The sequence below is a fragment of the Notamacropus eugenii genome, chromosome 2 (assembly GCF_028372415.1).
Source record: "Notamacropus eugenii isolate mMacEug1 chromosome 2, mMacEug1.pri_v2, whole genome shotgun sequence".
NCBI classification, from domain to species: domain Eukaryota; kingdom Metazoa; phylum Chordata; class Mammalia; order Diprotodontia; family Macropodidae; genus Notamacropus; species Notamacropus eugenii.
In genome coordinates, this window is record NC_092873.1 from 234,828,693 (window position 1) to 234,938,650 (window position 109,958).

At 38.7% G+C, this 109,958-nt stretch overlaps 2 protein-coding genes and 2 long non-coding RNA genes across 5 annotated transcripts; 2 read left to right on the forward strand and 2 right to left on the reverse strand.

Moving 5' to 3' along the window:
• Nucleotides 1–483: 483 nt before the first annotated feature.
• On the reverse strand, nt 484–78,871 carry LOC140526974 (utrophin-like). Of its 2 annotated transcripts, none has more exons than XM_072643587.1 (15): nt 78,736–78,871; nt 69,746–69,940; nt 61,725–61,897; nt 51,738–51,885; nt 50,399–50,577; nt 46,689–46,824; nt 45,688–45,837; nt 44,105–44,180; nt 40,652–40,845; nt 39,219–39,327; nt 37,154–37,353; nt 33,489–33,643; nt 27,740–27,929; nt 14,095–14,261; nt 484–657 (listed from the first exon to the last, which is right to left on the reverse strand). In XM_072643587.1, the coding sequence occupies exons 1-15, from the start codon at nt 78,784–78,786 to the stop codon at nt 633–635; spliced, it is 2,148 nt and encodes a 715-aa protein (XP_072499688.1). In that variant the 5' UTR covers nt 78,787–78,871; the 3' UTR covers nt 484–632. The 2 variants fall into 2 exon arrangements, with proteins under 2 accessions (XP_072499688.1, XP_072499689.1); XM_072643588.1 differs by lacking the exon at nt 484–657 and adding an exon at nt 2,217–2,478.
• LOC140526981 (uncharacterized) lies at nt 37,296–40,935 on the forward strand. The gene is made up of 2 exons (XR_011974631.1): nt 37,296–38,671; nt 38,756–40,935. It is a non-coding gene; the product is annotated as an uncharacterized lncRNA (long non-coding RNA).
• Nucleotides 66,668–68,386, reverse strand: LOC140526977 (transcription initiation factor TFIID subunit 7-like). Its single transcript, XM_072643590.1, has one exon. It carries the CDS (start codon nt 68,202–68,204, stop codon nt 67,125–67,127), a length of 1,080 nt encoding a protein of 359 aa, XP_072499691.1. The 5' UTR covers nt 68,205–68,386; the 3' UTR covers nt 66,668–67,124.
• A 32-nt stretch (nt 78,872–78,903) lies between the features above and the next one.
• Nucleotides 78,904–81,325, forward strand: LOC140526980 (uncharacterized). Its single transcript, XR_011974630.1, has 3 exons — nt 78,904–79,198; nt 79,974–80,099; nt 80,575–81,325. It is a non-coding gene; the product is annotated as an uncharacterized lncRNA (long non-coding RNA).
• Nucleotides 81,326–109,958: the final 28,633 nt, after the last annotated feature.

Here is a 109,958-nt window from a genome sequence, read left to right on the forward strand (position 1 = left end):
TTTAATGTTGTTTATAGAAGAAATCTAATGTTGTGAGGGGTAGTCTTTTATGCTTTGCTAAGAGAAAAGTACAAGTATCTTTTTTTTGTTACAACTCAATAGCATCTTTTCAATGAATGTTCTTGGATGTTAATTACTTCTCTAAATCAAGTCATAGCTCTCTAAGCGGTGATGCTTTGGCATCTCTTTCTTCTTTTTGTGACCTAGAATGTGTGGATGCTCTTGTATTCTGATAGTTATACCTAACTGAGTGTCTGCTGAGTTTCTTAATACTTTTTCTCCTCTATAGGCAGAATTCAGACAAATTTCTTTGGAAAAGCAACTACAGACCATGAGGGAAACTGACCACATGTTGCAGGTCTTGCAGGAAAGCCTAACTGAGCTGGATAAACAACTCACCACCTACTTGACAGATAGAATAGGTGCCTTCCAGGTTCCACAGGAGGCTCAGGAAATTCCTCAGTTATGTAAAGTTTTCTTAGCTTTCAAATATTGGTACAACGAATGGTTCCTATCAGTTGCTGGAGACAACATGTTTGATGCAGATGCAGCAATTTCATAATGCAGATCTTCTATTTTTATTACACCTTGTCAGGTCCAAGAGGCTTTATACACACCATGTGGGCAGCTCTTTAGAGCTTGTTTGAACTTCTCCTCCTATTAAGAACATATGGGAAATAATAATTATAATCACTCTTATTTATAGGGCACTTTAAGGTTCACAAAACAAAAATAAGGAACGTGGAGTTTTCAGCTATAAGAGATTTTCCGATCATTTCGTCCATCTTCCTCATTTTAGAGATGAGAATACTGAAGACCAAAGAAAGGTGTAATACTTTCCTTCAGGTAGCATGTGCCAGACTTGAGATTTCAAGTCAAACTGAAATGACTAAAACTATTGAAGGGAGATGAGACTCTCAACTATACAAATTATTGGCTCTCTCTTCCTACACCACCCCTACCACCACAACATCACGCAAATCTTTTCTTAGGATTCTTACAAGACAAAAAACATAAATGAGATTCAGATTCCTATTCTGTGCACAATGTTTGTAGATGTGACCAAGGCCTTTGACACTCACAAATTAGGGAAAATTATGTCAAAATTGGATTGCCCAGAGAAGTTCATCAGTATTGTATGCCAGCGTCACGATGGCAAGTTTGCCCAGGTTGTGGATAGTGGACAATGCTCTTGTGCCTCCCCAGTCACCAATGGAGTGAAACAGGGCTGTGTGCTTGCTCCCATGCTTGTTAGCATGATGTTTTCAGCCATGTTATCAGATACTTTCAGTGAGGATAAACACAGTCTCAAGGTCAACTACCGTACTGATGGTAAGTTCGTCCGTTTGAAAAGGCTACAAAGCTATGACCAAAGTGGAGGGAGTGTTGGTGCACGATTTTCTGTTTGCAGATGATTGTGTACTCAATGCAACCTCTGAAGCTGAAATGTAACAAAGTATGGATCAATTCACTGCTGACTGTGCTAAATGTAGCCTAATAATTAACAGCAAGAAAATACAGGTGCTCCCTCAGCCACCATCCATATGTAGAACTATCGGTTGCAACAAATGGAGAAGTTTTGAACTCTGTGGAAAAGTTCACTTACAATTGGTAGTGTATTTTCCAGGGATGTACACATTGACAATGAGGTCGATGCACGCATTGCCAGAGCTAGCTCAGTGTTTGGGAGGCTCCAAAGAAAAGTTTGGGAGAGAAGAGGTATTAGACTGACTACCAAACTGAAGGTCTACAGATCCATTGTGCTGACCTCATTGTTGTATGCCTGTGAAATATGGACAGTCTACCAGTGCCATGCCAGGAAACTGAATTGCTTCCATTTGAACTGTCTTGGGAGGATTCTGAGGATCACCTGGCAGGATAAGCTACCAGACTCTGAGGTCCTTGCTTGAGCGGAACTGCCAAGCATTCATACTACATTTCAGAGAGCACAATTCCAATGGGCTAAACACATTGTTCAAATGCAAAATGTGTGTGTGTTCATCCTTTGTTGACGAAGAAGACCATGCTATCAGAGAAATAATGACATGACTTGCACTTAACTTAGTTTTGAGGGAGGACTGTGCAGGTCACCAGCCTCACTTCTCCTCCAGAATCATCTGAATCCAGTGAGGAGATATTCATCAGGATGACTGGAGATGACCCAGGATGAGGCAAATGGGGTTAGGTGACTTGTCCAAGGTCACACAGGGGGTGAATGTCAAAAGTTGGAGGTGAGATTTGAACTCAAGTCCTCCTGACTCCTGTTCTGCTGGCTCTATCCACTGCACTGTACGCTTGCCAAAAACTGTTTCATGGAGAAATCACATGGCATAGGCGATCACATGGTGGTCAGAAGCAGCAATGCAAGGAAACTCTCAAGGTCTCTCTCAAGAACTTTGGAATTGGTTGTGTGACATGGGAGACACTGGCACAGGACCGCTCAGCATGGTGTGCCCACATCAGAAAGGGTGCTATACTCTATGAGCAAAGCAGAATCAAGACAGCACAAAGTAAATGTGGGATGCGCACATTTGGAGTATCCACCCCCAATGTTCATATGACTATCTGTGCTCAATCTGTGGTAGAGCATTCCAAGCTCATATTGGTCTGATCAGCCACAGTCGGACACACAGAAATGTCATTTTGTCATGGTAATGTCATTTTGGTCCTCTTCGAGAACGAAGGACAACAACCAGTTTGGTGATAATCAAGTAATTCTTGAAATGTTGGGGACTGGAAACTTAGAAAGAACCCTACAGATGTAAGACAAAGAAACCTTTTGTAGTGTCAATAATTGCCTCCAGATTTGTTTTGGAAACTAGCATCTCTTTAATATGGGAGTTTTATTAGATTGGCTGCTTTCAAGATTATTAACAGGACAGAAAGTAGAAACAAGATAAGGCCTTAAGTATTCAAAAATATTGTTAAAGAATGGCTTTAGGTTTGGTTAAACTTGCCCTGTTTTGGTTTTTTTTCTGTGTCTTCCCCATACATCGTTTGCTTTTGAAGTTGTACCAATTTAACCAAGACGAGCTTACTGTTCCATTTATTCAAGTGGCCACTTCTCTGATCAACTGCTTGAAAAGCTTCAGAGGCAGGGAAGTAACACTTTCCTGATTGAACTGGGGGAAGACGTCTCTAATGAAATAGTGAGAAAAGAAAATTAACATATGCCCAATCTATAAGGCCCTGGTCTTTATTGGATTTAGGCAAGTAAAGTAAAAATTCTTCATACACTTGAAGGAATGATTGAGACAACTGAATGAAGGGGAAAAGAGAAAGAGAAAAACACCTCATTTCTCATCCCATCTTCTTAAACAAGATTGGCTTAGATCATAGTGCACTAGCTAATTTTAAGACAACCTTAATCTTCTCTTATTGCATGTGGCACAATCCCAAATTCAATTGGCTCTGCAGAGTGGTACAATACAGTGTAATGTTGTATGGAGAAAGTATATCCATTCTTTGTTGCAGGGTATTTAATCAGGCTGATCTGCGACTATTCAGTAACCCATTTTAAATACAGTTGAGAAGAAAACCGGACTCAAATGATTCATGCTGAGACACTTTATGACGTCCTACTATTTTTCTTCTGTAATAAAATCATAGTTCATATTTCCATAGCCCTTTGAGGTTTACAATGTACTTTTATCACCATCAGCCTGCGAGATAAGTCATGTAATTATTACCTATTTCCAGATGAGGAAATTCAAGTCTAAGCCTGAAAGGTCTAAGAGATCTGCATAAAGGAAGGGAAATCCAAGTTTCCTTATTGCACATAAGACATTCTACATTTTGCATGTCTGTAAAGGAGACATTCAACTTTTCTTGGCTTTAATTAATTGCTATTCCTTTATCACCTCTCAAATATGTGCCAGGCACTGGGGATTCAAGGACAAAATTTAAACAGTCTCTGTCCTGGCAGAAATCAGAATTTTTAAGAATGCAAAATATTTCTAAAATATAGACAAGGTAATGGGTTTGGGGAGAAAACATAAATAGCTGGGGCGTGGGATAAGGGCAGAGAATCTAGTAGGACTTCTTGTGGAAAATGGCACTTGAGCTGAGATTTGAAGAAAGCAAGAAATTCTAAGAAGTAGAGATGAGAAAGGAATGCATGCTAAGCATGCTAAGGGATGGAGTCAGGAGATAGAGGGCTAATAAGAGGAAAAGAGAGGAAACTAATTGAGAAAGCTATGTGAGGGCAGACAGGCCCTGGGGCCTGGGGACAGGATTACTGGCCTCAGGCAAGTGGCTTCTGGGCTAGCCCTCAGGTCCTTCTCTCTAGCCAGGCTTGGCAAATCAAGGTGGCCTTGATGATGTTTCCAACAGGACTTTTGATGAAAACTTCAAACCTGTGTCTCTGGGAGCCTATCAGGTTTACAGCACCCACTGGTCTGAAGTACCACATGTGAAACCTAGACCAAAGGACTCCTTCCTTTCTCTCTCTCTTCTTCAGACCTCTTGGCTATTTCTGAAAAACGGGCCATTCCAACACTAGAGCACTACTGCCACTTCCGGTGGGGAATGGCAGGAGGAGATAGTCCAATCGGGAAGAAATGATGAAGAAAATTAATGCATAATGAGGTTAGAAAGGAATGTTGGGGGCAGGTTGTGAACGGTTGGCAAAGTGAAACAAAGGAGATCTGACCCTAGAAAGTCACTGGCCTGTCTGCTAAATAAGGGAGGAAAATTATGAGGGGATAGGATGTGATGAGGAGATACTTGGGGTGGGAAGCTGGTTGAAGAGGCAACAGTCCAGGTAAAAGGAGATGATAGCCAGAAACAGGTCATGTAAGTAAAGAGATGGGGAAAAAATAAAAGATACTGTTAAAACAGATTTGGCAACAAACAATTTATGTGTTGTATGGGGTATAAGAAAAGATAAGGATAGACCGACATTGGGAAGCTGAATTGTCTGGATAAATTATGGTGTTATCAACATGAAAAGGAAAATTCAGAAGATGAGTTGGGGGGTAGGAGGAAAGATAATGAGTTCTGATTAGGAAATGTGGAGATCTGGACAAGGAAGAATTTATGACCAAACAAGAGACAGAGAGCATTATGGGATGCAGAATGGATAATTTTGACTACACTTAATTAAAAAGTTTTTGCACAGACAAATCCAATGCAGTCAAGATTAGAAGGAAAGTAGAAAGCTGAGAAATTTTTTTCTTTTGGAGAAAGTTTCTCTGATAAAGTTCTAATTTCTCAAACATGTAGAGAACTGAGCCAATTTTTTTAAAGGTTACAAGTCATTCCCTAATTGATAAGTGGTCAAAGGATAGGAACAAGCAGTTTTCAGAAAATCAAAGCTATAGCCATACGAAAAAAATGCTCTGTCTCTATAGATTAGAGAAATGTGAATTAAAACATCTCTGAGATAATACCTCATATCTACCTATCAGATTGGCTAATATGACAGAAAAGGAAAATGCTAAGTGTTGGAAGGGACATTGAAAGATTAGGACACAACAAATTGTGGTATATGATTGGATGGAATACTAGTATGCTCTAAGAAATGATCAGCAGGATGAATCCAGAAAAATCTGTACAGACTTACATGAACTGATGCAAAGTGAAGTGAGTCTAATATTGGACACGGATCCAACAATACAGTGTGCTGATCAACTGTAAATGACTTAGCTGTTCTCAGCAATGCAATGAGCCAAGACAATTCTGAAGGACTCATGATGAAAAATGCTATGCGTCTTCAGAAAAAGGAACTAAATGCAGATTGAAACATACTATTTTTCACTTATTTTATTGGCACGTGTGTTGCTTTTTGTCTGTATTTTCTTGTACAACATGACAAGTATGGAAATATGCTTTGCATGATTACACATATGTAACATATATCAGACTGCTTACTCTCAGGAAGGGAGAGAAGGAAAGAATTTGGAACTCAAACTTTTGAAAACCGAATGCTAAAGATAAAGAAAATTATCTTTAGATGCAACTGAAGAAAAAATAAAATATTATTAAGACTAGGACTTGAAAAAAAAAGGAAATGAGGGGTTCAAGATGCCTTCAGGACATCTAATTGAAATGTTCAATGGGCAGCTGGCAACACAAGACAGGAAAAAGACATTGTTTCCATCTAGTCTTGTTCCTTAGGTCCTTTCCATGGGAGCCGACCAGGTCATCAAGCTGAGGCAGCATTGAGAGAGAAGGCCCACAATAGAGCCAGGGGGTAAAATCACCTTTAGGTACTGCGATATGGAGGATAAACAGCAAAGGGAATTAACTCAGAGGTAGGGGAGGTAGGTAGAAAGTCAGAGAGAAGAAAGTACAAAGAAGGAGAGGTTAGCCAACGGTTTCAAATGTTGAGACAGGTCAAAAAAGTACAAGTTTAAGAAATTTACCAATAAACAGAGTATTGGTAACTCTGGAGTAAACAGTTCCTGTTGAATTACGAGGCTGAAAGACAAATGGGAAAAAAAGAAAAAGATTAACAAGAGATCCCTGCTTTTGGAGGGGTGGATGTGAGCAGAGATTCCAACGTTTAGGTTCTCTGGTATCTCCTATCCAGGGATGGGGAATCTAACCCTCGAGGCTACATGTGGCCTTCTAGGTCCTTGGTTGCTGCCTTTCTTTTATTAAGGCGATTTGTTCTGTGAAGTTTGGATTCAGTCACAGGGCAACACTTGAGGGCCTAGAGGGCCACATGTGGCCTGGAGACCACAGGTTCCCCACCCTTGGATAGAATACTATTCCAAAACACACTCTGCTAGCTGATATCCAAGGTCCCTCTTGTTCATTGCTTCTACATAGCAATTCAAAACATATGGGCAGAAGAAAACACAATGAAGTTGGTCTCCCCTCTAGATTCCTTAAATCCTATAGTTTATATTCTTCTTTGCTTTCTCTTCCCCCAAAATCCAGTAACACTGATTTCTGTTCTCTTACATTCTAAACAAAGAGGCAAGGCAGGATATACTAGTATGTACACTGGTATGTCATTCTGTACTGAAACACAGGTATATACTATAAGACAGGGTATCTCCACTCAATGTGGTTTTTCCTAGGTTTCTTTGCATCAGAACCACCTAAGAAAAATAAATTGCCTCAGAACACATTACGTTGAAGAAAGATACTATTCATAGCAAAGTATTTTGTTAACTAATTGACCAGAGAAAGACAAAACTCTAAATAAATCAGTAGAATAAGAATAAGGGTATTTTTTATCTTCATTTATTTTTGCCTTTGTATTCTCTAACCTGGTAACTGGTGCACAGTGGGCATTTCATATACATTTATGGAACGAAATGGAAAATTGGCTGCATCTATGAAGCCAAAAGAAAGTAAAACTCAAGTACATGAAAGAAAACTTCTGCAAATATGTAATAATGTTAGAACAAAATAAAATTTAGTTATTTAAAACTGAAATAGTCTCAGAGAAAAATGTGATTCAGAACTGTAGAGAATCTTTGATCAAAGGTGGATAGAAAAGTATAAGCATTTCATTGTTCAAAGAAACTTAGGTCAATCTGAATTCACCCTTACTACTACTTCCTAATATTGAGAAAGAATGGACTTTTCTAATGAGCTAACACTAATATTGCAACACAACACATAATTACCAAAGTTTAGAGCTTCTTTTACCTTTTCAAAAACCTGCATAATAACAGTGTTAGACTTACAGAGGGGATAGGGGAAGGAAACTGAGTATTTTAACTACTGTTAAAATACTGTCCAAAGCAAAATTAAATGTTAAACCATGTATTTGCATGTTCACATAATTATTTCAATTCTTTGATGATCTATGATCTCACTGACTTATATACTTTCTCTAAAAACTGCTAATCACAAGCTGTTCAAAAGCCTTCTTATCCTACATAATTCTTGTCAATGGAGTTCCATATTAACAGGGCCCTGGCCAATAAAGTCCTAATCTCAGAGTATCTATGTTGTCTTCTGCCTGGTGGCAACCCATGTGGAAGACACTTAGGATTCTACTTTGGGAAATCATGATGCTTGAAGTGATTAGAAAAGCCCTGTTCCTTAATGTGGAGCCTGCACATCCTATAACTGGTTTCGATGTGCTAACCAGAGACAGACTACTGATTACCTGATGAGTGAAGAAAGGTACATTGAGAAGATACTAGAGCAGGCCAAAACAAGTCTCTTGCCCTTCCCCTTCTACCATCTGCTGGCTATGTATGGGCATGGAATCATACTGTCTCCCCTCCTGGAGCCAAGAACACCATCCTTTGCTTTTGCCTACTCATATACCCCAGAAATTCAAACAATTAACATATCATAATTGTCCACAATTATATATTGACAATAGATCATAAGTATGTGGCATCATAATATGTAATATAATGTACATTTTATTATATATTATTGTATTACTTAAAGCAAATCATAATCATCTGCAAAAGTTTTAAAAAAACATCACCTATGTATATTCATTATTCACTTTCCTATTCAAAACATGAAAAGTTACCAGTCAGGGTATTCAAGTACCCTCAAGTGAGATCTTTTGTGTTATGATGCATATTGTGTTCAAAGAGAACTGAACTGAAGTTTGAGAATGCCTTGTATCACTTCAAAAATCTTATACCTTAGATGACATCTAGTAAGATTTGGGGTGATGACCACCAAAGAATATCACAAAGGCCAAGGGATGCAACTATGTATAGTTTTGTGGTTGGTTTATAGAGAAAAAAAGATAGTGTTTCTAAACAGGTGTGGTTTGCAAAGTAACATCAGTTCTGCAATCTCAGTAGAGAAAAATATTGACCAGTTTCCAATTTTCCCCAAGTGTTTAAAAATATCTGGGCATGTGTTTGTTTTCATTTGTACTGTTTCATTTGCAGGAGAGTGAAGTGCAATAAAACAAGGCAGGCATGTATAGTTTTTACTGCATAAAAGTGAGCATACACAGATATTTGGGATATTTGGCCCAGTGGAAGTCAAAGCCTCGCCCTTTAGGTAAGAAATCAAACCCCATTGCTCTGAAGTTCCAATAACCACCTAGACAAGTGGGCCCACCATAGAGGATAAGGTTCTTGGTTACTTCTTCCACTAAGACCACTCTGCTCTGAGTTCAGTTGGATACAAAGTGTCAGATGGAGAATCTCTCCATTGGGTGCCTGCAAGTCATAGGGCACCGAAGATATCACAGATGAAGCTCCCACAGTGGAGTGTTCCCTCTCAATTTCAAACCTAAATGCTAGGGTCAAATTGAAGAGATCCCCAGAAGGAGGATTAAAAAGTATACCCAGGGATGCCAAACGAAATGAAGAAAAAGAATAGCTCAATGAAATCAAATACCGCGATCAGGGAAACACTTTGTTAAGGTCACCTTTCTGTGGACACGGGAGGAAGAAAGTAGCATTCAGCTGGGCTGAAGGCTGATCCAGCCCTGCCAAGGCAGAGTTTCTGAAAGTGCATACACTTCCGGTTTTTGCAATGCAATCTACAAAGCCAGTATAGACCCACTAATGATACCATTTCTTCTACAACAGGCAACTTTTCATTTCCTCAATAGAATTCCCTTGACTGGAAATGCCCTTCTCCTTAGGTCATCTATCATACCAACGTCATTTATAACAAAGAAAAGGTAATCACAGAAATATTATATCAAGATAATGAAAAGAAGTGCTGGTTTGATGGGGGGGGGGGGGAGCAAGGGAGGCATTTTCACAGCTTGCTTCTAGACCTCTTTTATAATCACCAATATTTACAATATTTAGGAAATATGTCAGTATGACAATTAGCTTTGATACAGGTTTAGAAAATCATTAACTTGGTCATTACACAACATTCTGAAGGTCACAAAATACATCTGGCTCACTGGGAATACATCAGAAGCATATATACAAATGAGAAGATGTGGTTGTCAATCGAAATTTAGTTATACTAAACTAGAAAAAATTGTGTGGGCCTGGAGTTATCTTTAAACTAAATATAATTGAGAGGACTAAAACAGAGATGAGACAATTACCATTCACTGAACAAAGCTACATATTAAATCTAAGACAAACACAAAATATCATCGGTCATTAGGTCATAATATAATAGTAATTTCAATCCTCTCCACAGGTCTCTGACTCTACCTCCACAAACACTGTTGACCTCATTTAAGGGATGATAGTGAAATGACCTGCCCATTATGAACTGGTATCAAACCAAATTCTATCTAATTTCAAGGTCCACAGTTCCTTTTCCTACTCTGTACTACATTGCCCCAACATCCCCTTTCATTTTCTCTTAGATAATTGACAATTTACCTAAAAATTCCTCGCCTTTAAAAAAAAGCATGAAAGTGAAGAATATGATGAAAATTATATAAAACCTAAAATGAGGCTTGTGACAGTAAAGTTTTTTGGATTCCAAGAACATCAAAAATGGTAGGAGAAATAATAGCCCTTTTTTGCAAGATTTTGATCTATGATTCACTCACAGTCATGCATATCACCTCATAACATTTGTTACCTAAAGAAATGAAAGGCATACATTTAGTCTTTTTCATGAAAATTCTAAAACTTTGTACAAAGAGAGGTGATGGCCATTATCCAGAAACACCAGTCAGGCGAGGGAGCTATAGAGGGAAATTTATAGAAATAACAGGCATTCCTCAACTGTTATATGGTCAAAGGATATTAGCATGCAGTTTTCAGGAAAAGTAATCAGTTCTCTATAGTCATATAAAAAAATGCTCCAAAGCACTAGTGATGAGAGAAATGAAAATTAAAATAACTCTGACCTACTGACACCTGTCAGATTGGCTAATGTGACAGAAAAGGAAAATGACAAATGTCGGAGGGGATGTGAGAAAAGTCAAACTAGTAATGTACAATCAGTTTACACAGTAACAGCAATATTTTATGGTGAACTACTATGAATAACTTTAGCTTTCTCAGCAATACAATGATCCAAGACAATTCTGTAAGGCTTATGATGAAAGATGTTGGTCCATCTCCAAAGAACTAGTACAGCCTGAATGCAGATCAAAGATACAACAGATGTATGTTTGACATAGAGTAAAACATACATAGCTTTTTAAATGGTCGCCCAAAAAGGTATCATCGTACCTATCCATCCATGTGGACATGTAAGGTTAATGATTGAGGGTAAGTGGGGGCTAGGGGGAGAAAAAAGAGTTAAAAACCTTCCCCATCCATTAATAGGCCTCTGACAACACCTTTTTTTAATTTCTAATGAGATACTGGGTCATGACAGTCATGCCCTCAAGCTCTGAAAAGTATATATATACTCTGAGGTGAGGTTTTACTTTGGACTAATTTTTTGGAAGAAGGTTTCTATATGCCAGATGAGACTCTGGGCAGCCATTTTAAGAAGCCCCCCTGCTTTGAAAACCCAGATGTGTTGGGGCTTCTCTCTCTGGTAATGATATATGTCTTCTCTATGTTCAGACAGTTGGAAGCCCTGTCTGTTGGTCTTTCTGGTTGTAATTTGTTTTTATTGTCTCTGAAGTTCAGGGTGCTGACTTTTTCCCCTGAACTAAGTGAATGACATATGTGCTTGATTAAAGTAGATTGCTGACCCCTCAAAAGTTGCTTTTCTTTTAGAAAAGTCGATCAAAGAAGCTGTCTATGCCAGGGTCCTTACTGATACCGAACATGACAAAGCACTCTATGATTCAAGGGCAATCTAAATGTTACCATCACATAAGATGAGAAACAAAAAGGCATTTGATCACCTAAAGTACTTGGTGTTATAGGAAACACCCTATGTACCTTGTTTGGAAAGAGAAGAATTCATTATCAATGGTGAGATTTTTAAATGATCTTATTGATCAATAGTGAACTAATTGTGTGATACTCTAAAATCCTAATTTCCTTGGTGAAAACAATAGTACCTTGGAAAAAGATTGCTCAACCTATTTGTATTGGAAAAATAAAATAGATGGGGGAAAATAAAACATATTTCCTAAAATATGGCTTACATTTGATCTGGCAGTCCTTTGCCCAGCTATGAATAGACAGACTTATCTTGGATAAGTGATACAGACAGACAAGGACTTATTGAGGAGATGATCATTATGATCCCAAATATTTTACTCTTCTCTAACACATATTTTTCCAACAGACTAGATCATAGCATGGGCAAGTGAAGTAGCTAGCACAAGAAATGACAAGGATAGCTCAAGTAATATCCTGGGGTCTCCTGCTAGATAGTAATGACGACCACAAACATCCTTGAGCACGCTGGGCTAACACCCAACATATGGAAGAATATATGGAGAAAAGTGGATCAGTATTACCATGTACGAAGAACCACAGAAAGGGGATGACCAGAAACAATATAGAAAATTAATGAAATCGTAGATCCACCAAAGTGGCTGCACCAAAGAAATCATGGTTAGGAAACCAGAAGCAAAGGTAACTACAGTATATCACACTGAGCTTGTGTCTACACACAAACTAATTTCACCATGGGGGAGTTTTTCCTTTGTTTTTCCCTTTTGGTAGAGAAAAAGGTAGCTAAATTGGTTGATCATTTTTCAAAGTCACACCAGACTGGGTTTTCTTTCCTCTTGCAGGCTTTCTGAGCAACACATTCTGGGATGAATTTAAAAAAGAGAGGCCTAAATTCCTAACAATTAAACAGAGAGTGACTTGATCACAGAGTTGCCATTCAAGCTGGAAGAGTGGAGATATAGACATTGATTCATTTATACAGGTATGAAAAAGGGAGAAAGGTATTGAAATTGGTGAACAAACATATTAGGACCAATAAAATTCAAATGGAGGATTTTACAGCACAACTTGAAAATGCCAACTTGAAAATGATTTACATAAACTGGCACACATCTATGACATTTTCCATTCTGTAATCACAGCCATCACAACGTATTATGTTCAACCATATTGAAGGAGTCTTTTCCTTACTCCTTACTCCAATAATACTTCTACCTGATCCTGATTATATCTTGTATGTTATCTTTCCCTATTAGAGTATGAATGCCTTGATGCTAGAGTTTGTTTTTGCATTTCTTTTTATCTCCAGTGCTTACCACAGTGCCTGCCACGTAGTACACATTAATAAATGATAGTTGAGTGATGGACTGACTTCAATCACCCATCTGAAATGCATCTGATATCAATCTCTCTACCCCCAGATACTACTGACCATGATGATAATATTCTGCCACAGTCCTGGATGATGTGCTTGTGAACCTGAGGTCTTAAAAGTTGTCAATTAAGAACAAGCTCTGGAAAGTCCAGCCAAAGGAAAAAAAAAAAGATGTGGAACATAGGCTAGAGAATAGACTCTGTCTTATGCCTGACAACCAACTGACTTCAAGTTCAAGGGCTTCTTACCAGAAGGTTAGCCATAAAATGATCAATTTGTCTTGGCCACCATAGTACCTTCTGAAATTCCTTTACCAAACCTAGCAAGACTTCAATCTATGCTGGTAAACAGACTACCAATTTAGATAAAATTACAGATCTTATTAGGGGAGAAAGGCAAGAGGAGAAATGTTAGTAAGAGAAATACTAATAATATTCTCTACACCACCAGATCTCTATAATTTCCCCACTTTAGGAAACTCCTTGGCTTGTAACACCGCCCCCCCGCCTTGATGCACATGTGGATCTATTATCTTCTCAGGTTACGAAGCTCCTTGGTATATGAACTTCCTTCATTAATACAGGTCAACATGACATCTGTAATTTAAAAGTCTTAAGAGAATTGTCCGTGGCAAGAAAAGTGAAGGGACATATACAGAACGACTCAGCACAATAATATGTTTTAGAGGAATCGGATGAATCCAGGCTATCCTGACTCCAAGGCCAGGCTACCTAGCCTACTAATGAGACTACTATCCAGTTCAAAAGATTCCACTGAGATTTGGATGTCAGTACTGGCCTTTGCTTTAAAACTAATATTCACTATTATTAAGCAGTTTCCAACCTTACTTACAATGCAAATTTTAAGAACAGACTAGATTTTGGTAAATCTATTTGCAACTCTAAATTGTGATCCAAGTACACTTGGATTTAAAATGTTAAAATCTTGCTGAGCCATTTTCAGTGCTGCACCTCTTTTCTCACAATACCACATTAACAAAGAAATTTTTCTCAAAATTCCTATTTTCATATATCTTATACTGACCTGATGCAAGGCAATTTGGCTTTTAAATGACTCCATCTTTCATTCATAACATTGATTTTATGTTGGAGGGTGGCTGCTGCATTGGAATTTCCAAGGGCCTTGATCATATTTTCCTGTTGTTTTTCAACGATATTTTTCCAAATATCGCTGTGTGGGTTGATTTCTGCCTGTATGTCCCATTAAAATAAGAAGAGAAAAATGCAAATGTTAAGTAATAGTAATTTATTATTCTGCTAGATAAAGACAATAGTTTTTACGATCATCAATTACCATGATGTTTGGACTTAACCAGCGACTTTGATCTTCCTCATAACAAAGCCAATCTTCTTCAAACAGTCGAATGTTTTCAAACATAAACAAGGGATTTCTTCAAAGCCTACAACTTCTGAATTCCAGTCCAGTCCAACGCAACAAACGTTTATTAAGTACTCATGATATGCAAGGTACTGAGAGAAACTGTTTGAATCAATCCCAAGAAGTTGGCAATCTACTTTGGGGCTATAACCACACATCTAACAAACCGAGGACGGCACCAGTAACTAGGGTAGTGGGAGGGTACGAGAGAAGCAATGACTGGCCACTGGAATTCAATTCAGTTCAGGTTAACCTAGCATTTAATTTCTCTCTGAAATTGTTTTCATTTGCATAAAAGAAAAATGTCTGAGGGTTCCATCTCTGCTGAAGTATATATATTCTAAATGTATACATAAAAATTGCTGATTTCCCTTCAAATGAAAATATGAGCTACTGCTTCCTTTGGGAACTTAAAAGTGATGTGTACACTAAGAAAGATGTGTGAGCTCAGGTCAGTCACAGCTTTTTTGTCCTTAGTTTGTTCATCCGTAAAATGACCAAGTTGTACTAATGTTCTAATATTCTTGGTGTCCATAAGAACATGAATTCATGATATTTATCCATTTGATACATGAAGACTGATAACAAATGGAATTCAATTAAACTCTATTATAGATGACAAAATACAAAAAAATATTCCTATGCTGTAGAATTGTTTTCTGTCACCACTATCAAACATCTTTCAGAGGAGTAGCGATCACTAAGCAACTATTCAGGCAAGCAACTCTCAGCCATCTAATTGTACCCCACTGACATCATACACATTTCAGGGTTGTCAATGTCGAAAATAAATTTGCTCAGTTCAACAAAATGAATGTTATGCATCCATCTCCCACTAGGTCGTTTTAATTTACAATATTCATGCCAGTTTCCTTTTTAGTTTCTTGGTTCCTTAAACCAGAGCTTTGATAGCATTGCCTTATGTTGACACCTGCTGGAAAATATTGGGACTGTAAATTTCTTATTCTGTTAGCTGCATCAGCAGTAATTGAGCAGTGGTACAAAAAGTACACGGCAGGATCAATTCCTGCACAAAGTGACATAAATACCATTTTCAGACTGAGATAGCACATGTTGTAAATACAGGAAACTCTCAAGAAATCTGCCCAAAGAGTAACCCTCCCCTAAATGGCTGTTCTGTTCTAACGAAATCCCAGTGACAGGTCAAGGTAAACAAAATTCTATCGTAATTTGGGGTATCCTTTATTTGGGATGTTATTAGCCAAACTGATTAAAGCATTCCTCTTCCTTTACTGATATTGCAGCTGACCATGTTTGGCTGTGCTAACTTTCGTGGCTGTACCTAGTGGAGTCATTTGGCTGTCTGAGAAGGGAGACAAATGATCGACTGTACAGTCTGTACAAATGTATCAGTGAAGTGACCCAGCTCCAAACAAAAAAAGGATGCTTTATGTATTCATGCTTGTAATTTCTTTCACAAAAAAAGCATGAGTGAATGAGCTTTTCTTCTCTATTAACAACACTGTCTTATTTGCGTGAAAAAATGCTTTGAGCAGATCAGATTTATTCTTTGACATGCACTGAAACACACCACACTGAATCAAACATTGGAAATGAAAGATACAGATTATCTCAGCTGACATTGTTATTAAATCCTATCTATGAAGCCTCGCTTAGCTAATCAAGTGAGTAAGAAATATTTCTGAAGGTTCTTGCAAAGAATGCCTCAGTACTTCAGTCAATCATAACCTGCTATACATCTCCCTAGGAAAACTTTCTATATGGAAAAACTGCTTTAGCCAAAGTCCAAAGAAAATAAAGGAATCAAAAGACAATACCTTGGTTGTCCACCTCGCTCTCCAGCACCATAGAAACTTGCCATGCAAATAAAGTTCAATATTTTTTATATTCTATATTAGCCACATTAGGAGAAAATGAAAAGCCCCAAGTTTCATTCTGCTCACAGGTGTGTCTGACAAGGGATTGAATCCAAGTTTTTGAGAATATCATGTTTGAAAGGAACTTTTGGAAAACGGGTTTGACACTAATATTAAAATGGAATTCTGCAGCAAGTCATTGGAAAAAGTTATAGGAATAAGACTTATCTCTAAATTATAAATAATAGCTTCTCCACAAATAACACTGACAGTGCTAACTTCAAAAGAGAGGCTGATGTACAAACTCATGGACGATTTAGGGAGTGACAAACTGAAATTCGAAACTTTTAAATCACTTTCCTTTTCCTGCTCAGTTTTTCTTACAAGATAACACTTGTTTTACTCTAAGTACTTCCCACTCTATGGAAGTGCCCAGACTTGCAGAGAGGACCACCTGTGAAAGCAGAGAGAAAAAGAGAGAGATCGGGGCCAGAGATGGAACTGGAAAACCCTTGAGATCCTCTTCTAACACTTCAATATTATGATATCTAATATAATTACTGACAAAGGAGTCTTCCTAAATAAAAAAAAAAGGAACCGTTCTAAAATGGAGGCAACAAGCTCTAAAGAGACCAATTTTCCATGGTTCTCGAAATGCGCTTCTGATTTTAGAAACAGAAAAAATTAATGAGATGACAGAATGAAAGATGTGTTGGGAGGGGGACTGGTTTTATAGAAATAGGGTAAAATAATATTTTATACGATCTACTTTTAATTTTTCTGACACTTACATCAGTAAAATGCTTACACTAGTAAGATGATGCTTTTCAGAAGAATGAAAAAGTATTTTTTAAAATACCGACTAATTACATTCTCTGCAAACACTTCAGTAGAATATCATAAACAAGACAACCTTTCGTCTATTAGAAAAGACAGCATTCATTGAAGCTGTAATACTATTTACAATTCTTAGCCCAAATGTAACTACACAAACAATTCAGCCAAATAAATTGTGTAACGTGGCATTCTGCAAAGTACCTCAACGCCATCACTCTCAGGACAGTTTTTAAAGCTTGAAAAAGAGGTCAGAGAATCAATCTCCTGAGACGTTCATTTTCAGGGTACAATTACCTTACAGAGCTTCTGGTACGGAGGAGAAGAAACTGCCATCCTCTGTAAACGATGCAACAAAACCACAACTTTCTGAAGAGATGTTCTCACCACAGCCATCATTGTAAGTTTGCCACACTTCTGAAGACACCTCAGAATTTGAATTATAAATTAAGAGCAATGCTCATTTCCTCCTGGTCACTGGACAAGGATTTGCCAATTTTCTAAGCATGCTCGTTTCCAGGAATACATTGGAGAGGTACAAGCTGTAGCTTCCCAAGGAGAAGGATTATACACCTTCACGTTCTTCTCAATCTAAAAAGCACACGTAGACGCCCAACAGAAAGCCCCTGACAGATGCTCCCCCCCAAGCCAGTGTTTGCTCGGCTCAGCACAGGTGTTGAGCCAAGTGCTGTCTGTTGCCATAGAGGAGCATGCTTGGTAGCCAAGAAGGACATTAAGTGAAACATGAATGCTGCTGAGACAAAGCAGAAGCCCCTTGGGAAGACAGCTCCAACAGATAATAATAGTTCATCCCTCGGAGCTGGTTTATATTAGGAGATAGAAAGGCATTCACTCCCTCACTCCGGAGAAGGATGTGTTCACTCCCAGACTAAATGCAGCTCTGGCAGAGCACTGTTGAGTGAGTGAATAATAGGCTCTGTTATAAATCTTCAGAGAAGAACAGAGGGATACCTGGCTCTAATGGTATCAAGCCATACGTTAAGGGCTAATCAATCACACGAGGACAGGACTCAAAACTAGATTATCTAAGAAAAAAAAAAACCTAACCAAATGAATGAAAGAATAACTGCAGAGGTGCAAATGTTTTTGCTTAACACTGAAGCAGATCTGCCCAAAGAGCTATCCAAAACACACATTTCCATACCTGGAAGTAAAGCCATTACTAAACAGACTATGTCAGGGCTTACCTAATTAAGAAGTAACATTAATAAAAGACTATTTTATGGGTCATTCCAGAATATTAGGATTCCCTTTTCAAAAGGTTGCTTTATGTTCTCAAGTTTACTTTAAAAAAGAATAAGATGCGTGGGCACAAAAAGAAGGCAGACTATATGATTAGACCTTGTGGGACCTTCTAAACCATCTTAGGGTCACTGTCACAAGTGAAAACTGAAGCAAGTAAGTTGAGATTTAATTCCCATTTTCAAGAGGAGGAAAATAACAGAGTGATTAAATGCTTTGGTCAAAGATCACAGCCAGAAATAGAAGCCAGATGTTTCTCATTATCACTCTCTTGCTCAAACTAATAACCTGTGTAATATTACAGTTTCATCGTACGGTGCAATTGTCATATTATTCCTTTAAAAAGTATGGGCGGAACCAAGATGGCGAAGTAGAAAGACGCACATACACATAGCTCCGAACACACAAACCGCAGAACGGCTAGAGGGGACCAAGCCAGGGCAAATTCTGCACCCAGAGACCACGGAGTATTGGAGCGAGGGAGATTCCTGCTCCGGAGAGACCTGCGGACCTCTCGTGGCGGGTCCTTCGCGCCATGGACTGGGCGCGGGGACGGGGAGCGGAGTGTGGCCCTGCCGCGGCCGCGACACTGAGGGGAGGAGATCCGAGAGGGCTACGGGGATGGGATCTCCAGCGGCCACGCGGGTCCCCCTACCCACAGAGGGACCTGCAAACCTCTCGCAAAAGGTCCGTTGCGCTGCAGACGCGGAGCCCAGCCCGGACCTGCGGCGGCAGCGGCGGCCACGGCTCGGAGAGGCACAGATCTGAGAGGGCTCCGGAGGTGGGATCTTCAGCGGCAGCACGGGCCACCCCACCAACAGGTGACTGACGGGGGTGGGTGAGAGAGTCTCTTTGGCGAGTTGAGAGGGGAGTGGGGTGCCCCCAAGGCTCGGGCCCCCCCCCAGGAGGTGGAAGCTGAGAGGCGGCTGCAGACAGGGGCTCCCCAAACGGGCAGGAGCCTGGATCCATTGTGGAAGGTCTGTGCATAAACCCCCAGAGGGAACTATGCCTGAGACACGGCCCTGCCCCTGACCAAAAATCCTAAGGCGGGAAGCAGCATTTGAATCTCAGTCCCCAAACGCTGGCTGGGAGGACCAGGAGGCGAGGTGGGTGTGAGGAGAACATTCAGAGGTCAGGCCACTGGTTGGAGAAAATGCCAAGAAAAGGGAAAAGAAATAAAACTATTGAAGGGTACTTTACCGGAGAAAAGACACTTCCTCCCTTCCTTTCTGATGGGGAGGAACAATGCTTGCCATCAGGCAAAGACACAGAAATCGAGGATTCTGTGTCCCAGCCCACCCAATGGGCTCAGGCCATGGAAGAGCTCAAGAGGAATTTTGAAAATCAAGTTAGAGAGGTGGAGGAAAGACTGGGAAGAGAAATGAGAGGGATGAGGGAGAAGCATGAAAAGCAGATCAGCTCCCTGCTAAAGGAGAACCAAAAAAATCTTGAAGAAATTGGCACCTTGAGAACTAGCCTAACTCAGCTGGCAAGGGAGGTGCAAGGGGCCAATGAGGAGAAGAATGCTTTCAAAAGCAGAATTAACCAAATGGAAAAGGAGATTCAAAAGCTCACTGAAGAAAATAGATCTTTCAAAACTGGAATGGTACGGATGGACGCTAAGGACTTTTCGAGAAAGACAGATATCTCAGAACATACCGCGCAGATTCGAAAAATGGAAGATAATGTGAAATATCTGATTGGAAAAACAACTGACCTGGAAAATAGAATCAGGAGAGACAATGTAAAAATTCTGGGACTACCTGAAAACCATGATCAAAAGAAGAACCTAGACATCATCTTCCATGAAATTATCAAGGAAAACTGCCCTGAGATTCTAGAACCAGAAGGCAAAATAAATATTCAAGGAATCCGCAGAACACCGCATGAAAGAGATCCAAAAAGAGAAACTCCTAGGAGCATTGTGGCCAAACTCCAGAATTCCCAGGTGAAAGAGAAAATATTGCAAGCAGCTAGAAAGAAAAAATTCAAGTTTTGTGGAAATACAATCAGGATAGCACAAGATCTGGCACCCTCTACATTGAGGGATAGAAGGGAATGGAATAGGATATTCCAGAAGTCAAAGGAACTAGGACTGAAGCCAAGAATCACCTACCCAGCAAAACTGAGTATAATACTTCAGGAGAAAAAATGGTCTTTCAATGAAATAGAAGACTTTCAAATTTTCCTGATGAAAAGACCAGAGCTGGAAAGAAAATTTGACTTTCTAACACAAGAATGAAGAGAACCATGAAAAGGCGAACAGCAAAGAGAAATCATAAGGGACTTACTAAAGTTGAACTGTTTACATTCCTACATGGAAAGACAATATTTGTAACTCTTGAAACATTTCAGTATCTGGGTACTGGGTGGGAGTACACACACACACACATTCACACACGCACACATACATAGAGACAGAGTACACAGAGTGAATTGAAGAGGATGGGATCATATATTAAAAAAAAAAATGAAATCAAGCAGTGAGAGAGAAATATTGGGAGGAGAAAGGGAGAAGTTATATGGGGCAAATTATCTCTCATAAAAGAGGCAAGCAAAAGACTTATTAGTGGTGGGATAAAGAGGGGAGGCAAGAGGAAAACATGAGGTCTACTCTCATCACATTCCACTAAAGGAAAGAATATAACGCACACTCATTTTGATAGGAAAACCTATCTCATAATACAGGAGAGTGGGGGACAGGGGCACAAGCAGGGTGGGGGGGAGGATGGAGGGGAGGGCATGGGGAGGAGAATGCAATACAAGGTCGACACTCATGGGGAGGGAAAGGACCATAAGAAAATAGAAGTAAAGGGGGACAGGATAGGATGGAGGGAAATATAATTAGTCCTATACAACACAACTAGTATGGAAATCATTTGCAAAACTAAACAGATATGACCTATATTGAATTGCCTGTCTTTCAAGGGGAAGGGGTGGAGAGGGAGGGAGCTAAGGAGGTTAGAACTCAAAGTGTTAGGACCAAATGTAATGTTCTTACCACTGGGTAACAAGAAATACAGGTTAAGGGGCCAAGAAAGCTATCTGGTCCTACAGGACAAAAGAGAAGATGGAGACAAGGGCAGGGAGGGAGGATAGAGGAGAGAGCAGATAGGTCACAGGGGCAATTAGAAAGCTTGGGTTTGGGGGAGGGGGGAGGGGATAAAAGGGGTGAAAATTTTGTAACCCAAAATTGTGTGAAAATAAATGTTAAAAATTAATAAAAAAAATTTTATACTTATAATATACTTTAAAATAATAAGCTGTATGTAATTAAGTTTCATATACAATATCTGTTCTTCACAAATGAAAAAAGTTCCAGTTTGTCGATATTTTTCAAGTTCATAATAAAGAATTTTTTTTAAAGTAAAAAAAAAAAAAAAGTAAATCAGGAAAGGAATCCTGCAAGAAGGCTTAGTCTTCCTGTGCAGTAAAGGGCACACAAACAACCTCATCTTCATAAATCTTAAAACATTTTTACCTGTTTCCTCAGGTCTTTTCTGTATTTACTTCAATATCGCTTCAAATACCTAACAGTGTTTCTGTAATACAGTGTTTTTTTTCTGCTCAGTTACCAGCCAGTGGTGTACCATTCATTTCTTTTCTGCATTCCTCTACTAGAACACATCCTGAGCCTATGGCGCCTCCCTCTGTTTAGAATGAATATGCCAAGGCATTGATTATAGAACTGCCAGGATGGAATGTCAATTACGCAGCTAAATACCAAATAATGGGAGAGTGCACACTGGAGAATCATGAGGTGAAGATACTTTAACAAAGTTACCTACTCTCCTCAAAGTACAGGGCACACAGTAGACACTCAAGAAATGCTTGCTAATGAGTTTAGTAAAATCAAAGCCTCTCCCCCTTAGATTTCAGTCACCAAAAAAAGAAAATCAATTGAACACCAAAACTAAAAATATGCCATCAAGAACCGAGCAGGATTTTATTGGTGGTAATGAAGGATAAAAAATGTCAAAGATAACTTTATCAACAAGATAGTTTGGATATTAATATTAAAAATTAAATAGCAGAAAACTGGTGATTGACATATTTAATGATGGATATTATTATATCAATACATTGCTACGTGTATACAGTATCTATAAAAATTATAATACAGAAAAACTGCAGTTGTTTACCTTGCCTGTGGGGCAGGCTAGATGACATGGTGGAAAGAGCCCTAGGCCTGGAGTCAGGAAAACCTAAGTGCAAATCCAGCCTCAGACACTTGCCAGCTGTGTGACCCTATGCAAGTCATGTTCATCCTGTTTACCTTAGTTTCCTCATCTGTAAAATAAGCTGTGGAAGGAAATGGAAAACCAGCAACAAAATGCCAAATGGGGTCACAAAAAGTCAGACACTAAACAACTGAACAAGGAAAACATCTTGTCTGTGGCATGACCTTACCAATCAGGCAATCAATGTCATGTTTTGGTTCTACAAGCCAAGGTAACATTGACATTCACTGAACAAAACAATTAGTGTCAAAGAAGGACTGAAATAGGCAGAACTTCATGAAACATGCTTTACAAGTGGAATTATCCATGAAATCACAACCAGCATGTTTGCACTATTTCTCACTTTGTTTTTCAGTCAATTTTAGTCGTGTCTGACTTTTTGTGACCTTATGTAGCATTTCCATGGGAAAGAAAATGGAGTGATTTGCTATTTCCTTCTCCAGATCATTGGACAGATGAGGAAACTGAGGCAAACAGGGTTGAGTGACTTGGCCAGATTTGAACTCAGGAAGATGAGTCTTCCAAATGCGAGGCCCAGTGCTCTATCCACTGCACCACCCAACTGCCTTCCTCTTCCCATTTGAACAGCTTACTTTCTTCACCTACTCAAATCGTATACTATCCTTGAGTCCTACCTCTCATCCCAGCTCCCACAAGAAGCCACAAGTTAGGGAACTAACCACATCAGTCCATGTTCTCTACCTATTTGGCCTTTGGCTGAACTGTGGTCACATGGACTCTTATCGATCGTGTAGATTCTCATTATGGTAAGGTTACATTATTTAACTTTCAGGAATATTTTCTTGTCCAGTATTTTTCAGTTTCTGGTGGGGGAGAAGAAAAAAAGCACTGACCCAGGAATCAGGAGAGTTAGGTTCTAGTCCAGCTCTCCTACTCATTTGCTTTGAATATTGGGCAGAAATGGCTCTCTGGGCTTCAACTTCTTATAACATAATAAATGAAGAGATTGGACTAGATATCTCACTGAGGTTCTCAGATTGAATGACTAATATTTTCTAAACTATTCATACAACTCTGCATCCTTCAATATTTAACATTCTACAAAGAAAGGAAGCAGAAATTGAAGAATTTACCACAGTAATATAAAGGAATAGAATTCAGAAAGACCACAACTCTGACCAAAGCAGGGTACAATCATGGTTTTGGAAGACATGTAGGAAAATGGATGAACATTTTGCACCTCTTTGAAAGAGGCAATGGACCACAGGTGCAGAATGAGACATTCATTTGGGGACATGATTTACAATCACAATCACAATTCATTTGTATTACTTAACTGTATTTAGTTTTCATAAAGAAGTCTTCTATGAACAAAACGTGAGAGAAACTAGAAAGTTAGAACATTTTAAAATATCTGTCAATAAAATATTTAAAAAGCAAAACATATTATGAGCACAAGGGCTCAACAAATATTCTGTATTAACTGATTAGTTTGAGAAATACTAAGAATTTTTTTAGTGAGGAACATGGCAATGTTTTAAAATATTAGGGGAAATAGCCTACTAAAAAGTTGGTTTCGAATTTGTGTACACTTTATTCAGTTCCTATTTCTTTACCCACCTATTCCTAACTCCTAAATATTAAAGTCAAACATATATTCATTTGAAGAGCACATGCTTCTGCTACCATTCTACCACTAAGAGAATTGATTACTTGAGTTATAAGCAACTTGACACAGCCCTGGAGTGGGTCAATGAAATAAATGCTGCTCAAGATAATACTTTTCCATTAAAAACATGGGATACAGAAAAATGTAGCATCCTTCCAGAACTCAAACTAACAATAGCACACCTTACCTCCATTTCCTCCAAGATTCATCTGAACACAGGGAAAATGTCTACTTGCTCTTCTCACGGTTCTATCATGGCTACGTATCAGGCCATCCCTAAGACCTGACACATTCTAAGCTGTGTACAAGGAATGTCGTCAGCTTTGGCTCGTTCCCCTTTCACAAAATAACCTGGGTTCCCTTACACCTTCATTTAAACTGTGTACATAGAATCAAACTCCAACAATTGCTTTTATGTTAAGTTTGCTTTCAATTTACTTCCCTTTAAAGCTAAGGTTTTAGTTTGGGGGAGAAGTTTGGTTAATCTAATTTTTCTTTTAAATTAACAAATACTTGAAATTGAGGGTTTGAGAGGCTTCCCTTAAAGGGAAATAAATGGATTATTTGGCTTTTGTAGGTTATTAACACATATGGAAACAAAATATTTCTCAAATTTTATGTGTAATGAGAATTGCTTTGTTTTGCTTGCAGTCTAAAATGTATATTGTAGCTCATTTTCTGAAAAAATCCTCACATTAACGTGTTAGTCCTCCATTTTTTCTCACTTCTCTTCTCATTTCTCCCTACATAATAAAGACTCTTCTTTAAATATTTTGAATGACTATGTGTCATCGTAAGAAAATGTTCCCTAATGTAATAACATAAGGAGGAATGGTTAAACTCTTTAGATAGGAAACATTAACAGTTCCTTACATTCTTCTTAAAGACTTGTTTGGTTTTATCCATAAATTATTACTATTTCTAATATATTCTTCCAAATCTCTCTTTAGACATGAATATAAGAATATATTTTAAGTACTAATCAATATTATACAGGCTAATCTGCTACAAATTTTAAAGTCTTTCAAATTACATAAATACAAGGATATACTCAGTACAGTAAAAATAATAAGGGCATGCTGCCTGAACATCGATGATAAAGTATAAATTGTGCATCTAAATATTAAAATGACAAACTGTATAAGAGATACTTTGAAACAGTATCAAACCGTCAAATCTCCTCTCCTTTACATTGCACATACATGCAAAAATTAACAACGACATGGTGTGAAACTAATGATCTTCTGGGGAAAAGGGGATAAAGTGGTGGTGTTAATACACACACACACACATAAATGCCTTGAGCAGTCTATACTGGACCTACATGGCCACACATATAACCATTGGTTTATAAATATACCACCAAATTGTTTTTAAAAAGAAATGGGGAAAAATTATTTTCATATAAAAGCAATCTGGACAACTACTTGGGGCTGTGTCAAGTTAACTGGACTGTCTTTACACTGTCACAAAGAGCCAACAATGTAACATATCATGGCCTCCGACACTAAGATGGCCTATCCGATAAATAAAAATAGTTAAGAGTCCTTTGAAGATGCTCTAGGAGAGCCACTTCCCAAGAGAGAAGTAGTCAAAGGATACAAAGAGTTTGAAAAGGAAGAAATGAAAACCAAACTATCAACAAATATCAAAAATGTTTTAATTCACTAAGAGAGAGAAATTGTAAAATTAAACAACTTTGAAGTTTCATCTCATATATTTTTTTAAAAAACTGTCGAAGATGATAAAAGATGAAAATACTGAATGCTGGAGAAACTGTGGGAACACAAGTGCATGAATAACACTGTTTACTGTGCTGAATATTGATCCAACTGCCCAAAAAAGCAATAGGAAATTAGCTTACAAAACTAAATTGCCCCTAAGCTTTACACAGGAATATCACATAAATCCCAAGAATGTCACAGACAAAGGGGGAAGTCTTCTATAAGCCAAAATATTCCAATTAGTAATTTGAGGGTAAGCAAATGACCAGAAACAAAAGAGATTTCCATTTATTGGGAAATAGCTGAACAAAAAATGAAATACAAATGGAATGGAATGTTATTGTACCATAAGAAAAAGAGATGAAGGTAAAGGTTTTCAAACCATGATTAAAAAAAAAGGGCCTAGACATCATCTTTCAAGAAATTATCAAGGAAATCTGCCCTGATATTCTAGAACCAGAGAGTAAAACAGAAATGGAAAGAATCCATCAATCACCTCCTGAAAGAGATCCCCAAAAGACAACTCCTAGGAATATTGTAACCAAATTCCAGAGTTCCCACTTCAAAGAGAAAACATTACAAGCAGCCAGAAAGAAATCATTCAAGTATCATGGAAACACAATCAGGATAGCACAGGATTTAGCAGCTTCTAAACTAAGGGATTGAAGGGTTTGGAATATGATATTCTAGAGGTCAAAGAAGCTAGGATTAAAACCAAGAATCACCTACCCAGCAAAACTGAATAGAATATTTCAGTGGAAATAAATGAAACTTCCAAGCATTCTTGTTGAAAAGACCAGAGTTGAATACAAAATCTGACTTTGAAATACAAGAATCAAGAGAAACATGAAAAGGTAAACAGGAAAGAGAAGCCATTAATTCAACTCATTAAAGTTGAACTGTTTACATTCCTACATGGAAAAATGACATTTGTAACTCATGAGATCTTTCTAAGTATTAGGGTAGTTGGAGGAAATACACACACACCCAAATACATTTGTATACACACACATATATGCATGTGTGTAAGTATATGTGTATGTTCTCTGAAGACATTCTGAAGTCTAAATAAATTAAACAGTAGAAGAAAAAACTTTAGGTCAAATGAGGATAACCACAAAAGGGATGCATGTAGCAGTTATGAAACTAGAAAAATACATCCATCTGGAATAAGCATCTTGATTACCACATTAACAAAATCAGGCCTCAATTTTAAGTGCCCCTAGGCTCATAACAAGGACAAGATTCACCCCTTTCCCTACTGGTCCTTCTACCTCCTAACAAGAACAATAACATTGACAAGAACCAGGAGAACACTGTACACAGTCATAGCAACACAGTGCAAAGATCAGCTTTGATAGACTTAGCTCTTCTCAGCAATGCAATGATCCTTAGATCTCCACATGACTCATGATGCAAAATGATATCCACTCCCAGGGAAAGAACTATGAAGTCTGAACACAGATCAAAGCATACCATATTTTTTTTTTCCTTTCTCATGGTTTTCACCTTTTGTACTAATTCTTCTTTCACAACATGACTAACATGGAAATATGTTTAATATGATTGTACATACAGCCTATCAGATTGCTTGCCAGCTTGGGGAGGGGCAAAGGGAGAGAGGGAAAGGAGGAGAGAAAAATTGGAACTCAAAATCTTCTCAAAGTGAATGTTCAAAACTATCTTTACAAGTAATTGGAAAAAGAAAACACAATGTAAAGTGCAGCCATGAATCAATGTGCTGGGTTCAGAATCACTCACCTCAAACTGCTTGTTCAGCTTCTTGTACAAAACACACTCTTCCAAAGCATCCTCCTGCTCAATCGCATTGGCAAGTACATTAATTGAAGTTTCTGCCTCCGTCAACCAATTCCATAATTTGTCTATAATCTTGAAGGAGGCCTGCACTGACCTGAGGTCCACCTCTAAGCAAATTTGTCTTCCTCGAGCGCTGGAAGCAACAACAGACAAGCAAACCTTAAATAACGTCCAATGTTATGTACATGATGAACATGAAGTTAATAGATAATGTAAAAAGGAATGTTCCTTTTTACCAGTTACCAAAAGTAGATGAGAAACCCATCCCTTCATATGTTTGGTGCACTTCAGGATCAAACAAGATACTTCCATACCACTTAGTACAGTGCCTGGCACAAAGTAGGCCCTCTATAAACTTCCTTTCTCCTCCTTCAAACAAGAATAGTAAGAATTTTCTATTTGCATATATGAATATTAATTTGTGAAGGCACAAAAAAATTCAAATTACAAAATCACTCCTGTGAAAAACTGAGTTATTATTCTTATTTGGGGATAACATTTAATGTTTGTGCATACCCCAAAAGGGCACTTATTGTATGGGAAATTGGAAAGAGGGCATTCAATTCAGTCATTTCATAAGCGTTATTTTCTCTCCCCATATTCCCAGCTAAACAAAATGACTTAAAGAGAAACTCAATTGAAACAATTTTGAAAATGAAGAACCATCCTCAAAAACGAGACTTCATTCAATAAGGGATTTCCTATGTAGTTATCCCTTTGACATCATGATTTTCCCATTGCAGTTTTTGATATATTACAGTTGTACATAAGATATTAAGTGAGAATGTTTTGGGAGTTCTGTGGAAATCATAGACAACATGTGAAGACCAGCAAACGATGCAGAAAATGTGAGTTTAGAGACTGAGAAATGCATAAAATATATGAACAGTATTGTACAAGATCAACATATTTTCTCTTTTGATACCATAATATTTCAAACTTCATCTCTGGTAGGGCCAAAGAATTTTATGCGGATTTTTCAGATCACCGGGGCACTGTGCCCCTAAACCCCATGATGTGGAAGGGATCATTGTAGCTCTCTTACTTCTCATGACATATGTATTTATGACTTGGAAATGAGATGAAGTCACTTTAATAAACCAAAAGATCTTTGACAATGAGTGTAGGTATTAGCTGTGCCAAGACAGATGACAAACCTCTGGAACTTGATAAAGACTTTCATTACTCAGTGAGTGAGCCATCTCCATTCAGATTGGCTGGTTCTTGGAAAATCTAAACAGTCTGCTGCCAGAAGTTTCACAACTACAGGGTTGGACGGACAAATCTCAGCTGACATAGACTTTGAGGATTCACTCACTTATATATAGGCCTGGATGAATCATCAGAATGGGGATTTATGGTAAAGATGTGTGTATGGCCCTGAAAACCTGATCTGACATCATTTCTTCTGATTTGAAGAACTAGACAAAGGTTAGCAACAATTCAATGGCATGCAACTGCTTATTAGCTACTGAAGGCAGCTGGGGGCACAGTGGATAAGAGTGCTGGGGCTGAAAATGGGGAAAACCCAAGTTGAAATCCAGCCTTAGACTAGCTACATGTCATTGGAGTCACTTAACCCTCTTTGCCTCAGTTTCCTCTTTACCAAGAAAATCCAAAATTTGAAATCCAAATTTGAACCCAATTTGAATCCAAAGATTCAAATATGACTGAAACCAGTGAACAGCAACTTAGTGACTTCCTTATATACTTCTTGTAACAACTAATATGGCAGAAAACAAATGTGAGCACATGCATTGTGCAACAAATGAACTAAATTGATGACTAACGACCTAAATTCACCATATTCTGGGAATTTTATGATAGTATACAGGTAAAATATTACCGTTGTTGAATCAGTTTTCAATTACGTCCAACTCCTTATGATCCCATTAGGGGTTTTCTTGTCAAAGACACTTGAAGGGGTCTGACATTTCCTTCTCCAACTCATTTTACAGATGAGAAAACTAAGGCAAATGGGGTTAAGTGACTTACCCAGGGTCACATAGATAATTAAGAGTCAGAGACCAGATTTCAAATGAGGTCTTCCTGCCTAGAGGCCTGGCATTCTAGCCACTGCTGTGTGACTTAGTTGTCGATGACTAAACCTACATAGCTCTAAAAAGTTATTTTATCATTTAATTTAGACATTAAGTAGTCAGAATAACTTTACTTTATCCTGAACCTTCTACATCACTCTGTAAAGTTGAAGAAAATAGGAAAGACATAAAGAAAATATTCCAAGTTGCTAAAATGAAAAATTCTGTGAAATGCAACTTCAGTGACACTCTGTCAAAGGTACAAAATACGTGGAAGATATACAAGTAATCGATAGAAGATTTAATTGAGAATTCTTAATCACTTTCATATATCAGGGACCACTATACAATGCTTATGGCTGTTGGTTTCCATGTAACATTTCATCTAATTAGAACCCTATCAACTACATAGAAACTCTACCTATCACCCAGGAGGCCAGGGAAAGGAGGGAGGGTTGAGGAAAGAAGATCTGTTTATACAGTTGGTGGGGTATAACTATCCTGAAGCCAACATTCTGACACTCTTTTACTTAAGGTCATTTCCACTTCTAAGAATCTAAAGATTTCTAATAAATGATGGAAAAGAGTACCCCCCCAGGGAAAAAAGAAGACCCAGGGAGAAACGTAACTACAAAGACACTTTACAAATAAAACTGTGGATCATTCTAATTATCAAATAAATAAACTGTTTAAGAAGACAGGAGGATAATCCAATAAATTTAAGAAAAAAATCCGTGCCAAAGAGTTTTAAATGTTTTAGCAGTTAAATGGGTAAATACTCAACTATCTAGAAATCTCATAAGCAGAAATGATTTCCCAAGCAGCTGGGATAGTTGAGGATTTTATATTACTTTATGTACATTTTTTTTTCAAACTTAGGAAGGGAGGTGAGGGGGGCAAGGAAGAGGTGGGGGAAGGAGAAAGGAGGAAGAAAGGAAAGGAAGGAAGGAAGGAATGGGAGGGATGGGATCGGGAGGGAGGGAAGGAGGGAAGGATGGGAGGAGGAAGGAAGGAACTGGGGAAAGAGGGAGGAAGAGGTGGGGGAAGAAGAAAGGAGGAAGAAAGGAAAGGAAGGAATGGGAGGGATGGGATCGGGAGGGAGGTAGGGAAGGAAGGATGGGAGGAGGAAGGAAGGAATTGGTGAAAGAGGGAAGGAAGGTCATGTCCATTTGAAAGACTTCAACCAACGTGACTATATATATGTCTCCAATAAGCATGATGCTCCAATAAACTACCATATATCCATTTAAAAATAAGTTCAAGTTTTGAAAATCCTGTTGATGAAAGAGTAGTTGTCTTTCGCATTATCACAACTGAATGAAAATGTGAGTGTTGTGTTCCCCTGCTATGAGAGAGGAAGTATTATCTTTGAGTATAATCCATTTTTAATTGCCTACTCTATCTAACCCAGCTATTGCTGTAGGCAGTCTTAAAATATTTACAAAGCAAAGGAAAAAAGATTTAGAGGTCCTAAATAAAGCAGGTCTATATTCCTAAGTGGTCGATTTTTCTAGAAAGTTTTATCCTCTGCAAAAGTCTTCACTGGTTAGATTACTCCTCAAATGGTGCTGTTATGTAGGAAACCTATATTTAAGGAGCATCTTTCTTTGCTAACGAGGGCATCCTGCTCTTCTTTTCCTCTCAGTCATGGGTTATAGCTCATGCATCCAAACCCACTGTCATATCCAACAGATGTAATATCAAAACAGAACCTTCCTCCAGTGAGCCACAGAGAACTTAATATTACATACTTTTTCTCCTAAAAATCTCTTACAAAACATAGCATTTGCACTAGATTTCTTTCTTCCAAAGTCTAATCTCTTTCAACCATATTTATACCTTTTAATTTGCCTTACAGCACTGTTATAGGAGGTAGCTAGATGGCCCAACAGATAAAGAGCTGGGTCAGGAGTCAGGAAGACCCGAGTTCGAATGTGACATCAGACACTAACTAGTTGTGTGAATCTGGCCAAGGCACTTAACCTCTCTCTGCCACAATCCACTGCAGAAAGAATTGGCAAACCATTCCAATATCTTTGCTAAGAAAACTCCATGGACTTTATGGTCCAAGGGATCTGTCAGAGACGACTGAACAACAATTCTATCTGCAGAATCGCTACAGAAATTTGTTTTCTAGATTGTTGCAAAAATAAAAGGAAAAACAACTTACTATCATTTCTAAATTGCTGGCTATGCTTTATGAATTGAATATGAATTGCAAAGGAGTCCAACATTATCCACTTTAGTCAAATGCAGAATGCTGAAATCAAAATACCACAAAGTAAATCACATCATGTATCCAAAGGTCTGAGAAGAGGAGAGACTAATTGCACTTAGACCTTTTGAGTCATTCTCAGAATCAAGAAACAAGGAAATATTTTGGAGCACTGACAAGCATAAGAAAGAAATTTTAAGCAGAAGTTAAAGACTGTGGTTCTTGAAACCCAAGTATTCACTGAGGCTGAAGACAACGATTTCCCACACAGATAAGATGCTCTCCAAATTGACCTACCAGGACTGAAAGACAAGAATGACTTAGCTTTATTGAAAAGTGCATTACAGTGTTCGTTTTCATTTTCTTGACATAGGAGTAAATTTAGACTTAGTAAAAAATGATATGCCCACAAACGTACAGAGAGTAACAGAATAGTGACTCAAATCTTCTATCTAGCTTTCTATACTAAGATGTGATTATTGATTTTGGGGGTGCGGGGGGAAGGGTGAGAGGTAGAGACATCGAACTTCATTGTTAAAGGGAACTGCTGGAAAGGAAACTTTCCCAATAAAGATCAGCTATACGCATTTACTCATATATAGCATTCCACAGCATCAAAGCAGTGGGGCAATGTTTGGAACAAAGTATGCAGAGAGAAATAGGAAAACAAAGCAAACAAAAATGGAATGAATAACAAACTCTGATAATTGTTTAGGGAGAAATTCCAAGGCAGATGCTTGTTTGAGAAAGATAAGGCAAGAGTCACTCTAAAAATACGATATAGACCACATAATATTAGTCCAGTTTGCTATCAAAAGGAATCGAAAAAAAAAAAAAAAAGGCAAACTTAAGGAGGACAGGTATAAAACCTGCTTTTTTAATCTTGCCCAGTAGCTAGAACAATAATGATTGTTATTAATAATGACAAGCACTTGATAGGATGAGCATTCCAAGAGAACAGTAGCTGCTTCCTTTCTGCATTTTTATCACCAGTACTGCCAGCACAGCATTTGGGACATAGTAGGTCTTCAATAGATGCTTACTGATTTGCTTGTTAATGACAAAGACTTAAGAAGTCATAAATAAATGGTGGCATGGAGACAAGCTAGATGGCTTGGTGGGTGCTGGGCTTAGAATAAGGAAAACCTGAGTTCAAATCCAGTCTCACACACTGATCCTGTCAAGTTACTCAACCTCTTGTTCGCCTTAATCTGCTGAAGAAGGAATGGCAAACCACTGCAGTATCTTTGCCAAGAAAACCCAAAATGGGGTCACAGAGAGTCAGACATGATTGAATGACTGAACAACAATAAAATGGTTGTATATACCTCTGAAAACCATAGCTTAAGTCTTTGGATAATGCATTTACTTACGAAATACGACGAAATTCTATTCCACATTGACTGTGTAATATTAACCAATAAAGTCTTTAAATTACCGTTGGTTGAGATTAGCCCAAGCTGCATTGAAGTCATCACCATTTTTCCTTAATGCCCTAGTATCATCAGTTCTATACGTCTTCGCCAATTTCTTCCACAGATTCTCATAAATTTTTATCGTAGATTTGTTTTTATTTAAATCCTGGATTAATGCCTAAAGCGCAATTTTGGGGGAAAAAATAACATGAGTGGGGTCACAGATGGAAGGTACATCATAACAAAAGACCATCCAAATTATCTTAACACTAATTTTCTCATACCCTGAATGCACTGTGAGTTCTATCAGTGATTAGCATAGTTTGTATAATACCACGAATATTAGCAAAATAAAAATAATCTAAATAGTTATCTATTAATTTAGTTTCCATAAGCATGCACTTTCTGAATAGATCTAAAATATCTTCTAATATTAAATTGCAGTTTTTTAGCTGAAGAGGCAAATGCATACATCACACATGGATACAGTACATATACACAGAATACTATAAGAAGTAGTACCATAGAGTACTAAAAGGTTTACCAATAATAAAAGAAAGACAGCAATCTTCTTGCTTTCTATCAGAAAAATATTAAAAATAACCATTAATTCAGTATATCTATTCTCAAGTTTTATACAATATGAAACTACTGGGAAAAAGAAAAAACAAAGAAGTAGTAGTAGATATATACCACCTAGATATACATACTCAGAAGCTGGTGTTTAATTTTATGCAATTGAAAAGCATATTACATTCTTTCTGTCATTTGGTCCACCCCACAGTCCTTCAAAGTAGGAAAGGCAGGTCCTACACAGATATAGAAACTGGGACCAAGAAAGAAGAATCTACTTGCTCAAGATCTCATGATGAGTGGCCAATTCAAGACCAGGCATTTTCAGTCTATTTCTCTTTATACTACACCCGTAGTTTGAGGGCTCCTTTACAGCCATCACACACATAGAGCTTTTTTGTTTAAGGGGTTATTGACATACATCAATGTTAACATATTTGAAATTGAAATTTCTTACTATTATGAAAATTGCCTTGACTTCACTGATCCCATCAAAGGGTTTTGTACATCCTTGGTGGAGCCAGACTACACTCTGAAAACTGCCATATTATGTAATAGTACAAGAAAATTTAGACTATGCTAAAGCAGGTGTGCTAGAGGCAGCCTGAACTCATACCAGGGAGGCACAATTGTTAAATTTTCAGTATGAGGATTTATACATTAGAAATCAGCAAATGCTAGAAATCAGGGCATGGTTGACAGTTCTGATACTTGTTTAGAATGAGGAAAGTTAAAGACAAAAATTTAATGCTACAGTATATGGGGCAAACATTCTTTTTCCAAGGAGCCAGTTGTTAAATGTTTACCAGCATATCACTGCTTTAAATATTCAACCAGATTTCTCAACGTTCTTCAATTGCTTCTATAGAAAATTCCCTTTCAAATAAAGCACACAAAAAGTCCATATACAAAGTAGTAACGACAGCAATTTAAAAATTCCCTAAAATATCGTAAAAGTTTGATAATTCAGTTCTATTTTTCTCCAACAGATCATCAAAGAATGGTGGTAGCCAATAGTTCATGCTGGTACAATAAAGTTCAGTTTACATGAGAAAATTAAAGACATAGCAGTTTACCTGCAGTGTCCAGAAAATAATTTTTTAAAACTGTTTTCTTACAAGAGGTACCTGAGATAACATCAGGATTACAAACCCTGGAAAAAATCAACTCTACAAAAAGAAAAATGCTGCTCAAGCAAAAACAATAGGAAAAACATTACAAGGCTATACTCTTTATGCCTTAACAATCACATGAAAGCACAGCAGCGCCAGTTAAAGATGTTTTGTTGGTTTCAATATTTTATCTTGTCCACCTATGACTCCTTTCAGTTCCCAAGTTACAGGTATAAGAAAATAAATATTTTAAGGTACTTTAGCTTACAATGGCCTATGCCTTCTTCAGGGAAAATGGGAATTTTACTATTATTATTATTATTTATCCCAGGTTTTCTGTTCCAAAATCTAAAAAAGAGAAAAAAAATAAACACTTGGGACAATGTACAATTCAACACGAAATCTATTCGGAGCCCACTATAGATTTCCTTCTACCACTAGAGTTAGCAAACAGGTGGCCATCAAATAGGCTTTGAGATTTGGTAAAACACTAATGATAAACTACAGACACTGACTATAAGTGCACTTTTGTTTCCCTACTTTAAAATCAATTAACCAACCAACACTCATGAAGTACCCACTAGGGGTTAGGCAATGGACGAAAGCACTGGGGATACAAAAAGAAGCAAAATCTTTTACCTGTTGCGGGTGGAAGCTCAATTCCATGTGGACAGTCTCGGGCGGGTAAAGGTGGGAACTTCTAAATCTTAGAGTTCTCATGAGGCCCCCCAGAAAACAGCAGGGAATCGAGGAGTGAGACCAAGCTATCTCGTGTATTTCCGCCTCTTCCCGTGAGAAACGTGATGGGAGGAGCATCCCCGCCCTCGAGACTGACCCGGATCTGGGCACACCTATTGTTATCTAACAGGCAAGGTATTCAGGTGCAAACTACATGGCCGGAGAGCTTAAGTAGGGTCAGGAAAGCCTGAAAGCTCTTAGCGCTGAGGGGCCCTTACAGGACAGAAGGCCCCTCTTCCTTCTTTCCTCTCTTCGCTCTTCCCTCTCCCCTCTCTCCCCACTTCCACTTCTGCTTTCATTCTCTTGCTGTAAGATCTTTGCCTCCTTGGGAGATTTCTCTCTCTCTCCTAAGGAAGAGTTCCCCCTGCACATGTAACCAAGACCCTGAATAAAGCCTAACCCTTGTTCGACTCTGGAAAGTCTCTTCTCTCATACGTTTATCCGGTTTGGCCAGCCGAAGACCTGCAATAGGGAAGGTAAGACTCGGGTAGCCCTCAGGCCTCTAGGCCTGGCATTTACCAATCACAGATTTCACTCCTTTCAATTGTAATGCATGTATCCAATTGAAGCAATGGAAACAAAACAACTCTACTGATGATTAGACTGCAGTACCCTAAATTGCATTCATTATACTTATTATCTAATGCCTTAATATTTTAATCACATTTCACAAATGAATTATCCAGGGATTGCATTCTTTTGGAGACTTTTCAAGAGAACGGGGAAAGAGAAGGATCACAAAAGTAAAATAATTCAGTATGGAGTCAACATAAGCTAAATGCAAAAAATGTGTATGGAAATCCAACTCTGTCTCTTTTGCCATGAGAGGCAAAAATAAATTAAAAGTCAAAATATGATCAATGTAAAAGATCCCATTACGCTCAAATTTTTTTACACACAAGGTCCATAATTATAGAAAAAACTCATTCAGTGTGAGCAACAGGTATAGAACACAGGTCTCTCTGGTTTTCAAGTCCAGCCCTCTTTTCCACAATGACAAATTGCATGAAATGATGGATTTTTTTATTTAAGCGTTAAACATTTTTTGGCATTAACTCACCAAAGAAGCCCTAAGAAAAGGATTCTCTTTGGATGTGTGTACACAATAAATCTTCACATGTATCTGATGTATAATGAAAATGCAGTACACAATTTAAATATGTATATATCTCACAGAACCCTAAATACAGAAAGACTTCATAGGAAACAAACAAAATGAAACTTCACTGAAGAAAAAGAAATGCAAACAATCTGGTAAATCCTACTTTGTTCTGAGAAATTTGCTTCACAAGCGGTTCCTCTTCTGAGATACTAAGTAGTTTGGCTTTGTATTCGGTTACAAGTTCTTGGACTTGTCTATTTAAATCTCTCCAACGTTGGGAGTCCGTAAGCATGTTTTGCAGCCGCTCTTGCCTTGAGTTCACACCAAATTCAGTGCTGGCCCACTGAATTTTGACTTCATTAACTATGGGAAGCAATGCAAAAAGTTAGACCTCAAAGTTCATATGAACTGAGCATCAGTGATAAACTGATTGATGTTTGAAATCTGGCAAATAAAACAAAAAGATTTCTAGTTCGATCCAAGAGAGGAATCCAACATGCCTATATAGGTAAATTGTAAGAAATGTCCCTAAAGGGAGAGAAGGACAGAACAGCACCATCTTAACTGTTGACATTACAAATTGTTGAAAATACAAATCCAAAATTAGAGGGTAACAGTACACAGCAAGGTAATCACTGAAAAAGCAATAATCAACTCCAAGCTAAACTAAACCAGTCAAGGAATATTAAAAAGTCGATAGATCCCTGTTAAAAAAAAAATACCCCTACTTGGCTTTACACTTAATGTGGGAAGGCAGGGTCTAGGAATTTTATAAATGAAGTACTGAAATGAAAATAGAAAAGGAGGTCATTCTTGGTCCTTGAAACAAGTGATGACAATGGATGGGATGACACCACTGAGGAGGAGGTTTTAGAGGGATTCACAAGATAGACAAAAGTACAAAGCAGAACAGTAGAGATAGGTCACAAAAAGGCACATCCAAGCAGGGTAAAGAAGGGGGTGGGAGTGGGGGGTGGCCGCAATATTAAAGAACAGTCAAAAGTGATGTTGTTCCAGCATTCTATAGCTCAAAGGAATACAAAACAAAAAGAAAATGGGCGGAATCTACCACGTAAGTGATAAAACTAAGTCGAGAGATACAAAGATTCTTTAAGGCTACAAGGATTTATTTGGTAAATTAACTTTGCCAATTAAATGATTGCTACCTTAACCCACAATCTTAACAGACCCTTTAAAACAATTGACTTCAGTCCCATCAGTGACATGAGGCTCAAGAGTGATACTTAAGTTATAGCAGCACTTTCCTGTGGCCCTGTCTTTATTTTCTTGGTTGCTTAAAAATAAATGGGAATAAAATAAACCTAAAGTGTAAATAATTATAATCTCTAATGATCCAAGGTACTCTTCATGAAGTGAAAATCAACGCCTGCTTTAAATCAGTACATTTTGATATTCAAAGATTGATACTGACACCACTATCGTTTCTGCACTGATCCAGCTCACAACCACTCAATGCAGAGGAGACAAGAGAGTTGCTATAGAAGAAGAATGCATCCTGTTGCAGACAATGTGGTGATGAGTCTCTTCCAATGTAGCTGGGCTATATAAGGCACATGTATTCTATCCACAGGGCCATGCTCCAAGTGCCTCCAGTCAACTACTACCTCCTAACACTGATGATGCAACACGAGCAAAAGAAATCCTTCTGAACATTAAATTTGTAAGTTTGGAAAATAAGGGTTCTTCTGCTTCTGTGTGTCAAAAGAATTCTGGAGACTTTTAAAATTTTTTTCTTTGTTGTCAGGAGATTCCTTTGCTAAACATAGAAAGTTCAACAGAAAAGGACACTGGTTCACCTCCATGACCTGAAGAAGCATCCAAGTGAGCCCTGGGGAGACATACCAGTATACAACTCAAAAGAAAGACATTCAGAATTCACATAAGCAAAAGTGATTTGGTACTTGACACTGAGGGAAATAAATACTCCTAAAAAGACTATTATACAGTCTCAATTTTAAGGACAAAACTAAAATATAAAGAAATGTACTATACATCAAAATGTGTCAACCCAAATAAAAATGTGTTTGTATATATGTATCATGTGTAATGTGTGTATATCTAGAGACAGATGTGTATACACACACACACAAAGATGTACATTATCCATATATGTTACATACACACATATTAGTAGGATTTACTAAGTGAGGAAATTCACAGTTTACAAAGTGAGGACAGACGACGACAGATAGCTGGAAGAGACTTACGTTTTTCGATGATGGCTGTTTTTATATCTGTTTTACTCTTCAAATTTCGGGCTAATGTAAAAATACGATCCAATTGGGAGTGGCGCTGCTCTAAGTCAGCCTTTGTAATCTAATGAAAAAGAAATTATATTACATTTTGTACTGAGAGTCACTAGGGAACAATGGAGAGAGGGCTGACCCCAAAAGTCAGCAAGGCAGAAGTTCCAGCTGCCTCTGACTCCTCCTGGGCTATTGGATCCCAGGGCAGTCAAGCAGTGCTCTGGGCAAGTCTCTAGGGCTACCTGAGAAGGTGCCAATATCCCAGACCGGTGGTTTCCTTGGTACAGCAAACTCCTAGGTCATGAAACTCACTCTAAAACAGTCCCTACGTATTATAATATAGCACAAATGTTAGTTTAATAAAAACAATGCTAAGGAATCTCATGACTTTTTTCCAGAAAGACAGTCTTCAACTTGTCTAGATCCACGTATGTGATTAAGATGACTCTCCCAGTACTGCTAAAGAAAGAACTAAAAACAAGATTGACCAAGCATTATTAAGGTGATTAAAGAGTGCAAGTGTATCAATGAGCTTCTGAACTGTAGATTAATTACACATCGATGATGAACTGCTGCTTCAGAAGCTTTTGTACCATTTAACACTAAGTAAGTGTCCTGATTTTGTTCTCTATAAAACTGATAAATCCTGAAAGAAAAGAGGATGAAATCAGAGAACAATTCATGTTTCAAGAATAATGATCATAAACACAAAATACGGACTACAGTGTAAGGTTTTTACCAATGGCTGGTAAAAGAACTGAGCTAATGCTGGAGCAGGAAGACGGTACTACAACACAGAATACTAATACACTATTAACTTTTTTCCAAAGAAAAAATTTCCATTTTTCAAATATCAGCCTACCCACAAAAGTCTTATGCTTAAGGAAAACAGTCTCTCTGAATGAGGATGTAAAAAGTAATTTAATCTTGAAAATTCAAAGTTTCATGAAATTCTAGAAATACAATGACCTTGAATGTAGTATTCAACACACAGTTACGTTCTATTGTGTACCGCAGGTAGGAAAACACTCCAGACTCAACTAGTGTGTAGTTTGCTAGAAAGTAAACACTAGGTTTTAATACTGAGGGTAGGGAATACGTTCATATCTTCAAGATAGGCAGCACCTTGCAAATAAGTATCTAAGAGATGAATGCTGATTTGAGCCATTCATATATCAGCAGATGAATCCATGGGTGCATCGAAAACCTAATTGGGTTAACACGGATTTTATGAAACTCAATTGCTTTAAGTGGGAAGATTTCTTCTTCCTTGTTGTAAAAGCTTTGTAAATTCTACGTTCCCACAGTTAGCACCACAAACGAAATGGAGACTTTTTAGGTCAGTCTTATCTGCTTTTATAATTCTGGCATTCAACTTTACACCACATACTTACTTTCATACGTTCAATTGTCTCTTTGATCTCTTCCGTATTTCCGACTTTGACAACGCTGGACCTCAGCATTCGTTCGATGCACATAAGCCATTCAGCTAGTTCTGTCGCAGTTTTTTCTAGATCGGGAAGCGAGGAAAGTTCTGGTTCTAGAGATGACTGTGTCTCACCAGTAATTTCGGAGGTGGCAGGATGATCTAAAGAAATACAAATAGATCCAGAAGAGATTTTGCTACTGATTTCTTTTAATCTTTCAAATAAAATGCTGAGCAGTTTAATAAAGAAAATCTCCATTTTACATACTAGTCATCTATTAATTCATATTCACTTTGTAATATGCATTAGAACTGGAGAGATAAGGCTTTTATAGATCTGTGTTCAAGTCCCAACTCTGGTACCTATTACTACTGTGACTTGGGGCAAATCATATTTACTCATCTATAAAATAAGGATATTTGAAGTATGTGGGATGTAGGGTTTTTTTGGAAGGAAAGAATTTAGCAAAAACTATAAATTCTAATAGAAATGTTATACCACTTTTGAGGAACAATGTGATTTTCTGGAATTATCGCTGGTGAGAAATTCAGAAGACCTGAAATTCGGAAATTCAGATTTTCTCAGCTCCAACATTTTTTATTCTATTAATTCATTTTGTTTTAATGTTATAAACATTTTCAAATTGTCCCCACTCTAAAAAAGTTCTCTTACAAAAAAAAATGAAGTAAAACCAATATGATGAAATCATTTGAAAGAGAATGCCAATGCCATTCCACATCTGTAAAAGCACCTCCACCCCAGTTCTCTATTTTTAATTTGTTTACTAGAGGTGTATTTTTTCCCTTCCCACCTTCCATGTCATTAAGAAAAAAAGGAAAGAAAAAAAATTCTTGTAAAATAGGCATAATCAAGCATTGGATATATACAAAAGTATTTATGACTTATTCTTTACCCTAAACCCATTACCTCTCTATCAGAGGATAGTACATCATTGGTAAACTGGAATCATGAATTATATCAACTCTATTGATCATAGCTCCACAGTTTTGCAAATATATATGCCTTTACAGTGTTGCTTTTATTATATCACTTCTCTTGGTTTTCTACTAATTTGAATCTTCCTCAATTTACATTCTTCCGACTCTTCCAGCTCATATAATTGTGGGTTAATAAATATAGATAATGTTTGGGAGCATTAAGTTGTTTCTTCTGCAAAATAGGTTTCATAATAGAAATGCTACATAGCTAGCAGGTAATTTTAAAGAAAGTGTTTTATTACTGTCAAAACACTATGTAAATTTAAGTTAGTTTTCCAATACAATTTTTTTATAACGTACCTTATATATCAATTATTTTAAGGCAGGGCACAGTGTATAAAATGTAACTGGATAGAACCATTGAGCGTGAAAGACCAGAAGAATGTCATTAGAAGTCTGTGTTTTACTGTATAAGGGCAAATGTCACTTAATTATTGCCTTTACAAAGATTTCTTTCAACTGCATACCATCTGTGAACCTGGGGAAAAAATTTTTCTCCCTATATTCCATTCACTGGAATATAACAGATTGGGTTATGAAGTAAATGACCTCCTGGGTCCTAGGTTCATGCTGATACAGGTCATTCAGAGATGTGTTCAAATAAAGTCATATGTATTTCCAAAAAAACTCTAAAGTATAACTGGGTAGACATGAATCCTCCTATATAATCAAGAACCTATATACAATGAGGGCCAATCACCCCTAATTTATCCATGTAAACTCCATATTTGTACATATTAAGGTAATGCTTCAAATGGGATACACATATAATAATGTAGTATTTTCTCATATACAAAAAGCCAACCACACGTACATACAACTACATATATGTGGGCATGCATACATATATCTATAGATATATAGATATCTATAAATGTATAGATATAATTAGTTTATTCTCATGCCAGAATGATAAAGTATTTTGACACTAGGTGAATAACCATAGCATTTGGTGGCTGAGTGGATAGAGCACTGGGCAGGGTACTGGAAATATCTGAGTTCAAATCTAGTCTCATGCACTTAATACTTGTGTGACCTTGAACAAGTCACCAATTCTCTATCTGCCTCAGTTGCCTTAACTATAGAAAACACTGAGGATAATAGACCTACTTCCCAGGGCTGCTGTGACAATCAAATGAGATCAAACTAAAATATCTATGAAGCAATGATCCCAGTGTCTAGCACATAGTAAGTGCTTAATTAAAGTGTAAAATCCCTTTCCCATTGATGAAAAATGTTGTCGGTTAAACCCTTTACCAGATTCTACCTCTGATTTTTTGAAATTAAAATGGAGGTAAAAAAGAACACATTAGCTCTCTAACACTGCATAGTGGATTAAGGGGCCAGGCTTGGATTTAGAACCACCCTGGGTTCAAGTGTTGCCACTGACACTCCCTAGTGAAAATGGACAAACTGTTGAACCTCTCAGTGACCAAGACAGCAAAGAGTCTTACCTACAGAGGAGTGGCCCATTTTACTCATAGGATCATAGATCTACTTAGAAATAATCTCCCCATTTCACTAATGATGAAAGGAAGATCAAGGATTGTTGAGTGACAGAAAGGTCATCTAGGATAGTCAAGGGTCAGAGAAGGGAACTGAATCCAAGTGTTCTCACTTCAGAGTAAGTCTTCCTTCCACTGTTCCATGCTGACTCAAAAATGGTGGAGGAAAACTCTCCAAGTGATAGAATCATAGAGGCAAATCCTAAATATAAGCTACCCTTTGACAACAAGAATATATACATTTTGTGATATAAAAAAAATAGAAAAGGTATGTCTACTGAAAATATTAATAACTGAAGGAATCTACAAGGCATAATTGACAATTTATATGAAAACTGCCTAATTTCAAGTGATTCATGCTGGAATTGTGTGTCTCCCCCCCCCCCCCCCCCCCCCGCAAAAAATGTATAAGCTCTTTGGGTGGAATAAATATATCTTTTAATTCTTTTCCACCTCAAAATCATCCTACTAATGAGAAAACAATGTAGTCTGGTGGGGTGGTATGTTGTGGTGCTAAAGTAAAATACTTTTTACCTAGGTTAAATACTGATATATTAACTATGTAATCTTTAGCAAATGACTGAGCTTCCCTGGGAGCCAGTTTACAACATGAAAAGGCAAATATGTAACATGAGAAACTATCATCCCAGTCTCATTTAAATATTCATAAAGCTAGTATTAACTATTCTACTCTAATGCTCTTTATTCACTCAAGCAGTAGGATTTTTTTAAAAAGATATTTATCTGTTAAACCCCAAAAGAAAAGAACACATTTAAATTGTACTTTTTAAAAAATGAAGAGGAAACATTACTTTTAAAACTCTCTTAGAAGAATAGCTTTACAGAGAAATAATAGAAAGATGAAAGTTCCACATAAAATTAAACAAAATTAAGATATCAAGTTTTCCCTTATTTACCAGAGGCTGTTGAAGGATGGGGCTCGCAAACATCCAAGGGTCTCTCCTCCAGGGCGCGAGGGATATCCCTCTCCACCTATAATTTCATACACAGAGAGGGAAAGAAAGGTAAGAGAAAATATTACTTCCCACAGAATGAAGATGATTTTATAGTCCAAATTACATTCAAAATGAATATGTTTCTATTATTCTAACTAGAATATCAAAAAATTATGTTTGCTATTAATAGACAGAACTTAAACCCATCAGTAGACATGGATCTATGGCTTTATTGAAGTGGGCCTTCTTTAATATAAAAAGAACTGATTCATACTTCACTATGTATGACTCTTTTTCATTCTCCATTATGCATTTTAATTCACTTAATTAGCTAAATCAGAAAGGGAAGATCATGCTTTTTAAAAACACCTTACAAATTAAAATAATTCAAAATAACAATAACTCCTATTTCCAAAAAATACATAATTTTCATTTAGTTTTATTATCAAAAACTAAGAAATGTCTGTGCATAACCAAAAGGAAAATTATTACACAGGAACGGGAGTGATCAAATATAGTATTCTTCTATACCTAGTCATAGAAAGGAATGAAAGATGGTAAGGGGAAAGGGAAGGCGAGGGAAGAAGGGAAGGAATGGGGAAGAGGGGAGGGGAAAAGGAGAAAATGGAAGGGAAAATGAGGGCGAAGAGGGAAGAGAAGGGAAGAAACAAGCATTTATTAAGTGCTTAATATGAGCCACGCACTTTGGTAAATTTTTTACAAATAATCTCTCACTTGAGCTTCACAACACCCCTAGTGGTAGGTGTTAGTATGACCTCCATTTGATAGTTGAGAAAAATGATGCAGACAGAGCTGAAGGGACTTGCCCATGGTCAGTTACTAAGTGTCTGAGGCTAGATTTCCACACAGGTCTCACAGACTCACAGACTAGAACTCTGTTACACCAACTAGCTGCCTCTTAATGACCACATGACAGTTATCTTAAGCAGAATTATCACACTTCTGTGTGATAGATTAGATTTGTTTTGCCCTTATTAAGAAGTCAGAACTAGGGTCAATGGTTAGAAGTGCAGAAGGAAAGAGTGACTCAAAATGAGGAAAATCCTCATCATAATTGCAGTGGCCAAAATCGGAAGGGACTGCCCTGAAGGATGGTGGCACTGGAGTTCTCCTACTAGTAGATGCTAAAAAGACACTTGGGAAACACTTGGTAGAGTTTCTCTTTCTTATGTGATACTCAAGTTTGATGTAGGAAGCTATACTTTTCTGGGTCCAAAATAACAGTTTCAAGCTAGTTCTGTCTGGTTTGTCTCAAGTCACATTAATATTCATTATTTCATCGACTTCACAACATCCAAATCTATTAAGCAAAATGCCCCGAAAACATTGATCCCTATTTTTAAGATAAGCAAATCAATATTTCACTATATTCCATGAACATAAGAGGCACTCACAAAGAAAAATGGGGGAGGGCATCTTTAAAGGTAAAATAGAATATTACAAGGATATCATTCTTATAATAATGAAATCACATCCACAAATATTGATGGGGACATGCAGTGTGCAAAGCATTTCAGGCATACCTTATCCCACTTGATATTCAGAGTTCTTAAACTGGCAGAAATGAATTTTCCTTCATTCATACTGAAGTCTTCCAATGCAAGTAGCGAAGGGATATTTGCGTTCAACCACCGAAGATTTTCCCTTTGTACATCCATGTGCTGGTTTAAGTCCTAAAGGGGGCAGAAGAGAGCTTTGGTTAAAAGGGCAACACACAGCCACACCAGCATTAGTAGAATGACATGAAAAACCCTTGTCTTTAAATCATGGATTTGGCATTTAAAATGTTCATGCGTAAACATACTACAATCTAACCGGAAATAATAGGAACAATCCCTGAAAATAATTTCATGTGGAATGAAGTTCTTTACGTGGCAAATAATCTCTAAGAAAACAGCAATACACACTTCAATTTATCTAAAAATACGCTTAACAAAGAGAATACAGAACAAATAATGCCTCTAGTTTTTTCTATACATGTCATGGAACTAATTTGGAACAATGCAAATGAAAATATTTTAAGGAACAGAATTACAAAGCAGTAATTAAGAATCAAAGTGTAATAACGCCAAGTGTAATGATGCAACACGGCCATGATTTTTAAGGCGAAAAACTGCCAGGAAGTACTACTCCTGCAACACATTTAATAAGCTACGTGAACAATTGAATGAATACGTTGCACTAGGCAGCACGATCTTAACACAGAAGGACCAAGCCTTTCTATGATATGAAACCATTATATGATGCCAAAATATCAGGATTCTGCTTGAACTATTGAAATGACAGTGTCAAGTAATAATTCTTATGCTAACAGAATCTTCTGAAAGTATGACTTCAAGTATTACTTATTGCCCCTTCTCAGAGCTAACCTTATAAATGCGATGTAATATCCCTTTCAAAACCTATTTTAATGTTTTTTTACCTTCAAAGAGGAGATTTTTTTACTTCCAATTCTCCTGCAACATTATTCCCATTTTTGCATTTAAACCCCAAGGTCCAAAAACAAGGATATTCTATAACTTGCCTTTAGTTCTTGGACACTATTTTCCATTTCAGATGAGGACGTCAATTCCAAGGCATTTTCAATCTCTGATACCCAGCGAAAAGTTTCAGTCATCGTTTTTCTGTATTTCACTATCGCCTCATTTTTTGTTTCAAGACTAGAAAAATCATTATTGAAAAATATTGAGCAAACAAACTAGTTTGATATAATAGTGTATGCAGATCAGGTAAAAAATGTCAATCATTCTTATTAACAACAGATAGAACATCTGTTTAAATGGGTTCAAAATTAGTGAATTAGTATTTTAAAATACTGTATCATGCATGATACAATCTTGCCCTTCCCTCATTTTCACCTTCTCTCTCAAAGCTATAGTTATATGAGCCATGCAAAAGAAAATTTCGCTTTTTTGGTACATAGAGGGAAACCAAAGGTATAACTTAGTATTTAATAATTTGATAATATCCTCCAAAATGCATAAATTAATATTAAAGAACAAAGTAATGATATAAATAATAATAAGGAACGGAACTTTTTAAAAATTTTAATTAAAAAGGAAAAAATACTCAAGGCACAAAGAGGAAGAGAGTTGCTTATGACAGATATAGAGTCGGTATATTGCTAGAGGGAGAACTTGAACCAAGGTCTGATTCTAAGAATGGTTTTCTAACCACTGTGTATACATTTGTTTTGTGTGTGTATTTGTATACACACATAGTTATACATAATATACACAACGTGTATGTATATAGAAATATATTATAGATATCTACATATAGATGTCTATATGTGAAATTGCATCAACAAATAATCCCTTTAGTAGCAAGAAAATAATGAATGTTTATAAAGTTTATATACATAAGTATACACAAAATAGACCTATAAATTCCCAAAGAACATCAAAGAAACACAATATATTTCCTACTGTGAAAGACAGATTTGGCAGGAACTTTTTTTCAGCCATTTTATCATTAATTTTTTAGTGTATTTACATTGCTATGAGACTTCAAATTGCCCTCCTTGAAATTCTTGTTAACAAACTGGAGTTAATGTTTCCTGGGTAATGACATTATAAGATAGCCATAAACAGTCATTGGATATCTATTCATAAACAATGCATGCTATCTAATTTTACCTAGATAGCATACAGACTTTGCTTAGATATAGAAATCTAGATGATTGAGAATCCTGTACAAGAAACAAAGTGGTGTTTAACTGTGTAAGCATTTAACTTTCAGTCCTCCATAATAGTTAATTGTTGAATCAAAAAGTTGTTATGGATCAGAAAAGTTCATAGATAACAAACAGTGATAAACAACCTAAGATGGGTTAACATCTTGACATCATGACATAAAAGTAAAAACAAATTGAGTAAATCAAATATTTCATTTGTAAAAATAGAAAAAGGTATATAATTCATTCTCATTTTGACATGCAAAAGAATGAGTAGTGTTACTTCAGTGATATCCACTCTACAAAATTTATCAATTGGAATTCCTAGGAAATTCCTGGACCATCTTCAGTTGTCCTGATTTATTTCTGGACACTGAACTCAGATGACTCCTGGATGTGAAACGGATTGGTGACTTTGCACAATCCACCCTCACTCAAATCCAATTCACTTGCATGTCATGGCATCATCTCCCTGACGTCATGGTCCTCTTAAAGAACAAAGGACACACAGCAAGCAATTTGAAATAAAATTTAGAGTGCATTTCTGCAAATAACGGTTAATGATCCTGCCAACAGGAAAACATTTATTTGTATTGCTGATAGAGGGGTGGAAGGAGGAAGCTGAATATTTCAATGTACTATTCAAGTTGGAAAGACTTCTAGGATGGACTCCACCTGTCTTTTCCAAGACATAACTAGCTAATTCAAAGAAGTTCATTAGAAGCAGGCTAGCCATCAGATGATCTTGATGGGGCAGGAGGAATTAAAATTCATTAAGTCATTTTCTAAAGTACTAAAGGCTTGGGATCTACAACAGTGAAGGAAATAGTCACACTGGATAAATTATGGATTCTTTAAATTCCTTGGATAATTCATGCACCAGGTATGGTCTTTTGTTCATCTTTCTGTTACGATGGGAGAACAGGGTCTAGGATACTTGGGCCCAAAGAGTTTTCAATTACTCATTAAAGAATTATCAAAGAAAAAAGATCCAATCTGGACAGAATGTTAATAGTCAATAAAGTATTGTTCAAGTGCCACCTCCTCCATGAGGCCTTTCCCGTTTATCCTAGCTGTTAATACTTCTCCGACCCCTCCCAAATTTCCTGGTATTTTCTTTGTGTATAACTTGAATTGACTTACGTTTTCATAGGATGTTTTCCCCTGATATTTATCTTTCTAATTCCAGCTTCTGGCAGACTATATGATATATAGTAAATAGGGAACTTAAAAAAATGCTTATTTGACTGAAATGGACAACTACTCATTAATTAGTTGATCCTGATGAACTTATTATGAAATATCTCAACACATGAAAGTCAGTTTCATTAATTGATATTTCATCTACACAGTTAAAATGGATAAGCATGCACATCTCTCAGATTTTCAAATTGGGACTCTTGTTTTAAAGCTTCCACTGTCTGAAAGATCGATATTATTATGCTACATGTCTTGGACAAGGAAGAATTTGAACAAAAAAGTCTTTTGCCAGTTAAAATTCTACAGCTTAATTAAAAATTAAACCTTAAAAGAGAATACGTATAAGGATAATTTCCAGTGGACTTGCTCCTATGTACTCTAGGCCAATGAGGAGGGTTTTTCAGCTGGAAAGTTGGCATTGGTTTTCAAGACAAGTGCTAGAAATTTAGGCACAGCCCCCTCACCACCATCTATGTCTCCAAAGAATTTGTGATTCCCCCCCATTTTTCTGACTCCAGCAAGATTTGAAAGAGAAAATCTTTCTTAAGAACTTTTGCCATAGAATGAAAGCTGAATTAAGTTATTTTATAAAAGTAAGAGATGTCTGGAGACGACCTAACTCTCCTTATGACACACCTTGCTGCTTGCAAACAATTCTAGACCCTCTAAAGAAAATAACATGCATGTATGCACAAGTGTGTGTGTGTGTGTGTGTGTGTGTGTGAGAGAGAGAGAGAGAGAGAGAGAGAGAGAGAGAGAGAGAGAGAGAGAGAGAGAGAGAGAGAGAGAGAGAGGGAGGGAGGGAGGGAGGGAGGGAGACAGAGAAAGGGAAAGGGAACCTTGGATTTGAGGAATCTCAGTCTTAGTTTTATCATCTACAAAATGAAGAGTCTGAACTAGATGATCTCTTAAGGGTCTGCCCAGTCTGAAGAGATGTTCCTGTAATTCTTATTAAACTTCACAAGAAATTGAACATGGATCTCATCTCTCAATCAATTACAGAATATCACATTTGTAAAATTAGTATTTTCAACTTCACATATTTTGGGGGAAGTGTCACATTTATGGCACTTGCATAATAAAAATTAGACACTGGGAATGGCTAGACTTCCTTAAACAATCTACCTTTAGCAAGTACAGATGAAAGGGAGGATTGATGTTCATTAAGGTAAAAAAAAATTCAAAAGCAAAAATGAACTTATCATGACACTGAGGGAAAATGCAGATACACAGAAAGTAAGTGTCAGAAAATTTTCTACCAATGGAGGATAAGAAAATCAAACTCCTTCATCTTGTTTTCTAAAGGATTTTCCATAGAATGCAATTTTGAAGAGCCTGCACAGTTATGGCTGAGATACCTAAGTTTTCTATCATACACTTGGCTTGAAACTGCATCCCAGCGATCACAGAGCTCTGCCATCTTTTCATCCAGGAGGCATGCTTCGGTTGGGTTGGAGAGTTTGGGGATGATGGTGCTCCCAGTTTGAATCAGGGGTGAAAACATACACTTGTGGATGTTAACTTCCTCTTCCAGTTTCTGCCACAGATGAAAAAGCCAAGATAAATTCTAATGTTAGATCAAACGGTTTTGAAACTCTCAACACACATAGGTATTATGGCATTAATATTACATGCAGAAACCAATAAATGGGAAGATAAACACAGAAAACATATCCTCATGAGTTAGCTCTTTTAGAGCAAGTCAAGGGAATTTCAAATGAAAGAATAAATGTACTTTTAGAGATAATTCAGCTTGTTTTCATTTTATTAACTAAGAAGTAAATAAGATTCAAGGAAAACTTTCCATTACAAAAGGAAGCATTTAAAAATGATCACATGGGAGACTCAATCACATTCAGCTTAAAAATAAAAGGCTTTCTTCTATTTCTCCAACCATGTCTGTTTTCCCTGAGACTTTTTTATGAATTACTTTCTGATCACACTGATAACATAGTATCAATGAACTATAAATATCGCAATGCAAAGACAAAGGAAAGTGCTGGGGGGTTTTTTCATTTAATTCCAGGTTCAAATTTCTTATTCAAACAAAAATTCTTAAGGGAAGAGAGGGAAGTAGGCAGGATGAGGAGGGAACATAAATGTTTATAACTAAACAAAAATGCAGGTGAAGTAATCACTGCCTTTCGAATTAAAAGCATGTGCACAACTTTTAAGAAATTAAGTTTTACTTTTACCAATAGTCTGAATTACAATTTAATTTGTTACCATTATTATGAAAAATTGCCTCAAGAATGATTTTGCTGGTATTCCTTTTTAAATTAGAGGGCTATAAATCAAGAATACCTTCTTTTATAATACTGAGTGAAAATGTTAATGAATTTACAACTGATGCCCTTAAATGTTTCCATCTATCAAAGAATTTCACAGGGAAAAATTTACCGAAAATTAATTTGGTAAACACAAATATATTAAATAAAAATGACTCTTGTAGCTACCATAAAAGCTCCCACATTTCAGTCTGCGGAGAAAACCTTTATTCAAATGCTATTCGTTCCCCCATCACACCTCTCTATTAAAAAGCTTAAACACATTCCAAGTTTAAATTGTCACTGACAAAAAGACCAAAACAACTTCCATTCTTTTAAAACCTCAATCTTAAGGTATTTCATAAAAAGCCACTAAACGCAAGGGAAGTTATCTGAACAGCAAATCCTGTTCTGACAAAACAATCCCTACCTGCTGATGTTGCTTCGCTTTCTCTAGATCGAGACCATCTTCAGTATTGGCATGAGTCAGTAACTTTTCAGCTTCCGTCAGCCACTGGTTGAATTCACTGAGGTTACTTTGGAAGTGTCTCCAATCTTTCACACTTTTATCAAAAAAACTTTTAGGGAATAAATTTTAAAAACTGGTAAGTGATTTTGGAAATGGGATCGCTTTTTATGAGAACCAATGATTTTATTAACCCTTAAAACTGTGTAATATTAGATTCATTTTGAAGAATCAAATAACTTAGTCACAAAAGTAAACAAGAACAAAGCTTAATCTATGTTAGCAAGCAAAACATCACAGGGAAATACCTCCCATGGACCCTAACACCATGTTCTCTCCCTCATTTTATTTCTTCATTTATTTTTGCAAAAAATTCTACCAGGAGCTAAAATGGTGGGGAAACTGGTTCACCAAACAAAGTGCAAGCATAGGTAATGGCTACCCTGTGGAAACATTTGCCAATATATATGAAAATGTTAATTGGCCCATCTGAAAGCAATAGTAGACATACAGTGATTTCTCTTTCTGAGCCCTTTCCTGGTGAAACCAACATTTATTCACCCTGAAGTTATCAACTGAGTCTTTTAAAACATTTTTCTTACAATCGAACAGTTTTGTTTGGTATCTGGCATGATTACAATTCTCAAATACCCCAATTCTACCCTCTATACAAATGTCAATTGTTCCCATACCTAAAACGTTCTAATTATGATCATGAATCTGTTAAGGTTTGTAACATATCAAGAATAGGAATGTTATTTAGGTCATTACACAGAGAAAGGCATATTTAGCTTTAATTGCCATGTAATATAAAAGAGAAATGAATAAAAATGCTAGTCCTTTGCATATTCAAAGAGCCCTAGATATAGACTCACAATGGCAAAAAGCTTTAATGGACTAGGATTATAAAGTTTTATTGAGGTAGTTAACTAGCACATTATTAACCTATCCTATGACAACATCCCATCTCCAAGGCCAAAAGATGTGGAAATGATCTTCCTCAATAAAAGGTTTCTAACATATGCAAAATGTCACCAGGTAGCCCAGAGGAGATAAGACTATAATAGCCACTATTAAATGACTACAATATACAGAATTAGTTAAGAACCAATTGGAATTGAGGGCACCTGTACCATCACAGTCATCAAGGAAAACATGTCTAAATTACTGAACTCTGGACAACTGGACTACTGTGAAGAAGTAAGGCACAAGGGGAAGAAAACAATCCTATCTCTGGAATCCCAAGATGTGGGCTGTAATCAAGTAACTGACATTCCTATTGGTGTGACCTTAAACAAGTTACGTTAACTTCATAAGACTCATTTTCCTCAACAATCAAATGGGGGGGTTAAGGAGGGGCTGAGCCTGCAGGACACCTGGATCAGATGGTCTGGAAGATTCCCTCCTAGGTCTACATCTGTGAATCTGGAATCCAGTGTCCATAATTGTGCAAACAAGTTTGCAAATAAAAATATGAAGCTGGGAAACCTACAAATAATTAATAAAGCATTAACAGTCTACTAAAATTCCAATTAAATGGCAAGGAAAAATGGTTAATTGGTGGGATGCATGAAAAAAAGAACACCTAAGACCGTTTTCTGTGATCAATTTTAAAGTTTTCCTAGATGAAAGAAGAATTCAGGAATCTTAATTTTAGAAGGGTTTTCTGAAGCAATCTTGTCCAATGTATACCTGAATAATCTCAAATATGTCAAGGCAACCTCTGTCTGAACGATCCCGTTAATAAAATCAAATTTTAGTTTTGGATAGGTCAGTTCTGAGAAAGTATTTCCTTAATGTGTCTCCCTATAACTTCTGCCCACTGGTTCTACTTCTATGTAAAGATACAAAAGCAGAAAAAGAAAATGCATTTCATTTGTTAACTCTGAATTTTCGAATCCAAACATGTACTCCCTAAATTTCTCCTTACTATAGGCTAAACATCATGTGCTTCAACCAATTTCTCATAGGGCACTGCTTTCCTCTTTATTCAGTATCCTCTAGAAATGCTACACAGCTGGAGTGAACAGCCAGAAATGAACATAATATAAAGAATGTGGCCTGACCAAGGTAAAAGGAGCAAAGCTTCCCTTCATATGCAATGCTCTGCTTCCAAAAATGTGGTCAAAAATCACCTAAGATTTTTTTTTTTGCCTGTCTAACCATAATGCTAACTAAAAAGAAGCTCAAAGTCCACTAAAATCCCTATTTTGTGGATTCACATGTACCAGTACTCCCTATCCTGTATACTGACTTGCTTAATTCATCCTATTAAATTCAACTCCTTATAAAATTTGTAAAATCTGTGAACTGCAAAATCTTTCAATTACTTCGTAAACAAGAAGAAAGTACAAATGAGATTACAGACTGGAGACAAAGATGGCACATTGGAGGTCATTTAGTACAACCCTCAACACATAGGATGACAATGAGACTCAGAGAGTTGATGTCAGTCGTTCAATGATCTCAACGATCACACAGCTGGTAAGTGGCAAAGTCTCTAACGAAGGTGATGATATGATGATTCTATAAGTTTCTTCTATTTTTAAGTAAAAAATTATATTTTTATTGAAAAATTGTATTATTAGTTGGAGGGTGGGGAGAGTGGATTTGTCTGTTTAATTGTTTGGCATAAACTTCTGGTTTCCTTGGTGTAAAGTATTCTCAGTAAAGAAATTCTAACCACAAAGATGACTGTTTTGCAAGATTAGAAAGTGATCTGAAACATTGAGGTGTTCTGTAATTGAAATATTCCATAAGGCTATAACTTGTTTCACAATTGGTATTATGCAGACATGAAGCCCAAGCCTTGTTGTAACCACATTCAAGACAAGGCCTCTATTCCCCACGCAACGGTCTGAAAAGATGATTATACCAAGCAATATAAAATACGAACACTTCCCTCTAAAAAAGATTCTGAGAAAAACCCTTTTTCCCTCTCCCTGAGAGGAGCCAATCTCAAATTTCTGCAGTACTGTGAAACTACTGACCAGGAACTCAAGGTAGCACTTTTAGAGGAAGCAACTGACAATATCTTTGTGTTCTTGCTGTCATGGGAAAGGATTTGGGTTTTCTTCCTTTTCCATCGGAAAGAAAAGAAAATTGCAAACTGCAGTTCCTTCTAATTTAAGTCTCAACAAGCCATGGAGAGGTAAATTTGGGCAAAGACCTTTTGCCTAATGATTTCAGTAAATTAGTAAACCTGAATTATGTGCCTACTATGTGCCAGATGCTACATTAAGTGTTTTGGATACAAAAAAGACAAAACACAGTCCTAGAAATCAAGAAATCCTACTGTAACACATGGGAGAAAACATGCAAACAACTCTGTACAAAAAAAAAGACAGGCAAGTTAGTTAAATTGAAGATAATCAAGAGAGTGGAGTCATTAGAATGAAGAGGAATCAGGAAAGGAACCCTGGGGAGGAGAGGGTTTTACCGGGGACCTAACAGAAAGCAGAAGTCAGGAGGCTGAAAGGAAAAAGGAGCAAATTTCAAGCATGGGGAAGAGCCTGTGAAAAGCTCCTAGTTGAACACCAATTTCTTGTTCAAGAGCATCAAAGAGGTCAATGTCACAGGATCACAGGTACATGGTGGAAGGGGAATATAAAACATAAGAAGACTGGAAAAGTGAGAGATTATGAAAGGTTTGAATGACTAACAGAGGTTTTTATATTTGACCTCAGAAGTAATAAAGAGCCATTGAATTTGATGAGAAGGGAGGTGGTGACCTGATCAGACCTGTCATTAAGGAAGACTGATTCTATCAAATGAGTGCATGATAGACTGGAGTAGAGGAATACTTGTGGCTGGGAGACCAACTGGAAGGGTATTGCAATGAGGTAAGGGTTTGCAACAGAGCAAGGGAAATGTTAGGAGAGAAGGGGGCATTTACCATAGATATCACACAGGTCAAATCAATAGGCCTTGGCAAGAGACAAATTATGACGGGAGGAGGGAAGGAGAAAGTGAGGGGTTAAGGAGAGATCCTACACTTCAAGCATCAGGGAATGAGTAGATAGTGGTGAGAACGGTGGGGGAGAAGATAAGGAGTTGAGTTTTACACATGTTGATTATAAGATCTCTATGAAACATTTAGTTCCAGATATTCAATAAGCAGCTGAAGATGAGAGTGGAGAAAAATACGTATAGATATGATCACTGAATATACGGGAGCTGATGAGATCATCAAGTGAAGCAATGCAGAAAGATAATAGAAGGAGGTCCAGGGCAGAGACCTGTGGGACACCTACCACAGCTAAGGGTATCAGCTAAATGAAGATCTCACAAATGAGACTGAATGAGAGTGATAAAACAGGGAGGAAAACTAGAAAACAACAGCATACAGAGAAGTGGGTATCAAGGACAAGACAGTGAGAGGATCAAAGCCCCAGTGAGGGGGTCAAAAAGGATACAGACTGAGGAAAGGTAATCCAATTTGGCGATAAGAAATAGGAACTCTGGAGGGAGCTAAATGACAAGGTCAGGATTCAGACTGCAAAGAGTTAAGAAGAGAGAGAGAAGAAAGTGGGGGCAGCTAACATGGACAATATATCAAGAAGGATCGACATAAAAGGGAAGAAAGAAATGGGACAATAGCTAAAAGGGATAGATGGATAAAGTAAGGATCTTCAGAGGATGAGGGAAATACATGAATGTTGGTAAGCAGCCAGTACAAGCAAAGGGAGGGCCTTGAAGGAAAAGCAGAGAGTAAAGATGAGAAGGGAGTCAGTGTTGGAGAAGATGGGACACAATGGAATTACTTACGCATTCAGGACAATTTGCTTTGAGAAAGGAACAATCACCTCTTCTTGTTCAATAGAAGGAAGGTAGAAACAGTAGTAGAAGGCTGTGGGGATAAATAAGTTGAAAAGGAAAGCAGAAGAGGAAGCTTTAAGGTAAGAGATATATAGTACACATTTGTAAGTTATCAGTAAGAGCACAGAGGGGCCAAGAAGCTTGAGTCTACACTTCAAGCTTCAAACTGTGGGAAGGTAACTTAAGGGGGAGACAGAATGGAGCTCAGATTTAACAAGTAAAGGACTCATCCTGTTCAACTATAGGGCAAAGTATTTTAACCTTTTTTGTATGCTAAAAAGTAAACTATGATATTACCATATTAAAGTTTTTTTTCCCTCAATAATTAGATTTGCCCAGAAAGATGCACAAAGCTCATGTTAAAAATTAAAATTATGTTAAAATGTAATGTTAACATTATGAAAATCAGAATGTCTCTTTTATGGTATTCTTCTTTTCCCCCCTATTTATCTATATAAGATGTATCTTTACTGAGAATAGGAATTAACAAATACACATAGATGATGTCCTTTCATGGAGAATTTTAAAGGCAAGCCAGGAATCTATTTTTCAATGTATCAAAAAGAAGTGAAGATTTCAAAGGAGTGGAAACAATTACCAATAGTCCTATTGACAAGAGAGGAAATGACCCAGAAAAATGAGAACAAGTACCAATTCACAGACTGACTTTATCTTCTATAAAAAATTTTTGGACATATCAAGGAAATACTTAATAAAAAGAGGGACAGGCAAGGATCACGTAGATCAGAGGTGCTGCAGGCAACCAACAACACCGCAGAATGCAATCCAGACCAGAGTAAAACATAACTTGGAATTATTTTTTCAAATTAATAAAAATAAAACAAGAAACATTACTATAACTTGGAAGGTCAAAATGTGGTCCATAAGGGCCCTTATGTCCACTTTAGTGGTCCCCATTTCTACTTGGGTTTGCCATCAATAATGTAGGCAATTTCTACAACAGCTGAAATCTTCTGTAACAACTGACTGAAAAATAGAGAAAATACAAGATCCTGACATGCTTTTTTAAAAAAAATTCTAAAACAGCAATTGCCTTGACCATGGAAGAATCTTGACTCCCATGGAAATGTAAAGATGATTCAAAAATCCATGGACAGATTCAACTATAAAGATAATTTGGTTGAAGAATACTTTGAGTATCATATATCAAAAACAAGACATAAAACAGAGACATGCATCAGTGTGAAGCTATTTTCCAACTGTCATGGAAGAGGTACAATGCAAAATCTGAAAAGTTTAAAAAAAACAAAACAAAACCGTTAGGTTCGACCAATACTCTTGCATATTGATGACATGATACAGATAGCACATGGTCCCTGGGATACTACAGAAACCTCCCAAATGGGATCCATTAGCAATCAGAAGAAATCAACATTATCAGTTGACAAAGGGTGAAAAGTACAAGAGGAAGAAAAAGGAAGCCAATTTCCTGGATTTTAACATGCAACTGTATGGGCAAACATCTTGCATAAATTCTTCAGACAGAAATTGTTATTTTGCATGACTTTATGCAATTGTGAGATTTTTTCTTTTTTTCTCTTGTTTTTCAATTTGCTGGAGAAAAAATGAATGCTTGTTAATTGAAAAAAAAAAGGTAATGAGCTTCAAAAACTCAAGAGGCCTGAGACTTTTCAAGCCTTCTCAAAGTCCTTATCAGTGGTATCTGATATTCTAAAGAGATTTCCTATAGACTGAACTTAGGTATAAACAGATGGTTTTGAACTAGCACACAGCTCATACAAAATAATGTGACTATGTTCACAGGAAATTCTAACAAGATCCCTAAATAAGATTTTTGGGGAAATAAGATGCTATTTTTGTTCTTGCTCAGGCCTTTCAATCATGTCTGACTCTTTGTGTCACCAGTTGAGTTTTCTTGAAAAAGGTACTAGAGTGGTTTGCCTTTTTCTTCTCCAGCATACTTTATAGATGGGGAAAATGAGGCAAACGGGGTTAAGTCACTTGCTCAGGGTCACAAACTCCTAAGTGTCTGAGACTATGTCTGAACTCAGGTCTTCTATCCACTATGACTCAAAATCTTTAGGAATAATCCTCCCAGTTCAGACTTTACTTCACCTTCTCATAGGCTGTAATCTCACCCAATTTTTTTCATAGATAGGAAAACAGAAACCCAGAGATATAATTGATTTACCCATGGTTACACAGGGAAGCGTTAAGAAGCAGGGTTAAAATCTAGGTCTTCTTACTCTAGAATCTTCCTCTCCTCCTACATAGATATGGATTATTAGTTTTGAAATAGGAAGTGCTTAAGTAATGATTTGTACAATTAAGGCTGACTATAATAATATTATACAATCATCCCATTAGATGATCTAAATCACTGAAAGGGGAAAGATTATAAAAGTCGATACGAGAAACAGATGATCCCCAAATCTATGTAGCTAATCCTAGCCTCTCTCCAAAGCTACCATCAATCAACAAGCATTCATTAAGTGCCTCCTGGGTGCTAGGCATGACGTTAAATTCTGGGGACACAAAAAGAGGCAAAATATAGTCCCTGCCCTCAAGGAGTTTATAAACTAAAGGTGGAAGACAACATGCAAACAACTATATGCCAAGCAAGATATATACAGGATAAGTAGAAAATAATTAACAGAGAGAAGGCATTGGAATGACAAGGGCTTTTTTAGGGAAGACTTCCTAGAGAAGTGGGAACTCAGGGAGGTCAGTAATCACAGCGGAAGAAGAAGAGAGTTTGAGGGATGGGAGACAGCCAGAGAATGCTGGAGCTGAGAACTGGATTGTCTTGTTTGTGCAACAGCCAGACGGCCAGTGGCACAGTATCAAAGAGTATGTGTCAGGGAGTAAGGTAACCTAAGACTGGAAAGGTAGACATGTGGGTTAGGACATGAAAGACTTTGAATGCCAAACAAAGCATTTTGTATAGGAAGTCGTCAGAATTCATTGAGCAGGGAGATGGATGTAATCAGATCTGAGCTTTAGGAAAATCACTTTAAGTGGCTTAATGGAGGATGGAAAGGACTTGGGGGAGACCTGCACCAAGCCAAAACCTACCAGCAGGCTATTGCAATAATCTAGCATACACCTTTCTTGTAGTTCCTGGAATATGATACTCCATCTCTCACATCCATATCTTTGCAGTGGCTCCCCTTCATGACTGAAATGCTCTGCCACTGTTCCTTCACACCTGAGTTTCCCTGGCTTCCTTCAAGAATTAAATCAAATCCTACATTCTACAGGAAGCCTTTCACAATCCCCTTAGCAGCTAATATCTTACCCTCTTAGAACTGTCACTGCTGCTGAGTCATTTCCGTCATGGCCAACTCTCCATGACCACCCCCGTTAGGGTTTTTCTTCTCAAAGATATTGGAGAAGTTCATCATTTCCTTCTCCAGTTCATTTTACAGACAAGGAAACTGAGGAAAATTGGGTTATGCGACTTACCCAGTGTCCCACATCTAGTAAGGGTCTGAGATTGGATTTGAAATCAGGTCCTCCTAATTCCAGGCCCACCACTCTATCCACTGTGCCATCTAGCTGCCCACTCTCTTAGATTACCTTCCATTCATTCTGTATTTATCTTATATTCCTTTCCATGCTGCTAACCCCATTAGACTAGGAGCTACTTAAGGGCAAGGACAGCGTTTTTGCCTTTTTTTGCTTGTCCAGCCCTTAGCACAGTGGCTGGAACACAGTAAGCACATTAAAAATGCTTAAATGAATGACTGACAAAAAACTAATTATTACTCAGAAAAAAAGACTTTTGTAATCTCATGATGTCTTATGTATAGAAGTGTTGTTTCCAAAGTTGTATTTCTTTCTCCTGTCATGTGTTGATTAGCAAGTATCTGAAATTGTTTGACATATAAATTATTTTGCCTCTTGCTTTCCTTTTCCTGCCATCTGCTGCACATCACTGTACTCTCTCACAATGTAATCATTCCCATTAGAATATGTGATAGTAAAGAAAAATCAAAGCAGCTATCTTTCACACCAGCTTCAGTTTGGTACAGAGAAAGTTAAAAGCATTGGCTTCAAAAAAGTTTTCCAATTACAAAAGAAGTTTGCTGTTCATGGTATGTCATCCTTTTTTTGGGGGGGGGGGGCAAAGATCAGATTAAAAAAAACACATTAAGAAATATAGCGTTAGGCTGTGATTTTTTTACATTTTTACTCCATTCACAGATAGGGTGTGTGTGTGTGTGTGTGTGTGTGTGTGTGTGTAACATCTAATATTCACATAGCTCTTCAAGGTTTGCAAAATGACTTACCAATAGTAATGTATCTCCACAACAAGCCTAGAAGGTTGAGACCATTATTATCCTCACTTTACAAGTGAAGAAACTGAGGTAGACAAAGGTTAAGAGACTTGCCTAGCATTACATACCTACCAAATGTTTGAGAGTAGATTTGAACTCAGGTCTTCCTGACTCAAGGTCCACCATGCTATCCACAGTACCATCTATAAAAACCTCTAGGCATATTATTACTATGAAGTTACTATGAAATGCGATGAGCACCAAGCTGTAATACAGACATCAATGATAGGCAGCCATAGTATAGTGGATATAGATGAATTTAAAGTCAGAAAGACCCAGGTCCAAGATTCTCTCCTACGTATCAGCAATGTATCCACAGAAAAGTCACTTCAACTCATAGTACCCCAGAAACTTCTCTAAGATTATAAATTATAAAACAGATGCAAAACTCTACTGGAACAGAGAATCTCCATACAAAGGAGTTTCTTACACAGTCAATCCCATTTCCTTCAAAAACATACACAGAAATTTTTAAAACTTAGAAAATAAAATTTAGAAAAAACTATCACTCATCCATTAATTTGATATGAAATATTAATTTGTATTATCCTTAATTTGTTACTATATTGGTTTTATGATGATCTTTCCAAAACTATTGGTCATAAAAATTGAATACATACACAAACACAATGATAATAGCAGTTGTAGATACTCAGATTTTCTATAAGGCAGATTTAGGAATAAGGCAAGAAATTTAATCATTTGACTAATGTGGGAGGGGGTATGTGTTTTTACTCCTTTTCAAGACTGCTGAGCCTCATATTTTTTTTTTAAAATCCTTAATAGTAAATATAAGCTAAAACAGACTTACCTTTTATGATCATAGTAGGTTGTTTTCAGACTGTTCCACTTTTCATTCAAGTGGTTCAGTCTTTTCTCAATCAGAATGGCTCCTAGATGGGAAACATCCAGTATAATTCTGGGCTCCTTCCTACGAAGAGCTGTAATCTGCTCCTCGACTTTGTCCAGGAGAGAATTGATTTGCTATAAAAAAAAAAATGTCAATAGAGACTTGGGTTTGGATACTATCTCTAACAATGATTATATTAGCTGTATGTCCTTGGGAGAGTCATTTCACCTCTCAAACCTCAGTCTCCTCAACGATGAGACTGGAATCATAGCTGCAGTAGCTACTTCACAGGACTGCTGGAATATCAAAATGCTGTGCATAAAGTGCACAGCAGGTTTGAAAGTACGGTAGCAGCGCTGGCTATTATAGAATATTACAATAGCTCTCCCTTTACACGTAGACATCATATAGACTTTTTATCATGGAGACTTATTAAACTTTAAGTTACAAGGCTGGTATTAATTTGCACTGTGGAGTCAGTTTCCTCACTCAGAGTTATAAAGTCATAATTCTTCCCTTCCCTCCTCCCACTCCCATAAAAATAGTACAGATACTAAAAGAAATAGTAGCAGCTGTGGTCATTAACCTTAAGGCCCCCATTGAAAGTCATTCTGAAAGAAGGTCATAATACATACAAAGCATAAAAAGAATGGACAAAAAGGGGGAGGGGGGCATGAGGAAGGAACCAAATGAGTTACTCAGGCATATAGAATTATGCTTTTATATATTCAGCCATATGAAATCATCAATGTTGGTCTTTAAAGCATAGATGACATTACCATTCATGGGAGTAGGAGAGAAGTGTAGCACATACAAATTTAAAACTGAATAAAATAAAAAACATAACAAAATCACAAGGAAAGGAAATAGAGTAAATGGTCAATTCTTGGGAAATAATCAAGGGAATTGAGATATATGTTCATATACGCTAGATATATGCTATATGTACACACATATAAAATTGACTGAGGCAAAAGTTAATATGCTATCTTGCTTCATCAGTGGCATGGTTCATATATGCAATCTCTACTCAGCAACTTAATACAATGAATTTAGAAAATTAGATTAAGGAATTTTTGTAATAGAAAGAAGACTTATAATTGGTGTAAATAGTAATGTAATCATCTCTAGTATGCCACATTTCAGGAAAGACTAGATTGGAAAATGGGAGGCATGGATTCCAGATGTGGCTCTGCCTCTGCCTAGTTAAATACACTCTCAAGTTTCCTTCCAAGCCTGGAACTCCATGACTAAAACACCCTGTGATGATCTTGCTTTGAAATTATAGTTCTCCATATGATGTGCTACTGAATGCTAACGGTATAAAATCTAATACGTTTCACTCTAGTTTCTACTTTTATCATAAATACATTCCCCAGTTATTTCTTCACCATGCAGTTTGTACTATGACCACTATTATCGGTAATCCCTCCAAAAGAAACTTGGATTACATCCCCTGAAAAGCCAGCTCTGATGGGCAAAGGTTTGGCTTGAATCTCCCCAGTGCAAGGACGCCATACCATTTTGAAGACATCTCAGTTTCGAGACATGTCCCTCACCCAACATACATATAATTTTTTCTCTTTCCCTTTCTATGTTGTCTTCTCTTATTAATTATTCTTTAAGCTGCTTGAGGGCATCAACTGCCCCATTTATTTTTATGTCTCCCCAGCCCTTAATGCAGTGCCCAATACATAACAAGTGTTTAATAAACAAATACCTTGCTGTCATTATAGCTCTGAATACTCCAGAGTAGCTATCTGACCTTCATCTCTCATAGCTTCTGTTTCCTCAACTATAAAATGGGGATAGGATACCTCACAATGCTATTGCAGTGACCCAATTAGATGATACATGTAAAATGTTTTACAGATCTTAAGGTGTCCTAAATGCATTTATCAGAGAAATAGTTTTGATGGACTCTAGCCTCCGCTCCCAGCATCAATATCCCAACTTTTTCATATGCCTCACTACCTCACTAGAACAGCAGGTGTGTCCCTTACCTCAACTACATACCACATCCACCTAATATTAAATAGGACCACAATAGGCAGCCATCAAGAAAGTAGCACCAAGAGGATGCTGAGCAGAATCTTTTACCACTAAATCATAACCTAAGTGGATACATGCACAGTAATAGCAAAGAACTGGCCTCAGGTGAACTTAGGATGTAGAGAGGGTTATTATAATATCATTAGTGTACATTAATATCCCCTTTACCCCTTTTCTGTATGCATTCTGGATAAACATATTTCCACCAAGGCTAGGAACCCTACCGATATCAATTCAGCCCTCTGATAATTTACTCTTCGTATATTCTGTAAAGATGAGTTGCACCTTTTGCTCCATAAAAATCTCTATCTTGCTTTGTTAACCTGCTGGTTCCTCTATGGAGCCTAGCCTGTTTGTTGAGAGCATAATCCTCAATAAGCCTTTGCTTGGGCTGGAGATGGTCTGAGTCTGTGAAGTCTTTCAAAACAAACTTACAACATGCCTTGTAACACCACAATGTTTTTGACACCCAGCATGGAGAGGAGAGTCTGATTCTGATACTTTTCAATCAAAGGTAAGTCTTTTCCTTTCCTCTCTCTTGGCTGGGGTCCCTCAAATACCTAGGAAGTCTTGACAAGACACTTGGGGCCCCAGTGTCCATGGGCAATTTCCCTGTAGACACAGGAAGCTCTTTGAGGAACTTTACAGTCAGCTCTGAGCTGGCTTTTATCCCTCTCTGAGGGACACCACATGATCAAGTGAATGGTGGCTACAAAAAGGATTTCTTTGCATTCAGTGCCTTCCCCCTACCCAACCCAAACCCATAGGACTCCCCACTAGGCAAGTATCCTGCAAAGTTGGAACAAATTTGGCTTACAGGACATGAAAACAATTCACATGAGTGTAAAGAAGGTAACACAATGCCTGGGAGAGGGAGACACTATAAGTACTAACTAGGATTATTAGCTTCTTCATTGGATGGCACCGCTATACAATGCCAATGGTGATGAGATGCCCAATTTTCCGTGTTAGGTATTTTGGAATTGTATTCAGTAAGCCTGAAGTCACCTAATCAGTAATGGGTTTGTTTCAAGTTTCAAATACATAATATTGTTTCAAATTGGTAAACTATTGTATTAGTTCCAGAAAGTATTAGATTTTCCTCATTCTAGAGGAAGAATTACCATAGGGTGAACAGGCAGACCCTTCTCTGTGGTTCTTGTCAATTCCTCTTATTCTGTAAATTTTCCTGTGTGGACAAGTTCATCAGCCCAGGAAAAGAGCTTGTTTGGGTTACAGAGTTCCTAAACAATGAGCTTGGCTTGCTGAGAATGTGCAAATTTATGTATTATATACAAATATATTTATCTGTATATTACATGCATGTATACTATTATATAGAAATGATTTCTAATGATTGGTCTTTACACCAGGATAAATGTAAATTCAAGAAGGAAAGAAAAACAGGTGAAAGATGTTCAGGGAAACTTCTTATGCATGAAAGTTATGGTAACATTTTTATTGCTCCATTAAGAGTAAAAATAATTCCATCTAGCCCTAAGCTGAGTTTGATGAAACTTGCCATTTAAGATAAAAGCTCTTGGGCCTATAACTGATTTTTTTTTTTTTTAGTTTGAATTTAGGTATAGTTGTATGCATTAAATCAGTACTCCACCATCTGAGAAAAATGCCACAGGCTACTCAGAGGTGATGTGATATACTCAACTGCAAATGACAACAGGGGGAGGTTTGCTTCTGGGACGACCTTGGCACAGCCTAGCCTGGGATCCTCCTGGCTCAGTTTCCCCACTGTGTTCCTTTGAAAAGGAATGTTTCCCAACGTGATGATTTCCGAGTCTGGCTATACAGTGGAATTGTTACTGCACGGTTGATAAACTGTGACTCCTACCAAAAGTCAAACAGAGCTAAGGATATTTTATCTTGTGATATGTGCTATGATCAGGTCCCTACTTCTTCCTTTTATAGCAAATTTCTATAAACTAAGCGAGTAGTCAGTAAAGTATATGAGCAAATGTAAGTATGTGAGATCTTGCTATTTTGATCTAAATTTACAGTCATTCCGTGGCCTAAGCAAGAATTGTGAGCTTAAAGTCAGGAACCTCTTTTGTTTCTGTTTCAGGAATGAGATTTCAGTACAGTTCAAAGACAACATAAGGTTGTAAAATGTTTCAAAATGATGTGAGAATAACTGGGTACTGGTCCAGTTGATTGAGGAACCTAGCTGTCATTCTATTAATTACTAAAACTAAATCAGAAACATCTTTAGTTTGGTTTGGAAAAGAGAATTTCAGTGTCACCCATTTTCTTAAAGTGAGGTAACCTATGGAATATTTTGCAATATTTTGTTTTACATTAATGGAAAACTCAACTTTATTATGAACATGTTTCCTTATGAAAAAGTTACTGATATGTACTATTTTGTAATCCTCCAAAGTTTTTTTTTTTTAATTATAATTGAAGTAAAAGTTAGCCTCTTATGAGTATATTCATTTCTTTTCTTTTCTTTTTTTTTTTAGGGAGTCAAATCACTCTTTAATGTAGTTGGAAAAACTTCACAGCATGAAGAATTAACTTGGAACTCTTATAGTAAGTCCAAGGTGAGTCAGAGTTAAAGAAAAATGTAACATGTAACACTAGAAAACAGAATACCATCTTTATCAGCTGTGAAGGGTAGATGCAAAATGCAGCCTTAAAAGTTGTCAAACATGGTCTATCACTTTCTTATATCTTAAAAGATTCTACAACATATCACAGAAATAACTGTTCATTAATCCACTGAATATCAACATTAATGAAGTAAAAAAAAAAAATGGAGACATATGCTTGGTAGGAAACAACTTTAGTTACAGACATGAATGGCTGTCACTTTTATTTGCTGTGACAGTTATCTACCACTATATAACATGCTCCTCTACATAAGAGATTTAGAACAGTTGAGAAACTAAAATGTACACAAAACAAGCTTTACAGCATCTGTCCTCTAATCTTTTTATAGTTGAATTGGTTCTTACCACAAAGTAACAGTTAAGTTCTGATTTTGAGAAGGAAAACCTTGAAATAAATGTGGGAATTAGAGGATGAACTATTTGGTCTATTAATCCCAAAACTCTTCTACAACCAGTCTTCTCTCACCTATCGCCTTCTACTTATTAGTGTGTAAGTTTCTAGCAAAATAAACAGTGTTACAGAGAGAGAAATGGGATGAAGTCAAAATAGGAAACAGAAAAACGGTGAAATGAAAATAGTCAAATTTCCACATTAACAATGTATATTGTCCTCAACCCAAAGGATGGAATGTGAGCCATTTACCAATGTGAGGACAACAGTGAATTTGCAGGCAGGGACCTCTTATTTCTCCAGGAGTGATTCTAGCTGTTCCTGCAAGGAACTGAGCTGTTGTTTCTCTCTTTCTTCCTGCTGTTTGAGCTCAACCAGCACAGCCTGTAGATGGGTCTTGAGTGCCAGATTTTCTACTTTGATGATAAGATCTTCCCGTCTTTTTGCTCTTCCTTGAGTTTCTTGGAGTTTACCTTTCATCATATCAGTCTGCTTCTGAATTCCCAGGACCATCTGATTTGTTTCCTCATTTTCTTGGCGCTGTTCATCAGATTCATCAAGCTTGTCTTGTAGTTGCCTCTCTAGGTCTTCCTCAGTGTCAATGATGTTTATATCTTCATCATCATGAGGATGTCTTTCATCTTCCTCTTCACTACTGCTGCTAATATCATTAAATATCTCCCGAAGCTCATCATGTTCTGAGGAGCCATGGCCCTGCTTATGACTCATTCCTGGAGATGAAATTTCTAGGCCTGCTAGGGAAACTGGGTTGTCCACTTCCTTTGTTTCATCTTCTGCAATCACCTCCCATCGGGTACTGACAGCTTCTGCATCTGTACTGAGAAGCCTCTTTACTTCTTTTTCCACATCTGGTGATTCAATGTACTTCTTCTTGGCTGTCTTACGGAACCTCCTCTTTCTGACATTCTTCAGAGGCAGAGTGATACCATGGTTCCAGATGAATTTCCTCTCCCGGTCCTTATCTTTTTTCTTGCTTGCTTTTGGATCAGTGGTGGCAACTGGTTCTTCTGGAGGCGGGTAAAGATCCCCATCCACACTGCACACAAGCATCTGGCAGATATCTGCTGTCTTATAAAAGGTTTTTTTATCTATAGTTTTCAAGGATTCAGTAATGCAGGGCAGGTCAACTACCTTAGCAGCTAATGGGGCATCGTCCACATGGACAATTCCATGATGTCCATCTGCATGTAGTTCAATGGTCAATTTATCTTTCAGGTTGACACTTTCAGACTGTATTGCCCTTCTCACAGTGGAAGCATAATCTGGAGGCAGACGTAATATGAATTGGCTTTCCAGCTCATGGGGAGCATCTTCTTTGTTCTTGCTCATTTTCTGTTTTGTAACAGTCATTTCCTTTCGTCTTACTCCACAATAAATGACTATCACTCAAAATCCTATGCTCTGGGTTTAGGTCCCAAAACACTCCTCTGGCATTTTCTTGGGAGACAATGGAGGCTGTTTTGTGGTAGACCCAGGCAAGTCACAACCTGGCTAGGCCTCCCTTAAGTGTCTTCACCTCAAACGAGCAGGAATCACAAAGAACGCAAACACCGCGCTCCTGCCCCTGCACCTGAAGCATATCCATTTCTACAATTCCTTAACTCAGGGGTGGAAAGCTTCTACCTGCAAGTGTTGTAACTTGCATTTTTATGTAAAGGGTTGGATAATCAGTAGCATCTGATCCTCTTAAAGAAAACTGGAATCAAAGTGGACATTTTTGAGAAACTAATAAAATCAGATAATCCTGTATATCAAATGCAAATGATTCTAATGGGGATCTTGGTTTCTCCTTATAATTGGGCCCTACATATTGAAGAGCCAGATTTGTGTTTTCCAGACAACAGGCCATTGCTCACCTACACTTAGGTGAACAGTAGATTCCAGCCCATACCCACCCATGATCCCCAAAATGTGGCCTATGCTCGGTTCTGGGAGAGCTCTGGGAGAGCTTTGAGGCAGGGACAGCTTCTATTCCTCTTTGCATCCAGAAGAAGCTACAGAAAACTGAGACTTTCATCCCTTTTCCCAAATGAATTTGGGATCCAGCTCTTTGAGGAGAGAATGATGGAATGTAGCCACTGTACCCACCCCCAATCTCCCAGCTTCCCCATGTGCTTAATTCTCTCACTAGCGCAGCAAGTGTGTCCATTACCTCAGCCACTTAACACATCCATCTAGTCTCAGACAGGCTCCCAATAGTCAGTCATTAAGAAAGCACCACCAAGAAGGTGCTGAGCAGTGGAGGGCTGCGCAGGAATAGCAAAGAGCTGTTCTTAGATGAACTTACGATGTAGAGAGGCTTGTTATAATATCAATATTATCCATTAATACTGTCCAGTGTCCTTTTCTGTATATATTCTGGGTAACCGCATGACTAGTTCCACCAATTCTAGGAAGCCTGTCCATATCAATAACCTCATTCAATATTTTAATATTCATATATTCTGTAATGACAATTGCATCTTTTGCTCTATAAAAAGCCCTGTCTTGCTTTGCGAAGCTGCTGGTTCCTCTAAGGAGCCTAGTCTACTTGTTGAGAGTATAATCCTTAATAAATGCTTTGGCATGGGTTGGAGATTGTCTGAGTCTGTGAATTCTTTTGAGACTGCCGCACAACACACCTTGAAACACTGTAACAGTTTCATAACATGTCCCTAACTTTGCAAAGCTTTGCAAAGTTTTTGTACATAATCAATTTTACCTACAAAACTTTAAGAAGCATAATTATATTTACCTAGAAAAGATAGGAAAGAGACAGGATTGTTATATCACCAATTTTGGGTGCCATTTCACTTGGCTGCAGGTCAAAAAATACATGGTTTACTTTAAACAAATTGCTATCTCAAAATGTCATTTGACTGCTCCTCTTCAAATATAACGTTGACAATTACCTTTACTGACTCTTCCTGCGCAGAGAACTGTTCCGAGAAACCACTGCTGAGATTGGTAAAACTGAGTAACACTTCTAGGTGCGCCATGGAGAGTAAGACTTTGTTAATTTCGAGATAATCTCTAGGGAGGGGAGTGGATCTATTTCCACACAGATGTGGATGATCAACTGTAACACTCTGCTCAATGGGGGTCACCTGTAGAAAAAAAAGGAATATGGTTAATACATACTCATCTAAAGGGAACACACTGCAAATTATAGTAAGCTGAAATCAAACGACAAAAGCACTTCTAAGTTACTACTCTATGGTAGACATTGTGGAAATGTACAAAATTTAAAATAAAATAAAACAAACCATGTTCTCAAGAAGCTTACATTATATCAAACCAAAGTGCTACCGTTCCCAAAGACATTAAGAATTTTTAAAACAATATATTTACCAAAAGCAAAATGTTAGAGAAATAGTTCTATTGGTAAAGCAAACCTGCACATATAAATACTCTAATACAGTATTTAAAAATCTGCACTCCTGCAAACTTCTAGCAATCTCATTTCAGTATTGACTTGAAATACACTATAAAACAGAATCTAAACATTATTATAATGAGCAATCAACAAAGTACATTTGGAGAGGAAATTTTCTTCCTTATTTCTCATTTATATCACAAGCTATAACATTTTTCAAATCCTCCACTAATACTACACAAAATTATAAAGGGCTTTCGTATGTTTTAACCTGAATTCTTAAATATACTTCCTTAGGAACTACTATAAGAGGGAAATAGAGAATGGTAAAAATTACATTTTGAAGTTTTCTAGTTACAGTTCTACCCTCAAACAACCTCTCCTCCTTTGATGTCAGCATCACACAAATATAATCAGGATGAAGAAACTATTCGGTTGGTGTTTCTTCTAAAAAATATGCTTTTCAGTTAATGGAAAGTTCACCTGTGCAGGAACAGAGCTCAAATTTCACATAAAAGCAGCAAGGCACCAAAAAAAAAAAAAAAAAGCAAAACAGAAAAGGACTTAAGTATAGAAAGTTACTACAGTGACAGGGAAGATCAAAGCACAAACTAGGAGGAAGACAATAGTGTAAAAATGACTCCTTGTAAAACTCAAAGAAGAATGTAATTTGGTCTTAGGTCCAAAAAGAACTCTTAGAAGAGTTAAAAAGGGATTTTAAAAAACAAATTAGAGAAACAGAAAAAAAATTTTATTCTCCTTTCTCTTTCCTTTTTTCCTTTTCCTTTCCCTTTCCCCTTTATTCTTTTCTTTTCCTTTCCCTTTCCTTTTTTTCTCGCCTCCATCCTTTCATCCTCATTTCTGTCTCTTTTCTGTTTGTTCTTTGTTCTTTGCTTTCCTTGCCTTCCCCTCCCTTCCTTCTTCTTCCCTTCTTTTCCTCTCCCTCTGTCCTTAGAGGGTATTATACCCTTACCTTGCAGTAAGATACTCAAAACAAAAGAAAGGAAGCTGGTATCACAGAAACCTGGAAGTGTTTAACAGATTAGATTTTTTACACTCACAACATTCCATTTTTGATGATGTAACACTGAGCCCCACCCAAGCCCCCACCCCCAGCTAGTCCTCACTTTTGTCCAGAGGACCACTCAGAATGAATGTTCAAAAAAACAACTCTCTGTTTTGGCTAGAAACCCTGAGGTTCCGCCCCCTCCTATTTGATTTTTTGACAATATAACAAGAGACCTTACTTTACTTCAGAATAGAGGGGTAAAGTGTAAGAAGACATGAACACTAGGAAGGCAGGGTGTGAAGGGCTTTGAATACCAAACAGTATTTGATATTTTATACACTCTACCACACTTGACATTGATCACTTCTATTATGACCTACTGTTTGGATTTTTATCACCCTGTTAGCCGAAATTCCTGTCCTGAGCTACACAAAAGGAAAGATACTATTTCTTTCCCCATTTTTCAGATCTCTTTGGAATAGAGACCCAGTAAGGTATACTGCTGGATCAAAGGGTATGCACATTTTTGTGGCCCTTTGAACATAGCCCTAAACTGTTCTCCAGAATGGTTGGATCAGCTCACAGCTCCACCAACAATGAATTAGTGTGCCCACTGTCCCACATCATCTCCTAGGATAAGTTCATCAAATCACAACTCACCCCCATGTTCCTAATACCTCTAATTAGAGGGTTCAGAGGTGAAGTACCAAAACTCCTACCCATACTCCCAGGGCTCCTGCTCCACCATCCCTCTTTCTGGCCTCCATTTTGTATATTGTCCTGATGTGACAGTCCTCTTCCAGAAAGAAGGACAAACAACAACCTCTCAGTAGTACAAACTGCCCCCCTCCTCCTTTCCCTTTTCCTTTCCTTCCCCTCTTCTTCCCATTTATCCTTGCCTTTTCCTTTGCTTCCCCTTGCCCTTTCTTCTCCTCCTTTCCCTTTTTCTTTTTTCCTTTTCTTTCCCTTCCTCTCCCTTTTTCTTGCCTTCCTTTCCTCTCCCTCTGTCTGTACGGGGTATTATACCCTTACCTTCCAGTAAGATACCAAAACAAGGGCAATGAGGAGAAGGGAAGCTGGTATCCCAGTAACCTGGAAAGTGTTGAACAGATTAGATTTTCTCCACTTATATCACTCTATCCTTGATGATGTAACAATTGGGCCCCACCCAAGCCTCCACCAAGTCCTCCCTTGGATTCAAAAGACCACTTGGAATGAATGTAAAAAACGGCATGTGTTTTGACCAGAAACCCTAAAGTTCTGTCCCTCCTAGATTGTTTTTTTGACAGTATGAAAAGAGAACTTTCTTTACTTCAAAACAGAGGAGTAAAGTGTAAGCAGACATGAAAACTAGGAAGGCAGGCTCTGAAGGGCTTTGAATACCAAACAATATTTGATATTTTAGAGACTCTACTACACTGTACATTGATCACCTCTATTGTCACCTACTGTATAGATCTTTATCACCCTCTTGGCCAAATTCCTGACCTGAGGTAAGTAAAAGGAAAGATACTATTTCTTTCCCCTTTTTGAAGATCTCTTTGGGATAGAGACCTAGTGGGTATATTTCTGGGTCAAACGGTATGCACATTTTGTGGCCCTTTGAACATAGTACCAAATTGTTGCCCAGAATGGTTGGATCAGCTCACAGCTCCACCAACAATGAATTAGTGTGCCCACTGTCCCACATCATCTCCTAGGATAAATCCATCAAATCAAAACTCACCACCATGTTCCTAATTCCTCTAATTAGAGGGTTCAAAGGTGAAGTACCAAAACTCCTACCCATACTCCCAGGGCTCCTGCTCCACCATCCCTCTTTCTGGCCTCCATTTTGTATATTGTCCTGATGTGACAGTCCTCTTCCAGAAAGAAGGACAAACAACAACCTCTCAGTAGTACAAACTGCCCCCCTCCTCCTTTCCCTTTTCCTTTCCTTCCCCTCTTCTTCCCATTTATCCTTGCCTTTTCCTTTGCTTCCCCTTGCCCTTTCTTCTCCTCCTTTCCTTCTCCTTTCCCTTTTTCTTTTTTCCTTTTCTTTCCCTTCCCCTCCCTTTTTCTTGCCTTCCTTTCCTCTCCCTCTGTCTGTACGGGGTATTATACCCTTACCTTCCAGTAAGATACCAAAACAAGGGCAATGAGGAGAAGGGAAGCTTGTATCCCAGTAACCTGGAAAGTGTTGAACAGATTAGATTTTCTACACTTATATCACTCTATCCTTGATGATGTAACAATTGGGCCCCACCCAAGCCTCCACCAAGTCCTCCCTTGGATTCAAAAGACCACTTGGAATGAATGTAAAAAACGGCATGTGTTTTGACCAGAAACCCTAAAGTTCTGTCCCTCCTAGATTGTTTTTTTGACAGTATGAAAAGAGACCTTTCTTTACTTCAAAACAGAGGAGTAAAGTGTAAGCAGACATGAAAACTAGGAAGGCAGGCTCTGAAGGGCTTTGAATACCAAACAATATTTGATATTTTATACACTCTACTACACTGTACATTGATCACCTCTATTGTCACCTACTGTATAGATCTTTATCACCCTCTTGGCCAAATTCCTGACCTGAGGTAAGTAAAGGGAAAGATACTATTTCTGTCCCCATTTTGAAGATCTCTTTGGGATAGAGACCTAGTGGGTATATTTCTGGGTCAAAGGGTATGAACTTTTCTGTGGCCCTTTGAACATAGTACCAAATTGTTCTCCAGAATGGTTGGATCAGCTCACAGCTCCACCAACAATGAATTAGTGTGTCAGCTCTGCCATATCCTCTCCTAGGATAAATCCATCAAATCAAAACGCACCACCATGTTCCTAATTCCTCTAATTAGAGGGTTCAAAGGTGGAGTACCAAAAACTCCTACCCATACTCCCAGGGCTCCTTGCTTCATCATCCCTCTTTCTTGCCTCCATTTTATATATTGTCCTGATGTGACAGTCCTCTTCCAGAAAAAAGGACAAGCAACAACCTGCCATTAGTACAAACTGCCCCCCTCCTCCTTTCCCTTTTCCTTTCCTTCCCTTCTCATTCCCATTTTTCCTTGCCTTTTCCTTTGCTTCCCCCTCCCCTTTCTTCTCTTCCATTCCTTCTCCTTTCTCTTTTTCTTTTTTCCTTTTCCTTCCCTTCCCCCTCCCTTTTTCTTGCCTTCCTTTCCTCTCCCTCTTTCTACAGAGGGTATTATACCCTTACCTTCCAGTAAGATACCAAAACAAGGGCAGTGAGGAGAAGGGAAGCTGGCATCCCAGTAACCTGGAAAGTGTTTAACAGATTAGATTTTCTACACTTATATCACTCTGTCCTTGATGATGCAACAATTGGGCCCCACACCCACAAAGTCCTCCCTTGGGTCCCAAATACCACTCAGAATGAATGGAAAAAATGCATCTGTTTTGGCCAGAAACCCTGAGGTTCCTCCCCCTCCTAGATTGATTTTTTTGACAATATGAAAAGAGACCTTTCTTTACTTCAAAAGAGAGGAGTAAAGCGTAGGAAAACATGAAAACTGGGAAGGCAGGCTGCAAAGGGCTTTGAATACCTAACAATATTTGATATTTTATACACTCTACTACACTGTACATTGATCACCTCTATTGTCACCTACTGTATAGATCTTTATCACCCTCTTAGCCAAGTTCCTGTCCTGAGCTATGTTAAAGGAAAGATACTATTTCTTTCCCCATTTTGAAGATCTCTTTGGGATAGAGACCTAGTGGGTATATTTCTGGGTCAAACGGTATGCACATTTTGTGGCCCTTTGAACATAGTACCAAATTGTTGCCCAGAATGGTTGGATCAGCTCACAGCTCCACCAACAATGAATTAGTGTGCCCACTGTCCCACATCATCTCCTAGGATAAATCCATCAAATCAAACCTCACCCCCATGTTCCTAATTCCTCTAATTAGAGGGTTCAAAGGTGAAGTACCAAAACTCCTACCCATACTCCCAGGGCTCCTGCTCCACCATCCCTCTTTCTGGCCTCCATTTTGTATATTGTCCTGATGTGACAGTCCTCTTCCAGAAAGAAGGACAAACAACAACCTCTCAGTAGTACAAACTGCCCCCCTCCTCCTTTCCCTTTTCCTTTCCTTCCCCTCTTCTTCCCATTTATCCTTGCCTTTTCCTTTGCTTCCCCTTGCCTTTTCTTCTCCTCCTTTCCTTCTCCTTTCCCTTTTTCTTTTTTCCTTTTCTTTCCCTTCCCCTCCCTTTTTCTTGCCTTCCTTTCCTCTCCCTCTGTCTGTACGGGGTATTATACCCTTACCTTCCAGTAAGATACCAAAACAAGGGCAATGAGGAGAAGGGAAGCTTGTATCCCAGTAACCTGGAAAGTGTTGAACAGATTAGATTTTCTACACTTATATCACTCTATCCTTGATGATGTAACAATTGGGCCCCACCCAAGCCTCCACCAAGTCCTCCCTTGGATTCAAAAGACCACTTGGAATGAATGCAAAAAACGGCATTTGTTTTGACCAGAAACCCTGAAGTTCTGTCCCTCCTAGATTGTTTTTTTGACAGTATAAAAAGAGACACATCTTTACTTCAAAACACAGGAGTACAGTGTAAGCAGACATGAAAACTAGGAAGGCAGGCTCTGAAGGGCTTTGAATACCAAACAATATTTGATATTTTATAGACTCTACTACACTGTACATTGATCACTTCTATTGTCACCTATTGTATAGATCTTTATCACCCTCTTAGCCAAGTTCCTGACCTGAGGTATGTAAAAGGAAAGATACTATTTCTTTCCCCATTTTGAAGATCTCTTTGGGATAGAGACCTAGTGGGTATATTTCTGGGTCAAAGGGTATGAACTTTTCTGTGGCCCGTTGAACATAGTACCAAATTGTTCTCCAGAATGGCTGGATCAGCTCACAGCTCCACCAATAATTAATTAGTGTGTCAACTCTGCCATATCCTCTCCTAGGATAAATCCATCAAATCAAAACTCACCACCATGTTCCTAATTCCTCTAATTAGAGGGTTCAAAGGTGGAGCACCAAAACTCCTACCCATACTCCCAGGGCTCCTGCTCCACCATCCCTCTTCTTGCCTCCATTTTATATATTGTCCTGATGTGACAGTCCTCTTCCAGAAAAAAGGACAAACAACAACCTGTCAGCAGTACAACCTGCCCTCCTCCTCCTTTCCCTTTTCCTTTCCTTCCCTTCTCATTCCCATTTTTCCTTGCCTTTTCCTTTGCTTCCCCCTCCCCTTTCTTCTCTTCCATTCCTTCTCCTTTCTCTTTTTCTTTTTTCCTTTTCCTTCCCTTCCCCTCCCTTGTTCTTGCCTTCCTTTCCTCTCCCTCTTTCTACAGAGGGTATTATACCCTTACCTTCCAGTAAGATACCAAAACAAGGGCAATGAGGAGAAGGGAAGCTGGCATCCCAGTAACCTGGAAAGTGTTTAACAGATTAGATTTTCTACACTTATATCACTCTGTCCTTGATGATGCAAGAATTGTTCCCCACACCCACAAAGTCTTCCCTGGGGTCGGAAAGACCACTCAAAATGAATGTAAAAAACTGCATCTGTTTTGGCCAGAAACCCTGAGGTTCCTCCCCCTCCCAGATTGATTTTTCTGACAATATATAAAGAGACCTTTCTTTACTTCAAAAGAGAGGAGCAAAGTGTAAGAAGACATGAAAACTTGGAAGGCTGGTTGTAAAGATCTTTAAATACCAAACAGTATGTTATACACTCCACTACACTGTACATTCATCACTTCTCCTACTGCAACCTTTTGTATAGGTCTTTATCACTCTGTTACCCCAAGCTCCTCTCCAGAGCTATGTAAAAGATATAAAAGAGAGTAAAAGATAGTAAAAAGATGTAAAAGATTCCTTTTCCCGTTTTTAAGATCTCTTTGGGATACAGACCTAGCAGGGGTATTGCTGGGTCAAAGAAAGGATATGCATATTTTATGGCCCTTTAAACACAATATCAAATTGTTCTCCAGAGTGGTTGGATCAGCTCACAGGTCCACCAACAATGAATTAGTGTTCCCACTGTCCCACATCATCTCCTAGGATAAGTCCTTCAAATCACAACTCACCACTCTGTTCCTAATTCCTCTAATTAGAGGGTTCAAAGGTGGAGCACCAAAACTCCCACCCATACTCCCAGGGCTCCTTGCTCCATCATCCCTCTTCTTGCCTCCATTTTGTATATTGTCCTGATGTGGCAGTCCTCCTCCAGAAAGAAGGACAAACAACAACCTGTAAGTAGTAGAAACTGCCCCACCTCCTCCTTTCCCTTTTCCTTTCCTTCCCATCTCCTTCCCATTTGTCCTTGCCTTTTCCTTTCCTCCCCCTTCCCCTTTCTTCTCTTCCTTTCCTTCTCCTTTCTCATTTTCTTTTTTCCTTTTCCTTCCTTTCCCCTCCCTTTTTCTTGCCTTCCTTTCCTCTCCCTCTGTCTATACAGGGTATTATACCCTTATCTTCCAGTAAGATACCAAAACAAGTGCAATGAGGAGAAAGGAAGCTGGCATCCCAGCAACCTCGAAAGTGTTTAAGAGATTAGATTTCCTATACTTATATCACTCTGTCCTTGATGATGCAAGAATTGGGCCCTACACCCACGAAGTCCTCCCTTGGGTCCAAAAGACCACTCAGAATGAATGTAAAAAATTGCATCTGTTTTGGCCAGAAACCCTGAGGCTACTCCCCCTCCTAGATTGATTTTTTGACAATATGAACAGAGACCTTTCTTTACTTCAAAAGAGAGGAGTAAAGTATAGGAAAACATGAAAACTGGGAAGGCAGGCTGCAAAGGGCTTTGAATACCAAACAATATTTGATATTTTATACACTCTACTCCACTGTACATTGATCACCTCTATTGTCACCTACTGTATAGATCTTTATCACCCTCTTAGCCAAGTTCAAGTCCTGAGGTATGTAAAAGGAAAGACACTATTTCTTTCCCCATTTTGAAGATCTCTTTGGGATAGAGACCTAGTGGGTATATTTCTGGGTCAAAGGGTATGCACATTTCTGTGGCCCTTTGAACATAGTACCAAATTGTTCTCCAGAATGGTTGGATCAGCTCATAGCTCCACCAACAATGAATTAATGTGTCAACTCTGCCATATCCTCTCCTAGGATAAATCCATCAAATCAAAACTCACCACCATGTTCTTAATTCCTCTAATTAGAGGGTTCAAAGGTGGAGTACCAAAACTCCTACCCATACTCCCAGGGCTCCTTGCTCCATCATCCCTCTTCTTGCCTCCATTTTATATATTGTCCTGATGTGACAGTCCTCTTCCAGAAAGAAGGACAAACAACAACCTGTCATTAGTACACACTGCCTCACCTCCTCCTTTCCCTTTTCCTTTCCTTCCCCTGTCCTTCCCATTTGTCCTTGACTTTTCCTTTCCTTCCCCTTCCCCTTTCTTCTCTTCCTTTCCTTCTCCTTTCCCTTTTTCTTTTTTCCTTTTCCTTCCCTTCCCCTCCCTTTTTCTTGCCTTCCTTTCCTCTCCCTCTTTCTACGGAGGGTTTTATATCCTTACCTTCCAGTTAGATACCAAAACAAGGACAATGAGGAGAAGGGAAACTGGCATCCCAGTAACCTGGAAAGTGTTGAACAGATTAGATTTTCTCCACTTATATCACTCTGTCCTTGATGATGCAATAATTGGGCCCCACCCAAGCCTCCATCACCACCAACTTGTGTCCAGAGGACCACTCAGAATGAATGTAAGAAACAACTGTATCTGTTTTGGCCAGAAACCCTGAAGTTCTGTCCCTCCTAGATTGTTTTTTTGATAGTATAAAAAGAGACCTTTCTTTACTTCAAAACAGAGGAGTAAAGTGTAAGAAGACATGAAAACTAGGAAGGCAGGCTCTGAAGGGCTTTGAATACCAAACAATATTTGATATTTTATACACTCTACTACACTGTACATTGATCACTTCTCTTGTCACCTGTTGTATAGATCTTTATCACCCTCTTCGCCAAGTTCCTGACCTGAGGTATGTAAAAGGAAAGATACTATTTCTTTCCCCAATTTGAAGATGTCTTTGGGATAGAGACCTAGTGGGTATATTTCTGGGTCAAAGGGTATGCACTTTTCTGTGGCCCTTTGAACATAGTACCAAATTGTTCTCCAGAATGGTTGGATCAGCTCACAGCTCCACCAACAATGAATTAGTGTGCCAGCTCTCCCATATCATCTCTAACATTTATCATTTTGCTCTTTTACCACATTAGCCAATCTGATAAGTGTGATGTGGTACCTCAGAGCTCTTTTAATCTACATCTCTAAGAAATAGTGGTTTAGAGCATTTTTTCATATGACTATAGATAGCTCTAATTTCTTCCTCTGAAAACTGCTGGTTTATATTCTTTGACCATTTATTAATTGAGGAAACAACCCCCTCATTTTCCTAAAACAAACATAATGGAATCTCTGTGCTAAATGACTGACTATACCATTCCTTCACCTTTAATAATTCTATCAATAAATATCCTTGAATACTATGTTGCATTACTGAATGACCTAGGAAGAGATAGTAAAAGCCAACAATAAAACAGAGATACAGATGTTAATAATAGCATATGGTGCTTTCAAGTTGACAAAGCACTGAATAGATATTATTTCATTTGATCCCCGTAATTCTATCATGTAGATGTTACCATTACACTCCTTCTACAAATGATGTAACTGAGACTGAATCCAACTGTATAGCCTCAGTCATTCCTGCAAAGGACTTTGCTCCCATAATCTTGAACCTCTGTCCCTTCCAGCTGCACCTTGAATCTGATGCCTTGTCTGCTTCAAACTCTAAAGAACAAGATGGAGTGCCCAGGAGAAGTCCATCACATCTAAACTCACCACCATGTTCCTAATTCCTCTAATTGGCGAGTTCAAAGGTGGAGCAACAAAGCTTCAAAATTCCTTCCTTTAGAGAGGGCAGAAATTGGTCTTTCCTATCACTCCACCTTACATCTGATGCCCTGCCTGGTTCCAGTTCCAAGGAATGCCCTCTACCTATACTCCCTGATGTCCTGCTCCACCCCCCTTTCCTGCCTCCTTTTGTGTATTGTACCCCTCTTTAAATGGGGGCCACCTCCAGTCATTCCAATCTCTATCTTGTCCAGAAATTCTGGCCTCTTCCCCTCTCAGATTGTTGGGGTTGTTATGGGTTAATTAGATAAAAGGGGACACTCCCTGGCTCATTTCTCAACTCATCTTAGTCACTCAATGGGCCTTGCCTCAGTCAAGCTGAGACCTAGTAAAGACCTTAGTTTCAAAAAGCTAAGGTCTCCCACTGCATCCAAAGCCATCTCTAGTCATCCTGACTGTCTATCTCTTATCTATGTAGTCATACTAAATGTCTTGACACAGGGCCCAGATGGCTCCTAAGGAGAAAGTAAGGCTGATGACTTTTCACAGCCCTCCCTCACTGAAATCCAATTCACTGGCAACTCATAGCATCATCTTCCTGATGTGACAGTCCTCTTCCAGAAGGAAGGACAAACAACATTCTGTGAGTAATACAAACTGCCCCAGTGGAGACACAACTGGCCACTTCCAATCTGGGGGTGCAGCTTCTTCCTTCTTCTTTCCTTGTCATCTGTCCCCTTTCCGTTCCCCTTTTTTCTTTCATTTCCATTCCAAAATTCCTTTCCTCTTTTCACTTTTTACTTTCATTCATCCCCTTCCTTTCCTTTCCTCTCATTTTACTTTCCCCTTTCCTTCTCCTCCTTCCTGTTCCCTTTCTCTCCCTCTGACCCTTACCTTTGGATACAATGCACAAAGCAAAGGAAATTGGGAGAACGGAAACTGGTATCCTTGACAGCTGAAAGGTCTTCACAGGCTAGATCTGTTTTTGAAGACCAGGCTTTATACCCACTGTCATTTCCTAGCGCTTCTCTTTCCTGGGGATTGGTTGAACCTTGACAACAACTTAGGGAGAATGTGAATAGCAAATCAAGTACTATCCCCCATGAAGCAATTTCTGGTAATGAAAATACTCTCTGCTTCCTCAAGTTGTCTGAGATCACATCAGAGGTTTCCTTTTTCTGCATCCAAGCGCTGTAAGTAGGAGACACGTGTTCCAGTGATTATGCCTTGACATTGTTATGTCTCGTCCTCAGAAGTAGTAACTGTAAGCGTATCTCTTCTCTGCTGTTTTCCTCCATCGGGTGCTGTAACATCTCTTCTCCTCTCTGCAGAACTTCCTCAATCTGGGCCTTCTCCTCATCCAACTGAGAATGGAAAGAGAAAAACAAGTCAATATTTCACTTGGATATCTCTCGAGCAATGTATATTTCTTTACTAGAAAGAACATATCCATCATGATGAATTTCTGTAAATGAATATCCCATTAAAAATTTAAAATAAGTACATTAAAATTATAGCATTTACATTTAATAGATTTGGACATGTATAGTCTGTCAGATTGCTTGCTGTCTTCGGGAGGAGGGAAAAATTGGAATTAAAAATCATAAAAAAATGAATGTTGCAAACTGCCTTTACATATAATTGGAAAAAATAAAATACTATTAGGTGGAAAAAAATTCTAACAATTATATTGTTTCCAAAAATGTTTTGAATCCTCTTGGATCTTTTAAAAAAGCTCCTGCAATTTCAACAGGGACTCTCCAACGAGTAAACTACCTCTACCAATGTAGGTTATCACCTACTTTCCAAAAGCTATGTGAAACAAGGAAAGTAACTTGCCTAGGGTAAAAGATCTAAGTATATGTTAGAGGCAGGACTAGAACCTAGGTCTTCCTAGTTTAGCTGCATCCGCAGTATATCACACTGTCTCTCTAAATTATATGTTAAAATAGCTTACAATTTAAACCATGCTGATCCTTAGTTAATTCTCCTTGAAATTTTAACTCTCTTAGAAGCATTATATAAATCATTTGGCAATTGCTACATCGAAACCCAACGTCAAAAACTCTCACCTTAAAATTCTCCACCACAAATGACATGGTATGGGGGGAAGGGGAGAACACGCACAAGGTTATTGGGGTTAAGTGATTTGCTCAGGGTCACAAAGCTAGCAAGTGTCAAGTGTGTGAGGACAGATTTGAACTCAGATACTCCTGACTCCAGGGCCAGTGCTCTATTCACGTGCTCCACAGCATGATATTTAAGGCATTTATTCACAGAAAAATGAAGTGGATTATACCTTTTCATCTTCATCACTGGGCTTTTCTACAGCCTTCACCAAAGTTTTTAAATCATGCTCTAGTTTGTCTAGGTCCACTGAATGCATACCAGCCTCAACAGGTTTTGATTTCACAGAAATTGTCTTTGAGAAAAGCTCTTGGTCGATCAACATCTACAGAAGAGAGCAAAAAAGAAAGCATAGCTAAGGACAGGTGAACCAAAAACAGAACATGACTCCAAGTAAGTCCAATGACTACAGTAGAGGAAAGAAGCAAATGAGGTAAAACCAGATTTCAATAAGCAAGACAACTGTAAAATAGGCAGAAATGAAAAGGAAAAAAAATTAATTTGCCAATCAGGTCAAGCAGAGATTCCTCATCATTTCTTTGTACTTTCGCATATTGGGAGATCTTTTCAAAGCTATAGTGACTTCAGCTCCATTCAGGTTTCATGAGATTACACATCAAGAGGTGACACAAAGCCATATATTGGGTGACAAGACAGCAAAGACAATAACTCCTTGGCATGAAGTCGTGTCAGATACTAAAAACGAAATCTCTCTAACACTGTGTTTTAATGCTTGGTACAAGATCTTTAATAGTTACAAAAATTCCTTTTACCCTTCTTAAAAATAGAACTGACTGGAATTATTTCCCCAGAACACTAGCTTGAGACTTTCCTGATTATGTAAATGAAGCTATAGGATTTTTGAAAGAGAAGACTTTGCCTGAAAATGCCATTTACCTAAAATCTCTCTGAAGGTTTTGCTTCACTTGAAGTTTTTGTGTGTCAGAATATTGTTAAAATTATATATATATATATATATATATATATATATATATATATATATATATATATATATATATATACATATATAAAGATAGATATATGTCTAATTGATGGCTGAAGTATCGTATAAGAAGTGAGCACTGAGTATTTCTTCAGAGAAGAATTATATGAGAGGTAACATACTTTTTCAAGATATTTCTCTAAATGAAACCTTTTCTTCTACTAGTAAGGAAAGAATAAATGAAATAATGCATCTGTGGGAATATCTCACATTTTTTCCCTACTCCCTTCTAGCAGTCTCTTTGCCTTTTGGGTCCTGTTCCTTTACCTAGTAAAAGGATTCCACTGACCCTATTGTTAAACAGAAAATAAAAACAAAAGGTAAATTTCTGCGTTAGGCCTGCCTACACTATTTATATAAATTAAATCAAGTTCTTTATTTCAGTAAGGTAAATTCAATAAAGTTCTTCACTTCAGCAGAAGCAGGAAGAGTGAATGTGTCCCTATACACACAGAGTTTATGAAGTCACCATCACAAGATTAGTTCTTTCCTTGTGGCTTCTTCATGGGAACCAGTATCTTACAGTGTTTCAAGAACTGGAAGAAGGTATTCCCAGAGTAGTTAAAAGCATAAACAAACACAATGAGGAAGAAAGAGCAGGGGTTCCTAACAATTTTTATGCAACGGACCCCTTTTCTAATTCAGGTCTTCATCATAAAATAAAATACAGATAAATCCATTTTATTGGCTAAGTTATCAAGATAGTAACAAAACAAGTTTGTGAACCCCAGGCTAAGAACTCTAGATTTAAAGGAAAAATACCAAGCATTTTAGCCTGGACTGGGTATGAAGTAATGGAAAGCAAACAGAATGAAATATAAAGTTAGACAGGTAAATTTTAATCCAGTGGTGAAGAGCCTTAAACAACAGGCTTTGAATTTATTCAGGAGGCAAAAAGGAATCAGTTAGTATTTTTGAAGCTATGGAGTTACATGATCAGATGGGTGCACTAGTAAGGTTCATCTAATATAGACGTTTTAGTTAACCAAGAGAGAATAGATACTAGGAAGAACAGACTGAATCAGAGGATAATGCAAGAATCAATTGAGGCTAAAAGGTGACAGTGGTAAAAACTCAGGTGGTGAAGGCAGCAGAAATGGTAAATACAGAACTGAGTGAAAAGATACTATATTTGGAGAATGCAATATGATGTGACTTGTTACATAAGACAATTGATATGACTTGATGGTTTATGAACTATAAGGAGATATGGGATAGAGTTTCAACAAATATGAATAAATAATCATGAGGGAGGTTATTTGTAAGAATAGGGATGGCATAGCCAGAAATGAGGAAATCAAGAAGGGGAGCTGGTCAAAATGAAAGATAATACATTCAGTTCTATAAACAATGATCTTGAGGTATCTGTGATACATTCAGTTAGAGCTTATCCAAGTACAGGGCTAAAAAAGTGAGTAATAGCAGAAGAGCACGAAAAGAATTCTTAAGTGCTACCAAATTTGAAAGCTATCCATACAGACATCATACTTGAAGTTATAAAAACTGATGAGATCACAAAGAGCTGAAAAAGGTAAAGAAAATATGGCCAAACAAACCTAGGGACATGGACAGCTCTAATTAAGAAGCTTGGCAAGAAGAGGAAAACAAAGAGAAAAGAAGGGTTAAGGAGGTAGTATATCTCTGTTTTACATGAAGTACTCACTTTAGCACTTTTGATGTGTTGTGACACTTTTTCAAAGTTCCTATTTAATTCAGCTAACTTGGGCTCCACCAGCTCACTGCTTGCCAAGCCCCGGGCCCTCATCAGTACGATGGCTTGCTCAGAACATTTTCGACTTGTAGGTTAACATCATCCAGTTCAGATGTTAATCGCTAAACACATAGAAACACAAAATTATCATTAAGTACAGGAAACAATGAAGCATAACCCAATTAAAATATGGATTTGACACTATTCAAAAGGGAAGACATCACAAATATGTTAAATGTCTATCTAAATAAAACACTGGCAGTATATTTAATTGAATTAATGAATCTAAATAGAGGTAGTAGAGGTGGAAGGGGAGGAGAAAATTGGGTTATGGGGTTGAGGCTTTTCAAATCCTTCCCAGATGACTTGTATCACCTCGGTATCTCTCACTAAAATTAAAATTCAAAAACAAAAAATAGAATAATACAGTGTTTATATGAAAAGCAAGATTCTGAGCCCTAAGAAATACAGTATATATTACAAATGCCATCTTAGGCATACTTACTTTCACAGTTTCTTCACTTTTATTTACAGGCTTCTTTTCAATCTCATCCAACAGAGCTTCAGCTTGGTAAAGCCAAGTACTTATATGAGCAACATTTCCATCAAATATCTCCAGCTGGCTCTGATGGTTCTGAAAATATATACGTATGTATATACTTTTTAAACAATCACATTAAGTATTCTATGAGATTGACATTTAGAAAGATTTGAATGATCATGACTAGACAGAATTGGATCCTGTGAGTATTAGTTAGGAGAATTGAAGGCTCTAGGTAAGAAGAATGTCTCTAAAACTTAGAATTATTTCAAAGAGTAGTATTTTTCCCTCTTCTAGATGCTGATAAAGGAATTCCTCTATAATCATTTCTGGGGAATGCTATAGAAAAGAAGTATCTACATATGTGTATGTGTGTGTGTGTGTGTGTTGAAATAAATGACCTCTAAAGTTCACTCAAGCTCAAATACCAAATTACCAGAGAAAGGAGTTTTTAAAGAAAAAAAGCAAAGTAACAGAATTGAAAAAAAAATTATGTTGACATGATGTAAAATAAAGATGATAATAATAAAACCTGCTTGTGCACAAACATGGACAGATGTATGTAGACATAATCAAAGTTGATGAGAATAGGTCCAGTTCCTCATTGTAATATTCATTCTCCCATTACCTGTTCAACAATCAGAGTTGAACTCTGGAACACCCCCTTTTCCAGGGCTATACAAACCTTGAGCCCAATGAGCCCTTGAAGGTCTTTGGCATTTGAGAGTGCCACTGACCTCTTCTATTAAAATACTAGCATTGTTAGTAAAATGATTAATTACTCAGAAATTATATTTCTCAAACTTTTTAAACTCTGCACTAGTGATAAGAAGTGAAAGAATTCCAGTTATGGGGGAAAGTCAATAAAAATGCCCTGAGAGCTCGGGACATAGAGTCTTGTGCAAGGTTAAGAGGTGCCAGTATCACTGGATCTGAGTATGAGAGCTGATGACAGTGTATTTGTTATTAACAACCTTTCAGAGTGCATACATGTTCAGACCATAACCTAGACACTATACTTTTAAATTTAGAGAGATAAATTGATAAGAAAATGTACCCAAACACTTTCAAAGTGAGAGCTAGTGCAATGATTTTGCTTACGGGCTCAGGCTTACCCTTGCTCCTGCTGTCCTCATCTGGCATTACATGATACCTCTTGTTAGAGGACCTTCAGGCTACTGGGGGCTGCTGCTAGCCTTGCTGGATATTAAGGTGTATATCTGGCATAGGGCATGCATGCATGCACATACACACACACGCACACACACAAGCACACACACACACTATAGGGTTCTTGGTCTCCACCAAATTCAAAGCACCCTCTACTCACATATAACAATCAGGGTTTAAGTATACAACTTCCTGAACTTTGGAAAGAATTTCCAGTTGTTTGTAATATAACAACATGGGGACTAAAACATAGGATCATAGATTTAGACCTAGAAGGGGCTTTAAATTTCATCTCTTTGAATCTCCCCATTTTACAGATAAAGAAACTGAGGTCCAAAGATGTTAAAGGACTTGACCAAAGTCCTACAGGTAATAAGTGACACAAAGGTGATACTGGAAAATAGTCCAGAAATCTCTCAAAAGTGCTGGTGGTACCAGTATAGCACCACCAAATACCTCATGCCCCATAACTAAAACTGGCACTCTCTTTCCAACCCCGGCAGAAAAATTCACAGTAAACATACTTGCAAGGAAGATAAGTATTAATTTCAGATGATTTCTTTTTAAAAAAAACTGAGTTGGCTGGATGCTGGAGGCTACCAGAAGGTGGCGCCTAACCTCTTTAAGGATTGTGTCACTCTTGGACAAAATGTTTAGAAATAAAAGATGACATACAGCATGAAATAAGACATTGCTTAGGTCAATAGTAGTTTTAGTTTGTATAATTTTCCTTCCGCTAAAGTCAATGAACTGCAGGAAGTGCCAGGTACTAATTGCTTGACCCAGGATACTGTAGATTTTCCTGAAGACAGTCATCAGGGAGAAAGAGGAAGAGTTCACAATTCATCTGAGGAACTTTGGCTCATCTTTCTTGGCTAATTCCCCTTTGCTACATTAGTGTAGATGAATGCTGATGAGATGAAACTTGGGCCATCCCTAAGCAGTTTGCCCTTCATATCTTTCTCGGAACCTAGAATCAATTTGCTGTGGTTAACGGGTGAGATTGAGGTAAATTATCTAGCCATACTTGGGTCTTTCAAAGAAGGCATCTGGTCTAATACATATCTTAAATCAGATCAAGAAAAAAAATTGGCATTTTCAAGCATTTAAGAATTAGTTACCTAGAAGAAACAAACTGAGTTGTCAAGTTCAGTGTTGTTTTAGTTTGTGTAATTATGAGTATTGTATAATTTATTTTGTATACTTATGAGTGTTGCTCATAAAAGAATTTCTACCTCTCCTCTATTGCCTTGATGGCATTCTGATATACCACCACTGGTAAAAGACTGAATGTAAAGGGTACAAATCATGTAAATTAAAGCATTGCATTTTTGATACAGTGGATAGAGAGCCAATAAGATCTGGGTTCAGATTCTACCTCTGACTCTTACTATGTGGTTCTAGAAAAATCATTTAAACTCTCAGTTTTCCCAGTTTTTTAAACCTAAGTCTTTTATTAGACTGTAAGTTGCCCATAAAATGCCAATTTGCATTGATATATTATCAGTGTGAGTGCCAGAAGACCACACCAAGAATTTCCTATATCCATTATATTATACACACGCACACGCACACGCGCGCACACACACACACACACACACACACACAGACACACACACCACACACACACTAAATTTCCAAAAATCACTTGCAGCATGGTATAATGGATAAAATATTGGGCTGGAAGTTAGGAAGGTCTGAATTCACATCCTTTTTCTGGGACTACAAGTTCTGTAATCCTGGGCAAATCGCTTATTTTTTACGTACCTCAGGAAATTCTCTTGCAATCTGTCTTAATAGAGGGAATTCCCATGCTAGGAACTCCTCACAATGGCTAGATTTGTCCCTCATTTGTTCCCCTGACATTTTCATAAACTATTTTCCTTTAAGCAATTGACACAGAAGAGAAACAAATGAGGCTGTCAATGAACCCCAAATGGAACCCCAGTTATTAACATTTTCTACAACTCGATGCACAGTGATGTAATTTCCCAATTCATTTTGAAAGCTAGTAGAGCCACAAAGGCCTACACTAATAAAGATAGATAAAAACATTGATTAAGCACTTCTTATGTACCAGATACTAGACTAAATACTGGTATACAAATAGACACAAACAAGACAGGCCTCTACTCAAGGAACTCGCATTCTAATTCAGGAAGAAAAGCTGTAAAGGGAAGTTGAATGGCAAGTTGGTGGAGCCATCTAAGGAGTGGTATGGTGGTCTGACGCCCTGTAAGATTCAATAAAAGTGCCCCTATGAGAGGCCAGTATTCCAGGGTAGAATCCAATGGTGGACAGGGGAGAGACAGTGATGACAACCACAGTTCAGGTAACATGCTGTGAAGATGGCTGAGAAGTAACAATAAAGAAGACATTATAGTATTAAGACGAATGATTCTTTAAGGAACTAGTGAATGGAGCCCAGTATTTTTAATACCTTACATTTCACACCAAATGTCCCATTTTCTTGGAATTGCTTCCAAATGCAGAAAGTGGATATGCTAATCAATCAACAAACCATTATTAAATGCCTATTATGAACAAAATGCTGGCAATGCAAAGACAGCAAAAAACACTAACTACTCTTAAGGAGTTTACATCCAATCTATAATGTTGGGAATTATTTATAGATGCAACAAGATGCACAATAAAGAGAGCTGGCTTTGTAATTAGAGGACCTAGCTAGATTCAAATCCCAGCTCTACCACTTGCTTCCCTTGTGGGACCGTAGCAAACCACTTGATTTGCTGTAATTCATTTTCTTCATTTGTAAAAAAGAGGTTGACGATGACTTCCAACCCTAAATTTATGATCCTATGTTCAAAATTTTATTTTCACTTCATAGTAGTATAAAGGTAAGCTTGAAGACTTTTGGGCCTTTGCTGCTATATATCCATAGAAAAGTCTACGTAGAACAGGTAAAGGAAAAGAGGACTTTACCCTGCACCCTCCATTGCCAACATTATCTCTGTCCATCCATTCCTCTCCCCACCCCCAGTCTTTTTCAGCTCATCTACATGGAAGAGCAGAAGAAGATTTTGAGATGGGAAACAAGAGAACCTTGGAATCTCAGAGACTCTAAGAATTACTGGGGAGCATCTCCAAGTGAATGACTAGGTACAATCTAACCTTCAAAAAATAAAATCAAAAGGCATTTTTGTAAAGTAAACTAGACAGTCCAACATAGAGATCCATGTCCCTGGACAAAGAACTGGGTTGAAGAGAGAGATTTGAGTCTATCTGGCTAAGAGTTCTTTTGTTTTTGCTCTAGGGAGCTTGGTGCCTAGAGTAAAAAAAAAATTCTTAGTGGAATGACAAAAGCAAGAGTCAAGAATAGGAAGAGAAGAGGACATGAAAAAGCAGGACAGTTTCTTCTTGAGAAGACTTTTACTAGTCATGTGGCTGAGTCAAGGTCTTCTGCTTTTTTTCCTTAAAAAGCACTATTATTAACAGGTTATTCTGTATAATCTTTATTTCCAAATATATTCCTCCCACTGGACTGCCTAGGAAGCTCCTCGTAGGTATAAAGACTGAAAAAGAAAAACAAATTCTGACAAGCCACCAACCAACATCAGTTGTGTCTGACAATCTCCACCTGCATAGTACCAGTGCCTACACCTCAGCAAAGAGAGGGAGGTCCATTTTCTCAACCGCATTTAGTTTCCTGTGATTGTTCTTCAGATTTACTTTGTTTTCATCATTGTAAATGCTGGCCCTTTGGAAGTAGGGTTTTGTTCGTTTATTGCATTTATAGCGTACCAACTAGTACAGAACCTAGAACATACCAGGCTCTTAATTCATGATTCTTGATTCCTTAATTATATTGGTTCCTTATTTCTGCACCATTTCATGATGCAGTTTATTATGGGAATTTTGGATTGTCTTTTATTATTCAGGACTTGGGGCCATTCCTCCTGCCAATTTTGATTAACTTACAAGAGTGTTAATGTTAACCTCACCTAACCAAAATCTGACTCATGGAACAATAACATGGAGGGAAGGCCAAGGACATTTCACCTAACTGAGAGGTTGCTAAGGTGACCAAAACCTGTCCCATGGGATGCAAAAATTTACTTAAAGACTTGGACATTCCAATGTACAACACCCAACTCTCCCTGACTCCTTGACAACATGTAAATCTTCCCCTTCAATCAGTCTATTTGTATATCCTCTAAATGTAGTTTAATCTGTAATCTGACTTAGTTTACCTACTGAGTTTGTTTGATGAGGCTTATTCAGAGGATGTATGAGATTATGACTTTACTCGACTACATTTGTTCAACTTTTATGACACTGAAGTAAATATGGGTTTATAGATTTATCTCCTCTTTAACTTTAATGGCTTAAGAGGCATGTACAAAACTGCAATACATAAAAGAATTATTTCTTTGCCAGTCTGACAAAATTTGTCTAGAAGAGGGCTTGGGAAAGTATTAACAGGGGCTCAGATTTTCTGTGGGGTCTGAACTTATGCTTAATAATAAAACCTAGGCATCCCTCAACACCAAAAGAATTCGAGCAACCCATGTGCACTTTTATCTAGCTTCCTTATTCAAAGGCAGCCTGGATTCTGCTTACCCTAGAATGGTATATTGCTCTCTTTGCCTATTTGACTATAAAACATGGTAAGTAATCGAGTGCAGAGCTGTTTTCTTCTCCTTAAGAACCTGAGTTGAACTAGTTTAGACTGTTTGCATCCAACTTAAAGTCAGGCAAACTGGGCTTACTGACCTGCCATATGACCTTGGACAGCACTTTGTACCTCTTTAAAGCTCATTTTCCTTACTTGTCAAATGAAAATTATAATACTTTCATGGATCATCCACAAAACTTATACAACTCCCAAAGTTACATCTGAACCCTCTCCTTTCTTTTTTCTCTCTCTTCTCCTGTTTCTACACTGCCTTCATGATCTTGTCAATTCCTGTGAGTTCAACCATCTTCTCTACACATATGAACCCCAAATCTATACATCTAACTCTAATGTCCTCCTTACACTCCACTCTCACATCATCAACTACCTACTATGTATCTCCTTGTGGAGAATGTTCTATAGATATCTCAATTTCTTCATGTCCAAAATGGAACTGATATTTTCATTGTAGCTTATGTCTACTCCAGATTTCCCTATTTCTGTCACCACCCTTCTAGTCACTCCAAAGATTACAACCTCACAGTCATCTTTAATTCCACCTTCTTCCTCACCTCCAGACCTGATTAGTTGCCAAATTTCATCAATTTTTTGCCTCTACAGAATCTATCAGACTCATCCCCTTTTCCCTACTCACATAGCTACCGCCCAAGGTCAAAACACCAAAAACTCTTGCCTAAACTACTATGATAGATTATTATTTGCTCTCTCTATTTCAAGTCTCTCCCATCTCCATTCCAATTTCCATAATATTACCAAAAATCTATCCCTGAATTACAGGATGCACCATATTTCTTTCTTATTATATAAACTCCACAAAGTCCTTCGTCATATAAAGCCTTGTATAGTTTAATCCACTTTTTCCACCTTATTATGCATTACTCTCCTCTATAGGGTCTAATCTTGCTACTGTTCCCATATCCAGGCCTTTGCAAAGATTGTCCCCCAGTGCACTCTCTCCTCACATTTGTTTCTTAGAACCCCTAGTTTCCTTGGAAGCTCAACTCAGATATCCATGCAGTTTTTCCTGATCCCCTCAGCTACTATTGCTTCTGTCTAAAATTTACCTTGTATTTGTTACACACACACTTTCATGTGTGTTTGCTGCCTCCCACTATAGAAGAGAATCTCCTTAAGGTCAAGGACCGTTTCATTTTTGTCTTTGTATTCTCAGCACCCACAAGAGTACTTGGCACATAGTAGGTACAATAAATGCTTGTTGATTTATTGAGTGAACATCTCTTGCATTCACTTCCTTCTTTCTATCTACAAGGCTACCATCTAGTTCTCATTACCTTTCTCCCAGATTACTTTCAGTACTCTATTCATTCCTTCTAATTCTCATATAAAATTCATCCTCCAGACACACATATGTGTCTGTCACACCCTATTTCAAGACTCTTCAGTGCTTCCCTATAGCTTTCAGGATGCTAGAAGTTCCACTGTTTCACTCCTAAAACCCTTCACCATCTGATGAAATGTTTCCTGGCTTAGTTCACATTATTTCTCCTCCAATATTCCATGATACACTTAAACTGGACTGCTTGCTGCTCTTTGCACATGACATCCTCCTCTCTTACCCTGTTGTGTTTGCTCAGACTGTCTCCTCTTTTCTTTCTTCACTTCCATCCCTTGCAATCCCTCTTCAAGACTTAGCTCAAATGATGCCTCCTACATAAAGGCTTTCCTGATGCCCCCTGATATTAGTCTTTCCTAATCACAATTTTAAAATATACTTTATATTGACTTATCTATATATATATTGTATGGTTTTTACCATTGCAATTATACTTTAGCCAAAGTCTGCATCAGTTTTTGTGAGGGATAATCCCATGACATCCATATTCTGATAGGACTCCTGATTGCTTATGAGAATGATGCCTAAATATGTGATTTCGTTAGGTAGTTAGAGGACGTGAAGACAGATGGTCATGGAGGTTAGATATGAACTTTTGAATGGCTGTCTTTAAGAGCTATACAAACTGCATGGAAAGCAGGCCCCCTAATATATACCTTTATTTCCAGTGCTTTTAAACCCGGAGATAGCTGAAAACTAGCTGCCCTCCAGGGATTCCACTGTCTTTTTGGATTTAACTGAGATTTCTCCTCAGTCAAAGAGTCCATTACTCTTGTTTATTATTGGGCCTATTGTAATTTAGATAAGACCCCCAATTTCTGTTTACTGGTTGCTTGATTTTATGGGTTTACTTGCCATTCGCAACACATTAGGTTCCTTTCATTAAGCCACTTTTGGTGAAAGGAAGCTGAATCTGGTCATAGTCAGCCAAATATTATGACCCTCTCAGAAAGCAACCAGGGAAACTGGTGTTGATCCTAGCCCTGTCAAAATGGTTTACCACTAGATTGCCCAAATTTGAAATGTGATAGATAGAATTAATTCTAGCCTATACCTCTCTGGGGAGATAGGTGAGAGAAGGCTCAGCTAGAGCCCTCCTTCTCCTCCCCACTAAGATGGAAATTATAGTCTCTTTTGAAGAACAGTGCATCAGATTCCAGGTCAGATTGTCATTCATGCTGCATATGAGCCAGTTGTTAATGTATTATCCCAAGGAGGGAGAGAGAGAGAGAGAGAGAAGTTGTGGGAGGGAGGGAGGAACAGACAGAAAGTTTTCATCTTTGTAAGTCCCTAAGAGCCATATTACATAGGTACCTAATCAATGCTTTTTGACTTAATGAAGGTATGAATACTTGGAATACCTGAGTTACATTGAGATTGTTGTTGTTGAAGAGGATTCTGGGAAGATGGTGAAGTAGATCAGAAAATTTCAAGCTCTCAAGATTTTCCTCCACAAAAGAGGTAAAATTGCACCTCTGAGTGAACATAGAGCCTTGAAAACAAATGAGAGTAGGGGCAGAAATGATTATCCTGGGCGAATCCAAGATCTGAAGAAAAATACTGGAGAAGAATAAATGCCTCTGGGCTAGGGTCAGTTTTAACCAGCCTCAAGCTGCTTAAACAATAAACCCCAAGCCCTGGGGTCAACTGAGTTGGGAGGCTGTTTCACCCAGCTACAGGAACTTTTAACTCTGGGAGAGTAAGGGGAGTTGGGCATCGGACCTGGGGAAGAACTAGGAAACTTCTGCCGATAAGGAATGCCAGCCCCAGCTGTCCTTCAGGGTGCAGCAGGGTCTAGAAGGAACCAGCACACACTGGGTGAGGGCGGAAGCAGTGAGGCAGGGACTCTGTTGGCTGTGGGCACTTACAGAGGCTGGAGGTCTTAGTTTGAGTTCAAGGTGAGAGTGATGAGGTTCAGACTCTGGGAGCGTCCTTGAGCTCCCCTTGAATCTTCCCACTTAATCTGGCCTTTCTTCCTCAAATCTAATCTTCCCATTTCTTCTGGCAGTCTCAGGAAGCCCATGGGTTTTTCATTATCATTTCAGGTCTCTGTTGAACTCCCCTCCCTTGATCCCGTCAAAACCCCATTCCCATACTGCCCCTATCAAGATCTCTGGATTGCCCCACCTGCTTCCCACCCAAACCCTCCAGTGTCTGATATCTCCTGATAGCCTCCAGCTGTTTCCAGCCTTTGACCCTCCTTAGACTTCTCCTCAAGACCCTTCCTAAACCCCTCCTCCCATCACCCTGGACTACCGGACCACCCCCCCACCCCCCCAGATCCCTCCTATACTCTTCTCTGTATTTAAGTCCCACCTTGCCTCCATGAAGGGGCTCAGATTCAATCCAGCTCAGATTCTGATTAGCTGAGATTCTATCTGGCCCGCTTGTGAATACAAACGTTACAAAAGCTTAGGCTCCTCCAGAGGCAACCCAATTTGGCAAATCCTTAATAAACTTTGTTTTCTTTGGCTTTAAGAAGGCTTGAGTCGAATTCATTCAAGCATGACCCGGACCGTCGCTATTTTGGGGTCCCCCATCACCTCTCAACCTCTTCATTTATGGTTCCCTGATCCGGATAAGCTGCTAATCTCAAATTCTTCTGCTCAAACTGGAAGGTACGTAAGGCTCCCCCTCTCTCTATCCCCTACTTGCTCTCCAAGCACCTTGGCAGTGGATTTTCGGACCTGGCTTCAGGTCCCAGTATCAGCAAAGTCTCTGAACTTTCTGGGCCCTAGAGTTAGAGACTCAGGTTTTCGGTCCATTGGCTGCGTTTGAGGCCGTGGACCTGGGCATACCCTCCAAAGCACAATTCTCTGAACTTTCTGGGCGCTAGAAGGTTAGAGAAACCTCAGTTAAGGGGTTGCCCAATTCTCTGGATTTCCTGGGCGCAAGGAAATCGGGGAAACCCCGGTTATTTTTTGTCCTCTTGTTTTTTTTCCCAAGGCTTACTTCCATGCCCCCCTTTAAGGGGACTCCAGTTACAGAGAAAAAAAAAAGGGTCAAAATCCATCAGTTCCAAGGAATTCGCCTTTGGGCTGTCTTGTACAAAACTGGAACAAATTTAACTGCTCTAAAGACCTTAAAAAGAAAAAGTTGGTATTCTTTTGCAACAGACTTTGGCCTAAGTATCACCTGAAGGACAATGAAGTGTGGCCCATGTTTGGGACCTTACAATGTAATATCCTTTTAAAATTACAATTTTATTGCCTCCAAAAGGGAAAATGGATAGAAATACCTTACGTAAGGGCCTTTGTCGAACTCTCTCAGGACCCCATTCTTAGAACAGATTGTAAGATGCTTGTAGCTAGAGCCGCCCCACAAAAGGGAAATGGGGGTGAATTGGACATTTTGGATGACCCCCTGTTTATGGCTCCTAGGGTCTCGGCCTCACTTCCTCCCCTAGCTCCATTCCCAACCCCAGCTCAGTTCCCAGCCAGGGGGCTTGCTGAGGTGCCTCCCTCTGCAGCCCCTCTGGCTGGGGCAATATTCACTCAGGCCTCAGGCCCGGCTCCCGAGGCATTCTCTGTGGCATCTCCCCCTTTGATCCCTACTCTTCCTCAGGCACCAGCGGATCTTTCCCCTTGCCAGCCAGATCCCCTGGCCCTGCAGCCTAATCCAGTTCAGCAGGCATTCCCCAGCCCCTCCCTCACAAGAAGTGGGACTTCCTATCTTCCTCCACAAGCCCCTGTCCCCACTGGGCCGTCAGGGCTGTTTCCCTTGAGAGAAGTACCTCCCCCACCCAGTGGGACAACCAGGATGCGTGTTGCGTTCTCTCTTTCGGATCTCCCCCAGATTAAAGAGAAACTGGGGAGATACTCGGAAGACCCCACTAGGTTCACTGAGGGTTTCAGGGACATGTCCCTACAATTTGAACTTCCTTGGGAGGATCTGCACGTTCTTTCCTCTGTCTGTTGCACCGTTGAGGAGAAGGGGAGAATTTGGGAACATGCCCAAAAGTTTGGGGATCATATGGCTAGCAATAATCCCATAAAATACCCCCCAGGAACAGCTGCTGTTCCCACGAGTGACCCCAGATGGGACTACCAAAAGAGTGAGGACAGGGAAAAGAGAGACTTTATGGTAATTTGCCTGTTAGAAGGCCTAAAAACTGCATTTCAAAAACAAGTAAATTTTCAAAAAATTAGGGGAATTACTCAGGGAGAAAAGGAAAACCCTGCCCTTCTTCAAAACCGGCTAGTAGAAGCTATTAAAAAGCATACACATTTGGATCCTGACTCCATAGAAGGGGCAGCAATCCTTAGCATGTATTTTATTAATCAGTCTGCCCCAGATATTCGGAGGAAACTACAGAAATTGGCACTGGGACCCCAAACACCTCAGGCCCAGTTACTGGAGATGGCCTTTGGAGTCTTTAACAACAGAGACCTCATTGCAGCACAGGAAAGAGAACGAAGGAGAAGGGCCAGGGCCAGGGAGAAGGCTCAATTCTTGGCTGCTGCCTTGGCCAGGAAAAGACCCAGGGAGCACCCCTGCAGGGCACCCCCTTGGAGGAAGGCTGGCTGCTTGGGCAGTGGGGAAACCTGCTTTCATTGCCACAAGGAGGGTCACTGGTCCAAGAAGTGCCCCTCCAGGGCGCCCCCCCCAGAGGGAGCCCCAGGAACCAACGCCTGTGAAACCGTGCCCATGTGACCAGAAGGGACATTGGAGGAAGGATTGTCCCCAAGGTTGGAAAAGTGGTGGAGCTACCCCCCCAGTACCCTGTCCTCCAGTCTTCTCAAGACTTGGAACAACAGGAAAACCTGGGTGCTGGTAGTACTCCCACTTTCTCTACCTCTCTCCTCAAGCCCTTGGCAAAAACGAAGGCTGAAGGTAAGGTTACCCACTTTAACATGGCTAAATTCTCTGCTTTAACCAGTCACTCTGGCTCTACCCGTCCCTTGACCCCTCGGGTCATAGGCATTGAAAGGGAAACTAAGGAATGTCTCCAGACATACCCCCTCCCCAGCCTGCTTGTGGATCTGTTGTTTAAACACTCCTTCCCTATGCCCTCCTCTGACCCTGCCCCCTTGATGGGAAGGGACCTGATGGTGAAATTGGGGAGCCAATTTTCTCTAGTTAAACCTCCCATCTCCCTTTTGCCGCTGTTCACTATATCTTCCTGGGTTTGCTTGAGAGTGTGGGAGACAGGCCAAATATTTGGGACCCTGGAATTCCAGAGAGAGCTACTTCTGCCACCCCAGCCACTGTTAGTCTTTAGCAAACGCTAAAGTGCTCCCCCATCTCACCTAGTAAGTATCTGATTAAGCCTGAGACCTGGGAAGGACCACAACCTTTAATGGAAAAATTCCTTAAGTATAGCATCTTTGTCCCTTGTCCATCTCCATGCAGCACTGCAACCCTTCCCACAAAAAGGCCTAGTGGAGAATACTCACAATTTATTTTTGCTTTTGAATGTACTTGTCCTGGGGAATCAAGTCCATGTCAGCTAATGTGGACAGTCTTGCCCCAAGGGATTCGAGATAACCCTCATTTATTTGGCCAGGCTTTGGGAAGGGATTGAAGGCACCTGAAAGTAGCAGACAGTAGCTTAATTCAGTATGTGCATGATATTCTTATTTGTAGCCCCAACCAGGAGGCTTCTTTGGCTGCTGCCCCAGAAGCCCTTAATTTCTTAGGCATTCGAGGCTATAGGGTCTCTTGGAACAAAGTCCAGATAGCATGCCAGTCCATAAGGTATCTGGGCAATGAACTCACACCCACCTCTCTCTCCTTAACCTCTGAGAGATAAAGGACAATCCTGTCTATCCCTGTTCCAGCTACTAAGAAACAAGTTCAAGTGTTTTTAGAAATGACTGGATTTTGTAGACTCTCGATTCCTAATTTTGGTTTTATTGCTAAACCACTTTATGAGCCTACTCCGGGCATAGACTCAGAGCAGGCGAAAGTTTTGGAGAATCTGAAAACTAATTTGACCACCACCCCATCACTAGACCTACCCAATCTGGGACAACCTTTCACTCTGTACATTGATGAAAGGAGAGGACAGGCTTTGGGAGTCTTAACCCATTCCTTAGGACCTGAACCTAGGCCAGTGGATGTTTTTATTTACTCAAAATATGCTTTCCTTGTTCTACATACCTATGGAGCAATCTGGAAAAGGGGATCTCTGACAGCAAAAAACTCCCCTCTCAAACATGCCCTTCCATGTTTTGGCCTTGCCACAGTCATCTTTAATTCTCTCCAGAGAAATTATCTTTTATGCCAGGGAAATTGTCTTTTCTTTATACTCCTTTTGTACCTGTTTGGTGTGTGTGTGCCTAACCTCTTTGCCAGGTTTGTCTTTTCCAGGGTGCAAGCCATCAACTTCCAGATGACAGCCCAGGCTATATACCAACCTCTGTCTGAATCCTAGGTCTCCAGCCCACTGGACCTGGCACCACCCAGGTTCTGAAGTCGGACCCCTTGAACAGGACCCATCGAGGCAGGGACAGCTCTATGCCCCTTGCCAGCAGGAAGAAGTTTCTTTCTTTCTTTCTTTTTTTAAAATTTATTTATTTATTTAACTTTTAGCATTCATTTTAACAAAATTTTGGGTTCCAAATTTTCTCCCCTTTTGTCCCCTCCCCCCCCCCCCACACACCAAGCATTCTAATTGCCCCATCACCAATCTGCTCTCTCTTCTATCATCTGTCTATGCTCTTGTCTCCATCTTCTCTTTTATCCTGTAGGGCCAGATAACTTTCTATACCCCTTTACCTTTATTTCTTATTTCCTAGTGTCAAGAACATTACTCGACAGTTGTTCCTAACACTTTGAGTTCCAACTTCTTTACCTCCCTACCTCCCCACCCCTTCCCTTTGGAAGGCAAGCAATTCAATATAGGCCAAATCTGTGTAGTTTTGCAAATGACTACCATAATAGTTGTGTTGTATAAGACTAACTATATTTGCCTCCATCCTATCCTGTCCCCCATTACTTCTATTCTCTTTTGATCCTGTCCCTCCCCATGAGTGTCGACCTCAAATTGCTCCCTCCTCCCCATGCCCTCCCTTCCATCATCCCCCCAACCCTGCTTATCCCCTTATCCCCCACTTTCCTGTATTGTAAGATAGGTTTTCATACCAAAATGAGTGTGCATTTGATTCCTTCCTTTAGTGGAATGTGATGAGAGTAAACTTCATGTTTTTCTCTCACCTCTCCTCTTTATCCCCCCACTAATAAGTCTTTTGCTTGCCTCTTTTACGAGAGTTAATTTGCCCCATTCCATTTTTCCCTTTCTCCTCCCAATATATTTCTCTCTCACTGCTTGATTTCATTTTTTTAAGATATGATCCCATCCTCTTCAGTTCACTCTGTGCACTCTGTCTGTATCTGTGTGTGTGTGTGTGTGTGTGCATGTGTAATCCCACGCAGTACCCAGGTACTGAAAAGTTTCAAGAGTTACAAATATTGTCTTTCCATGTAGGAATGTAAACAGTTCAACTTTAGTAAGTCTCTTATGACTTCTCTTTGCTGTTCACCTTTTCATGCTTCTCTTGATTCTTGCGTTTGAACGTCAAATTTTCTTTTCAGCTCTGGTCTTTTCATCAAGAATGCTTGAAAGTCCTCTATTTCATTGAAAGACCAATTTTTCCCCTGAAGTATTATACTCAGTTTTGCTGGGTAGGTGATTCTTGGTTTTAGTCCTAGTTCCTTTGAGTTCTGGAATATCCTATTCCACGCCCTTCGATCCCTTAATGTGGAAGCTGCTAGATCTTGTGTTATCCTGATTGTATTTCGACAATACTTGAATTGTTTCTTTCTAGCTGCTTGCAATATTTTCTCCTTGACCTGGGAACTGTGGAATTTGGCCACAATGTTCCTAGGAGTTTCTCTTTTTGAATCTCTTTCAGGTGGTGTTCTGTGGATTCCTTGAAGACTTATTTTGCCCTCTAGTTCTAGAATCTCAGGGCAGTTTTCCTTGATAGTTTCATGAAAAATGGTGTCCAGGCTCTTTTTTTGATCATGGCTTTCAGGTAGGCCCATAATTTTAAAATTGTCTCTCCTGGATCTATTTTTCAGGTCAGTTGTTTTTCCAATGAGATATTTGACATTATCTTCCATTTTTTCATTCTTTTAGTTTTGTTTTTGTGATTTCTTGGTTTCTCATAAAGTCATTAGCCTGCATCTGTTCCATTCTAATTTTGAAAGAACTATTTTCTTCAGTGAGCTTTTGAAGCTCCTTTTCCATTTGGCTAAATTCTGCTTTTGAAAGCATTCTCCTCATTGGCTTTTTGAACCTCTTTTGCCAATTGAGTTGGCCGATTTTTCAAGGTGTTATTTTCTTCAGCATTTTTTTGGGTCTGTTTAGCAGGGTGCTGACCTGCTGTTCATGCTTTGATTGCATGTCTCTCATTGCTCTTCCCAGCTTTTCCTCCACCTCTCTAACTTGATTTTCAAAATTCTTTTTGAGCTCTTCCATGGCCTGAGCCCCTTGAGTGAGCTGGAATACAGAAGCCTTGACTTCTGTGTCTTTCCCTGATGGTAAGCATTGTTCTTCCTCATCAGAAAGGAAGGGAGGAAATGCCTGTTCACCAAGAAAGTAACCTTCTATAGTCTTATTTCTTTTCCCTTTTCTGGGCATTTTCCCAGCCAGTGACTTGACTTCTGAATATTCTCTTCACACCCACTTGGCCTCCAGATCCTCTCAGCCAGCCCTTGGGGTCTGAGATTGAAATGCTGCTTCACAGCCTCAGGGCTTTGGGGGGGGCAGGGCTGCTATTCAGTGTGAGATTAAGTTCAGGTGCTCAGGTGGGGGCAGAGCTGCCTCACTGGCTCAGTTCCCTGGGTTGGGGGGGTTATGCAGAGACCTTCAACAATGGATCCAGGCTCCTGCCTGCTTGGGGAGCCCTGTTCTGCTCCCGCCTCAGCTGCTGCCTCCCAAGGGGGCCTGAGTTATGGGGGCACCCCACTCCCCTCTCGACCCACCAAAGAGACCCTCTCACCAATCCCCGTTACCTGTGGGTGGAGGGACCCGGGTGGCCACTGGAGCCCGCTCGGATCTGTTCCTCTCGGTGCCACGGCAGGGCTGTGCTCGGCTCCCAGTACGTGGTGCCCAGTCTGTGGCGTGAAGGACCTTTTGTGAGAGGTTTGCAGGTCCCTCTAGAACAGAAATCTCCTTCACTCCACTGTTCTGTGGCCTCTGCTGCTCCAGAATTCGCCGTGAATTCCTTTTTACAGATGTTCTATGGGTTGTGGGTTTGGAGCTATTTGTATGTGTATCTTTCTGCTCTGCCCCCCAGGAAGAAGTTTCAGAAACTGAGACCTTCGTCCTTTTCCCCAAAAGAATTTGGGTCCAATCTGTTTGAGGGGGGAATGATGGGGTTCAGACTCTGGGAACTTCCTTGAACTCCCCTGGAATTTCCTCCCTTTACCTGGATTTTCATACTCAAATTGAGCTCTCTTGGCTTCCCCTCACAGAACCTGACTTTTCATACTCAAATTGAGCTCTCTTTGCTTCTCCTCACAGAATCTGACTTTTCATACTTAAATTGAGCTCTCTGTTTCTCCTCCCAGAATCTCACCTTTCATACTCAAATTGATCTCTTCCTGTATCTCCTTACAGAATCTGGCCTTTCATACACAAATCTGTGATCATTGTCTGTTATCCCTTGATTGCCCTACCTGCTTCCCACCTAGGTGCCCCCCAGTCTGATGTTTGTTGACTCCCCTCAAGACCCTTCCTAAACCCCTCCTCCCATCACCCTGGACTACCAGACTCCCCCACCCCCAGATCCCTCCTATACTCTTTTCTGTATTTAGGTCCCCCCTTGCCTCCATAGAGGTGCTCAGATTGAATCCAGCTCAGATTCTGTCTAGCTGAGATTCTCTCTGGCCTATTTGTGATCACAAGCGTTACCAATGCTTAGGCTCCTTAAGAGGCAACCCAATTAGGCGAATCCTTAATAAACTTTGTTTTCTTTGGCTTTAAGAAGGTTTGAGACGAATTCATTCGAGCATGACCCGGACCGTCGTTATTTTTGGGTCCCCCATCACCCCTCCACCTCATCATTAGCATGAATTTCTATGACCAGTATAGAATACTGGCCAATAATGTAGCAAGAGAAGAGCAAAAAAAAGGGGATAATGGGTGGGGACCACTCAAGTGTTGACTACCAGCATTCATGAAATACTAAAAGATCTAGAGGAAGATGTGCAGTACTTTGGTGTACTGCAGTACAAATTAGGAATTCAAAGAAGATTGATACAACCTTCAAATTCAGGGGTTCTTAACCAGGGGTTGACAAATTTGATTTTTCAGTTATATATTGATAACTGTTTTAATATTACTCATTTCCATTGTAATCACAGACAATTTATTTCGAACGTTTTAAAACATGATTTTCAGAAGAGAGGCTGAGATTTCACTGACTAGACTGCCAAAGGTGTCCACATCACCAAAAAAAAAAGTTATAAAAATCCCTAACTAGAGTGTTTATTAGTAGTAAGTAAACAAGTATGAATATTCAATTGGAGAATGTATTCACAAGCGAAAAAGGATGTTGCTGATAAGAAGCACTTTAAAAAGCCATGTGCTTTCCTGCCTTACTTAACATTTAGCCTTGTTCCGGACCTACAAAGCAAAAAGCGGTACATTTAGCCACAGTGCAGCAAAACCAGTATTGTCCAGAGCTGCAGATTGATTAGACTCTAGTTAGGGCCAGCACTCTTATAAGCAGGAGCACAGAATAACTTGCATGGTTTTCAAATGTACTAACTTAGAGGACACAGGCCTCAGGGACTTTTCAATGCAGCAATCATGAGTAGGCTAGATAAAGCTACATACAAGACTTGGTAGGATTTCTTTGGGATCAGCGGCTGAACTCATGAACTCTCTACATGTCAGTCTTCTTCAGGGAGGAAAGGGCCTACTCTAACCCAACTGCATGAATTGAGTAGATAGTCTATAGAAGATTTACAGAATCTTGGACTAAAGTAGCCCAAAGTGAGAAGGCGTGGATGGTTTTTGATCTGCATCGTTGAAAGAGTATTCACACAGATGGGATCAAGGTTTCTTAGAGATATTAAAGCAGAGATACAAGGTAATATAGGGTGTCCCAAAAGTCTTGTTTAGTCTTTTTTTTTCCAGTCATGTCTGACTCTATGACTCCATTTGAAGCATGGCAGAGATATTGGAATAATTTGCCATAGCCTGCTCCAGCTCATTTTACAGATGAGGAAACTGAGGCCAACAGGGTTAATGACTTGCCCAAGGTCACACAGGGAGTCTTTGAGACCACATTGGAACTTCGGAAGATGAATCTTCCTGATTCCAAGTCCAGTTCTCTATCCACTGAGAGAACTGCCAGAAGTTTTAGTGTAGTCTTAAACTGTAGTAGTTTACAAATTTTTTCCAAATATATATACACCCTGTATATGGTGTATCGAATGGCATAGGAGTTCATAAGAGAAGTCATTATAACCTAGGATAGTCAAGGGAAGATAGGGAAGGTATCATGGAGGAGGAGCTAGAACTTAAACTAGGTCTTCAAGAACTGATACAACTTTCACCAGCATTTTATAGGTTTGAGTTTGCAAGGCTAACACACTGAGCCCCCATTGGGTGGCAGAGTGAAGAGAATGATATGCTTGGAGTCAGGAAGCCCTGAGTTCGAATCCTACCCTAGACCCTTATTAGCTATGTTACCATGGACAATGTAAGAAGGTAGCATTTGAGCTGAGTCCTGAAGGAAGCCAGTAGGTCCAAATGCAAAAGTTGCAGGGAGGTGGAGAATATTAATTTAGCATGTGGATTATAAATTGAGAAGAGTTTGCAGAGCTCATCATTTTACAAATGAGGAAACTGAGAGGTCAAACACAAGGCTGAGTCAATCTGAACCCAGATCTTGTGATTCTATTGCCAGCACTTGCTGTACTCCACTGACTAGTTAGAAGAAAGAAACTCTAGTTTCTTTAGATTCAGAATTCATACATCTAGAACTATAAGTTATTTACAGAGTAAGACAGCTCCATTTTAACAGGAGAAGTTTTCTGATCCCTTGCTTTAGGGAATCTATATTTCCTGATGATGCCATTAAATTAAGATAAAAGATGCTTATCCCATTTGCAGAAGAGGGAGAAGGGGTGGAATTAGGAAAGACCTAGAGATAACTGATTCTCCCCTAGATCAGTGCTTCTTAAACTTTTTCCACTTGTACCCCCTTTTCACACAAGAAATTTTCACGTGACTCCAAGTATATAAAATAGACAATCAAACATTTACCAATAATAAATGATAAAGAAATTTATTTTAAAACAAGTCTTTGGTATACATATATATGCACACGTGTGTAGATATATAGTTTTTACCATTAAAGATGAAAGCAAATTTGCATACTAGTGAGATGAATGTGTGTTTTTTTTTTTTTACGTGAAGACTTAAATCTTGGTGGCATAATTGATACTGCAGGACTTAGAGCATCTTCATCATTTTTTCAGAATTGAGCGATATTTTGATTTTATAATCGTCAGTGGTGACTGAGAACACCATTTCACATAAATGCATAGTACAAAACAGCAGAGATATGTTTAGGGCCTTTTCAGAAATTGTTGGAAATTCTGTCCTAATCCCGAGCCACAATTCATTTAATGATTTTTGTTAGGAAACTCAACTTTTAAAACTTTTATTATTTTTTTATCTCTTGATAACTGCAAATTCTTCTTGAATTTTAATAGTAGATGACTGACCCTTTTGATTTCAATTGACTGTGGTTCATGAATCTAATTTATAAGAAATGAGACAAAAGAATGGCCTCTTTTACCTATTAAAAAAAATCAGTCTGGGAGGGGGAAAACCTGCAGGGTTTCTGGTCAAAACAGAAACAATTGCTATTTTACCCTGAGTCAAGAAGGACCCAAAGGATGACCACATTAACTGGCCAGTGGTAGGTCCTTGAGAGTAGGAATGTCTCAGTTTGGTATTAGTGTCCAGGTTCTTAATATAGAGTCTGAAGCCTAGTAGTGCTTAACAAATGCTTTTTTTTTTTTTAAGGCTTTTTCATTCATTCAGCTTTATTAGTGAAAGGGAAAAGAGAGAAAGGTTAATAATGGATTATAAATTCCTCATTGCATTGTAAATTGCCTGAGGCAGAGACTGTCTTTCACTTTTGTATCCCCAGGGTATAGCAGAGTGCCTAGTACAGAAGGTGCTTAGTTATTGTGTATTAATTAATAGGGCTGAGGAAAGCTGTTTTTTTTTTTTTTTTCCAGGAAAGGTTTTATTTTAGGGTTAGGGAGACTGTGTAGACACGAGCTAGAAGAAGTCATTAGGAAAATGTAACAAACATTTTAAAAATACCTACTATGGGACCTAGTACTTTGCTAGGAACTGGACATACCAAAGACAGAAATGAAGTCTTTCCTGCCCATAAGTACCTTAAATTCTATTGAGGGAAGGGGAAAAGATAAAGAAAAATCGAGGAGGCAAGAAAAAGGTATAATCAACATTACGGATATGGGAAGGAGTGAGACCATGAGACCCTGCACACCTGCAGAAGAGCAAGCTTTGACCTTGAGGAGAGCCACCTTTGTAATTCCAGTCAGGGAGCAGAGGAAAGATTTTAAGGTACAGAGGAAGAGAGGCAAGGGAACTTTCCAGTAAAGGCAGTATGCTGCAAGTGGATCCTACCTATTCTTGATTGCCACCTCAAACACTTTGCCCTCTTGGCCTCACTTCCCTCATCTGCAAAATGGGAGTAATAGTAGCCCCCACCTCACAGAGCTGTTGCTGAAAGGATCAAAATGATGCATGCACGGAGCTTTGAAAACACATAAAGCCTATAGAAATGCTAAACCTGTGATTTAAGAAGGTATAGTCTTGTAATGATCCCCGTGGAGGGGGAGGGTTTAGTTCAGAGCTTAAGGAGAAGGTTTGGAGTAGACCATCATATGTGATATATAATCATATGTGATGTAGAAAAGGAATTCTGAGGAGAAGCAAGGACCCAGTAGCATAAATCTGAAATAAATGAATTTTGTGTGGTCCTCGTGACTGTCTCCAGACTTTTTTGTTCATATGTTTAGCTTATAATAATACTAAATAGTAGATAGTTAAATCAGAAGGAGAGAGTTTGGAAAACAATATAGCACTTCCAGTCAATAGTAAGAGGGTGTGATGGTCATTTAATTGGAAAAATCTTTCCTATTCATTAGTAGACCCATTAAGTCACGTGGAGCCTGTATTGGGAGGAGTTTGCTGAAAGGGTGGAGCAGAACTGGGAGGAAGGAAGTGTGTGAGTCCTGTTGGGTCAGAGCGAAGAGGATGCAGGCAGAACCCCTCATGGCAGGGCTCAAGCTCGTGAGGGTTTGCTTATGAGAAGGCCCTGGCTGAGGAGGGGGAGGCTTGGAATGGCTTTGCTCCCTGGGGTGATCATGTTTGTTAATTTCTTGGTCACCATGACAGATTTTACTTTCTGGTTCTGGGATCTGGCTTTCTGGTGTCTAAATAAATGTTTTTCTTCTGCCTTCTATATAGAAAGTCTTTTATATTTTGTGATTGAGAACTACACTGGCATATTCATAGTCACCACCAGTGCTGTGAATATTGCCTTGGTGATACAGAAGGGTAGATTAGAGTGGATGAAGAATGCCTGCTGACATAGTAAGGGCTTAATAAATGCTTGCTTGATTGGAGGGGAGATAGGACCAGGTCTGAGACAGACCCAGAAATTGGATATTGCAGGAAGGATTAATGTGATCTATCCTCCAATTGACTGGACCCATGCCCCTGTGGATCATCTTGAATACCACCTAGGGTACTGAGAGCCTTCCAGAGAGTTGTGTCTAAGAAAGACAAACAAAATTAGGCTGTATGTGCATATCATATGAATGAATGGGAGCTCAATTAAAATGAGCTGAAAGAAAGATTAGTTGAAAGAGATCATATATCCACAGAATAAGGAAGGGTTCCCTCTTCCCCGCAGACTCAGGATGCCTTTGTCAGCCAAAATTATTGTTTCCATAGAACAAGAAAGTGCCCCCAGGATGTTTGGTTTCTCTTAGCCATAACAAGTAAATGGCATAAAACAATAAGATAACAAGAGAAATGTGTCTGTTCAAGACTCCTGGTCTTTATCAGTCATAAACAGGGAATGCTCCAGTCAGATTCATCCAGTCTTGCTTGGAGTAGCTGGACACAACCGGAGAACCTGGTATCCACAGGGGTTATGGGAATGTTAACTCAGAGCCAAAAAGTCTTTTTCTGATTGGCCAGTCCAGTTTTTGTCCTCCTTTGAGTGATGGAAGACTCAAGAGAGTCTGAGCACACCCATCCCACTTAGATCAGTGATGAAGTCGAGTTAGAGAACAGGAATAGAAAATGAAGTGGACAAGCTGGTTGCCTAGAGCTGAGAATTCAATACTTCAAGGTTTCATTGGTACAGGTACTATCTCTCACCACCTTTCCTCATCTAAGTAAATGGTCTTTGTAAATTGTGGTAGAAAAGCTCATCACTCTGACCAACTTGATGAAGGGCTAGGGATTAAAAGGGTAGAGGAAGTAAGTTCAGTGTAAACTCATACCTAGGACAGGGTTCCTGGGGCTGTGTCCCAGAGCACTGAAATTTCGAGGGTGGTGATAGCATTTGTACTCTCAGCAGATACATGCCACTGAGTTTAGTATTCCCTGTTAGCAAGAGTAGTTAAAATAGGAAGAGTTCCCAAGACATTATGGTTCTCTCCACTACAGCACCACAGGTGATGGCCTCTCCAACCTAGCCACCCTTCCACCCTGATAGTCTCTCCCCACCAGTAGGATAGTACCCCAAATTTTTCCTTACATAGGGCCTTGTGTCTTAAAATTCGTTATTTCTTCTTCATACTCATAATTAAATTGATCACAAAAATTTGATTTCAGAGCAGCTTTTGTCATGTTTGTCTAGAGCACCCGAGTTGCTAATTAAATATGACTCGAAGTCAAAGGAATAGTAGCCTATAGAGCTGTGGGGAGCATAATCATTGAAATATTTGGCTGTGTGGCCATACTAGGGAGAGAGGAAGGAGAAGGCAGAGAAGACTAATCAAGAGCTGGCTACTTCATTTTGGGGTTCCTGCTAGATTTAGGTTCAAAGCTAGCCCCTGAATGATTCATTCTGTCTGTGAACACAGCAAGCGAAGGGTCAGTCCACTTTTTTTTTTAGTTAGCTGCCTGCACTTTCAGGTATGTAAAGGGCTACAACGGTAGATGGACCATTTGTGTCAGTAAAGCTAATATGTTGTTTTCCCAGAAGTGCCAATCTTCCTTCCTTTACTAGCTGGTGATTTTTTTCCCTGGGAATTAAACTCCTATTCTTTCTTTAAGAATGGGGCATGAACAGTGATAGGCATCACTTTGGGCTTTGAAGAAATGGAATCCAGAAGGGTGGGGTGGGTAGAGAGGCAGGATTGTGATTGCTGTTGATGAGGCCAACTTCTCACTGTTTGTTTGTTGTTTCTCCTGGGAGGGAAACCTAGAAGTTCTAAAGTCTAGCCCTAGTTCTCTGGTATCTTCAACGATGGTATGTTGATATGTGAGGCTCATCAACTTTGAATGGATAGAATGAGAGAAAACTCAGCAAGAAGTATCTCGGTCCAAGTGTTTATCCCTTGACATGAATCCCTGTAGCCTTCTCTTTAATTGAATGCATGGTTCTGTTCTACTTCCTTCCAATAGGCTATAATTATAGTTCCAATCAGTTTTCCATAAAATAGACAGATGTGAGGGAGAAAAGGGAGAGAGAAAACTTCACCGAGGAAGACAGGAGGTTGAATAAAAATGTCACTTCCTCCTCTTGTTTCCCATTCTCCTAACTATAATGAACACAATTCCCTCAGAGGCAAAGAGCCCAAGCCTAGTTGTGAGAGAAATGGATATCAAGCAATACAAGTGCATTTCCCAATGAAGTGTGATGATTCAGTTTTAGTGGACAAGAGGCATCCAGGGACCTCTCTGGTTTTGCTGTCAATTCTCACCTCCACACTTCATTAAATTCACTTGATTGAAAATTAGAATTTGCATATTGGGTATGAGGAGGGCCTTTCCCCTCCTCCTCTGGAGAGAATTCCGTCATTCCTTTAGTGACTGAGGCAGTTTGGGATAACATTCCTGTTTGCTGTACCTTTCAGCTTTCTGTGAGGAAGTATAAATAGGGAAGCACTTTAACCATTCTGCCTGGAATCCTCCAAATGGTGGAGGAAGTACTTTCACTTCCAGTAAATCCCTGGTGGTATTTCTACCCTGATATAGCAACCATTCAGCACATCTATCTCTCCATCTCTCCATCTCTCCATCTCTCGTCTCTCTCTTTCTTTCTCCCTCTCCCTCTCTCTCCCTCTCACTTTGTT

What these genes read in the sequence shown, in the direction of transcription:
- LOC140526977 (XM_072643590.1), bottom strand. Translation starts at nt 68,204, where the DNA reads ATGACTGTTACAAAACAGAAAATGAGCAAGAACAAAGAAGATGCTCCC.
- LOC140526974 (XM_072643587.1), bottom strand. Translation starts at nt 78,786, where the DNA reads ATGCCAGTTTCCCTTCTCCTCATTGTCCTTGTTTTGGTATCTAACTGG. An exon ending in AGCTGAACAAGCAGTTTGAG is followed by an intron (nt 14,262 to 27,739) that starts GTGAGTGATTCT and finishes TGGGACATACAG; the next exon opens with GCAGAAATCAACCCACACAG. An exon ending in GCCAAATTGCCTTGCATCAG is followed by an intron (nt 658 to 14,094) that starts GTCAGTATAAGA and finishes TGTTCTTAATAG; the next exon opens with GAGGAGAAGTTCAAACAAGC.